Genomic DNA, 144,179 nt, shown 5'->3' with positions numbered 1-144,179 from the left:
CAGCCATGATGTAGTCTTCAATGAGAAGAAGATGCACAAGGCACCCATGAGGGATGTGGAAATGAGGAGAATCACTTTCCAGGATGTGAATCCACCTGCATATGTTAATAGACAGCAAGCTGTCCATGCACCAAATGTGCAAGAAATGGTACCACCGAGTACTCCCATAGGTATGCAATCAAGGGTAGATGATGGATCATCTATGGTGGAAATGATGAACCAAATGTGGCTGATATGCAGGTGGGACAGCAAGCTGAAATGCCCTTGAGAAGATCATCTAGTGTCTAGACCGCCTGATAGGTTTGTTCCAAGGGTAGACTATGTGATGCTATCTGATTGCGGGGAGCCTTCTTGCTATAGAGAGGCTATGATGCGCGAGGATCAACGCAAGTGGGAGTATGCTATGCAATCAGAGATGAGTTCACTTATGAAGAATAAGACTTGGGACTTGGTTTCTTTGCCACATGGAAAGAAAGCATTGCCATGTAAATGGGTCTACAAAATGAAGGTCACAGGTGATGATGTGCCTAGGTACAAGGCCCGTTTAGTTACTAAAGGGTTCAAGCAGGAGCAGGGTGTGGACTTTGATGAGATATTTTCTCCGGTTGTGAAGATGACCACACTTAGATGCATGCTTGGACTAGTGGCATCAGAGGATATGGAGCTTATGCAAATGGATGTCAAGACAACTTTCTTGCATGGGGATTTGCATGAGGAAATTGATATGGTGCAGCCGGACGGCTTTGAAGAAAAGGGCAAAGAGCATTTAGTTTGCAAGCTGAAGAAGAGTCTCTATGGTCTTAACCAAGCACCTAGAGAATGGTATCAGAAGTTTGATGCTTTCATTCGGTCCCAAGGTTTTAGGAGGAGTGAAATTGATCAATGCCTCTATACTAAAAGGGCTAAGGATAATAGCCTGATAATCTTGGCACTATATGTAGATGATATGCTATTGGCTAGCAAGAATACTTATGAGCTAGATGCATTAAAGGCCAAGTTGCATGAGGCCTTTGATATGAAGGATTTGGGACTTCCAGGTCATATTCTTGGTATGCGCATCACGCGTGATCGGAGTAGGAAACTCCTTTGGCTTTCACAAAAACAGAAAGGAGACTGAAATAGCAGAGAACAAGGAATAATTGTATTGCTTGAATGTCTGTAGGTAGATGTAGTGTCATCCATACAATTGGGCCTCTCTTATATAGAGAGTGAAGCGTCACACATGAAAAGGTGTGTACTCCAAAGGGTATGTGCATGAAGAGGTGTGTACCCCTTGTGAAGGGTGTGACCCTTGATGAGAGGGTACATAACAATAGGAATGTCTCTTCAATAGGATGTCTCTTGTGAAGGGTTGTGGCCTCATAGGAAGTGTCCCGTCGAAAGGGCAAGGGTTGTGCCTTATAGGAAGTGTCTCGTCGAAAGGGCATACCCTTCCACAAATGTCCATTCATCAAACCATCCATAAGCCTAGAATTAGAGAAAGGAATACGTCACAGATCGTGACATCCCCTCCCACTCAAAATAAGACCCTGGTGGAGATAATGAGCTGATGTAGAAAATATCACTGTAAATTCTGAAAATACTGCTGTAAAATGTCAGGGTACTGCTGTAAGTCTTCATCAGATTGCCAAGTAGCGTCGGAGTCATCCAGATCTTGAGCGTTCATGACGGGCTGAATAAAGATATACTTTAAAGAGTGATGGTTTGTCTTGACCATCATGACATACTCATGCCCATGGTGCTGGTTGTTGTTCCCTTCCCTGGCTACCTCTTCTCTCATTTGCAGTTTCAAACAAAGATGTCGGACCTTACAATGTATGTTATAGAGTTGAATTCCTTTCTACTTTTGAGATATGATATTGTGCATTGATTAATGAAGAACATTGAGATTCTTCCTTGCAAATCCCTCCCTGGGAGGGGTTGTTGAGTGTGCCACAGGATGTGGTAGAGAATCCTAGTTTTGGGGGGAGAGTCATCCTCTGGATCCAATTATGACTGTGGAAAGCATTGAAGGACTTGCATATCAACATGTGAGTTCAAAAATTATTGGATCTCATGCCAAGCTTCCACCAATAAATATGCAAGAGGATTTTGATTTTGAAGGAACCGATAATAACAATTCCATAGGACCCGGCTTCCCAACCACAGGATGCAGTGCTACCTATCTATGACACACGGATTGATGCGTGCCAATATAATTGTTTGCATTGAATAGCTTGATTTGCAACTGAATGGTCCAAAAGGATCAATTTATGATGAAAATATTGTGGTAATGACAACATTGAATGGCCAAGAAATTTTAGTCCTACTACTTGATGGATGCTCAGGTGTTAACATAATGTCTGATGCAATGTACATCAAAGGTTAGGGATTCATACCTTCTCATGGTTAGAATGGCTGACCAATGGTGAGTACAATCAATGGGCCTTCTCTATGAGGCTATGATTACAATTGCAAGACAATTGCAGACCTCAAGTTGATCATCGCAATGGTGGCACAATGTTAGCAATCCTTACCCATGCTGTTGGGAAGGCCTTGGATCTGGCAAGTGAGAGTTATGCAAGAATGGACATAAAGGGAAAGACAAAAGTCAAGTTATTATTGAAATCAAAAGAACCAATCCATACATTTCTTCAGCCCGTCTAGGTTGCCAAGGTGTAAATATGGTTTACGTGATGGAGGAGGAGGAGGAGGAGGATGAGTACCTCAAGAAAAACCCCAACCTTGCGATCTTGTTTGAGGTGGAAGTGTTGGCAATCATGGACAAGTACCAATTTTTGCCATAGCAAGCTGGTGATTCCATAGAGACCGACTCTAGTGTGCTCCATTAATGCTATCATTATCATACTTATCAAGGTAGAGGAAGTGTTTGAGCAAGAGCTTTTGCAATCTTGACAAGTCAAGGAAGATGACTTGTGTGACCTCAACCTTGGGATGGAGGCTGACCATTGGATCATTTGGGTTAGCTCATGACTCACCTCAAAGTTCTAGTCACAGCTAGAAACCCTACAGCTCATCTCCTTGGTGGATTTACTTGTCTAGTGATACACAAATATGAAGGGTGTTGATTCGAGATTGATTCCTAGTTTTACTAGTATTGGATTGTTCTAAAAAATAATACAAAGTCTTTCCCCTAGTAGTGATTTTGAATTTTGTATGAATCCAAACTTCACTAGAAGGTCGAAGAGGAACTCAACAAACTATTGCAAGCCTGAGAATGCCACCATCTACCCCACCTCTGCTCCAAGTGGCACTGAATCTGACCCCTCGGATGCTCGAGACCTAAGGTGTAGGTCAAACCCATTCCACCATCAATCACCATGTAATTGATGGAGAAAAAGGACAAGATGCACATCGAGATGGAGGACTTGGGGATAGGCAACATGGAGCTAAATCGGAATTGTAACTCCTCCCAGATGCAATTGGTAGCGGCCTAGTATAGATAGGTGTTCCAACATCAATTTATTGAAGGCACATGTGTAGGAATTGAAGACCTTGCATAGCTATTCGCCAAGGCATGGATACTATAGCCTCTGTGGTACCCACCCTTTTCTAGCCTCATGCGGTCCTATGTGCACAATTGTACTGCTCTTTCCTAGCTCCTACCTCTACCACCAACGTTTTGCCTCTTCCTTTTGCCTGCCTCTACAGCCTTCCTAGTCCCCGATAATGATGACGAAGAGTTTTTGGAGATGTGAGGCCATTTGGTTAGGTGATGCAAATAGGTCTTTGGTAATCTGACAGTAGGTAACATTATTCTACATCTGACCTCCATCTTGGAGATGTAGGATCCCTTGCATGTGGGTGGATGCAAGGGTTCTTGAGTGGCATTTGGCACTCAAATAATTGAGGATAAACTCAAGGCATCTAGCTCCCCAAGCTACTTTCACCGCTAGCGCCCCCCACTTGCAAGCCCCACTTGCAAGACACACATCTTGAACAGAAGGGATTGTGTGGAATGTTGCTTGGTGAGCCTTACTAGCTGCTACCACTCGTGATCTTTAGTGGGAAGACATCGTTCAAGTCCCCACTCTTAGTTAGTATTGTTTGAGTCACTCAGCCCTAGTAGTCTGTCCTAAATTGATGTCATCTATAGTCTAAGGCATCTGACTTCTCATTGGGCCTTGTAGATTCATCCACCGTGAGTGCAAAGCTGTAGTAGATCTAGCTCATCCAACTCCACCTTGTCTAGCCCCATCGTCCAACCTCTAGTCAAAGACCACACCTAACATGCCTTTATGCCCATACCACCATTGGCCTAAAAATAGTAGATAATTATGTAATGGCCATCCCAGGCATTTAGGTGTCAGTCCGGTTTGAACGTCCATTAGGTTTCATGCTCGGCATCATCACGCAATGTGGATGACCATTGGAGAAAACTTGTACTTAAAGGACAGCAGGCCACCCTATTGTAAAGGTTACCAAATGTTTGAATCTAAGTGTTCTCTAGCTCAATTGTAATTGACGTTAAGTATAGAACTCCACATTGAAATGAATGATTCATTTCTTTTGATAAACTTCTGGCATTTTCGTTTGTCTTTCATCATTTGTGTTTGTCTATTCCAAGCTTTAACGTAGATTATTTGTGTGTTCAGCTCTAACTCATGATTGTCAGTCTAGTAGAAACACACTTTCTATACATTCTATAGTTAACATAGGAAACTACCATTAAGAATCATGACAATGGTAAGCATTAAAAAACTTTTGCATTTATGTTGCATGCAGCCGAACTAGGTGGTAGCTTTGGAGAGGAATGAGGAATCTAGAGATAGTAGGAAGAGTCCCAACCCCCATGGGTGGAACCCTCCCATGGAAATTGCACCAAGGTGGGGGAAAAGAAAAAGAAACCAAGCAATTGGGCCATGAAGAGTCAAAGACAGTGGGCCAATCACAAGAAGAGAGCATAGGCAGCTTCCCACTCCCAGGAGGAATATGCAAGGGATATCCTTGTATGTTGCCCATCACCTCTAGAGGGTGTACCTACCGCTCCTCTAGCAGACCCCTCTGAAGTAGGGGGTTTGATCAACCATGTCCCCCGATAGCAATGGCAGCTTACAATTGATGTCAATGATTTGGGGGCTTCTTCACCTTCCGCCTGTCCATTCACTATTGTAGAGGAGGAGGCCTAGAGCTCCCAGGATCCTGTGCAATAGTGAGCCTCCTCTTTGTCATCAAATGACAAACCATCTCCCCACCCTATTCACCCCCAAACCCCTCCCTCTGTCTCTCCTTGCTCTCCCCCTCCCCACCCCCCCACGCTCGAGGTTTTGTTATCGCCCTTGTCACCCATCCTCCCCCTCCCCCCTCATCCCTTTTGCCTCCATGGCATCAAGCTCATCCGCTTTTCTGTCCTCCCATGCTCCGTTTGTTCCTAACATTGATCCCTCACCCTCAAGAAAAGGCGAGACCATGCCCTCTCCCTAAGCCTCTTCTTTGCCTCAGCAACCCTCTTCTCCCCCATGTAGTACATTGCCTCTTTGCAGGTATTAGAGGGAGGGGTTTCGTCCTCTTAGCTTTTTGTTATGCAACTATGGCTCCCTCTATTGAGGGATTTCTAGAGGCTAGGGCCATGGAACTACCTTGAGATTTCAGACTTGTACTTTATTCCTCTACAGCTGATAGTTTTGATAGTTTGCCTCCACACGAGTGGAGATGTGGACATCGACGATGTTATGCTATGATGGAGGATCAGTTATATCATATGATGGATGAGTAGATGGCCCCATAGGGGCCATATCTATGGCTTACTTATGGTGCTTATGCTCATTTCCATATCGGCTTTACCAAAGAAATGTCATTGTCTATAAGAGTGATTCGCTTGCTGCCTCAAGTGGTGCTCACACACCACCCACATTATTGGATGCTTCAATAGTGCACTCAGTTGTTTGGGGTAGATATTTTCTTCATGATGTAGTAGGCATGGAAGGTTGGTATTGAGCCAATCACAAACCTTATATGCCAGAGCACAAACATAGATTACTCTCCCTCCAAACTCCCTTCAAAGTCACAGAGGTCTAATTCATAGGAGCATTGTATTCTAACTATGAGTTGGACCATGGTGGGTTGAAACATGCATGGGCTCCACGATCATGCACATAGTCAGCCACATTATCTGACACTTTGACAGCAGTTGCATAGAGTAAAGGTAAGATGGGTAGTAGATTTTCTTTTGACCAAGAGCACATGTTTTCAATAACAAACATTGGACATCACCACCACCTCCTCCCTAGGAGGGGCCCACAGTTGTGTCTGCCAATAGTAGGCCAAAGTGGAGGGGTCTACATCTCATCGGTCTCCTAGGTAGTAGCTCCGGAGGTCTTTGATGCAAGGCAAGCTCATCACAAGTCATGCAGTTTGGATGGGTCTTTGTGCTAGTGAGTCCATGATCGGGATTTTGAATGTGTAAGCTCCTGCTTGTAGGCAACACTACCTAGCTTTTTGGAGGTGACTAACAAAGAGCCTCCTAGATAGTGACCCCCAATTTGTTTGAGGTGAATTCAACAAGCTAGAGAATGCAAAAAGAAGTAAGGAGGAGCCTCTTTCATTGAAGTGCCAACAACGGAGACGATGAATTTTATGTTAGGGACTAGGCACTACATAGGGGACTAGGCACTACATAGGGGAGGATCCTCGAGCATTTTAGTAGGTGCCACAATGTAATAATATTTCTCGATTGGACTCCATCAAGAGAAGCCCTTTATCGGACTTCCCCAAATGGGGGACTATATCCTAGATGATCTCTTGCAAGAGGTGGAGGTGGAGGTGTAGTAGGTAGTAGCCAAGATCTAGAGATAGACAGTGAGGGGGCCATGCTAGGGTTAGGGGTTTTGGGTAGTAGATGCAATTGAGTGGAGCAGATAGGAGCTATAGTCCTCCCAAGGCCTTTGTGAGAGACATGCTCTTTAGGAGCGAGAGAGAGCACTATGGTGTGGTGATCTAGCATCTCTTGAGAGACTAGGAAACCAAGATTCAGGTTGCGAGTGGTTCATTGATAGATATGAGAGTGCATATCTTGATTTGCAAGCCATGGAGATTCATTGGGATGAGTGCTTGTACTACTACTCTCAATCCATATGGGTGTAGCAAGGGGGGTAGGATAAACAGACAAATCTTCCAAACCACTTGGCCAAGGTCAGCTGTTGGGACTCATCTTCAAAGAGAGAGCACTATGGTGTGACCTAGCATCTATTTAGCGACTTAGAGAGCAGGACCGAGGTTCCCAGTGGCTCAGTGATAGGTACTAGAGTGCATAGCTTGCCTTGGAAGCCATGAAGGTTCATTGGGATGAGTAATAGGGGGTTACAATGAGGAGATCGTTCTTCCAAACCACTAGGCCAAGGTCAGCAAGGACTCAGGTTTTGAGGTTGTAGGACACATAGGGGTATACCCACACAAACCATCCAGAGATCCTTGAGTTGACCACTGACTTCTTGCAGCAGCAATTTATTTAGTCTGATGAGTCGTCACTAATGACTATGGTAGCTCAAGAGGCCATTTGAGCACATGTCTCATCAACTGTCCCGTAGGAGCTTGAGTAGTCAATAGAGGATTCATTCATGGTTGGAAAAGGAGCTCTAGGAGGCCCTCAAAGCTCTCCCTCCTTAGAAGTGCTCGAGGGAGAATGGCTTGACTCCAGAATTTTTCCAATATTTTTGGGAGTATATCTCCAATCCACTTGGTTTAGCTTGCTAGGAGATTTTTTACTCAAGCTTCCTCCTGCATTCTTTGAGTTGTGGCTAGATTTGCCTAATCCCAAAGGAGGGAGATAGATCATACATCAAGAAGTGGAGAGTGATCACTTTGCTTGACACCTCCTTTAAGATTTTGAACAAAAAATTAGGCTTAAAATTGATGCCCAACTTGTTGAATATCATTTTCATGACAAGTAGACCGGTTTTGTTTAGGAATGTAGTATCTTAGACAACATCTTCACTTTTTGGGAGGCAATGGATTGGGACAAGGAGGAGTCAGAGCCTATTTCCATCCTTCTCTTGCATTTTGAAAAGGCATATGAAAAATTGGATTGGTCTTTCTTGGAGGACACCATACAGAGACTAGGCTTTGTGATGAGGTGGATCAATGGGGTCTTAGCTCTTTATACAAGGAGTTTGAATCTCAGGTGATCATTTGGGGGGCACCAGGGTGAGGCATTTTCTCTTTCTTGCCTAGTTTGGTAGCGGTGCCATGTTGCCCTCTTCATTTTTCTCTTCATAGTGGAAGCATTGGGCTACTTTTTACATTCACAAGCAAGCAGCCTCATAGGGATGAGATGCTGATTGGTAGGAGGAAGAGCTACTAGACTCAAAGTTTGTAGATGATATAGCTTTGTATGTGGATGGATCAATAGAGAGCCTTGAGACAATCAAGGGGGCCCTGGCTATTTATTGTGAGGCCTCTAAGTCATGGATCAACTAGACAAAATCTATTGGCTTCTTTGTGCACACAAAGGAGATCTAGGAGGTCTAGGACTAGGGGGATGCCTTTAGTTTTTATTGGATTCTATGGGAGCAAATAGCGAGATACCTTGGCTACATACTATGGTGGTGTTTGGACGTAGGTGCTCATAAATTTGGTCTCATAGCCTAGTTCTATATTGCTAATGTGATGCCACAAATTGATATTTTTTATTTGGTTTTCTTCTATGTTTGATAAGAGTTTGAGTAGAAAGTGATAGCCTAGCGGCTCTCACTTATTTCTATTTTCTAAGATATTGTATGGGATTGAGAGGATGAGTGGAATGGATCATTGTAAATACCATAGGTATGAATTATAAATACCTTGGTATGGGGTGAGAGTTATTTTTGTATGGGATATTATGGGGTTTTTAGAAAATAGGAAGAGTGAGTCATGTAAAGAGGTGGGCTCATGTCCACGTGTTCCAATAATATAAGAGAGGCCACATGCCAAGCGTGTGGAAGTCATATGGAGGAGTGTGGAGTCAAGAGGAATCCTTCTAGAATTTCTATGTGGAATAAGGAGGATGTGGACATATGGAAAAGAGAGGGTCCCTAAGGGCTCCATGTGGGGAGACTCTTGACTTTCTCAATATTTTAAGAGTCTTGAGCATCTTTTGAGGGGACACATGGCAAGAGTAGCCAAAAAGGACATGGATGGTGACATATGGGCTTATGTGATTGATGGGGGAAGGAATCTACAGGCAACAATTGTAAATGGGTGAAGGAGGGTGATAAAATCTCTATAAAAGGAGCCCTCCTCTCCCTTGTTCAACATCTCTTCTACCATTAGCCCTCATGTTGCTGTAGCTCTAGTCTCCTCAAGCCTCTTCCATGAGCCTTCTCTCCCTCTTGTAGATATTCTCTTATGTAGACTCTTGAGTCCACCTCTCTCTAGCTCATTCTCTCTCTATGAGTAGTCTTGGAGCTTTCGCTCCCTCTTGTATGTATGAAACCTCTTCTTCTCCCTTGTGTTTGTAGTATTTTGAGTGTATTTGAGTGGAGCCTTACTCTCATGGCAATACAAGAACCTCATCAAGGATTTGTGCCCTTATCAACTACTCTATGTTACCATAGGCTTTTAGAATGCAAAACATCCACTTCTATTATTCAAAAGGCACTCCTCATCATAAAAATCATCATATACTAGAGCTACACTCTAATACATAAAAAATACTCCATGAATAGTCACTGATATATCTAGCATACATTTTCCTCCTAACATAGGGTCAATACCAAATCATCGCATACAAGTATGTTGCATATAAGGTATGAGATCTTAAATTTGGATGATCTAGATCTATGGAGTGCTCCTTGATGTCCTTTTCATGTGCAAGCAAGCAATCTCAACAACTTTACAAGATAGCAAACGCATCAATCAAGCTAGGATAGCACATTTTGAGCTCGATGTTCATTAAACACTTGGCATGTATATCCACCAACATTGTGGACAAGCAAACTCCTCTCTAACGATCTTGGTCATCCTTAGCTTCTCCTCTGCTGCTCTTCTTCTTTTTTGTTGAAATCCATGGAAATTTTCCTAAAAGGTCAATTTTCATGCCCATGAGTCTTCTAGATCCTAATTTATGATTCAATATCTTGAATTAACATTATAAAGGACATCCTACACTTGAGATAATAAAATAAGTTCATTATTACGTCAGTAATTTGAGATCTAAGAAGCTTGCTTGTAATTAGCTTGTTAATGAGGTATACTAAATATTCACATCGAAAAAAGAAAAATATTTTTTTCTTCTCGTCACACCTCAATCCAACTAGCCCAAGCCCTACATGGTCCCAATAAACAAATTTTCTAGCTCCATTACTGGCAATAATCACATGCAAACAAGTTGTTTCTTTGCTCTAGGTATTATGCCTTTGTTTCAAATTTGTTCTAGCATGTGAATCCAGCCTAGGCTCTATATGGTGTTAGTCAAAGTCTTTTCTAGCTTTATTACTGGCCAAAATCCCATGCAAAACAAGTCGTTTCTTTGCTCGAGGTATTCTACCTCTGTTTCGGATCTATTCTAGCTTATGTAACCTCTACCTCGAAGTCCTTGTAGTCTCTTGCAAACCTCCATACCTGCCTATACACTTGCACTAGCATTTTGTACACTCCCTATAGCACCTTGGGATGCTAATGCCAAGTTCTAAGCCTCCAATCCACTCCAAAATATGATGACCTACTGCTAATTGACACGTGGATATTTTGTACATTTTTGTCCACCAAGGAGACCCAACCTTGCCATGTAATTTCCTAGATTTGCTACCCACATGATACCCTATATGCTGCCCATGTGACAACCCCATTTCTTATCTTTTCAATATTTGTTTTCTACCCATGACAACCAATGTGCTTCCCATGTGGCAGCCTAATCCTACTCTTGTCCATGTCCCCCATGCTCTTCTCATATGGGGGATTACAGGGTGACCATATAATCCCCAATGTCTTTTTAATGGTCTCTAGAACATGTTTGTCAATGGTATCAACTAGACCACAAGAAGGATGAAGCCTATTGGTTAGCCTAGTTCAAATTAACCTACCTACAATTCTGCATTAGTTCTGGTAACCAACAGTGGATGATTGCAAATGTAGACCATACATTCTCACAATTTTTAGGTACATCATGATTGGTAGAAGAATTCACAAGAGAGTAAACATTTGTAGACATAAAAAGAGTTTCAACATCCCACAAATTGGAGGTATTTATACAAAATATAGCTATTTTTCTATAGACCATCTATTAGATGCTCTCAACTGGTATCAGAGCTCGGGTGATCTAGCTGAGTGTGCGTGAATGCCTGGAAGCTCAGCAGCTCTGTGGGAGGAAGGAGAAGCTCTGTGGGAAGCTTTGTGGGTGACTTTACTTGCATCCAAGTGTGCAGAGACCTTGGAGGAACCTTTGGAAAAGTCACTTTAGTTTTGTGAAGTGGTTTTGAGAGCCTGTTAAGTGTTTTCAAAGAAAAAGTCGTTTTTTGAGCTTTTCCCTGTTCCGTTCGATGACAGAGCTCTGTATTGACTTGTAAAGGCAACTATTGCTTGCTTTTGGTGTCCACTTCACTTCAAGAGCTTGGAAACACCTTCATTCTTGAATCTGGGATCATTTCATTGGATTTCTGACTCACTGTGTCAGTTCCTACGTTTTTCTGCCCGAGTGTTGGAACTCAAGTTTGGAGCAACCATTTGCAGATCTGTCTGTTTCGGGACTCAGAAGGTCCTAAAACTTCTATGTTGCTCATCATTTGCACTCTGGTGGAGTTTACAAATAGCTCTGTTTCCAAAAACGTTTTTCAGTCTCTGTGTGTTGGACCCAGTGATTGAGACCACGGTTTCCAAAACCGTCTATCCCATTGCATTCCAGACGCCCAAAAGCCCCTACTTGTCAGTTCTTGCGCGATTCGGTGGAGCATTTTCAGAGTTATAGATCTCTGTGCATTTGATTTTGTCTCTCTGTTATGCATTTTTCATTCTAAGGTTTTGAAACCTTAGATTTCTGCCACATGGCAATGGATAAGTGTTGACTCCTATTTCTCACTCATCGGTTGGGATTTTGGAGTTCTAGCAGAAGAGAGATATTTGCAGATTTTCTTGCTGAGTTCGATTATGCAATGGCGCCCATGTTTTGAGGCATCTCAGGTTCTATTTTCAGTAGCGGTCATTACCGTGGGACCATGATTTCTTGAGCATACCTTATGCAGATCACTCTAGTTACAGTTTGAGCAGTGTGCGCTCATTCGTGGTATGCATTGGGTTGCAGTGGATGATTTATAGGCCATTTGGATGCATTGCGATCCTTATTGGATGCGCTGATAGGCCTAAATTACCTTGTGGGATGCTATTTTTATGGACGCTTTGCACATGGATGCTATATTATGCTGAGGGACAATTTTGACACATTGCAGGTGATGCACTGATAGTGCTATGCTCTCTTGGATCAGATATTATTGATGCATATGCCAGCGGACGGTGTTTATGCTTGAGTCATTTGGCACTTATTGGCATTTTGGATTGCCATTGCAGTTGGCATTTTCTTTTGGGCCAGATTGGCTCATATGGATGCATAGTACATGCACATGAGTCAGCTGCATCTTTTGATGCTTTGAGCTTTGAGTTTTGGTGATTTTTCACTCTATTGTGGCATACACATTTGGGTGCACCTAGTATTTGGTGTGATTCTCTCTTGTAGGCACTAGCATTTGGGATTTTTGCTTCATTTGCATCATGGCATCCTCTTCTATGTCTGAAAAGGAGTTTTTTAGCATTAAAAAGTTTGATGGGACAAACTTTTCTTTGTGGAAAGAACAAATAAGGGATGTGCTTATTCAAAAGAAGCAGATTAAACCCTTGGCAGGGATTGAAGCTAAGCCTGCAAATATGTCTGAGGATGATTGGAATGAGTTGGATGCATTAGCAAAATCTACTATTAGACTTCATCTTGCAGATTCAGTTTATTTCACAGTAGTAAATGAGCAGACTACAAAAGATTTGTGGAAGAAATTGTGTGCCACTTATGAAAAGGAAACTGCCTCTAATAAAGTTTACCTCATGAAGAGGTTGTTTGAGCTCTGCAGATGAAGGAAGGGGTCTCCATTGCTTCTCACTTGAATGAATTCAATATTATTTTCAGCCAACTTTAGGCTTAGAAGATGAATTTTGATGCGGAGACTAAGGCAATATTTCTCTTATGTTCATTGCCATCCTCATGGGATACCTTCCATACAGCTGTCAGTAACTCTGCACCTGGTGGAGTACTGAAATTTGATGATGTTGTGGGTAGCTTGTTGGCCGAGGAGATTAGACGCAAGTCTATGGACGGCAACAAGCAGAATGCAGCCTTAAATGTGCAAAGGGGCAGATCACAGTTCAAGGGGAAGTCCCAAGAAAGAGGGAAGTCTCATAGCAAATCCAGGGCACGGAACATTGAGTGTTACCACTGTGGCAAGAAGGGCCATATGAAAAAGGATTGCTACAAGCTGAAAAGAGAGGAAAAGGATAAGAAAAAGAATGCAAATTGGGGTGCAAATAAGAAGGAAGAGAGTCCAAGGGAGGACAAAGGAAAAGTGAAGATTGAGGAGATCAATGCAGTCACACATGATAGTGACAATGACATTCTCTTCATGTCTAGTTTATCTGCAGAGTTGCTTACCACTTCAGATGATGCATATTCCCAGGATTGGATTTTGGATTCTGGTGCTTCATTCCATGTTACTCCCCACCATAGGAATGGTTCTCCACTTATGACAGTGGAAAGACAGGTTGTGTGCATCTTGGAAATGACTGCATGTGACATAGTTGGAGCAGGTGACATGAAGTTTTCTTTTGCAAATGGGTCTGCATTTGTTTTGAAACATGTGAGACATGTGCCTAAGTTGACCAAGAGTCTTATTTCAGTGGGTGCTGGTTTTCACACCACTTTTGGCTTTCAGAGTTGGAAAATTCAAAAGGGCTCTATGCTTTTGCCCAGGGGTGCCAAGTGTGGGACTTTGTATCCCTTACATGTATCAAGGGTATTTGATCATGTTGTTGCAATAACTGAGTAGCCAAGCACTTCTTTGTGGCATTGCAGGATGGGGCACATGAGCCAGAATGGAATGAAACTCTTATGCCATTTGGGTTATGTACCGCATTTGAGTTTCTCTGATTTTGAATTTTGTGAGCACTATTTCTATGGGAAATCAGCCCATAAAAGAAGGGGAAAGAAAGAGTTTGAAAAGCTTGATTTGGTGCATTCAGACGTATGTGATCCCATGCCTACACGGGGGGCTGAATCCTATGTGACATTCATTGATGATGCAACTAGGAAAGTGTGGGCTTATGCTATAGCTCGGAAGAGTGATGTGTTCCAGGTATTTCAGAAATGGCTGGCCTTGGTTGAGAATCAGTTAGGTAGAACGCTTAAATGCCTATGGACTGACAATGGTAGAGAGTATCTCTCTCATGACTTTCAGCATTTCTATGATACACGTGGGATTAAGAGGGAGCTCACATCCCCTCGTACTCTAGAGCAAAATCCAGTTGCAGAAAAGATGAACCGTACCATTCAAGAAAGGTTGCAATGCACGCTTTCCAATGCAAGTCTTTCTGGTGGTTTTTGGGCTGAGGCAATGAAGACTGCAGTGCATGTGATCCATAGATCACCTAGTAAGAGTTTGGATGGTGGTATTCCTGAAGAGGCATGGAGTGGCAAGAAGCCCTCTTACTCTCATTTGCATATATTTGGGTGTGAGGCATATGCACATGTGCTGAAAGAGCTTCAAAAGAAGCTAGATCCTAAGTCTAGGAAATGCATCTTTCTGGGTTATGGTGAAAGTGGAGAGATGGGCTATCGTCTCTGGGATCCAAAAGCAAAGAAGATCATATGCAGCCATGATGTAGTCTTCAATGAGAAGAAGATGCATAAGGCACCCATGAGGGATGTGGAAATGAGGAGAATCACTTTCCAGGATGTGAATCCACCTGCATATGTTGATAGACAGCAAGCTGTCCATCCACCAAATGTGCAAGAAATGGTACCACCAAGTACTCCCACAGGTATACAATCAAGGGTAGATGATGGATCATCTATTGGTGGAAATGATGAGCCAAATGTGGCTGATATGCAGGTGGGATAGCAAGCTGAAATGCCCTTGAGAAGATCATGTAGAGTGTCTAGGCCGCCTGATAGGTTTGTTCCAGGGGTAGACTATGTGATGCTTACTGGTTGTCTTACTGGTTGTGGGGAGCCTTCTTGCTACAGAGAGGCTATGATGCATGAGGATCAACGCAAGTGGGAGTATGCTATGCAATCAGAGATGAGTTCACTTATGAAGAATAAGACTTGGGACTTGGTTTCTTTGCCACATGGAAAGAAAGCATTGCCATGTAAATGGATCTATAAAATGAAGGTCACAAGTGATGATGTGCCTAGGTACAAGGCCCGTTTGGTCGCTAAAGGGTTCAAGCAAGAGAAGGGTGTGGACTTTGATGAGATATTCTCTCCAGTTGTGAAGATGACCACACTTAGATGCATGCTTGGACTAGTGGCAGCAGAAGATATGGAGCTGATGCAGATGGATGTCAAGACAGCTTTCTTGCATGGAGATCTGCATGAGGAAATTTACATGGTGCAGCCAGAAGGCTTTGAAGAAAAGGGCAAAGAGATTTGCAAGCTGAAGAAGAGTCTCTATGGTCTTAAGCAAGCACCTAGAGAATGGTATCAGAAGTTTGATGCTTTCATTTGGTCCCAGGGTTTTAGAAGGAGTGAAATTGATCACTACCTCTACACTAAAAGGGCTAAGGATAATAGCCTAATAATCATGGCACTATATGTGGATGATATGCTATTGGCTAGCAAGAATACTTATGAGCTAGATGCATTAAAGTCCAAGTTGCATGAGGCCTTTGATTTGAAGGATTTGGGACTTGCAGTCATATTCTTGGTATGCGCATCACGCGTGATCGGAGTAGGAAACTCCTTTGGGTTTCACAGAAGGAGTATGTTAAAAAAGTATTGCAACATTTCAATATGGAGGGGGGGAAGGCAGTGAGTACTCCATTGCCTTCATATGTGAAACTGAGTCATATAGATAGTCCCAAATCAGATGAGAAAAGGGCCATGATGGCCAAAGTTCCTTATGCATCAGCAGTTGGGAGTCTTATGTATGCTATGATAGCTACTAGACCAGACATTGCATTTGCAGTGGGAGTTGTTAGCCGGTATATGGCTAATCCAGGAAAGAGGCATTGGGAGGCAGTTAAGTGCATCATGAGGTACATGAAGGGTACCAAGGAGATGTGCATCTGCTTTGGTAGAGGAGACATGCATGTACTTAGGGTGGTTTTGCACCCACTAAAACTTGTGTGGCTCTCTGTTTCTCTCTCTCCCTCTTCCGTTCTTGCTTCCGTTGAGAGCACTCTCAGGTGGCCCATCTATTAGAGATCAACATCTCATGATGTCACCTAGAGGGAGAGGGCCTTGCTTTTGGGTGTGCCCACCCAGTGAGTGAGGCTAGGGTAGATGAGTGAGAGTTTGTGTTGTGGGTGTGCCCACCCCCTGTGAGCATAGAGTAGGATAGGCTCTCCTAGAGGCATGTGTTCTAGGTGTGCCCACACCCTATGAGGGTAGAGTAGGATAGGCTCTCTTGGAGGTCCATGTTAGGGAAATAGGTGTCATCCCTTGGAGAGGGGAAGTGTAGCCATGGGGCAGGGCCTATAGCCTTCATATAGGAGCTGTGTAGCATCCTTTATAGAGGCCATAAGGGGTCGGCCCATTAGTTGCCAATTGAATAAGGGGTCAGCCCATTGTGTAATGAGAGGTAGACTAAGTCACTCTCTTTCCTACTCTCACTACTAGCTGAATTGTGAGAATAATGCACTCAATACACATGTGATGCTATGGATGTGAGTGAGAAAATCAGAGGGAGAGACTCATGGTCATCTTCTTCCAAGTGGTTCTTCTTATTGGTTGTGTGCTTTGTTACGTTTCAGGTGGTTTGGTTGACTTTTCTTCGATGGTCCCTTTGTTTTGGAGTCTAGTAGCCTCTCCTTTGAACCAAGTGATGGATTGAGACTTGATGGGTTTGCATGGTAAGTCTTATGCCTTTTAGTGTTCATTTCAGTCTTTTCATGATGTTGATCTTTCTTGCTTCTATTTGTATTCTTAAGTGTGATCTTTCTTTCTACTACTTCTATTTAATTCTTTAATCGGTTTCCTATCTTTTGGTCCTTCTTTATTTTAAAATTTTGGTTTTATATATATATATATATATATAATTTATTTATTTATTTATATTTATATAGCTATAATCAAATTTACCTAGAAGTATAGTAAGACAAACTGAAACAAAATGTACATATTGATTTTATTTTGTATTGCTCGATTATACATTGTATTGGATTATTGGTGAAAATCTTTTAATTAATAATTTTTTCGTTAGTATTTTTGTTTTTATATGCTTGGCATGACAAATATGGACTAACATGAAGATTTTCATCCCTTATCATAAATACACATATATATACGTTTGTGTGTGTATGTGTGTGTGTGAATTTATCTATTATATATTCTTTTATAGAGTGTTTTAACTTACTCTTGAGTTCCTGCTTTTGGAATGTGGTGCTAGTGTTAGATATCAATGCTCCACTCTCGTGTAACTACGCAAAAACTAGCTAACTCTACTTGTAAGCCCCCTATATGAGGAGAAGTCATTTGAGTAGCTCGATTATCCAGTAGGTCCTAGTTTGGACACTAGATGGGGGCCATGTGTGGCCTGATGGCTCGGCGGAGTTGGCACACTACCAACTAGGCTACATGCAAGTGCGGGAAGGCATCCCATGACTGACCGTACTGAGGGTAGATGGAGCATTTCTTGGGGCAGCCCACTCTCGGGTTACGGGGCCCGTTTGGAGCTCAGATGATCCCGGATGGCGAACGGATACCATAGGTTAGTTGCTCCGGTTCTATCGTGTGGTCGGTGGCCTATTTCGGGGCCAACCCCCAGTCGACCGTTTTGGGCGAACTGGGTCGGTCACCCAATTGGGTCTAACCAACTATGACTGGTGGCTATATAAGAGCAAGCCTGTGAAGCCCATTTCATCACTAGCTACAGCAACCCTGATTCCTTAGCATTCAACCTCCGTCTTCTACTGTTTCTAGCACACCATCGAAGCTTCTTTCACAGGAACGCACGGTTGGGAGGCAACACCATCTATTGTATCAGTTCTACAGTAACCAAATTTTTGATTCTCCATACTATATGTTTTTCTCTCTTGCATACGAGATCCTGTTATCTGTTGAGCACAGATGTCATATTATTTTCTTATAGCTAGAAGGTGTTTTCTTAGCTTTATGTATATGTGTGTGTACACACACACACACACACACACACACGCATGCAGCACACATGCATGCATGCACACACGCATAGATATATATATATATAGCAAGAGAGAGAGAGAGAGAGAGAGAGAGAGAGAGAGTATTGAAATAGAATGAAAAATAAGACTGCTAGTTTGTAGAGGGATAGGATTTTTTTGTTCCTACATATGAAATGTGCATACTCATTTTTTATTGCTTTGGACTTGATAGGTAATTTTGATCTCTTCTCCTAAGTCCCACCCAATGCTTGGCCAAGGGATTGGTTCCTGGCCCCTATGCCCACAAGGTGATGGGACTAGATGGCTTTTGGTCGTTAGACTCTCTCTCTCTCTCTCTCTCTCTCTCTCTCTCTCTCTCTCTCTCTCTTTCTCTCTCTCTCTCACACACACACATACACTTACACTTGAAGACCCTTGCAGTCCTTGTGCTTATCTGCACTATAATGATAATGATAATCATTACTAACACTGTAAGATCTATGTAGAACATGGATGGTGCTATAACTGGTACCAACCTCTCTCCTTGAGTCTCCTTATATTGATTGAATGTGTTGATAATTTGGTACCCTTTTAAATACTATGGAAATTGCTTAAAAACTCTCCAAGGGAGATACGATATATATTTATTAACATTTGCCACCATAAAAATGAGAATTGGGAGGACCACGATGGCTGCTTGGTCATTGGAAGAATGGGAGCACCTAATCAATGATTGATGCCCCCTATGTCCTAACATGAGGATCAAAGGAGAAAGGGATGACATGAAGTGGTAAATTTTCTAACATTATGGTTTAGCCATGTTTATTTGGCCATATATCTTGGGGTTCCCTGGGATTAATATTGACTGGGAATCCATGACTTAGATATTGATACAATGGATTTCACATCCATAACCATGGTAAGGGGAACCATAATGGATTGGATTTAATCGGTGTATGTTTTATTTGAGAAACTGAAACACGCAAGCACACACAAGTACCCCATTGGGATCTTGTGAAGGGTATGTCCCCAATAGTATCCCACCTTGAACACTATATTAGAGAATTTGGGAAAATTTTTAATTCCCACGAAATAAAATATAGTCACTTCAAAAGTAAAATTTGATGTTTTTTATTGAAACATTAGCTCCATTGAGGACCATGCACAATACTTTCCCAATTCCTAGAAACCCAAGCAAAAATCTTCTGTATGTTGCTATGGCAAAAGGCCTTAATAGATGTGAACATGGCTCCATGGCCAAAAAATTTGTTGATTTGCTAGTGAAAGAAAGATGTTTGTTGTTTTGTATGCATCAAAACCACAAACAAAAGCCAATTTATAGATGTTGCGTTAGGAAGATTCATTGGAGTAAATTAAATTGCAGTATTGATATATGCAATAGGATTGTTATAGATCTTTGACATCCATCATATAACTGTGGTCTTCAAAAACAAAATTAAACTTGCAACAACTGTTAATTTTTATTTGGTATATAAGATGTATCAAATTAATGTCAAATGCATATGTTTCTATGTTGATAAATTGCAGTATTGACATATGCAATAGGATTATGGTAGAGCTTTGACATCCATCATATAAATGTGGTGTTCAAAAACACCGTTCCATCACAATAGAGCTCATGAAACTCTCCATCACAATAGAGCTATAATCAAAACCATTGACATAGCCAATTTTGCACCACATCGTTTAACATAATCATTAACAATTCCATACTAGTATTCATACTCACAAAGTAGCTCATCTCCGAAGGAGATATCCTTTATGGTTTGCACAGTAATGTAGCCATGGGCACTCAAATTTCCTTGTGACTTTTGAGCCCAAGGTGGTAGTTTAGGGATGTATACAAATATAACATTTGTTCTTTCTTTATAATACATTGAGCTATTTATATATCCAACAATGTTTCCATACAATACATCTCCCACAATACATTTCACATCTGTCAATGGCTCAATGAATGGATCTTCAAACATTCCATAAGTCTTCATCCTTGGGAAAAACTTGAGGAGAGATCTCCAAGTATCATAATCATACTTTGGACCATTATATACCATCAAATCTTGTTTTTTCTTGATGCTCGTATGTACAAAAAGACCATATCCTGCCCCAGGTATTGTTGATTTCTTTACTTCATAATGGATGCCATCCATTTCGAACACGTGCTCAATGGGTATGGGCAATTTATGTTTCCATAAGCCATTGGATGCAGGGTCAAAATTTGTAATAAGATAGCTCTTCAACTTTTCAGGACAATCTGCAACACCTATCATATGTTTAAAATCAAAGAATCATTCTTTTAGTGGAGGAATACAAACTCACATCACAAAGCACATAGCATTTTTTGGACAAGGTACTAACTCAATGTCTATTAATTCTTTCACAAAACAAATTGAAACATAATGTTTTGCTAGTTGAATCTAACCAAATAGTGTCCAAATATAAATCAGAATGTAGGTACAAATGTTTTAGTTGAGCATTTGTGTCTACAACTCTAATTAACAAGATCACTCACATTCCCTAATGGTTGTCTATGCAATAAAATTGAATCAAGTTGGCTAAGAATGCCCTTGCAACATCAGCAGTGATTCCCCTTTCCTTGCATCCAAGAACCATAGCAAAGCGTTTTGCCTCACTATCTTTCAATGGCCCCATTTTGGCAATTTTTCCTAGCATGCATTCTTCCTCTTCATTCAATGTAACATGTTGAGCATGCACCATACTTCTTGTAGTAGGACAAGTCCCTCTCACTCTAGTTTTGGTTATAGGTGAAGTAATACCTTTCTCTGTGTCTTTTTTTGAACTACGAGTAGACATATGAGATTCGACATTCATCCTTTCGAGAACTTCTTTGTTTTTTTCTTTGAATTCAAGGATCACTGGTTGAAAATAATAGAACATATCATGCCCTTCGATAATCGGAGCTTGACCAAATCTGTTAGAAGATATGGCACTGCGCACATCTACTGCATCATCTAGCATCTTTAGGTACGGTAATAACTCATGAAGCAAAATAGAATCACCACAATCTATATCAAATTTTGTAGGGAAAATGCAATTTTCTGCTGGATTAACACAACCCGTGTAAGGCGAAACATCAATGAACACTGTTCTTGCTAGTTTGCATTCCTCTTTAAAACAACACCACACTCTCATCAATGGTTTAAACTCCGCTTCCACATTCATCCTATCTGGTCGAATGATTCTACTCTTTGTATGCTTGTGGCATGCCATCGCACCCCAAACCATGAAGAAATGTAACTTTCTGTTAACATGATGCTCCAAAGTGTCCAGCATGTGTTGCACCATGCCCTTTTCTCCTGCAGTGGACCAAATGCCAACATGGTAGTGATCGAGCAACCATTGTAGAAACTCTAAACACCCAAGATGGAGAACAAGCCAATGCTTCCCATTGTGCAAGCTCATATGTTTATTTGACTTCGAAAAACAACGCTCGAGCAATAACCCTTTCAAATCTATTATCACCGCTAGTCTTATTTTTGTTATCACCTCTTTTGACATTATTTCTGAGGGTGACATTATGTCTTCTCCTTTACCTTCTAAGATTTCTTCCTGCACCTTGGCTTCATACAATGACATTGCATCTTCTCCTTTACCTTCTAAGCTTGCATTCACATTTGTCAATGGAACATTAACTGCAGACATTGCATCCTCAACATTTTCAATCAACCATGTTGAGCTTGGAACTTGCATGCTAATGTTCATATTAGGCACATAATGAATCATTGGATCAGGTGTCACATGTACAGGCAATGCTTCTAGCGATGTGAAATTGAGATGGCCAATATCTGTTGATAAACAAGGAAATGAAATTCATAAGTAGAAACAAACTGAATATTGAGATGGAAAACCAAATTGTCAAACTTTAGGTTGTGTGCTCTCAATGCAGTTTGTTTGTGTGAAAGCATTCATGTTTTTCTTTTTCAAAACAAAATTGGAATACTAAAAAAAAGAAAGCATTCATGTTCATATGCTTAGTATACCCCCTAAAGTTGTTGAATCTATACCCTTTCAAGTTATTTTAATCCCCAAAACTACATATCCTTACAATGCCAAAAACCTTTGCATAATAGATAGAGTGGAGTCCAACATTATCTAGCATTGCCCGAGTGTTCCCACTAAGAAAAGATTTGGCCAAGCGGCCAAAACATATTTGAGCATTCATATGAAGTGAATAAGGATAGAAACAATAATTTACACTAATTCATTCATCACGATCAAGACTCAACACACTTTTTAACATTTATGAACTCATAAATAAATTTGGATGTGTATCACACTCTAAAGGTATTACAACATGCAAACACATCTTTTCATGAAATATAGAAAATTAAACATATTCAAGAATACATATGAATGTTTGAATTATGGCAATGAGATAGAATGAATTTCCAAGTAATATTAAAAGATCTTTGGAACAAAATTAATACATCATATGGAGAATATAGCAAGATAACATATGGAAAACACGAACACCATATAAAAGGACAATTTCAAGGACCTGTTGCTTCCTCTTCTGTTTCCCAAAACTTTGAAGCGTGTTTTTGTAAATGCTCACGCTGCTCTTCATTGAAGGGTTGAAGCTCTTTTTGTCCTGGTATGGTATCAATTTCTTTATCCCCTCCACCTTCAATTGTATCATCTTCTTTTGATACCCCCTCTATTGCTAATATTGGTTCTTGCAAGCCAGCCCATTGTCGAATTTCATGATTACTGTAAGCATACGTGCAACATATACTTTCAACCTTTGCCAACTCCTCATAAGTCTCAACAACTGAAACAACACGCCTCTTACAAGAAAGAGACTCTATTGCAGCAAGCCCCTCAGAGAACAAGTCCAATACATACTCATCTTCTCGACAGAAACCCATGATCATGTCTTTCATGATACTTGAACGTTTTCTTTTCAAGGATAATTCAATGTCAAATTCATCATCATCCTCCTCGTCATCATCATCCTCATCACCTGATTCTTCTGCACCACTTGATTTTTCATATTTTTCATCTGCAACATATATTGATGGCTTACATTGTGCATTGGTATAGCGCTCAATATCGTTGAAATGCTTTTCCTTGCTTACCAGTACACAGGCAATTAAGCCATCCATAGATCCAGTGACAAATATATCTGTAGTTTCAAAATTAAGGCAACCGAAGTGTATTTTATATTGTCCGCATGCCTTATTTAATGCATTCTTCAAACATGATACATGATCCATGGTCAAGAACACCACAAGAAGGAATTGCACTGGGGGAGAAGCGATTGTCATCAAGCTTTTCAACAAACACTCAAAGCGATCCTCATTCCAATTTCTACTTCTGCTTGGTCCATACATTACATCCAAAAAGGCAACCCCTATTGCCATTGGCTCTTGGTACACATTATGTATAAATTCCATTCCCTCCATGTTTGAACCGACTATGTAGAACCTCCAAGGCCGGGTGGAATTCGGTCCATGACTTGCACCTTCACTTTGTCCCATAATCCACCTCAGATACCCCTTTGCAGCATCAGGCAATGGTGGAGTTTCCTTGCCCTGTTGAAGCTTCACTTTTAACCATGAGTCAGAGCAACCATGAATCCGATGATACAATTCTGGAGTAATTTAAAAATGTGATCTGCACTCATCCCAATTTTTTAACATTAAAGAAGGCCGTTCTGTCGATATAAACATATAAAGTTCTTCTTGTAGTGCAGCATCTCTCTTGATCTGCATAGCTCGTCCTTCAATATCAAGAATCATGGCATCAGTCTTTGTTTTAGCTATGACTACTCTACCTTCCTTAATGTCATTTTGAATTTGACCAATTTGATCATCACTCAATCCACGCAAGCATCTAAACATTGAGACTGTGGGTTGCCTACGGCATTTTCCATCTTGTGAATATTTGCCTGCAATGTAATCCTCAAGGATGGAGATCCAACCATCATAAATGGCATCGCTTGTGATTATCATATGTACATCCTTCGTGGCAAAGCTATTGCCCAATGTTACCTTGCCAGTGTCAATGAAAGCCTGCAAAATATATGAATCCATTAGAATGCAATAATTAAGCAAACCGACTTGTAAAAAATGATTCATAATTAAAATATGTACTTACATCCCAATTCTCACGATCTGGATGTCCTTTTGCAAGCCCTTGTTGTGCTTTTTTGGGTCTGTTAAAGAGAATCCATTGTCCCCTCACCTGCTTAAGTATATCAATGTATGGAGATTGTCTCAAGATATTTTGAGACTCCAGGTTTGCCATCTTTGATATCTCCACACAAAAGCGTGCGGGACAATTCACTACAATCCTCACCTGGCGGGTGCGGTAGTAGTTCTTTCTTTGGGCCGTGCTGTTATCATCATTAGATGTGAATATTTTAGCAGCATATATTGAATGTTGTCCAGATAGTATCCAGTAGTGGCACTTGGTTAAATCCTTTTTATCTACCCTTTCTAGGGGCTGCTTTGTTTCAGGATTGAAAGGCATTAAATCCGCTACAGTAGCAGGAGGCCTAGAGTTATAACCGAAGTCTGCAGCAAGCTTCTCCACATGCTCTTTGTTCAACCCTCTATATACATAGCTTGGAGGAGCTTTTTGACATCTTGCAACTGGAATTGAAAATGTTGCATGCAACCCGAATGGGTAGTATTTTTCATATTCCACCAAGCCTGATGGTTTCTTTTGCCCTTTTTTTCCTATGACCTTTCCACTTGGCTCCAATTCACTACCATTGCTTCTTTCCACAACTGCTAGCATACCCTCTGGAGGTGTTCCTTCTTGTGGTAGATCAACTATAGTTAGCTTTCCTTTCTTTGCTCCTTCTCCGCTACCACCTGGTGCTTGAACCATAGTCGATTTACCTTTCTTTGTTCCTTCCCCACTATCTTCCCCACTCTTACGCTTCTTTAATGTTGCTGAAACTTTGCGATATGATTGAATGATTGTTGTCACTGTGTGAATTTCATTTCCATCAATTGATTCAACACTTATCCAGCCTCTTGAGTGCATGTTGTCATCTACATCAGACTTCATACGAGATGCTTCATAATCACTCGGATCCAAGAGAAACTTCTTATTTTGATTTATAATGATCAACAATCCAATATCTCCCTCTTTTCCAACCACATCTTCAGTGATTTGATGTACCGATCCAACACAAGTGTATGCACTTTTATTAGGTAACAAAACAAATAAGTGAACTCGTGTCAACTGTGCTCCCTCAATACTATATATGTCAAAGTACCAAGGTATGCTTTTCTCTGCAAATCCACTTACAACTTTCTCAACCTTCTTCACATTTGTGTCTTTCCTGTAAAAGACCCAAGCAATATACAAAGTATCATCTTTATAATCTTTAAAGTTAGACAAAACACATTATCGATAAACATATCTGAAATAGAATCTAGAATTGACACTAGACCTAGTAGTAGATTTGAAAAAGTACTAGATTCTAGGGAGATTTGGCCACACTAGGGAGAATTGGCCATGCGGCCAAATCTTATGGGCTTCTTTTAAAGCACTGGAAGGGGAGGTTTAGATGTGTAGCCAAATCATATGGGCTTCTTTCAAAGCACCAAAGTTTGGGATTTGGCCTTGTGGCCAGATCTTGTGGGCTTCTTTCAAAGCACTAGGGTCTGGAGAGATTTGGCTGTGCAACCAAATCTTGCTAGCTTCTTTCAAATCAGTCAAATCTTTCTAGCTTCTTTTAAATCACTTGGGTTTAGAGAGATTTGGCCATGCAGCCAAATCTTGCTAACTTCTTTCTAATCACGAGGGTCTATGGAGATTTGGCCGTGCGGCTAAATCTTTTCAAAGCACGAGGGTTTGGGGAGATTTGTGTGCAGTCAAATCTTGGTAGCTTCTTTCTAATCACAAGGGTCTATGGAGATTTGGCCGTGCGGCCAAATCTTTTCAAAGCACCAGGTTTAGGGAGATTTGGCCGTGTGGCCAAATCTTGCTAGCTTCTTTCTAATCACGAGGGTCTATGGAGATTTGGCCATACTGCCAAATCTTTTCAAAGCACCAGGGTTTGGGGAGATTTGTGTGTGGTCAAATCATGCTAGCTTCTTTCTAATCACGAGGGTCTATGGAGATTTGGCCATACTGCCAAATCTTTTCAAAGCACCAGGGTTTGGGGAGATTTGTGTGTGGTCAAATCATGCTAGCTTCTTTGTAATCATAAGGGTCTATGGAGATTTGGCCATGTAGCCAAATCTTTTCAAAGCACCAGGTTTGGGGAGATTTGGCCATGCAGCCAAATCTTTTCAAAGCACCAGGTTTGGGGAGATTTGGCTATGCAACGAAATCTTTTCAAAGCACCAGGTTTAAGGAGATTTGGCTATTCAACCAAATCTTTTCAAAGCACTAAGGTTTGGGGAGATTTGGCTACGATGCGAAATCTTTCTAGCTTTTTATAAGTCACGAGGGTTTAGGGAAATTTGACTGTGCGGCCAAATCTTGCTAGCTTTTTTCTAATCACAAGGGTCTAGGGAGATTTGGCCATGCGGCCAAATCTTTTGAAAGCAACAGGATTTGAGGAGATTTGGTTGTCATGCCAAATCTTTCTAGCTTCTTTTAAATCACCTGGGTCTAAGGAGATTTGGCCATGCGGCCAAATCTTACTAGCTTCTTCTAATCACGAGGGTCGAGGGAGATTTGGCCATGCGGCCAAATCTTACTATCTTCTTTCTAATCACAAGTGTCGAGGAAGATTTGGTTGTGTGGCCAAATCTTACTAGCTTCTTCTAATCACGAGGGTCGAGGGAGATTTGGCCATGCGGCCAAATCTTGCTATCTTCTTTCTAATCACGAGTGTCGAGGAAGATTTGGTTGTGTGGCCAAATCTTTTCAAAGCAGCAAGGTTTAGGAAGATTTAGTTGTGATGCCAAATCTTTATAGCTTCTTTGAAATCACCAAGATCTAGGGAGATTTGGCTGTACGGCCAAATGTTGTATGTTTTGAAAGAAGCCAGAAGATTTGGCCGCATGGCCAAATCTCCCCATTTAAAATTTAAAATTCAAATCTTAAGATTCAAATTTCAAATCTGAAAATTTCAAAATCTTAGATTCAAAATTCAAAATTTAAAATTCAAAATTCAAAATCTTAGATACAGAATTCAAATTTCAAATTTGAAGATATGTAAGTGAAATCATATACTAAAGACCCTACTTTCAAATCACACTTCGAGATTCCTACTTTTACAAGACTCTTTCTTTCAAATCGTGGTGTTCCGAAATGGAGAAAATGGAGAACATGCAAGAATTAGGTACACTTTCGATTTCTTTCGTTTTCTTACTTGAATGATTGAGTAGCCATCGTAGGAGCTAAAGAGAGAGTAGCTGTAGCAATTGTAGAAGTTGTCTTTCTTGCTGGAGTAATTCTACCGGTGTGGGCGATGAGGAAGAAGATGGACGGAACGAGGAAGGAAGGAGGACGAGGGCTCTGATGGTAGGAGAAGCAGAAACCAAGCACCAGGAGGAAGATGACGGACGGAAGAAAAAAGGCGTCGAGGGCGATGAGGAGGAAGATGGAGGTGACGAGGAAGAAGGCGTTGCAGTGATGAAGGAAGGAGGAGCAGAAACCGCGACGGGAAGGCGTTGTAGTGATGAAGGAAGGAGGAGCAGAAACCGCGACGGGAAGGCGTTGCAGTGGAGCAGCAGAAGCCACGACGGGGAGGAAGAGGGAGCCGACGACGAGGAAGGAGGAGATGAGGACGGTGCAGGGAAAGGAGGAAAAAAATGGGGGGAAGGCAAAGGCGTTGCAGTGACGACGACGAGGAAGAAGGAGGACGGGAAGGCGTTGCAGTGGAGCAGCAGAAGCCACGACGGGGAGGAAGAGGGAGCCGACGACGGAAGGCGTTGCAGCGACGACGACGAGGAAGAAGGAGGACGGGAAGGCGTTGCAGAAAAGGGAGCCGACGACGAGGAGGAAGAGGGAGCCGATGACGAGGAAGAAGGAGATGAGGACGGTGGAGGGAAAGGAGGAAATGTCCAAAAATGGGGGGAAGAAGCAATCCCCCCAAAAAAGCATGCTTTTGGGGGAAGGGAGCAATCCCCCCAAAAGCATGAAGAGCAAAAAAAAAAAAAAAAGACCTCTTTCTAATCCAACTATTGTGTGTGGAATCTATGGAGAGTTGAATTGGTAATGGAATTTTAAAACCTACATAGTTAAGTACACATTGCTAGAACAAAACTCGGATGGGGAACCTCCCGGGACCTCTTATTTTGACATAGTTTTGAACTTTTTTGCTTGCAATTAGCTAAGCAAGGGTGGAGGAGTGTTTTCCAAGAACTACCCCATCTAAGACGTTGTCCTAAAGCTCTCAAACCACCCTAGGTACACATTGGAGATCTAGGAAGGGAGAGAACAAGGTGAGCCTAGCACTTGATTCCCCATGAAGACGAATTCAATTCCTTCTCATAGGTTTACTTTTTATGCTTGGTTTAAAAGGCTTGTTTAGCTTTGCCTTTTAAAGTTTTGGTTTTTTAATAGTTTTAGATTTTCTAGTTTGCTTTTAAAGTAATAGTATGATTTTAAAGTGTAATAGCATGAATCATGAAAAGCATGAAAAGCATGTACGATTTTTTTGAAAGTAGATCTCTACATTTGAATTTCAAAATTTGAAACTTGAAACTTGAAATTTGAATTTTAAATTTTAAATTTTGAATTTTGAATTTTAAACTTTAAATTTTAAATTTTAAAATCTGGATCTTCAATTTTTAAATTTAACGTTTGAAGATTTGTCCATGTGGCCAAATCTTCCTAGTGATTTCAAATAAGATTTGGCCATGTGGCCAAATCTTCCTAGTGATTTGAAAGAAGCTAGCAACATTTGGCAGCACGGCAAAATCTTCCCAAACCCTAATGCTTTGAAAGATTTGGCCACATGGCCAAATCTCCCAGAACCTGGTGATTTGAAAGAAGCATGCAAGAGGAGGTTGCACAGCCAAAACTCTCCATACCCTAGTGCTTTGAAAGAAGCCTGCAAGATTTGGCCACACGACCAAATCTCCCCAAGTTTGAAAGAACGCCACAACCAAATCTTCTCAGTGCTTTGAAAGAAGTCACGGAGGTCTCGAAGGATTTGGCTGTGCATCCAAATCTTGCTAGCTTCTTTGAAAGCACCAAGGTTTGAGCAGATTTGGCCGTGTGGCCAAATCTTATTGCTTCTTTCAAAGCGCTAGTGTCTTAGGAGATTTGGCCATGTGGCCAAATCTTGTGGGCTTCTTTCAAAGAACCAAGGTCTAAGTAGATTTGGATGTGTGCATAAATCTTTATGGCTTCTTGAAAGCACCAGCATCTTGGGAGATTTGGTTGTGTGGACAAATCTTGCTATCTCCCTTTCAAAGCACCATGGTCTGTGAAGATTTGGCCATGTAGCCAAATTTTGCTGCCTAAAATTCAAAGCACCAAGGTTTAGGAAGATTTGGTCTTGCAATGAAATCTTGTAAAGTATTTTCATCCTAAGTCACACCATTAGATATCAATATTGAACTATAACAAATGCTATGTACTATGCAGATGCCACATTGAAAGTGGGGGTTAAAGTCAACTTGCTTGTCAGTGGAAAGATTGTTGCCATTGGGACAATATTCTCTACATCACATGATGACATGTGCCAAGGTGTGCCCTTGGGAGAAAACAATGTATCGGTGGCGATCGATATTTGTATGGATGAAAGTGCACTTCTTCCATTTCCTACAATGGATGCATTCTTAGTCTATGAGGCTTTGGGTAGTGTTGTTCGTTGGAAAGCACGATCAATGAGTTGTGTGGACAACGTCAATGAAGCTATTGTACCAATGAATGATATAACATTAGATACCATTGACGTTGAACCTCTATGTGAATATGATGAGTTTTCCATTCGAGAATCATGGAAGGACAAGAAAGTCTTAATATGGGATGAGCAGAAAACCAAGAGCATTGCAGAGGGTGTTGTTTTATATGTCTACCCATTTGAACCTATAAATTTGAGATGCTTGGGGAAGGTAATCTAGGTGTGGGAATTGAAAAGTATCACAATGATGTATCAGGCATCGATACCATCCACTTAATCAAATGGCCCATTGCACAAATAACCTTTTTAGATGGAACTTCATTAAGAATCGATGACACCATGAATTCTTCAAGTGGTTCTGGGAAAAAGCACATGGAAGATGAGGACCCAATGGAAAAATCCACAAAAAAGAGGCATTACTGCATGATAAAGAGAAAAGCTAAAAAACATGGCATGCCATTAGCATCATCTAGACTCACAAGGGATGCAGTCATAAAAGTATCTATGATTGATTGTTGTAAACAAAATTGTTGTCAATTTTCCGATCGTCAAATGATATCCAAATTACGCATAGAGTATTGGGGCCAAAGTTTGGAGGCTCGCACCAATTATGTATATGACACTCTTGGGGTTGCTTGTCGAAAAGATGACAATGGGCAGTTCAAATATGTCTTTTCATTGAATGGTATTCAAGTTTGTTGTAGAGCATGGTATGAAATGCATGGTATTCCAAAAACAACATTTTATCGATACAGGGAGCAATTTGAAATTGGTATACGAAGGTGCATACATGGTAATAAAGGAATCGTGCGGAGAGGTTGGGACCACACAGAACTGGGTAGAGCCATAATCCAAGATTTTGTGGATAACAATTCTGAGCGTATGCCACACAAAAGTAGAACACTTCAGGATGGATCAAGGGAAACACAGTTGGTGATACCGGATATATACAAGCAGGTTGATATTCTCTATGAAGTTAACATGCAATCAAAGCATAGTTTGGGTTGTAAGGAGATGTCAAATTCCACATTCAACCGCATATGGAACTCTGAATTCAAGCATGTAACTTTGTCAAAAACAAGTGAATTCTCTAAGTGTGGTTTATGTAGTGCAATCAAGGCTCAGCTTGCAGCGACAAAATGCCAAAATGAACGTAATAAGTTGATGGAAGATAGAAGAAAGCACATGTCACAACAAAAAAGTTGTAGAAATGTGTACTACACTTGGCGCAGATTTTCTGAAATGTATCCTCAGACATACTTGTGCATTATCCATGATAAGATGGACTAAAAGAAGACAGCCATCCCTAGATTACGCAATCGTTCAAAGGACACAGACAAATCCTTTCAGCTCCCAGTGGCTTTGACTGGCATGATAACACATGGACATGGTCAAGGACGTTATGGTCATTTTTCTTTATCCTTGTGGCCGTCGGATCCTAACTTCACAATTGGTTCATTGGCTTTGTGTTTGAGAAATCTTGAAAGATTTGATAACCATGCACTTGGAGATTTGGTACATGATGGGATGCCAAGGTCTGACAATGCTCTGCTAAATGCACTAACCTCAAGAGAAGCATTGGATTCTCACTATGTTTCTAATGGCAAGCAACAACTTCATCTTGGGGCAGTGGGTGGAACATTCAAAGACCTTGGACTTGGAAGTTCCCATCAAGAAAATCCTTATAAGAAACTACCCGAACACCTATTGTTGCAGTTGGATAATTGCGGTTTTGAAAACAAGAATAGGTACTTGTTTGCATACCTATCATTACTTGTTGCTCGAGGAATTTTCAAGTCAATTCAATTAGGATTCTTGATGGTTGAATATACACATGAGGATATTGATGCAATGTTTAGCAGGTTTTGAAAGAGGTTAAGAACTAGCCAAACATTGACATTTGCACATCTCATGGATACTTTTAGACAATGTGAGGAGTCTTCTCCAACGCCATTTTTGGTAACGGAAGTCCCTGATTTCAAGAGCTATGTTGATGGATGCCTATGCGATGGGAAAGATTCTTTAGTGGGACACTCAAAGCCTCTCCAATTTTAGTTCTTTATGTGAAATGAAGTTCCTATCATGCAATATAAAGTGCATCCACGATCATTAGATTGGCAACCAAGTGAAGGTGGCATTGAGTTGTGGAAGAGACATCCGGATGGTCATCCAATGCTACCAAGTGGAGAGCCACCTTATGTAACCATGTTCAAGTATGTGAAGGACCACTTAGATGTGATAGTTGGTATCAAGGAGTATGTACGCTTTTGGGAAAAATGGGCACACTTGCAAGGTCCAGAAGCATCTTTCACAAAGTTTTACAAGCCAGTAGTGAAGTATTGGAAGAGCATGATTGATGAGCTTGATAAACCAAACAATAGTGTAGAGGGCATGTACGAGAGATTTTGGCCAAAGACGCAACATATTGATTGTGTGCAAGTAGTTGATAATGAAAACGATGAGTTTCAAGGAATTGAAGGGTTGAATGATCATTACTGTGGACCTCAAAGGAAAAAGCCAAAACAATCATTTGATCCAATGGTTGATGTACAAAAAGGACACTTTCTTTTGGTCCGACCAGCAGAAAAAATTTACCCAATTTGGCTAGGCATTGCTCAAACTGATGTAGAGAAGGATAATAAATCTAAAAATTTCAAGAAGGTTTTCATACAATATTGGGCACCTATATGCAAAAGACACAATGCACAAATTGAGGAGGTATATGCAGATTGTTGGAACAAGGTTTGGATGTGCAATAAAGGTGATCCTCCACGTTGGGAATCTGTTGATGCTATTGTATGGTCATGGGTTCCAAAATGTAACCTCTCAAAGAAGGTTTCCTCAAAGAGCAGCAACCTCCCCATCAAGGTGAAGATACCAACCATTGCACGCAAGCGAGCTTTATCCAATTTGTCTCATAGAATAGATTCCGACTCTGATGCTGACTCCACAATGGAGTGAAGGTACTTGAAAAGCATGACTTTTTTTTCCTTGCACAACAATAATTTAATTGAATATCGACAAATATTTGGAAGGTATGACATTGATCTTTTTTCTTTATCTTTTTTTTTGCAGACCATTGCTTTGTGGTTGCAAGTTCTACACTTGACAAAATATCAAGGACTAGTGTTGCATTCTTACTTTTTCTCCAACTAAACTAAAAATGGTGTTTTTGAACACCACCTTTTTTCGAGAAGAGGCAAAAAATGCTTCGTTAAACTCAAACATATGATGTTTTTTTCTCAGCTAATGCAAAACAGGCACACTCCAAATTGTGAGTTTCATATACACGGCAAAATCTAGGGAGAAAGTCAATGGAGTGCACTCAATGCATTGTAATTATAACCCCTCAAAAAATACCATGCATTGGTCGAAACCTCAACATTTGACATTTTATTTATGTTGATGCAAACCATGCACATTTGCAAGATTTGGATGGACTACCAAATCTATGGGAAAAGTCAATGAAAAACATTGAATGTTACATAATTACAACCCCTCAAAAGTTCCCAAATTATCAAGATTTTCCCAAATTCTCTAATATGGTGTTCTTGGGACTAGGGGGCATTTATTGTCTAGGTGTAGTATGGGATTCCAATAAGATTGTGTAAGGGATATCCCTAAATATACCATGAAAAAAGGTTTGGGTAGATAGGGACATAGTTGGTAGTGGATCATTGTACAATGAAATGCATATGGAAGTGCAAAGGTCATAATAGACCTCCTCCTACAGTTTTGGTGGGGAAAAAGTTTGGTACTTGGGGATGGAGAAGGAAGTACAACATGGTCTTTTCCCCCTTGTCTTGCCCTAGGGAACCTTGCCCATTCTTCACACTACACAAACTGAAGTTGAATAGCCAACTGAAACCTTCAAGCAATTGGAGGATATGGAGTGAGCATGGCGCAACAACACAGCCTCAGTCTCATAAGAAGATAAAGAAGATCCCCTCAGTCTCCCTCTCGTTCAAATGGACCTCAACCAAGTATCCAAGTGTTGTATTCAGTAAATGGATTTTATCTGGCACTATTCTTAACAATGATAGTTAAACATTGAAACAGCTCTCTGGTTCAGTAGGCAAAGCATGGAGGGGCTTCGAATAAAGTCATAGCAGCTCATGACACATTCTTGGGACTACAGCATAGTTTCACTCTCACTCTATTTCGAGACTATGATTGTTGGCACCTTAGAGTCACTCACGAGCTATGAGGATAGCTATCTCACCAAATTTTCATCGTTACCGTGTGATTTTTTAATTCATAATGGTCCTTGGTGACCATAGCAGACCATCTAATATGCACAAGCTGTTAAAAGACCCCTGGCTTAGATGTATGCATTTTGAAATGGGTCATGACCCAGAAGGGAGTAGAGATCTATACATTATATGGATCCAACCCAATGATGAGTGGGAGAGATAAGCTAGGGTGTGTGTAGGCTTCTTCTTGGATGCTGCAATGGAGATTCATCATGTTTGTGATGGGGATTGTCTAGGGTGTGTGTAGGCTTCTTATTCGATGCTACGATACAAATTCATCATGATTGCGATGGGGACTGTCAATGGATCTTGTAGAGTATGGTTGGATGGCTTTCGATGTGTTTTTTGAGAGCTTTTAGGGTGTGTGCGTTTGATTGAGCTGAGAGCTCATGTTGAAGGGTGTATGTGTTCGATTGAGCTGAGAGCTCGTGTTGTGAGTATGGTTGTACGGGCAAATAATTTGGTTTATGTGTCGAGAGTTTAGTGAGATTAATATTTTCTAGTTGAGGTCTAAGGTTAAGGGGTGCATAGAGTGAAAGAGATAGGAGAGTGAAACACAAATTGTGTGTTTTGTGAGTGTGTTTTGGTTGATTCTCTTGTGTGTAAATGTGTAATAGTTTGTAATGGTTTGGTTGCCTGAATCTCATATAGGTCAATCCCCCACATTTCAATTCTCACAATTAAAAAGAATTTAAAAATAAATGCAATTCTTCAATAGCATGAATCGATGCAACACCACCAAAACAAGTTGAAAGAATGATTTAAATAATGAAAATAATCACACTAGCAATGCTTCTTAGTTTCAAAAAATCAAATGACATGAAAATGTAAATATATGCAATTGTTTTCCTTTTTCTAAGTGTTGTGATGAATTGTATAGTGCATCGATAAATGCCCTTCTTAGTGTTCTATCACTAGTAGCCCACAAGTCTAATAGATCAAATTTTGTTGAAACAGATCTTATCCATCTTGAAGCCAAGAGAGACAATGTCCTTGCAACAGACAAATCCCCTATGACCGTGCATGTTGTTAGCCCTTCACTTATAGGTGATGTCAATTCTCTTCTAAGTTCTTCACCACCCCCTATTGTGAAAACAACTGTAGCCAGCAAGCCATGCCCCAAATGTAAGATTGGTGAAATTGAGGTTTTGGATGAGAAGAAACTAAAATTGGTTGACGTGAAGGAAGAGTACCCACCCGGTGTAGACAATGTCAATGTGCCCACTCTCCATGAAGCACACAATTGGTGTGGTCTAGAAATTGAGCCAATAGTGAGGGTTTCGCAAGTTTCGGAGATAGATTTGACAATAAAAAATTGTGTATTTGATGGGACGATTATCAAAGATGCTTGAAAGTCGATCTTGTTGGATAGGGTTGGCTTAGGTTTTATAACCTTACACGTTGACGAGCTCTTTTATGGAGAAATTGTGAAGTTCCTAAACATGGGTGATTGTATAAGAGTGAACAATTTCTCAGTTTTCTCCAAAAACCTGAGGAATGATGGCGGAATCACTAACTATAGCATTGCCTTCGATCCTTCTACTAGGGTAGAGAGGATAGAACCATTTGGTGTTGTTCCAGAAATCTACCCTCAAGGAACCATCTGCCAATTCAAAGAGAGGTGTAGAAATCTCATAAACAAGGGAGAGGGAAATTAGATTCCTCTAGCAACCTTGGCTACAACTATCATAAAGTTAGGCACTTCATACAAGTAGCTGGATGAATTGATCGTAGGAGATGGCGACCTTCCTGAAGATCTCCTAATAGTAAGACCTATGCTTTTTAAGTACATTCACTACTTTTTTAAAAAAAATTTGGTCACTTCATGTTTGTTCTAATAGTGGTTATCTAAGGCGCTTGTTGCTATTTGTGAATGTGCGAAAGCAACTTACCTTTTGGAGCACGGATGATGTTAAAATTGCCAAAAATTTTAAGGTCTTTGGAGAGGCAAAGTTTATATTGCACAATGTTGGTTGTAAGAAGAACACTCAACCTATTACGCTCAATATGCTTGATATGACGATAATCGTGCCTATTAAAGACTCATCACTTGGAGCATATCTTTCACATGTTTTCAACACTCACATCCAACCCATCGGTTATGGCAATCGGGTCCAACTACCAAAGTTCTCTTTATGGTCTTTCAAGTTTTCTAAAATATAATTAGTATGGTTTATGTCTTCTTGTGGAATGTTGGCCAAGTTATCGGTACTTTGACAGTGATTGGTGTAAACTCTACCTTGTACGAGAATGCATGTGGAATTTGCAAGGGAACAAAAATATCAAGAGATGTTGATAATGTCTTCTGCTTGTTCTTGATCCAACAATCACCTATGACCATTTATCCATATAAATTTGTCAGCCATGTACCAAAAAGAAGATGATGGTCTTCAAACATGGATGAATGCTTAAAGAATTTGGTGCTTAAAGAAGGTCAAACAAAATATACTAGTATGAAAAAATATATGCAAAAAGCTTTTCCCTCTTATAACATATCAATTTCGACTCTTAGACACAAGGTTCTAAAAATTAAATGAGCAAGAGACGAGATGATTAGTGGAGGTAATTAACAATTACAAGCTCATATGGAACAGGTCTCTTCTTTCACCCTAGATGTCTAAACAAAATGAAGGGAAAGAATTTCTATTGACAATAGTATTTCCTGCGATAAGTTCTTACAAATGTTTGCACATTTCTCACATCAAGTAAAAATATATATAAAAAACATTAAAGACACTCCATCTTATGATTGCTTCTCTTGTGAGAGATTGCTTTTCAAGAAACAAACAATACATCTTAAGAAGGCAACATTTGAATGGATCCAAGGAAGAAGAGAAGATAGCAATGTGGAATTTATGGAGAAGCATTATAGAATATGTTTTGAATGCAAAAAGGAAATCAAAGGAAGCATTCTTCCCAAATTTTTTGTCCCATCAAATGTTTGTTTGAATACATCACTGCCTGCAGTGTGTGAAGTAAATGATGTGGAGGAATGCCTAGTCGTACCTAGACTTGCTTTCACCCAAATAAGAGAAATGACTTTCAACGGCCAAATGGGCATCAATGGAAGCATAGTGAATGTGTTGGCAGACACGAACAAGATACAACGAGTTTTGCCACGGTTCTTAAATGATGATCATGTCATAATCGTGGGAATAAAAAGAAAAATGCAATACAAATCAATGTTTGTGATGGGCAAAGTTTGACCATACACTCTTATGAAAGCATTAAAGACACTTATAGATACACCATTGTACAAAATCTAACAACATCACAATAAACAACAATTGGTACAAGGACATGCTTGTAGGAGCAACACCACAAACTAATTGCAATGCGGGCGAGGATCAGGGTGGTTTCAATCTTGTGGAAGAGGACAACATAGAAACAGACACACTAGTGCATAATTTGGTTACCGTGCAGAGCAAGTTATAGATTTTGAGATACAAGCAATTTATGTTACCCCATCTAAAAATCAAAGGTCGTTAGGTATCTTCAGAGATAAGCATAGCGAAGAGTTGAATTTTTGGTTCCTTTTTTTTGGATTCCCAAGAGCAATTAACAATAGCAAACTAACATATTTTGACATAATAAAGTGGGAGACAACTCACCGGTCACTAAAATTTGCTCACAACATTGCTAATCTTTTTCTTAAAGCAATAAAGGTTCTAATCCACCAAGTCATGCAATCTATATGGGTGCGCTCAAGGAAAGGTACGCTAAAAAACAAGCTGCTATGTGCACGAGACGTTAAAAGCAACACCAACACCGAGCAAGTATTGAGATCAGGAATTGGATATAGGGACTTTGAAAGCTTATGCACTTCCCCTGACCACAAGGAAAAATTACACAAAAAAACCTTTGCAATGATGCATTAGTTGGGGCAATGATGCTTCTTTATTACCTTCTCCTGTGCCGAGAGACTATGGGAGCCTTTGGTCAACACCCTTAAAACAACATACAACAAAGGAATAACAGAAAACAATCAACTGGTAGATGCAGTAGCTATTATGCAACTAGTAAGGCAAAATCCCACCTTGTGTGCACGTTACTACACGCACAAACTACGAAATATGATACAGCTACTGTGCAAAGACCACTCCATTGTTGGTAGCGTCATTGATTACTTCTTTGTGACAGAATTCCAAAGCAGAGGAAGCCAACATGAGCACGGAATATTGTGGGTTAAGAAAGCACCAAAATATGATTCAAGCAATGAAGAAGAGGTGGTACAGTTTGTGGATGAACACGTGACATGCAACAAGTATTTTCTAAATGGAAACATGAAAGAAATACAGACCCATAAACATACAAGAACGTGCATCAAAGGCAAGAGAAGATTTTGCAGGTTCCACTATCCCAAACCACCATTACATTCAACAATGATACTTACTCAATTGATCATGTTGACAAAAGTAAGCAAAGGGAAACCTATCTCTGCATCTACCAAGAAATACAAAATATTGACACAAGCATGACCAACACATTCTTCCAATGGCTGGACTCTTTGCATATCACATTGGAAACACATATCCTTTCATTAAGAGCTTCGATAACAAAACCAACATTATTTTTAAAACGTGAACCAAAAGACATCTTTCCAAATGCATTCAACAAAAAGATTAGCTACCTCTGGCAATCAAATATGGATACACAATTTATTATGGATCCATACATTGCTGCATCATATTGCACTTCAAATATCACAAAAATGGATAGCACAATTACACAAACAATGCAAGTTACACTAAGGACATGCATACAAGAAAACAACCCGATGCAAGAGAGATTGAGAAAAATGGGGAATGCTTTTCTACATGCCTAGTAGATGAGTGCTCAAGTTGCTGCATTTATTAATTTGTCTCTACATTGCACACGTGCAGTATTGGTTGGAGCACCCTTGATAATTTAGATCCTTATAAATTTGGACTCTTTTATGGCATCTAGGGGTAGTTAATTTCTATGGATGTCTAATGGTGCAAATAATTATACTTTTTTGGGATATAAAGAAAATAAAAGAAGGCCAATGGAATAAGAATCCCAAAATTTTACACTTAAAAAATGTCCTAATCTTTTAAGGGACTATGGCTTCCTAGCAGATTCTATGTTCCTAAACTAATAAGTATATGCAAGTGGGACGTAGTGGTGTATTTGACCTTCTAGCATAATACTTTTATAGCTTGATTTTTCATGTAATATTTGAGTCATATTTTGGGTCATACGTTTGAATGGTGCTTCTCTCTCTGCATTGAATCGTATTATTCGATTATAGATGCAGTTAGATAAGTAAGTTTGCATTTCAACATTTGGTCATAATACTTGATCTTTGATGTCGTTATAAGGACTCCTTCACCTTGTTTTTAAATTATCTCGACACTTGGTTGTATCATTCGGTTATATGTGTCGTTTATCAACCTTATAAGGGTAATAAGATTCAACACTTGGTCATTTATTTGGCTTTTTGTGTTGTTCCTTAGGTATATATTCACCAATTGGTGTCTTTGAAAGATGAACTCATCTACTACTGTTCTTGGACTCTTTTGAAGAGAGAGATAACAGATTTTCCTTTCCTACATAGGAAGCATGCTTGTTTGATTTAAAGTCCACTCTAGGCATTCACATAGTTACAACACCCCTCATATGCATTACATGAAATAAAGCTAAAAACTAAGTTCTGTTTCATTTTAAGTTCACTCTATACATTCACATAGTCACACCCCTCCTCTTATGCGTTGCATTGAAATAAAGTTGAAAACTAAGTGCTAGAGATAGACTTTTCAACAACCATTCATATGAGGTTTAAATGTGCCACATGGTAGTAGTAGTAAAGATAGATCTCTATCCCTTCTCTTAATCCCCATTCAGTGCTTGGCTAAGGGATTGGTTCTTTCAATGGATTGAAGGATATTCATTATACTTGAATAATTTTATTCTTTGCATACTTTTATAGTATCTTAAATGTTAGCTATTTCATGTCTTTTGGATTTTGAAATGGAAAAAAGAGGTAGCTTTTAGTATATTTATAGAAATAGAAAGTTTTTTAAATGGTCAATAATATTTTGCCAAAATTTGAAACAAAAATTCTAGAAAAAGATAGAATTCGCCAATGCTTTGAAACTTTAAAAAATAATTTATTAAAATTTCGTAGAATATTATAATACTATATTTCTATACCTTCGATAAAAACATCCCTGTACGGGGCTATAGTGTGGGATGTGACTGGGGAACCTGAGACTAGAAGCGATTAAAAGGGAGGAAAGGCAAGGGATCATGAGGCTTAAAAGGAGGTTGGATAAAAAGGGTAAGATGCAGAGGGCTTGTTTGAAGTCAGGGAGGGCAAAAGTAGTTGGATGGTCAAGTGGTGGTGGTGGTGGGTTGGAGAGGGGGGTATAGGGGTAGAGTGGGAGGGATGGAGGCAGAGGTGGAGGTAGGGGAGAGATGTATTGATGTTGGTCTTGCAATTGGTCTGAACCTATGCCAAGAAGAATTTAAATAGTGTTCTACGACACCATATTTGGTGAAAGATTGCAGTACTTTAGGCTCTCTGGATGAGGCACATCTGATTACTCTCCTTACAAAAGGTCTCTCTCTATGTCTAAGGTCTCATCCTCTCAACTCTCAAGCATGTGCTTTGCAATTCTTTCCCACCCTCTTGCCATTTTTCATGCCTTTCACTCTATTCCAAACCCCTCCTAATGGAGATGAGGACCAAGGTACACCAGGTTCTGCTCCATCGATGCCTAAGTGGTGTCCAAGGAGCTAAGCTAGAGTAGCAAAACACCCCTAGTAGATGGTGACATCATAAATGTTGTCACCTCCCAACCCGCGTGCATGATGAACATCTTGAATGTGGTCACCTTCCAAGGCTCAACTCGTCTAGACCCAATCTTAAACTTGTCAGCACGGGTGATAGAGGCTTAATAGTGCAACCCACCACTACCTCGATCCTAAAGGGATCAAGGCAAAAAATAGGGGCGAAAATTAGCCTAATGGTAAATTTAGAGCCTTCTCCAAGCTTCCTAGGCTAATATTTACAACTTCAATTTTGATAAAATTTGCCCAAAACTTAACATAACGTTCGTATACAAGATTCAAATTCAATCCTCCAAGTACTCAAATTGATCAGCACAAGTCATCTAGACCCATTTGTAAGGTTAGGTTTTTTTACATTCTAGCTTATAAAAGCCTCTATATGAACTTTTAGTATACTTTAACCCATTGACGCCTTGAAAATGGTAGCACGTGCCAATATTTACAAGTCTATTTGGGAAAGGTTTTACCCAATGACATACACTTCCATAGGTGTGTCCTTGAAGGATTCTCCCAATGACTTACACTTCCATATCCATGTTTCCCTCTTTTTTTAAACCCTGAAAGAGATTGTATAGATTTTTCGCTCAAGTTACTTGTCCTCTTGGAAAAGGAAGATCCGGGTGGCGGGGGTATCGAAGGCGCTACATGTGAGCCCTTCTAGCTAGACCAAAAGGTCATTGTCTAGAACATAATCACCTTTGTCAAACATCTCCAGCTAGTAGTAGCAAGAAGGGGAAAAGAAAAGAATTGTGAAAAGGAGAGAAAAGGAAGGAAATAAAAGAGAAAGGGTGGTGGGTTGGGGCGGAAGAGGGGCGGGCGGGGGGGGGGGGGGGCAAAAGTGAAGACTCTGTGAAGAATTGTGAAAAGGAAGGAAATAAAACAGAAAGGGTGGTGTGTTGGGGCAGTGGGAGGAGGGGGGCAAAAGTGAAGACTCTCTGAAGAGGCTTGAATACGGAGCCCTAGGGAATAGAAGGCGAGGGTGCCCTCATCCAAGAAAAGGGGAGCAAAGGCTAAGGCTAAAGGTGGCCCATTTGACCTGCACGAGGGATCAAATGGCTCAAGCAAGGTGGAGAGAAAGCAAGGCCTTACATTACTACAGTCCAAATGGGTTGAGAGACAAGGCTAGGGCAAACACAAAGACATTACAAATGGCCAACCCTAACACAAACTGCAAGTCCATCCAAAATGAGTTGCACGCAACCTGTCAAAGGCGGGGGCGTGGAAGAAAAGGAGTGGCAAGGAGTGGATAGGAAGAGGAAGGGATGGTGAAGAGAGGCACGCTCGTTGATTAGAGGACGCTTGTTGATTAGAGGCAAGCAAGGAGAAGCTCTACATTCTAGGATGCATTATAACTTAAGTGTGGATATGAAGAGACAATTGTGAAACAACAAAGACACAAGGGAATCAACATTCCACATGAAGTCAAATATCGAGGATGTTAGTGAATATTTGCTTCCAATGTAGCTAATCAAGCCACTTTATGATGATGATGTTTGATGGTGTCAATATTCAATTTTTATAATGTAGGGGTGAGCTATCTACTCAATGATGTTTCACCATTGGAATACATCATTACAACCATATGCACCTTGAATGCAATATGATGTTTTCGAGGGCAGATACAAATTCACAATTAACATATTGAACGACCAGGACTCTCTCTATGGCATTCTTGAATCTTTTAATAAGTTACAGGGTGAGAAGATGAGATGTCAACCCAAAAAATGTATGTTGCCTTTAATTTGCTGGTGTTTTCAAATCAATTGTTGTGCCTCTTTACGTCAATCTAGCCTTATGGTTAAACGATCACATTTTCTATATCAACAAAATGAAAGCACAATAAAAATAAAAAGGCTACCAATACATTTTAATATAGAAGCCCTACTACGCAAAAAAACCAATTTCCTTGAATTCATAAGTTCTCAAAAGGAGACCTAAGGTACTTTGTTAAACCCTCACTTGGGCCAAAAAATAAAATTGAATCACATGCATTGCCTAGAAAGGAGAGAATTGTTAGCCTTGTTTTCTCGTTGACCAAATCTCTTGAAACTCTCCACGATACTAATTAAGAAAGCTAACTTCATAGATTAAATACCCAAAAGACCATTCCTACATCTTTCCACTTACAATTATTTTGCAACAACTTAAGATATATCTAACTTTAGATGTTAGTTTCATGTAACACTAGAGCAAAGTGTCACATTTTGGAGAGACCGATGTTAATGCTTATTCCACCTCCACATTTGAAAGTGTATGTTTGCCCTCCCTTTTTAACCCACATTATACTTTGGATATCTTCTTTTGGGAACTAGGCATGGGAGAGAAAACTCTTCTGAATCTATCAAGACATGCTTGACCATGTCTCTTGAAGCTCATATTTTACAACTAATATTAATGTCCATCACAAGGATTCATGTCTTTCTATCATGGCAAAGAAGGGTACGAGACAATGCTTGACAAGCTCCTATTTTGCAGCTAATATTAATGTCCATCACGAGGATTCACATCTTGCCTTATGGATATAGCATGCATTGAATAGATATCTAGTTCAAAAAGTTGAATGAGCAACGTTGTTGTAACTACACACATCAAGAAAGTAGATTGTGGACAATAGATTAAAATCCATAATTTACATTAACGCAAGTATTCCCATATTCTCTCTTTTGCCCCTAGCCTTGGCATCCATTATATCACATCACAAAGGTGCACTCCGTGGTGTTATCTACTAAAAAAGGTTGAATGCTCCCACATAATCAACTAATTTTATGACTCTAGGCCCGAGTAGCGACCTAGTGAGGCCCTTGATAATATTGACATTTGCTCCATGGCTGTTGCTCAAGGTACCTCACATTGTTGGCTGCTTTCTCCTTGCTTTGTGCCTCTAGGGTCCTTGCAGCCTCAAAAGGCCCTTCTTCCTAAAGCCTGCTCTGTAGTTTTGTCACTCACAATGGCTTTTGTTACGATTTCATGTGGTCTGGTTTTGCCTATTTTTTGGTGATGTTCCTACGCATTGAAAATATTGAGAGTTTTATAGAGTCACAAAATAACAAATTCAAAGCAAAAGGGCAGGCTGTCTGTGTCTTGAAACTGTGGCATCAGTCCATGCAGTATAGGTCTAATATTCTTCTCTGGAGATAACAAACTAAAACTCCAAACGTCGTGCGAAAAGGTCCTGTGCTCATTAAAAATTGGTTAGATCTGGTAACCATGTAGCGGTCATGGGTTAGTAACGTATGTAGTGGTCATTGTATCTGGCAAATAACCACCCTCAAGCACTGCATTACAAAAGACAATCACCCTTGATGCAGTGTTCACAAAGCCTATGTATTCCCTATAGAACACGTCATATGTTTACCCCTTGTAGACTGCATAGAAGCCCAATGATTCCATGTATTTCTTAAATGTAAACATTCACCCATTGATTGCCTTCTCCTGGAAAGTGCTTTATCAGAACACATAGCTGTGGCAAGAAATTGTCAGCAATAAAATCCTACCTGACATTCTGGAAAAACCCCATGGTCTCCTTTCTGCAAGGCCTCAATGTGCATCCCAAAAAGAAAATAAGTCCTCTCAGAATCATATCCACGAGAATTTGCTGCTCCATTATCAGTTCGACAAACTCTCGATGGATCCTAGAGAGGCCTCTCCTAAAGAACCAACTGGTTGTCAAGAAATACAAATACAGCCTATGGGGTGGCTAATATATTCACCTCATGATTTGGATTGCAATTGCCTTTTGCCCTGTGTATGAGTGGCCTCCAGAGACGAGCTCTTCGGGCTTGGAGCAGAGCATAAATACTGGAGCATATATTGATTCATCCTGCAACAGCTGGCAAGATCTTCATGAAGCCTTGTTATGTTTTTCTGTAGTGCCCGTAAGGGGGGTAGTAATTCATTGTTATGCAGCTGAATACTCCGACCATGGGCACAGAAAAGCTCCTAAACAATGAACATAACCAAATAAGACAACACCTTTGAGCCAATGTGACGCACCAATGACCCAAACAGAAAGGAGGGTCAAAAAGCACATATTTTTAGATTGGCGCTCATTTTTTGTGCGTGCGTGTGTGCGTGTGGGTGTGGGTGTGGGTGTGGGGGGGTGTGTGTGTGTGTGTGTGTGTGTGTGTGAGTGAGAGAGAGAGAGAAGAAGAAAAGCGGGGGGGGAGCCCGGTACATAGGACGGGGAAAGGAGGCAAAGAGAGGATAGAGAATGGTAAACAAACCTGACACCAACGTAGCATGAACTCCAAATGTGGAGAGCTGTCAAGAATTTCTGCAACAGATTCTAGAAGCTTGCTCATATGTGGGAGTGGTATGCCCAAAGCCACCGTGGCCACATCTGATGGAGGTACAGACTCAACACACTTCCTTATATATCTGGGTTCATTCAACCGCAATGCCAGCACAAGTGCCCGTATGTACTGTCTCTCGGTTAATGCAGTGTCTATTGCCTGAAAAGACACAAAATCTAGCAGGTCAGTACAGGACAAAAAATACCATGCAATCACAGAGTCTCCTGCTTTACACTCACGCATGTGGAATACTGAGAAATCATCTATACCTGTGGGGTGACATCAATGTCGAGGTCAGTGGGATCAAACACCAGGTCGTCATCCATAGAATACAGAAGTACCCCCTCTGTTGTGGCAGCAACCCAAGATCTTCCAGTTGGGGAAATTTGAAGGCACCTTGTCCGAGCAATGGGCCTTCCAGCATTAGCAGCAGTTCCTGGCAAATCCCTGCCTAGATTGCCCCTTTCCTGGCCTTCATCCACATCACTTAAATCATCATCAATCAGATCAATGGGTCCTGCTTCAGTCATGCGTTTGGAATTAAGGAAGTCAAGGACCCCATCGAGAGAGCGATTGTGGGTTATTTGGAATCGCCGTAGCAAAACCTATCACAACACAATCCTCAGACGTAATTCATTTCCCCTAATTTGAACACAGTTACAAGAATGTTCCATCACATGAATTCTCATCACTTGAAATTCCATGAAATTCATAATGCCTCAGAGAAGTCGATCTCTCAACAAAAAACAAATGAGCAAGAAAACTGAACTTCCCACCTGGAGAACACAAAAGAGAATTTATACAAGTTCCCCGGAAGCTTTGTAGTCTTTTAGCACAACAGAGGATGGCCACATTAATGACACAGCCAGTGGTTTACAGAAGAATGATATATGATCTTTTCCCATGAACTACGTTGTATAAGGAATGGCCAGAAATTTGTTATATAAAATCGGTCTGTCTCTTTCCCAACAGATGCCTTTTAAGGGCACCCAGATGCCAAGATTTCATTAATACATCCCTTTCTAAAGGCACTTGTCTGAACTTTGATAGGACACTTAAGGGATTGGATATTGATATACAATCTCTTATGGTCCTAACGACATTGCACCAAGCATACAAAGGCAAATTCTGCACAAAGAACCCTTCTCCCGCTTAAAAAAGAGAATACTTGGCATAATTGATCCCAAGGTGGATTGCACAGCTCTTTTGAGTTACCTCATGTAACCAGCCTTCAACAAAGTAAAGGGCAGTGATCCTTTTCTACTCAGTCATAAACCTCATAATAGCCACAATGGAAGCTTCAGTCACACAAACTTCAACAACAACAAAGGGGAGGCTAGAATGCCTCTGCTCTGTGAAAATGGTACACAATGCACCCACTGGCCCCAAATACCTTGGCGTCCCTTTCGGTATTTATTTAATGCTTCTGAAATTGGAAATGCTTTACACCAAGGGCTCACCCCTGCACTGTTCCTCTCTGCAAATCCTCTATCTGTCTTAAGGGCATCTAAACCAATTGCACCACTAGAATCCAACTGGCAAGGCAAACCTAGGCATCCACTTCTGCTCGGCTGAAACAACCTGTATCCTTTGCTCTGTGAGCTGTATCCAATAAAAATGGCCTTTATCATCAAGCTTATGCCTCAGCTGAGAGGGTAGATGTGCTTATGCTAGAGATCCAAACACCCGCATGTGAGAAATTACAAGCTTGCGGCCTGTCCATGCTTCATAAGGGGTCATGGTCTTCAAGTGAGTGCTCAATCGAGCACATAGTTGACACACATAATGGCATCCACCTGGAATTTATCGGGGGCAAAGACTTCCCCTTAAGCATGCACTTGCCCATTTCCATTTATGTTCTATCTTTTTGCTCTGCAAATCGATTTTGTTGCGGAGTATATGGCACTATGCATTGATGTATGGTACCCCGGGCTGCTAAAAAATCTGAAAACTCCGAGGATAATTATTCACCCCCCTGCTAGTGCGGAGGGTCAAGAGTTTTTCCCCGCTCTCATTCTCTGCCAAGGCAAGAAAATGCTTGAAGCAGAGAAGACATCTAACTTGGATTTCATGGGATAAATCCAAGTGAACCTAACGTCATCCACAAAAGTAACAAAGTATAAGTAGCCCCCAAGTGATGCTGTCCGGCTTGGCCCGCACACATTACTATGTACTAGATGCAGCTTCCTAGATTCACCAAGGGTCCCATCTTTTGGAAATGGGGACCAATGCATTTTCCCCAATAACCATCCCTCACAGACATGCATGCATGGGTGGGAGATCTACCACCATGTCCTTTGAATGCATCTAAACCAAATTGTTAAAGCTTAGATACCTTAATTTTTCATGCCATAATTGAGTATTCGAATTTCAAAATCACAGATTCAGCAAATGGCATTAGCTTCAACAGCGCTTCTTTTTCAAATATATCAAGGTGATACAGCACGCTGACAAGTGCCCCAATGAGTAAAATACTCCGTCATCATACACGGCTCAACGATGACCATCAAAACGAACTCTAAATCCAAATGTGGAGATGGCTGAAATAGAAATCAGATTCTTCTCTTTTTTTTTTCATGAAGAAGACTTCTATGAAGTATGAAAGAAACTTGCATCTCTTTGATCCCAATGAATCTATTCAGGTATGGAAGGCACTATGACAGGCACTGCGGGAGAAGTGGTAGATGAACCAAAAGTGGCAACAGTAGTTGCTGTGGGGGCAGCAAATGCCTGTGCTTGAGAGACAAGTCTAGTCTTGGATCTAGATACAATGGCAGCAAATGCCTGTGCTTGAGAGACAAGTCTAGTCTTGGATCCAGATACAATACCCCAAAAATTACTAGATACAAACAGGTGGCGCACCAAGTACGACCACATGGGAAAGTTGGCACCATCAAGTCTGTCCTCAGCAGCAAGCATTCCAAGTGACTCATGTTTTGCCATTGCAAATGAAAATTTCCTAAAAAGAAAGTGCCCTGCATTTGTCAAAGCCTCAAGGCTACAATGCAATGAGCTGGCTGCTCAAAGAGTGGACTGCAAATCTGCAAATGTCAACTCAAAAAATAACAGCAATGCTCTGCAATTGTAAATGCCACAAGGGCTGTTCAACACTGAGCAAAATGCAAAAGTCCGTCCCCAACAAATGTCCTGCAGAGATAGACTGCAAAAGTGCAAATGTCTGTCCAAGGAAAACACCCCTACAAAGGGTTGTCCTACAAAAGTGCTACACAAATCTGGCCCAATGTATGCACAAATCTGCTCCAATGAACCTGAAATTGACGTCCACAAAGCATGAGAGCCAATGCAAGATACGGAGCAAAAGCCCCAAATTCTTGCAAGCTGAGTGCGTGAAATTGAGAGAACAATGTCTTACCAGGTAATCCAAGAGCTGAAAAAGGTAACTTTGGCAAGAGGAAAATGTGCAAAAAGAGGGAAAATCTGGAAAACCCCCAAAATGAAACCAAATATGCCCAATGTCACTGCAAATCTAAGCAAATGTGACTCAAAAGCCCCAAATGTCACTTGTACTAGGCAAAGAGACACTGCAAAAATCAGCAAATCTCGCAAAAGCCCCAAATTTGGAGAAGGCAAATATGCCAAAAGGGGGGCAAATGGGACAAAGCTTCAAATTGTGCTCCAATTCTGCAAATGTGACTCAATGTTCTGTAATCTCTAGCCAAAGTCAATGCTCATGCATGCAATTTCTGCAATAGACTACCCCTGGCCTCAAAAATCCCCCAAATTTGCCAAAATCAGAATGCTAAATAAGCAATGTCTACGATCTCACTCAAATTGAGAGGAAAGATGCCAAAAAAGCTGCCAAATGCCTTGTCTTGTGCTATCTCGAGGACAGAGGAGTCTTCCATGCACTGAGGATTGCCATTGGTCAGATGCGGGTTTCGTCCCGCCAATTGAGGATCGAGGCAAGGAGAGCAGCAGGCATACCCAGAGAGCAGTGAGTCTGCATGCTATGTACGATGGGGGTAGTCAAGACAGAGGAGCATATTCTTTGCCCACCATGAGATCTGGGAGCTTTACCACTGTAGTGAAGGGGGAAGGGACAGCTTCGTGTTGGTGTTACCCTTCAGCGAGGCATAACGGTTCTTATAGAAGGCGTAAGTGCGAGGCATAACGGTTCTTATAGAAGGCGTAAGTGCACATAATCCCCTTCTTCAAAAGACAGATACCTCCTGCGTTCATCCGCATACTTCTTCAGCTTGGCTTGGGCATCCTGCATATTCTTTTTAGCCAATTGCAAAAGGGTATCCATAGTCTCCAAGTCATTTCTTGCTTGCTGATTTTTCACAGCCATGTCTGCAACTAAAGATGGCATACCCACTGTGCATCCATACATAGCCTCAAACGGGCTCATGCCAATAGAGATGTGCTTCGTACTATTGTAACAAAATTCAGCAAGTGCCAACCACTTATCCCAAAACTTTTGTGTGTCATGACAAAAATGCCTCAAATACTCCTCCAGCCATTTGTTCAGCCTTTCTGACTGTCCATCCGTCTCAGGATGGTAAGCAGTGCTAGGTGTAAGGGAAGTACCCATTGCTGTAAATAATTCCTGCCAAAAGTGACCCATAAATTTTGCATCTCTGTCGCTGACAACCTCCTGAGGGAAACCATGATGCTTAAAAACATGCTCGATGAACTACCAAGCTACCTATGATGCTGAATAACGGGTCTTAGTGGGTATGAAATGGGCCTGCTTTGTCATTTTGTCAACCACCACAAAAATGCTATTCCATCCCCGCTCTGTGGAAGGCAACCCTATGATGAAATCCATCGCAATGTGAGTCCATTTGCCTTCTGGAATAGGTAATGGCTGCAAGAGACCCGCGGGTAACCGGCTGTCCACTTTATTTTGCTGGCAAGGCAAACATTCACTGACAAATTTAACTACATCCCGCCACAAGCCATCCCAGATAAAGCTCTGTTTAACCTTTTCATATGTCTTAGTAATACCCGCATGTCCTGCCATAGGAGATGAGTGCATTTCCTGTAAGACCAACAGTCGGTACTTTGAATCTTGCACCAAGTGAATTATGTCCTTGCACCACAACAGCCCATTATGCAGCTTAAATTCAGCATGCCCCTGGCTCGATGGCCTCTGTACTCCACAAATATGGAAGCTGCCTTAGAATCCTGCATGTATTCTTCCTGAATACCATGAATCCACTCCTGGTAGATGGTAGAAATGGCAAACAAACTGCAAGCCCACATATGGGATAAGGCATCTGCAACCACGTTTTCTTTCCCCTTCCTAACTCGATGTCAAAATCATAAGACTGAACCTAAGCCAGCCACCTCTTCTACTTCATTGACACATGAGTGTCCTATGATCTGTCTTAACCTTGATTTTGCTACCGTACAAGTAGTGGTGCCATTTTTCGAAAGCATGGAGGATAGCCAACATTTCCTGATCATACACATGATAATCTAGTCCCTTGGCATCCAATTTCCTGCTTTCAAAAGCAATTACCCTGTGTTCCTGTCTTAGCACAGCCCCTAATCCTCTGCCACTGGCATCTGCCTCCACAATGAAAGTACATGAAAAATCAAGGCATACCAACACAGGAGCATGAGTGAGGGCGAATTTCAGGTCTTCAAAGCTACACTGTGCATTTGTAGACCACATAAAAGCATCCTTCTTCAAAAGGTCTATCAGAGGGGCTTTCTTGTGTGTGTAACCTCCAAAAGTGCGGGCATCATCACGCTTGAGGTTCACATAATCGGAGAAGGGCATCTCAAGTTTGATGGCCTCAGATAGGGCCCTGTATGAACGCAAAGATTCTGCCAACATGTCATCAAAAGTGGCTTGCTGCCCACCACCAACCCCCTGCTGCATAGAAGCTGCTGCCATCTAATGCACTGGCTGCGTCTGGCTATATGTGCTCGCTGGCTGAGCGATAGGTGCATGAACTCCGGGCTGGGTCTCTCTGCCAAATGCATCTCTCCGGAATGATGGCATGCCAAAGGGCTGAGAAGAGGACTGACCTCTCTCCCAGGGATGTGTGCTGCCATATAAACCCAAGCCAACTCCAGGCATACTCGCTGGTGCGGTGAAAGAAGCACTAGCCGAATGCACACCAACGGGTCGGCCCAAAAGAGACGGTTCAGCCTGCATAGATACAGAAAGCTGAGAGCCAAAAGATGGCTTGACATCCTGCAAGAAGGTGCTCTGTGGCACAGAAAATGCATCATCTATGTCTAGATAATCCCCAAGCTGGGGTACATGCAATGGTCCAGAAGACTGATGCTCATAGGCACGACGGGCATCTGCCATAAAACCCTTGCGTGGGGCAGACAAAACATCCTGACTGTCTGAATGGTCCCCTTGTTGGGGTGCGGGTTGCTTACCCTTATCCTGCATAGCAATGGCAGATGTGATCTGCTGACCAATCTGTTGTCCCATCTGAACAAGAGCCGTATCTTGCATAGCCATGGCTGTGGTAAGCTGTTGGCTGAACTCCTATCCTATCTGGCGGAAACCACCCTAGAGCATAGAGGAAAGGGCATCTAGAAACCGCATCTGCGGTGCCTGGACTTCCCAGAATGCAGGAGAGAAAGACTGAGTGGAAGGAACATCTCCACCACCAGTGGATGCAACCACTGTGACAAGCACTTGCTCATACTGAGCAGCCTCATCAGTGTCATGCAATACATCCCGAGGGACACGCTTCGGTGCCATGGTGACTGGCCCTAGAGAGAGGAAATTAGATACCAAAATCCTGCGTACTAAGCACCTGAGATAATGCGTGGAAACACGAAGATGTCGATGGAGAGGCTCGGAAGGAAGGTCGTCAAAGAAGCTTCGAAAACAAGGTCCAAATGAGCCCAAATAGGGCTATGGAAAGCCCCTAAAAGAGGCTGGAATTCTGAGTTTTTTCCCTTTTGTTTTTTTTTTTTGGGGGGCGGGGGGGGGGGGGGGGGGTCCCCTAAGTCACCTAGGACACTTGGGACTACTAACCTAAGGACTGGTAAGACAGTTCAGGCACTGGCTTAGTCTAACCTAACCCTCCTTGTAACCCTAGTTAGTACTAACATAACATAGGTCTACCCAAACCTAAACCTAACCAACTAGCCAAACTAACCCTAGATTAAGTCTAACCTAGGGTTTAGAACCTTGTAGACTGGCTAAGGTTTGCAGGAGGGACAGGTGATGGGCGGCGACGACGGGAGGCGATAGGCGACGGGCAACGACAGTGACGGGCAGCACACATGGTCAATCAAAGACCTAGGCGATGCACATGGTCACAGGATTGGACTGGCATGACGGGATGGACTCACGTCGTGGGCTTGGCGATAGGTAGGAGCGTTGGAACACACAGACAACAGGGTGGCGCGGCTCTGCGATGGTGATGGCGGGGCTAGGTGAAAGCTATCGTTGAGCTACCAAATAGCCTGTCCTGGGACGGTTTGTCTCGATGGTCTGAGAAACCAAATAGCCCATTTCAATGCACTTGTCGTGGGGCTCTATAGCAAGGTGTGAGCAAGGGCTGTCGAATAGCCCATCCACCTCCACCTCTACGTCAAATCACCAAGGTTTGGGGTTGTCAACAGCTCGAAATCGATGCACTTTCCAAGCTGCTCACGTGGATCTGCTCCTTGGATACCACACGTAGCGATGTGCTCTTTGAATAGCATGCCCAAGAAAGGGCTCTCATACCAATGTAGTGAAGGGGGAAGGGACAGATTTGGAGAGGGGGAGAGAATAGCAGAAGGAAGGAAGGAGAAGAGAGGAGAGGGGAAAAGAGAGAGGAAGAGAGAGAGGGAGGAGAGAGAGAGAGTGTGTGAGCATAGGCAGCAAGAAGCAGGAAGGAGGAGGGAGAGTAGATAGCATTAGATGTCACATCAAAAAGTACATAGTAAAGGGCCTCTAACTTGGCCTCCTTTTCCCCTTCATTACAACCATTGTCTCTACCTGGAGGGGAGTGGCTTCGGTCCTCTATCACAACTAATCCATTTCCATGACCAGGTCTGTATTGGGCTCTGATGGAGATGCGTCGACAGAGGGAGACACTACTGCGACTGATCAGAGAGCAACAAGGGATGGCCAGACCACAGGACATAGAGGCTGACCGGTCACAGCAACGCGTCACAAACTTCTATACATTTGAGTTAGCCCCAGGACACAGTGGAGTGGAGGAGGAGGAGCTAGCCGACATGAGAGCAATCTGGATTGGCAGCCGACATGGTACCACCGAGAGAGGGACGCAAAGACTGCATGCGAGACAGAGAGTCATTAGAGCACATTCTATTGACGTCCGACCTATCACAGCTTTCCTCAAGGGTGACCAACACAAACGAGGGGTCACTCTAGACAGCCTAGAGAGTTTAGAGAGCGAGGAGACCGCACCCCCCACCACAGCGCAAGACATGCAGATACGAGATATCTTTGCAGCTCACCAGAGAGCCATCATTGTTTTGTTTCTGAGTCCCATCTCCGAGACTGACTTGTTTTTCAATTTGCACCTAATTCTTGATAGATTTACCTGGTCCAATATGCAATTGCAATTGACTGTTTCTATTCATGATTATGATTTTGTTAGCATAGATTAGTACTTAGCAAGGGCCCTATTGCGCCGCGCCCTTTGCTTCAGCCCACCGCGGTTTGTATGAGTTCTATGTACTTTGTCCCATAGGCCTGCGAGGCCTAATACATCCCTCTACATATACATGATCTCGCTATGCCCATCCCCCCACTGGGTGCTGACCACTCCTATCCAACTTTTAGCATCTCGACCCCCATGCTGCCTATTGGGCAAGGTCCACCAGCCTCCACTCAAGTTCAAGTACATTTTGACCATGCCCTTGACACAATGTACATGAGTCACCTATCTTGTGAGCTGCCAGACTCTCTTGGGGACTACGCAGACCTTGCCCATGCATCAAACACTTTAGTATCAGTGGTTCAGGATGCTGCAATCATATCCTTCCCCACATCCCGATCTACCTCACGCTCCCAAGCAGGGAAGATGCCCCAGCATCCATGGTTCAATGATGAGTGTCGAGAGAGGAGATCCCATGTCATACGGGAGCAGGCCTTGGGGCGTCTTACGAGGACTAAGGCACAATCAATGCTGCGTCGAGTGACTCGTCGGAAGAGACAATCTTTTCTCTCACATCAGATGGATGAGGTGATCAGGTCTTTTCAAGGGGGAGATCCCACCTTTGCATGGGGAGTCCTCTCTGATGGGTAAATCACCCATTCCTATCACTAACCCAGGAGTTTGGCACACGTATGTGACCTCGCTATATGATGTCCCGATGCAAACACCACCGGATTTGTCTTCCTTACCCAGGCCCACCACATCCTCCTTGTTCACTGCAAAGAGTGTACCTGCGTTACACCGGCTCCACAACTAGAAAGCCATGGAGCATGAGGGGTTGAGGACAGAAAACTTCGCACATTGGCATGAGATATTGGCTCCGATCCTAACACAGATGTTTAATCATGCAGTATGCCGTGGATTCCCTTCTGCCTGAAGCACCACTATCATTGTGCCAATACACAAAGCAGGAGACCCAATGGATATAGGAACTACCGCACACTCATGATAGGCCATACACTGGCCAAGATATATGGATCATTGTTAGAGCAAGACATCAGTTCCTATATTGAGGCACATGGGCAGCGAGCACTGGGGCAGGCAAGTTTTTGGCAATACCTAGATCACATTTTTACCTTACAGGTGGTCTCAAGGAGGCAAAGTCCAGATCCCAAAAAGTCTATGCTTGCTTCGTAGACTTAGGGAAGGCTTTTGACACACTCCCATGAGCAAGTTTGATACGGAGGCTTCAGGAGATGCAGATACCAAATAACATGATCTGGGGTGTGTTATGAGCCTATATGAGTCTGTCAGAGTGCTAGAGGTCTGTCAGACTGGGTTGAGAGTACGATTGGAGTGAAGCAATGATGCCCACTCTCTCCGACCCTCTTTGGGCTCTACATTGATGAGATCACGACATTCATTGACCACCTAGGAGTAGAGGTATCCCTACTTGCAGATTTGACGATTCAGATACTAATGTATGCAGATGACATAGTACCCACCTCCTACTCTACAACAGGCTTACACAGCATCTTGAGGCTCTAGAGGTTTTTTGCAAAGAGAGAGACCTGACGGTTAACCTCTGCAAGACCAAGGTTATGATCTTCAACACCTCACGAGCAGTACTCCAGCAACACAGCTTCACTTATCGAGGGGATCCAGTAGAGATAGTACAGACATATACATATCTCGGTGCAGTTTTCGCAAGGCCTATCTTCACGATGACACAAGCAGCTAGGGCATGACTCACATGAGGGCAAGGGGCATTAGCTTGGTTGGAGAGACAGTGCTTCCAGGCACACTTCTAGGATCCCCCAACGAAGGGGGGGCTTTTTGATACACTAGTAAGATCGGCAACCATGTACGCGGCACCCTTTTGGGTGTGACTTACTGGAAAATGAGTGGCAAAGATTCGAGAGGCTACAAGTTGTCATGGGGTCCAGGATGATCAGGAGTACGCCATCATTTCCTTACCAAACCATACAGGCTGAGTTCACTATGACACCATTGCAGATTGATGCCATCCTCTAGATAGTGACATATCTACACAAGGTGTGGGCCTTACCCTGATGGAGATTACCGAGGCTGGCACTAGAGTCATCCAAACGATTAGCTGAGAGTGGGATCAACACAGACTGGTAAGCACTTATCTCCAAATGGTTTCGATCTCAAGGTATTCAGATGGACCGTCTCCCCCCCTTTCAGTATAGTATGGACTATACCTTTGTAAGACTAGAATAAGTTGTTGTTCTAAAGATCAAAAATCTACACAGAAAATAAAAAGAGAAAATGAAAGAGAAGAAAAAAGTATAGTATGGACTCCCCAACCCTCCGGATCCCACGAGATGCAATCAACCATATCATACGATTGGATTTACTTCAGCTATATACATCACGTACTTGGGGAGGGAACCAGGAGTTCCCTACCAAGATCGAGTTTTATAGGGACCACTTCTTGAGGGTATAAGATGATGGACTGATCATCAAGCCCAAGTATCTGGAGGACAGGCGAGTTACCCAAGCACTGAGGATTGCCATGGGACAGATGCGTGTCTCATCACACCACTTTGAGGATCAAGGCAAAGAGGGCCGCAGGCACACCTAGAGAGCAACGGATTCGCAGATTATGCATGCTTCGGCATGCGGATTACTCGTGACAGGTCCAAGGGACTTTTGTTTTTGTCACAAAAGGAGTACATTGACAAAGTACTGCAGAGGTTTAAAATGGAGGGGGGGAAGTCTATTAGTACCCCGTTGCCTCCACATTTAAAACTCAGCAGTAAGGACAGCCCCAGATCAGATGATGATAAGGCTGAAATGGCCAAGGTTCCGTATGCATCTGCAGTTGGTTCTTTGATGTATGCCATGGTTGCCACTCGTCCGGATATTGCTTTTGCGGTGGGAGTCATCAGCAGGTATATGGCAAATCCAGGCAAGCGGCACTGGGAAGCAGTGAAAGGTGTCTTGAGGTATCTCAAAGGTACCAAAGACTTGTGCATATGCTATGGTAGGCAGGATGCATTGGTGCATGGTTTTACAGATTCAGACTATGCAGGGAATGCGGCAGTAGTGGAGACAAAGGAGCACTTTATATGCATGTGCCCAGCTTATTATGAGATCCGAGGACGCTACCACTGCCTCTACCAGGAGGGGAGCGGTTTCGTACCACACTCTAATTGATCCACTTCCATCATCAGGTATGTGTTGGCCTCTTTCTGATGGAGATGCGGCGGCTCAAGGAGACTCTGTTACACCAGATCAGACAACAAGAGGAGATAGCACCATGAGACACTGATCGAGCACAGATGTCAGAGACACGTCACTGATTTGAGTCAGCTCCATAACACATCGGAGTAGAGAATGAGGAGATAGCCGACATGAGGGCAGCTTGGATCAGTGCCCACATTGGTATGGACGCTCGTTTAGTAGCTCCACTACCATAGCTTGTTGTATCAAGATTTTCACAGTCTCATAGACGCATCGGTCTTCCGAAGACTTTAATAAACTTTCTTTCTTTCTCTCTCTCTCCCTCTCTCTCTCTCTCTCTCTCTCTCTCTCTCTCTCTCTCTCACACACACACACACACACCCCACACACACGCTCTACTTTCTCTATTTGTCAAGGCTTACAAAACAATACATTCATTCTTCATGGTCTGTGTGTGTGTGTGTGTGTGTGTGTGTGTGTTTTCCGCAGAGAGAGAGACCTGATGGTTAACCTTGGGAAGACCAAGGTCATGATCTTCAACACCTCTTACATAGTGCTTCACCGACATAGCTTTACATTGCAGAGTCAGCCAATGGAGATTGTGCAGTCCTACACATATTTAGGTGCGGTTTTCATAGGGCCAGTTTTCACGATGACCCACGCAGCCAGAGCACGACTCACACGAGGGCACGGTGCTTTGGCCCGACTAGAGCGACTTGCTTCCAGGCACACTTTCAGGATCCACCGACGAAGTGTTGGCTTTTCGACACTCTAGTGAGGCCGACTGCCATGTATGTGGCACCTTTTTGGGGGTGTGATCTTTCAGCAGCAAAATGGAGGAGATCTGAGCGGCTACAAGTGATTATGGACTCTAGGATGATTCGGAGTGAGCCCTCGGTCCCCCATCAAATAATACAGGCAGAGTTTGCCATGACCCCTCTCCAAGTTGATGCCATTTTTCAGATAGTGACATTCCTACACAGAGTTTGGGACCTACCTCGCGAGAGACTTCTAAGGCTGGCACTAGAGTCTTCCATACGACTAGCAGAGAGTGGGGTAGGTACAGCATGGTATGCACGCATCACCACATGGTTTGCCAGTCACCTTCCCCCGTTTTAGTACAGCATGGATGCACCGCCCGAGTTGATCCCACACGATGAGATTGACCGCATCATACATTTAGATCTCCTCCAACTCCACACATCTCGCACTTGGGGGGGGGGGGGGGGGGGGGACCAAGACTCAGCTCTACTATGACCATTTTCTGAGAGTATCAGAGGATGGGCTCATCATTAGACCTCAGTATCTCGAGGACAGAGGAGTCTCATGCGCGCTGAGGACTGCCATCAGCCAGATGTGGGTATCGTCCCATGAGCTGAGGATCGAGGCAGGGAGAGCCCAAAGAGCAACGGACTTGCAGGTTGTGTATGATGGGGGCAGTCGAGATAGAGGAGCACTTCCTATGTGTCTGCCCAACCTACTATGAGATCCGAGGATGCTACCACTGCCTTTTTCAGGAGGGGCACGGCTTTGGCCCACTCTCACGACTGATCCACTTCCAAGACCAAGTCTGTATTGGGCTCTACCTGAAGGAGATGCAACGACACAAAGAGACGCTACTATGACATATCAAAGAGCAGCAGGATGGGACCACCGCGCCATAGGGTACTGAGGTAGACCGAGCACAGAGACAGGTCACGGATTTCTATGCATTTGACTCAGCTCCAAGGTACTCTAGGGTAGGAGGAGGAGCTAGCCGACATGAGAGATATATGGATCGGTAGAGAGAGCCGACACAGCACTGTTGGACGAGGGACACACAGACCGTACACAACGCGACAAGCGACCAGAGCACACACGATCGAGGTTCGACCTATTTCAGCTCTCCTCAGGGGAAATCGACCGAGGCAAGGCATCACCCTTGACATAGCCCATCGGATCCAAAGATCGAGGAGACCACACCCTCCACCACCATGGGAGACAGCCCGGCAGATGCAGATACGTGAGCTCTTTGCATCTCATCAGAGAGCCACCATGGAGCCTCGATACGTGGAGCCGGTTCATGCACTTGGGACTCTAGCTCTGAGCATTTGATGTTTTCATGCCACCCTCATGCTATTTTGCTACCTTTTTGCTATTTTGTACTAGTATAGCATTTTAGTACTCAGCAAGGACCTTAGTGAGCCCTTTGCCCCGGCCCACAGTGGTCTATATGAGTTACTTGATTCTGCACCTTGTCCCATAGGCCCGTGAGGCCTCCTGCGCGAACGTTAATATATCTTTCTTTCTTACACACACACACACACACACACACAGAGTCCACTTTCTCTGTTTGTCAGGGCTTACAAAACTATACATTCATTCTTCATGATTTCTCATATCTACAGCTATTCCAAAAATCATAGAGCAAGGCATGCAAACAAAATTGTACATGTTATTGATGCTTTCAAACAACCCGTCAAGTAAAGACAGCTCTGCGATCTGCAAGTCCTATTGAGCCAAGACAACACATTAAGCTCACTCTTGCTATTACATTCTCAAAGGGTGCAAAACATACAACCAATTCTGTTGCCTATGAGTCCATTTTGAGCAAGGATCCAACGTTAATATAGTACATCACTTGGTATCTTTCATATACAGATATATTGCCCACATGAACAGACAGACATTTAAAGATAGAAGAGGCATTAATACCAATAAGACTTGTGAAACAGCCAAGAGAGACTGTATCCAGGCATAACATACTTCATCCATAAAGCATGTCTATAGACTGGATACATGTACAAAATAAGAAAACGCACCTGTTCAACAACATCATACATACATATATACTTGCTGCTGCCTCCTGCAAGTAAGTAACTTCCATCGGCAGAGTAACAAATGGTGGTGAAGCACTTTCCTGAGCTTGAATTGGCTGCACTCCTACGATCACTCATCAACCTTCCCCCTGCTATGTCTCGTCTTCCCTCAATTGTACCCATCAATTGGCCCTCAATGGGATCCCATAGATGTATCTGTCCATTAAGTGTAGTAGAAGCAAGTTGTTTTCCATCGGGGCGATAAGCTACAGTGAGCACATCATGTGTATGTGTAAAAGTTTCCACACCACCTTTTCCTTCAAAAACATCCCATAAACGTACGGTTTTATCCCATGAAGATGACGCAAGAATCTCCTGCAGCCAAATATACATCCAGCAAATTAAATGAAGCTAGCTCTCTCTCTCTCTCTCTCTCTCTCTCTCTCTCTCTCTCTCTCACACACACACACACAATTCCTGGCAAGGTTTTCGCAAGAAAATACTCTAGTAACTGAGTCACCGTGTGCCAATCCCCACACCTTGCTGCCCTCAATGTCAGCCCAAGGGTGCAGCCCTACCAAGCTCTTTGTCTGCAACTCTTCAGCCTCTCTAGACCTCCAAGAGTAGGCCCTAGTGATGCTGATCTGAAGCTCCAATCTGCTGGCTTTGTTGCTGCTCTGATGGATGAGAAGTGAGGCCCCCCTGTTGCTGCTCTGGTGGATGAGAAGCGAGGCCCCAATGGCCCCCTTTTATTGGGGCCCGAACCAACCGACCCAGTAGGGTCTAAACTGGCCGACCCAGCAGCCCCCCTACTGGCCGACCTGCAGTTTGTAAAACTGCCCCCAAGGGCACACAGTTTGGGCCCTTGTAGGCCCTGCTTGGCCATGTGGCATCCAGCCACTGGCCCAGGCTCTGCAGTCGGCCTCCTTGCATGGCCCAAAGCCTGTCCAAACTAGGCATGAGAGCATATTTTTATACTATGGTCTACACCCACTCTTGGGCACGGATGACGTCAATGGGGATGGGATGTCATAGTAGCTAGTCCCTGCTATGCGTGATGGAGTTTATGGTTTTCAACCTTATGAGTGACTATCATGAGATTGAAACTGTACTATGTTGCTTGCTCGTATTGCGATAATTCTTTCTATCTTAAATGGTGTGTTGCCCTATCAGCTAGATTTGGATGCTCGTTTGGCAGAGACTAAAATGTAAGATCAGAGGACCACGGTTTGGTGGGACTTTGGATCTCTCTTTTGTGTTGTGTCCTATTGTTGGACGGAAATATACGTTTTGTGGATTCTATATCTCTCTTGTGAAGCATTGTCTATTTACTGGCTTGCACACACACACATGGTTGTGAAGTACACATAAGGAAAGAAGTTTTGGATTCCGCAGTTAAATACGTCCGCGTGTAATTCCTAGGACGCTCATAAGTCTTCCATTGCAGGATACCCTCTATACAGGTCCATTTCTAACATGGTATCAAAGCCCTGAACGGAAGTTCACGGGAAGTGGAGCTTGAAGGCAAGGACCTTTCGGAAAGACGACCTTCATTCATTGCTCGAAGCTACTTCAACATCTGAAGGATTATACCCTTCCGAGATGGATGGAGGCGCACGTTCAGACAGGTGTACGGCACTCTTCCTCTACCTCTTTTCAGTTTATTGTCATGGCCAACAAATATCAGATCCCTAATTTTGGTGACACAGGCAAGCTTGATGGGACCAATTACCCATTGTGGAAGATGAAGGTCAAGAGCCATTTAGTGTTGAGGGAGTATTGGGAGATTGAGACGGGCAGGGAATTGATGATGCCTCAGCCCACAGTGACTCCAACAGTTACCAGGGAACGGGAACGTTCTGGAAATTTGGGTGTTGGAACGGGAACGTTCCAGGAAAAAGGGACGAGGGAACCGGGACGCCACATCATCATATAACATAAAACTATGCTAGAAAATGAAAGGAAGTTACATTCTACAGTTTTCAACTTTCCATATAAGCTCTAAAATATCCATTTGAAACTTTCAAAGGGCCAAAAAAGAAAAAAGCGACGTTCTGGGGCCGTTCCGGTTCTGCCTTGCTTCTCGGAACGACGTTCCAGACGATCTTGATGTCGGAGCGTCGTTCCTTGGTAACTATGGCCTCCAACAACGGGGTCTACATCGGCAATGATTGTACCGGCAGATGCTATTCTAGTGAGAGCCCTGTAGGTACAAGATGCGGAGGCATTGGCCACCACACATGGTGGACACTTCCTTCGAGGCCTGGACCGTTTTGAGGGACATGAATGAGCTAAAAAACGAAGCAAGGATTCAGGATCTCGAGACGAAGCTCTACGACATGAGCATGGATGAGAGAGATTCAATACAGGATCACATCACCAAGATGAAGGTGGTGCGAAAGCAACTGGCGGCAGTTGGTCGAAAGACAAGTTCGACCAGGATGGCTAGGCTATTGTTGGGAATGCTCTCCAAGGGCTACAATAGTTCTGTGACTTTGATGATTGCAGGGCAAAGGGCGGCGCCAGTGACACTCGAGGAGTTGGTACCTTTGCTTCTGCAGCAAGAAGCCCGAGATAAGAAATATGATGGAACTAATGAAAAAACCCTCGTAGCTCAGGATAAGAGCAAAGACCAGGGTAAGGGTAAGCCTAGCAAAGGCAAGCGCAAGAGGGACAAATCTGATGATCGAGCGGACTCTACAGATGAAGAAGACAAGAATAAGAGGAAGAAAGAGAAGACATGCTTCTAAGGATTGCAGAAAGAAGAAACCTGATCAGAAGAAGAAGGGGGCCAGCTCAGTGTCAAAGGAGTCAAAACCCAATGTGGCGATCACAGAGGAACTTTTCTTGGTGACATCTCCCAATGTTGCTAAGGTAAAGTATGCAGACCCCGGTGTTACGGTCAAGATGTCTGACATTGAGAGATGGTCAATGTGAAGATGCAGGACCGTAGTGAGTGCCTGGAACAATCTCGCTACTTGCCTGGTATTACTGACACAAAAGGGGATTCTTTGACAAGACCTAAGGACTCAAAGTCAAGACTTAGAGTGGGATACCACAGGACCATATGGATACTTATGGTCCAGGTAATCTAGAGTTATGCTTGGGATTTGATTTCCTGAGTATGTTATTTGGTTAAAAGACAGATTGAAACAAACCCTAAAAGCATTGTGCCTTGACGACTTCAAGTTGTTCACCCATCGTGAGCGGGACAGTTGGAGGATGTTGGTGCCTGGAGTGCTCGAGTTTGAAGGCGGGTACTCTTAGAAAATGAAATCCCACTAGAGGGTACCCTGTAGGGGAAGATTGATAGATGGGCCCAAGAATTACACGCGGAAGTGTTTCATATGGAATCAACCTTCATAAACATAATACCAAAATGTTCTCCTAGTATATGCATGGCACCTCTAGATCTCTGAGCCCGCATGCTCCACTGAGCTTATGTAGACTCTCGGTTCAAACATCCCTTCCACCTTGCTGTCCAAAAAGCCACCCTAGGTGGGCCGCAACTGTGAGCTAAGTGTGCAGCACTTATAGGTCTCCTTCACCCCTAGATGTAGGCCCAAGGAAGCCCTCCTTCCTCCTCCTGAATTGGCTGCTCCAAGTGATGAGCAAAGGGGCCCCAAATGGCCCCTTACATGGGACGGCGGACCCCATGGCCTGCCAAAATAACCAACTAGAGAGCTTCTTCCTGCTGGCCGACCCAATCAGCTGACTTTTACAGCAGCCTATAAATCCCCCTTTGGGAGCTGGGCCTACCTAGCCACGTGGCAAGCTGCCACTGGCCCAATTCCAACGGCACGCCCTTAATGTCTGTGTACTTCCAGGAAAAACAATATTGAAATTCATGCAACAAGGCAAGCAAGGCCTATTCTTGCTTGGAAGTTAGGTCGTCAGCTATGTAAACCGGCTTAGGGTCCTCTCCTGGATCGGCCACGTTCACTTCATTGACCTTTGTGGGACCGTCATACCCATTTTGGTCTCCTTGCTCAGCAGACCTCTTGGCATGTTCTAGCAGTATCCTGCAGTCTTGTACTATGTAAGCTTTAAAGTGTTTGGGGACCTGACGCAGGTCAGTCATTTGAAGGCGATCTATTTATAAAGTGAACAACTGTATTCATTGCTTCAACCCAAAGCTGTAAGGGCATCATTTGTGTAGTCTCATGCTCCTTGCATGCTCCATGATTGTTCTGTTCATCCTTTCTGACGCAAGATTTTCTTCTGGCATTCTTGGAGTTGTCTTCTCTCTACGAATTCCATTGTATGAACAGTAACTATCAAACTTTTTGCTACAGTGTTCACCTCCATTGTCAGATCCAAGAACCCTCAAATTCTTTCCTACCTCATTCTTAGCCAAACTTTTCATTTCTTAAAAGTTTCAAAGACATCAAAGTTCCTTTGAATGCAATAAACCCAAGTTTTTCTAGTTGCATCGTCAATAAAAGTAACATAATAGTAAGAACCACGAAGAGATGATACATCAATAGGACCCCATACATCTACATGCACAAGCTATAACTTTTCTCTCTTCTTTTCTTTTCCACCTCTGAGAAATTCAACTCTCTTATATGTAGAGGCACATGTTGAGATGCCTTGTGTTGATTACATTGTCTGGCATCAAATTTGGCCTACAAAAGCATACTCTTTTATTGGATGTATTCTATTTGTATAGAATGTATGTCTCCTTGGATCTTCGCATTTTAAGTCATTGTTTACTGAGAGGAATATTGGTAAGAGAGAAAAGGATGAGGTTGGCGATGATGAGGATTTGGACTCACATGTATGGATTTGGAGACCATGGGTAAACTTTTGGTATCAACCATGTCAATAACTTTGAGTTGAGAGTACCTAGTTTTGTACTGATGTGCATTAATATCACATGTGGAGCTCATATCAACTTCCTATTGTCACCTAAGGACTGTGAAAGTGCAATCTTGGAGCTTGTTGGGTGTCTAGTGCTACCTAAAGCACATATACCTAGATGAATCCAGAAACATTCCCAAACTCATCCTCTAAAAACACAACATAGTGCAGTTTCAATCTCACGAGAGTCACTCATAAGATTGAAAACCATAAACTCCATCACGCATAGCAGGGACTAGCTACTATGACATCCCCACTGACGTCATCAACGCCCAACAATGGGTGTAGACCATAGTATAAAAGTATGCTCTCACACATACAAATCCACACACCCACACATACTTGAGCATCCATTTATACAAAGTCTTCGTACTGAGTTTCTGTCGGCACTCCGGAGGTGAAGGGCAAACTCAGCCATGATGGAGGCTAGCACTAAAGGAGAAGGCTAATCAAAAAGTAGTCCAAATCTCTTCATTCAAGCTACAACTGCTTGTGAAGTCTAAACGATTTCATTTTAGTCTCTCCCAAACGATCATCTAAATATAAATCTAGCTGGTAGGGCAACGCACCATTTAAGATAGAAAGAATTATCGCAATACTAGCAGGCCGCAACTTGGACGAAAACTTCATAAGGTGAAATTTGCATGTCCGCTAATACGGTAGAAGCATATACCTAGATGAATCCAGGAACATTCCCAAACTCATCCTCTAGAAACACAACATAGTGCAGTTTCAATCTCACGAGAGTCACTCATAAGATTGAAAACCATAAACTCCATCATGCATAGCAGGGACTAGCTACTATGACATCCCCACTGACATCATCAATGCCCAACAGTGGGTGTAGACCATAGTATAAAAGTATGCTCTCACACATACAAATCCACACATCCACACATACTTGAGCATCCATTTATACAAAGTCTTCGTACTGAGTTTCTGTCGGCACGCGGGAGGTGAAGGGCAAACTCAGCCATGATGAAGGCTAGCACTAAAGGAGAAGGCTAATCAAAAAGTAGTCCAAATCTCTTCATTCAAGCTACAACTGCTTGTGAAGTCTAAACAATTTCATTTTAGTCTCTCCCAAACGAGCATCTATAAATCTAGTTGGTAGGGCAACGCACCATTTAAGATAGAAAGAATTATCGCAATACAAGCAGGCCGCAACTTGGACGAAAACTTCACAAGGTGAAATTTGCATGTCCGCTAATACGGCAGAAGCATATACCTAGATGAATCCAGGAACATTCCCAAACTCATCCTCTAAAAACACAACATAGTGCAGTTTCAATCTCACGAGAGTCACTCATAAGATTGAAAACCATAAACTCCATCACGCATAGCAGGGACTAGCTACCATATGACATCCCCACTGACGTCATCAGCGCCCAACAGTGGGGGTAGACCATAGTATAAAAGTATGCTCTCACACATACAAATCCACACACCCACACATACTTGAGCATCCATTTATACAAAGTCTTCGTACTAGCCATGATGAAGGCTAGCACTAAAGGAGAAGGCTAATCAAAAAGTAGTCCAAATCTCTTCATTCAAGCTACAACTGCTTGTGAAGTCTAAACGATTTCATTTTAGTCTCTCCCAAACGAGCATCTAAATATAAATCTAGCTGGTAGGGCAACGCACCATTTAAGATAGAAAGAATTATCGCAATACTAGCAGGCCGCAACTTGGACAAAAACTTCACAAGGTGAAATTTGCATGTCCGCTTATACGGCAGAAGCATATACCTAGATGAATCCAGGAACATTCCCAAACTCATCCTCTCAAAACACAACATAGTGCAGTTTCAATCTCACGAGAGGCACTCATAAGATTGAAAACCATGAACTCCATTACGCATAGCAGGGACTAGCTACTATGACATCCCCACTGACGTCATCAGTGCCCAACATATCCAATATGAACACCTATTCACCTAAGGACACAACAGAACTATGTCTTTATTTTGACATTGAGTGCTTGACATGTCGGTGTCCTTCCTCTTCAATGGGTTTTTATTTGTGCATCTATCATGTCTAAAGCGGAAAAACTTGTGCATCTGTATATAGACCTAACCTATGTATCTGGGTGCAAATTTGAGAGAATCATATCTGCAAATTTTATTCATAGATGCCATGGTTGAGAAACCATGTAATTATTTGTGGTTTGGTCCCCTAGGCCTGCCCATATCCAGCCTCCTTTTCAAGCCCATAGCCCCTCCATAGCTTGCCACACGTGTTCCATCTCTATTCAGCCGTATTCCAAGCCCTTGAAGGCTTCCAACCAGTCCGTACTAAGGTTTCCCTGCACACCTCTCCATCCATGGACAGCCCTATGGCACTCCTGCACCACTTCTGACCACCATCGTGGTCTTGATCTGCCAGGTATCTCCTCTCTCCCTCTATGTCACTCTCTACTGCCCACATGGCAGCCCATATGCTGCCCATGTGGGTGCCTCATTCCTACTCCTATCCTATGGTCCACCCCCCCGATGCACTCCTCATATGGGGGCTCACAAGTGGGGAGGTGACCAACCTTATTGCAACACCCCCTCTCACCAACCCACATTGGCCAGATCCAATTACATCGATGAAGATGCTCTAGTAGCTCCCGTGTTGTAGCCCTCTGGAACATTCTGGTGTCATCATAGTCTTTATCTGACCTTTTAACCTGTGGCTCCAACTCTGCCAGGTCCAGTTCCAAGTTCGCACATCAATCTAATACACAGGTCCATCCTTGGAAGCACCTAAAGGCACCAACACGTTCAGTCACGAACCCACCTCCAAACTCGAGCACTCCAGATATCAGCATCCTCCAACTGTCCCCCTCATGATGGGTGAACAACTTGAAGTTCTGCAAGCACCAATCTCTCAAGGTATGTTTCAACCCATCCTCCATCTTGCTAGGCCTGCAACCAAGTAACATACCTGAGACATCATATCCCAGGCATAAGTCGAGATTAACTAGACGCTAGACCGTGAAGCACAACTGTGGTTGCGTTGTTGTCCCCCTCTAAGTCACAGCCGTCGTTTGACCCCGAGTCCTTAGGTCCTGTCGAAGAATCCCGCTATGCTCAGTAACACCAACCAAGCACCTAGATGGATCCATGCACTCATCACTATCCATCACCTTCACAAAAGATTGTGACTCCTCTTCTGACCCTCTCTCAATGTCGGACATCCGGATAGTAACAATGGGGTCCATACACCTAATCTCAATAGCACTGGGAGATGCCACCAAGAAAAGCAACAATAGCCTTTCCATCCTGATTGAGCTCATCCTTTGACCAACTGTCACCAGCTGAATCCACACCACCTTCATCTTGGTAATGTGTTCCTATACCAATTCCCCTTCATCCATCCTCATGTCGTACAGCTCCGTCTCGAGGTCAAGATTCTCGCCTCAATTGCTGAGCTCATACCTATCCCTCAATGTCGTCCAAGCCTCGAAAGAAGAGTTCGCCATATGAATATGAGGGAGCACCATATCCGCCGTCGTACCCACAATGATAGCCAAGGCTTCTCCATCCCGGATCTGCCATGCTCTCACTAATACAAGGTTTGTTGGCATCATCACCACCGCCGAGGTTGATGTGGCTAGAGTAGTTATGGTGGCCTGAGGAAATAGCTCTGTCCCGATCAAAATCCCCCACAACTCCCTCAACACGGCTCGGAACCTTCATTTTCCACCACGGGTAACTAGTCCCGTCGAGCTTGCCTATGTCCCCAAAATTTGGGATCCGATATCTATTGGCCATGATAATGAGCTGAAAGATGTAAAGAGTTTACAATGTCGTACACGTCTGAACCTGAGCCTCCCACCTGGGTACAATCCTTCAGGCAACTGCCTGAACCTGAGTCTCCCGCTTGGATAAAATCCTTCAGACAGCGAAGCTAATTCCTCCGAGCAATGAATCAAGGTCGTCCTTCAGCAAGTTCCTTGCCTTCAAGCTCCACTTCTCACGAACTTCCATCAAGGCTCTGAATACCATGTTAGAAAATGAAATCCCACTAGAGGGTATCCCACTGCGAAAGACTGATAGATTTACATGCGGAAGCGTTTCACTATGGAATCAAGCATGTGTGTACTTCACAACCATTCATGTGAGAGCAAGCTAGCAAATAGACTGTGCATCAAGACAAATATAGAAGCAATACTTATGTATCTCCGTCCACAAACTGGACACAATACAATACCAAAATGTTCTCGTACTATATCTACTAATCACGGATTAGTGATTTCTCTTGTCATGACACACATTTGGCCAGAAGACCTCAGAGAGGATGAGAGGATTGGGTTTGACAACCTATATGAGAGGAATGGTTTTAAGAGACTACAAGTCACGATGCTATCTTGCATGATCCGATCTACTCTACAGACATTATCCTGGTGTGCAATTTACAACAAGACCCCTCCACACAAATTCCTTCATACTAAATCAATACCTATCTAGACCGAGTCGAACAGTTTGGCTGGATATATGCAAGTTTGCAGAGACTATCATGGAGAGCTCTCGTACTAAATCAGTACCCTATCTAGACTGAATCAGACTAAATCAGTATCAAATTCCTCATTCTAAATTAGTACCTATCTAAACTGAGTCAAACAATTTGGCTAGATAGATTGTCATGTGCATGGACCGTATCTGACGTGGCACAAGGCTAGCTTAGAAAGCCTGGGGAGGCTTGGGGCTAGGCAAGGGATTCTAAGTTGCAAGGGCACAAATGGAATAGGATTCGAATTAGGTTTTTTGCCATTTTAAGCGCACTGGACTCGAGCCTATATAAGGAGCCCAAAGGTTCAATTTTCAGGGGTGCAAGTTAGAGCAAGTTCAATTCTTCCTTGCCGATCTGGATCCTCAATAATGTTGCGGACCCCACACCTACTTCCTAGTGTAGCCCAAGACCCAACAGTGATCCAAGGCCCATGGGGTGCCATCTAGTGGTATGGGACGCCAGGCTAGTTGGGATTTGTAGATTTGGGAGATGTGCCAATAGCTCAGCTCGTGGTTCGAAGAGGACATCCCAGTTTCTCGAGTCTTTTTCCTCGTGGACGTCATGGTTGGGTGGTGAGCTAGCCTGCACCCATCTATGTTGTTCCTATGGTCGTTTCTTTTGCCCACTCCCCGTGAGAGAAGTCTAGGGTGGGGCAGATATGTTGTTGGGTTGTGTGGCCATCCTAGGCCCCCTTGCTACTGTCCCATGGCAGCCCTCATGGAGGCACACCCTGCTGATCAGCCTGGGACGCCTGCATGGCCGTGTGTATGCTGCAGCCCCAGCCCGTATGGGCCCTTTATAGGCTGAGGTGGACTGACCTACTGGTTGTAGGCCATTCTACGGGCCATCCATAGGTGCCACTCATTCCTTGGTATGTGCCTTCTAGGCCTAGTTACACTCAATTAGGTCAGTTGGTATAATTAATACATGTACCACTTAGGATAGTTAGGACACTTAGTCTAGTTAGGGCATTTAGCCCTAGGGTTTTGTTATGTTGGCTCTCTCTTGAGCCTCCACTCTAGTTTTGCAGCGATTCATTACAGCATCTCGTTTTTTGTCTTCTCACCTCCATTTTTGAACTTCCATTGCTTGCCCTAGCCTACAGTGGTATCAGAGCAGGTTGGGAATCCATTCCCTCAGCCATTGATAGCTTTCCCAAACTGTTTGGCAGCCTTTTGAGCCCTCATTCTTCCTGGTCTGCTCGGTTTTTTGAGGTTTTCTACACACCCGTGAGGACCTGTGACCTCCTCGAGCATTTCCATCACGGAAACTCCACTTTTGGCACAGGAAATCAGTGTTTTGGAGAATATTCTGCTGAAATCGGTGCATTTATTGCACATTTAATGCTGTCAGTTGTTGTACGGAATTCCGTACAGCTTGAACAGCCTCTGTAGATTCCACACACCTTCATTTAATGCTGCTGCACCATTGTACTGCTTGTATGGAAGATTGTACACTGCATTTAATGCCTGTCAGAGGCTATACAGGCCTGCTGCGCAACAATTAATGCCTGTACGGAACAGTACGGCCTGTTTTCTGCAGTGATTGTTCACACTTGTGGTCCGTACAAAAGTATGGACTGTTGTACGACCACTTCTGCTACTATACGGAACTGTTAGAGGATCTTTTCAGATTGGTCAAGGCATTTTTCAATGGTTCGAAGCTCTCTAGTGTTGTCTCGTGCTGTGTGCCGGCTGTTGAAGACATTTGGAGATTGTTGAAGTGATGCGGAGGCCTCTCCTCGAGCCCATTCCTCCTCTTTTGGCTTGCCTTTGCCTCGGGCTGCAAGTACCCCTCCATTGGATCACTCTCCTCTCATTTCTCCTCCTCGTGGGAGCATTTTCTCTTGCTGTAATTCTCATTTCCAGCCCCCTGCTGTCTTTTCGGGCTACATCATTGGGTAGGCCATTGTTGCATTGGTTCTTTCCAATTTCTGCTTCATTTGCATTTTGGAAGGGCCCGTGTTGCCTTGGAAGGCCTCGTGTTGCCTTTTGGGGATTTTCTTGCAGGCATAAAGCACATGAAACACATTCTCTAGAGTGACTCTTGGACCTAAATTCTTTTGCAATGATGAGCTTTGAAGCTAGAGTAGAATTTTGCCACTTGATTTTGAGAGGTTGACTTCCTCTCATTTACGTTGTCAGATTGGTGTTTTTGCATTGCATTTTTGGCACAATGGCTGGCGATAAGGATAATTTGTTTGGGATGATTAGGGCTGATAACAAGCTTGATGGCACAAATTACCCCATGTGGTTATACATGATGGGGCATGTATTGGTTGCCCAGAATCTATGGCACATTGTTTCAAGCCCTGAGGCCAGGCCTACACGTAATGCAACTGCTAGTACTTCAGGCGATGAGTCTTCAGGTGATGGATTCTAGAGCAACTGCATCTAGTACTACAAGTACTTTGCCTCCTACACATGAGCAGATTTAGTGGGATGGTCGTGATGCCAAAGCACATGCCTTGATTGCTCTTTCACTCAAAAGGGTTATTATCCCTCATATCCGGTCTTGCAAGACAGCTAAGCAAGCATGGGATCAGCTTGCATCCTTATATCAGGTGCAAAATGAGGCAAGGGTTGCCTATCCGCAAGCAGTTCGCAAGCAGTTGAAGGACTTGAAGCTTGAAGAGGGTAGTAATATGGATGCCTATCTTACTAATGTGAAGGATTTGAAAGAGCAATTGGCCAATATTGATGAGGTGATGCCTGATTCTCAGCTTGTTTCTAATACCCTTGATTGGTTGCCTGATTCTTATCAAGGCTTTGTGTAGGAGTGATGAGCAAAAAGCAAGTACAGGAATCGATGGAGATAAGCCGTCACGTCAACTAGATTAGAGAAAAGAAAGTACAAGATACTTGAAGGTAGACCCTAGGACGTCCTAGGTGTCACATAGGACTAAATGTCCTATGTGGCATAAAAGGCACTAAAATACTAGAGTGCCTATAACTATGCCTACAAGGCACATACCAAGGCCTATAGGGCATCACTAGAACCAGGAGAAGATGGCCTACAAACCCCCCTCCATGGTATGGGCTGAAATATTCTGTAAACGTCTCAGAATACCTGGTATTTTCTAGTCATGGTGGCACATGTTTATCCAAAAGGATATAGCCACCTATGAATGTACAAGGTATGTCAAATCATGTAACAAAGGGAACCAAGTGTAAAGCTTGTCGGAAGACTTCGAACTTGGGACGAGGAAGTGTCTTTGTAAACATATCTGCTATGTTGTCCTCTGTGGGAAGATAGGACAACTCTATGTCTCCTGTTGACGACAGCTCTTGAACATAATGATAGTGAACTTCAATGTGCTTGGTACACGCATGAAACACTCGGTTACGCGCAATGGCCAAAGCACTCTGGCTGCCAGTGTAGACCATAGTGGAGGATGTCTGGCGAATACCAAGATCTGTAAGTAACTGTCGAAGCCAGACACGCTCTACTGTAGCAGTAAAGGCTGCCCTGTACTCAGCCTCACAGCTAGATGTGGCAACTATTGGTTGCTTCTTGCTGAGCCAAGAGATACATGAACTGCCAAGCAAAAAACAATTGCCAGTATGTGACACTCTCGTGTCGCAACAACCTGCCCAATCACTATCCGTGTAAGCTTGCCTCTGAGATATCTGAAGACTCTCTTCACTGCCTGCCAATGCTGTGAACTGGGCATGTGCATGAACCTGCTGAGCTGAGATACTGCATACTGTACGTCAGGTCTGGTGTGACATAAGTAAATGAGGCATCCAACAGCCTGCTGGTAAAGGGTGATATCACATGGTGGGCTCCCATCATGAGCTGAAAATTTGAAGCCAGGGTCCACTGGAGTAGAGATTGGCTTGCAATCTTCGAACTGAAAACGATCAAGGAGCTGTCCAATATACTTGGACTGTGACATCATGATACCCCCCTCAACATAAGCAAACTGAATGCCCAAATAATAGTGTAGCTGTCCCATGTCTGACATTTCAAAAGCTTGCTGCAAATCAGCCTTGAAAGCTGCAATATGCTGAGTATCTGGGCCCGTGATTAGCATATCATCCACATGTAAAATCAGCACATCCACTCCCACGGACATAAAGAGTGGGCTCTGTGGGGCTATTCTGAAAACCAAGGGATAGTAAGTGTGCTTGAATTTTGGCATACCATGCCCTGGGTGCCTGCTTCAAACCATAAAGGGCTTTTCTAAGCCGGCATACCTTGTTTTCAGAATCAACAACCTCAAAGCCAGGAGGTTGTGTCACATAAACTTCTTCCTACATATCTCCATGAAGAAAAGCAGTCTTGATGTCAAGCTGGTGCACTTGCCAATGGTGATCGGTTGCAATGGCAATGACACATCTAATTGTAGTAATCCTGGATGTGGGAGCAAAGGTCTCCTCAAAGTCAATGCCTTGTTGTTCGGCATACCCTTTTGCAACAAGACGATCTATACTGCCATCAGATTTCCTTTTTAATTTGTAGACCCACCGGGTACCAATGGCATGCTTGCCAGGAGGGAGATCTACTAATTCCCATGTGTCATTTTTGGCAATGGATTGTAGCTCAGCTCTCATTGCATCTATCCACTCTTTGCTGTCAAAAGCATCTTTATGGCACAAAGGCTCTTCATTGCAAGCTGTAGCAAGGAGTGCAAACTCAAGAAATTGACCATGCATCTGTCTATTCCCTAATCTTGTCCGGGCAGCAAAAGGTTGATCTTGTTTGCTGTCCCTCAATGTATCAAGAAGCCATTTGGGAACTTGCCTTTGCTGTCTATTGACAGCTATTTGTTCAATCACCGCATCATGAATAGTGAGATCATTTTGTGCTAGAAGAGAAACCTGCAAATCAGCATGGGGTACTGGCTGATCATTGCTTGTTGGAGAGCCTGCAGGAGGCTCATGTTGCTGGTCAAAGTCCCCCTCTGAGAAAGGCAGAGGTAACCAAGAGTCAAAGGCATCAACATGTCAACTTCTGGCTTAGCTTTGCAGTCCACAAGAGGAGAAGCCGAATGTTCAGCAAAGATTACATCTCTACTGACAATAATCTTCCCAGTATTTGGTTGGTATAACCTATACCCTCTGCTCTCCTGGCTGTAACCAATAAATATGCATTTGATTGCCTTTTCATCAAGCTTAAGTCTCAGCTGAGATGGTACATTTACATATGCAAGAGACCCAAAAACTCTCATGTGTGAAAGTGAAGGCACCCTGCCTTTCCATGCTTCATAAGGTGTAACAATCTTCAATGCCCTTGTAGGTGATCTATTCAGCACATAGTTGGCACACATCACTGCATCAAGCCAAAATTTATTGGGCAAGGACTTGGCCTTAAGCATGCATCTGGCCATCTCCATAGTAGACTTGTTCTTCCTTTCAAGAACAGGATTATGCAGAGGAGTGTAAGGAGTAGTGCATGAGTGAACAATGCCCCATGAAGACAAAAATGCATCAAACTCCTTTGACAAATACTCTCCCCCCCTATTTGTGTTGAGGGTGACAAGCTTGCATCCTAATTCATTCTCAACCATATTCAGCCACCTCTGAAAGCATGAGAAAACTTATTTCACTTTTAAAGGATATACCCAGCAATATCTTGTGAAATCATCAATGAGAGTCATGAAATACTTATACCCCCCAATGGCATTTGTCCTCATTGGGCCACAGACATCACTGTGTACTAGCTGCAATTTCCTTTGTGAGAGTTTTGTTCTTTTGAAAAGGAAACCGATGCATCTTACCCAAAAGACAACCCTCACACACATGTTTGGAAATTGTGTGAGTTTGAGGTACATCATTTGCATCTGCTGTGAATGTAGCTTTGCAAGAGCTCTATAATTGAGATGACCCATTCTCTCATGCCAAAGATGAGCTTCAGCAAGCTGTGAATCTGAAATTGCAAATGCTTCAATAGAAAGTGCAGCTGAGTGATGATCAAGGTGATAAAGCCCCTTTTGCAAAGTGCCACTGAGAACTATGGCATTGTCATCACGAATATCATATACTAGGCATCTATAGCCATCAAAAATCACTCTCAAACCTGAAGTAGCAATTGCTGAAATTGAGATCAAGTTGACTTCAATTCCACGCACAAAGAGAACATTTGTCAAAGTGACAGGATGGCTTGTAATGGATGTGAGCTGCACATCTCCAATTCCTTTTACAGCATAGGAGACATTGTTAGCGCATGTGACAGTTCCCCCACGAGGTGCATCAGCTAAGGAATGAAACAATTGTCTGCAAGATGTGACGTGCTTGGAAGCACCACCATCAAAATACCAAGACTGAGCATCATTAGTAGTAAAGAATGCATCAACTTGGGAGGGATCAAAGGAGCAATGGACAGCCCATGCCCAAATCATCCTGGAGAGCATGTGCATGTGAGGCATTTGCTGGCTCGTGGGATTCAATTGCATGTGAGGCATTAACTATCAATCCTGCTTTCTTTTTCTCCGAAGCAATGCGCTTCCTGCATTCTCAAATTTCATGCCCAGGCTTGCGACAATAGTTGCATCTTTTCTTCTTTGACTTATCTGCTGTATTTTTAGATGCATTGGAGGAATTGCCACTATTAGGCCCATACTTAGGCTTGCCCATAGGCTTGGAAGCCTTGCCTCTTCCTGTCTGCTGTGAAGCAAATGCATGATCAGACATAATAGCTTGTCTATTAGCTCGACTTTGCTCTTCCTGCAAAAGCAAAGTGACTAGCTGATCAAAAGAGTAGTGGTCTGGATTACCCATGGCCACTAATTGAAGGGTTGTAGCAAACCCTTGATATGTATCTGGCAGTCCATTCAATGTGGTACTGACAAGCTGAGAATTTGGCACCACCTCATCAATATTGGCAAGCTGTTCAATGAGGTTCTTGACCTTTGTCAGGTATGCATCCATAGAGTCACCTTCATTCATACTGACTTCCTACAATTGCCTTCTTAAATATGCAACACGTCCCTCATTGCGAATCTGATAAAGAGAAGCCAATTTGTCCCAAGCATCCTTTGCTGTCCTGCAAGACCGGATGTGTGGAATAATAATTCTCTTACATGATAAAGCATACATGATAAAGCAATACAGGAATGTGCATTTATATCTCTTGCATCCCATCTTGATTGTTCCTCAGTTGGAGGAGCAGCAGCAAGGGTGCTAGAGGATAAGGCATCAAGTGGTACCCTCTGCAGAGGGACCAGCAATAGGGGCTGCCACTGTAGCATTGGCTGGCCTCAAATCAACCCCAAAAACAATATTCCAAAAGTGCCTTGCAACAAGAATATGTTTGATGAGATAAGACCACATCGGATAGGTGGTCCCATCCAATTTATCATCCTCACGAAGAATGCCAAATAAGTCGTGATTGTTCCAAGCCATTGTAAATAGTACTGATAGAAATGCACTGACAAAGTGACCAAAGGATAGCCTCAAGGCTTTAAACTGCAAAAATATGTCTTACTGTCCCAAATACCTGTGAGCCAACAATAGATATTTCCAGGAGGCTGCATTGGGCCTCAAGGCTTCACGGTGCCTTTTCTTGCTCAGATGATAAAATAGAGAGAGCAAATAGACTGAAAATATGTGCAGCAAGGTATAGGAACAGAGTTACCAGCTGAAATTGAGCTCCCAACACAAAAGCCCCAAATTTTGTTGGCGTGATGACGTGGCACAATGTGACAGTCCTGAACCTGAATTTTACTGGAAACTTCAATTTTTGGAAGGATTTCAGTTGTCAACCTTGTCCGAAGTGTTGTATTGACAGGTTGAAGGTCCAAATGTCAAAAGCCCTAAATTTTCCTGTTGGAAATTAGGGCTTGACAGTAAAAACTGTCAAAAAACAGTAAGAGACAGCAAATGTTGCTTGTAAATCAGCTTTTGGTCCCCTGAACTGAAGGCTGAGACCCAAAAGACCTCTATAGGTAGAATATGACAGACCACTGAGCTGCTGCAGCAGGTGGAAGTGCAAAAAGCGGCTGGAACAGAGCTGGAACAGCCCTCAGACACCTAGAAATGTGAGCGTGGCTGCAAATGTCTCCTGTGGAGGGCTCTGGACCGGTCGCGACAGCAGGATGCCTCCTACTGATGGCTCAAGAGAGGTCGCGAGATCTGGGCGCCTAGATCTGAGTCTGGTTGAGGTCACAAGAGCTGGGCGCCTGGATCTGCAGCACAAAAATGGCGACAGATGGCCACGGGTGCTGTAGAAGACCTCGAAAAAGGCTGCAGCAGGGCCTAGAAGTAGTCGCCTCTGCTGGAAAGCAGCAATGAAAAGTTATGGCGACAAAATGGCTCTAGAAGCCTTAGCAATGGAGGACTCGGGGGGCTGAGGAGAGCTGGAAGACAAAAGCAATACCCGCTCTGATACCACTGTAGGAGTGATCAGCAAAAAGCAAGTACAAGAGTCGATGGAGATAAGCCGTCACGTCAACTAGATTAGAGAAAAGAAAGTACAAGGTACTTTAAGGTAGACCCTAGGACTAAGTGTCCTAGGTGTCACATAGGACTAAAATTCCTATGTGGCATAAAAGGCACTAAAATACTAGAGTGCCTATAACTATGCCTACAAGGCACATACCAGGGCCCATAGGGCATCACTAGAACCGGGAGAAGATGGCCTACACTTTGCTACTACATTGAGGTTGGTTGCAGGTGGCAATGCCAACCATTTTTCTTTTTTGACCAACTGGTTGCTCTTCTCCTTCAGGGGGGAGCAAAGTCGTGCAAATCGCAATGCTTCTATGGCTAGTGATCAAGCCTTTGCTGCCCAGCATAAAAACAAAGGCAAGGTTTCAGCTGGTAAACCCCCTCTTTCACATGCTGGTCATTCTCATGGTGCTCCTTCTTCAAGGGATAACAAAAAGAAGAAGAGATGTAACTATTGCAAGAAACCTGGGCATGATATCTCTGAATGCAGGAAGAGAATTGCATCTGAAAAGAAGAAGAAAGAGTCTCGTTTTCCAGTATCTGATTCTCCTAGTGCAGAAGATCGACATGAGTCAGCTAATTTTGCACAAGACAATCATTGGGCTTTCTTCGTTACATGTCAATATAATCCTAGTGTTCATGATGCCTGGTTCTTTGATAGTGGTGCTAGCAAGCACATTACTTCTTGCAGGAAGTTATTCAGCTCAATAGAGCATACATCTAAGGGGGGGAGTGTCACATGTGCCAAAAATACATCATATACCGTAAAAGGTGTTGGGCAAGTTGCTCTTACTTCTGTTTCTGGTGGTCTTGTCACTCTAGAGAATGAGCTTTATGTTCCAGGCATTTGCAAGAACCTCATCTCTATTTCAGCCATAGCTACATGTGTTAGAAATCAACCAACAGAGGATACGCAGAGCAGAAGACTAATAGAATAGCCCAGGAGTCACACAGTGTGGTGTGCATAGAATAGATGTGCACACTCATCAATAGACAATGAACCAACCAGATAGAGAAACCACCAAAATAATATATTTCCGTCCAAAGCTATGGACACAATACAAAAGAGATAAATCCAGAGTCCCGCCAATGGTGTGGTCCTAGGATCTTACCACAAGGTACTCCTCCTATCTGCAAGCTATCTCTAGACTCGAGCCCGCGTGCTCTAGAGTCCACCTCCAGCGTCTGTAGACTTTCTGTCCAGAATGATCCTCTCCACCTTGCTGCCTATAGATCAGCCTAGGTGGGCAACCCTTCAAGCTCCATCTGCAGCTTCTCTAGGTCTCTTGGTCCTCCAATGTATAGGCTCCAAGATGGGAAGAAGACTGCTCCTGCTGCTTGTGTGAAGACTGCTCCAGAGAATGAGGAATGAGGACCTAGAGGCCCTCCTTTTATAGGGCCCCAAGGGGCTACAATAGAACCGACCAGCCATGCCTATTCTGGCCGACCAATCAGCATGCTGGAAGACTTGGTTGGCTGGTCAAACCAGCCCTATAAAAGGGCCTTTGGCAAGCCCTTTTGGGCTGCTGCCTTTGCGCCTGATGCAGGCCCCGAACCTGCCCATGTTCTCTGCCACATACCCCGCCATGCAAGCACCTCCATGTTGGAATGGTCACCTCCCCATCTGTAAGCCCCCATATGAGGAGAGCAAAGGGAAGGGAGACCTAGGGCAGAAGATGCCCAGAGAAGAGAGACAGAGGGGGCTGCCACATGGGCAGCCAGCTAAGGGAACACACCTGTAGTCAAGGTGGCTGCAACAGATGGTGCCAACAACAGGAGCAGATGACGAGGCATTCAGCATCAGGATCTGGCCTGGAAGAGATAGATCTGGAACAGCAGACATGGCGGGGTGTCCCAGGTAAAAGGCGCGATGACGTCAGCAATAGTACAGACGTGTACGGGAAGGACATGGTGCCAGCAAAGGGCTGCAGCATGGCGGGGGTCTATGGGCAGGTATACAGCCTGCAGCAGAGTCTCCAGCAGCAGCAAAGGGGAGCCTAGCAGCAGCCCAAAAAGGGCCTGGCTAGGGCCCTTATATAGGGCTGGCAACCAGGTCGGTTGGGCCAGCCAACCAGGTCTGTCCAGTCGGTCCATTTAGGGCTGGCTGGTCGGTCCATTTGAAAGGGCCTTGAGCCCTATAAAAGGAGAGGCCTTGGGCCTCATTTCATATCCAGCAGCCAGCAATCCAGGAGGCAGAAAGGAGCAGCAGGAAGCCACCCTTTGGGCCTATATCCAGGAGGTGAGAGGGTGCTTGAAGGGCTGCAGACTTAGCCAGGAAGGGCTGGACCTTGGCTGTCTTCTAGGGCAGCAAGGTGCGAGATGAAACATCATCATGAGCATCTGATTGAAACAAAGGCATCAAGCTGTCAAAATAATTTGGGGCATCAACAACGGGCTGTCTTTCAAACATGCTTTGAAGACATATGCATTTTGGGAAGATCAACAACCATACCATCCTTATATAACTTCACCAAAGCCCCAAGTTGAGGTGTCCAAACCTCTGATGCCACAAATGGGTATCTGCCATGGTAGAGGAATCGAGAGAAAAGGCATGTGCATCTGCAAGTGTAGCATCATCCAAACATCTGTCATAAGCATCAAATTATAGAGACCTCTAGTCAACGTGCCAGTCAAGACCATGGTAAAGACATGTGTAGCATCATACACTGCACACCGAACACCATAAAAAAGAACCTGATAGCCACATGTTGGTGGAATGGTCACCTCCCCATCTGTGAGCCCCCACATGAGGAGTGCATTGGGGGGGTGGACCAGAGATGGAATGGCGTGCCACATGGACAGCATCTTGGCTGTCATGTGGGCAGGAGACTCATGGTGGAGAGGGGGCTGCCACATGGGCAGCACCTCACAAGAAAAAATGCAGAAAGGCTGCCATGTGGGCAGCACACAGTAGCCTGGTAGAGGTGCAGCATGTCGTGGATGTGTGGGCTGGAACAGGCCCCTGATAAAGGCGCACATGAGGCGGAGATGCTACAAAAGATGAGCAGGCTAGAGTGTTAGAAATGACCCAACAGAGGGTACGCATAGCGGAAGACTTATAGTAATGCCCAAGAGCTTACACAGTGTGCGTGTGGGGTGTGGAATCACAAACTTCTTTACTTAATGTGCATCACATAGATTAGATGTGCAGAGTCATCAATAGACAATGAACCAGCCAGATAGAGAAACCACCAAAATATATTTCGGTCCAAAACTATGGACACAATACAAAAGATATAGATCCAGAGTCCCACCAATGATGTGGTCCTCTGATCTTATCACAAGGTCCTTCTCCTATCTGCCAGTTATCTCTAGACTTGAGCCCGCGTGCTCCACCTCGAGCTTCTGTAGACTATCCGTCCAGATCCCTTCCACCTTGCTGTCTTTGCACCAGCCTAGGTGGGCAGCTCTCTCAGCTCTTAGTCTGCAGCTCCTTGTGCTCCCTTCACCTCTTGAACATAGGCCCAAGGGAAGCTCCTTTGCTGCTCCTATCTGCTGGCTGTTTGCTGCTGCAAGTGATGATGTTCATATTCAGCCTGATATGCCTCCGATTGATCAGGATTCAGGACAATGTGCACAGAGCTCTTGACCAGGAAAAAGCTGAAATGCAGGAGCCCAAAAACGTTCCCCATTGGCTCCTTGACACATTAAAAGATAGCAAACAGGATACTCCTATGCCAGCCCGTACTAGAGCAGCTGTCCGGAAAGAGCATGCTAGTTTTGTTGCTTATGCTTTGCTTGCTACAGCATGCAATGAAGCAGCCATTATGCCATCAGGATGCCTTTCAGATTCGCATTGTTATTGCCTTTGCTGCCCACTTTCATTGAGAGGTACATCAGCTTGATATCAAGACAGCTTTCCTTCATGGGCATTTGCAGGAAGAGGTCTATGTTTCCCAACCTCCTCGCTTTATGGTTGAAGGGTCTGAAAGCCAAGTATGCCCCTTAAGATGGATTGAAGCAGGCACCTCGGACTTGATATTCCCGGATACATACTCATTTGCTTACCCTTGGCTTTCAGAACAACCCCACAGAGGCTACCCTTTACATCCGCAAGAGTGGGACAGCTTTACTAACTTTGGTCCTTTATGTGGATGACAGGCTTGTGACTGGGACACATGCTAAGCGAATTGCAAATTTTAAGCTTGATTTGCAAAAGACATTTGCTATGTCTAATCTTGGTCGTTTCCACTACTATCTAGGCATCCAATTTGCTAGCAGTGAGGGGGGTATTTTGATGTCACAATCCAAGTATATTGGACAGCTTTTGCAGCGTTCTCAGTTTGAGGATTGCAAGCCAGTATCCACACCATTAGAGCCTGGTTTCCAATTCTCTTCTGAGGATGGTAGTGGTGCATGTGATGTCACTCTCTATCAGCAGACAGTTGGTTGTTTGATTTACTTATGCCATACGAGACCCTATCTACAGTATGCTGTCTCACAGTTGAGCAACTATATGCACAACCGCTCTACACACCATTGGCATGCCGTGAAGCGTGTCTTCAAGTATCTCAAAGGCACTCAGCATTTGGTCCTTCTTTATGAGGCTGATTCTTCACTTGTTATGCATGGATTCATTGATAGTGATTGGGCTGGCTGTTCGGACACCCGTGTGTCACATAGTGGCAACTGTTTCATGCTTGGTACTTCATGCATTTCTTGGTTCAGCAAGAAGCAGAGTACAAGTGCTACTTCTAGCTGTGAAGTTGAGTACAGAGCAACTTTAACAGCTACAGTGGAGTGTGTTTGGCTTCGGAAATTACTTGCAGATCTTTATGCATGTCAGACTGCTCCTACCATCATCTTCACTGATAGTCAGAGTGCTTTGGATGTTCGAGTCAACCCCAAGACACATTGGGGTAGAGGAGGAGGAGATAGAGGGCAAGGCAGCATGGATCCACAAGAAGCGATGGCACGAAGCGGTGGAGCCAGCAACACAAGGGACGACCAAAGCACACACTCCAACCTATTGATGCTCTACTCAGAGAAGACCGCCCGAGACGAGGCGTCAGTCTTGATATGGCCCACTGGATACAGAGATCAAGGAGACCATGTGTCACATGCACCCCTACACTAGGGAGCATGGTGGCACAAAAGCTGACCCATTTGTCGTACGCCGTGACCCCGTTGTGAGCCCTAGTCCAGGGACGAGTCAGGCACGAGCTACGGGGGTCCATTCCCAGTTCCCCAAAGTCACAAGCCACGACGAAGCAATGCAGATCGCCAGGGCAAAGCATTGCGAGGTATCCACCACAACAAGTTCAAAAGAGGGGAATGTCACATGCACTAAGGTCAAGCCCAAGTGGCAGTGACAACTGACTGCCTAGTCAGCAAATTGCAGCATATCTCACAAGCTTTGGGGGGTCCCAAGGGCAGCACACAATGTGGACGAAGGGCAAGAGGGGCCCCCTGCAAACGCAGCCCCAAGGCCTTCCTAAATTGGCCCAAAAGGGCCTGGTTTTATAGGCAAAGGCCAGTAGCCTCATAGGCCAAAACCGACCAGCCAGTCTGTTGTGCTGGCCCGAGGTTGGCTGGTTCCCAGCCCTATATAAGGGGCCTTCACACCCCCCTTTTCACTCACCCAGCATATGTGCGAGGTTTGGGTGTCCTATTTCCACAGCATAGTTCCATCTCCCGCATGTCGTAGTTAGGGGAGGGGTCTCAGCTCAGTTTTGTATGCCGATTTGGCAACCATGTAAAAATAAAGCAGTGTACTATAGTTAGGTGGATCTCTTGTGTGTCTCTCCTTTATGTTCATCTATGTTTCCACCCAGCTAGTCCCTGCATGTTACACTACACCGCCCCGCCATAGCGAGAGATGGCTCCATAGACACAGATAGGTGACATCTTTATGTTTCATCAGAGAGCCACCATGGCTGCAAGATATGTATTTGGAGCACTAGCTTTGCATTTCTAAGGTTTTGAGATTCTGAATTTTTGAGAATTTGAGATTTTCATATTATTAGCTTAGCTTAGCACTTAGCAAGGGCCTTAGTGAGCCCTTTGCTTTCAGCCCACAGTGGCTTATATGAGTTACTCTATTGATTGTACTTTGTCTGATAGGCCGATGAGGCCCCTTGAAGGCCCCCATTGCCTCATCCACCCTGATGTCCTGATGATGATGATCATGATGACGATGATGAGATTGATATATAGTCGACCAGCGACATGACTATGTTGTACTTAGGACTTAGTATTACCATCCTGCATTTTTTGCATTTTGCATTGGTGTGGATGCTCGTTTAGTAGCTCCACCACCATAGCTCCTTTGTACCAGGTTTTTCACAATCTCATAGACCCATCAGTCTTCCGAAGACTTTTATAAACTCTCTCTCTCTCTCTCTCTCTCTGTGCCCTTGCAATTACCTTCTTCTCTTCTTCCTCCCCTTACATTTTGTGGTTCTAGTTGTTGCTGAGTTCAAATCTGTAGATTTGGAAACATTTTGAGACCGACATGGCTTTATGATTAGATATTGATAAGATTATAAGTATGGCTCTGCTTACTACATTATTTTCCTCTTTCACTTCTAGCATCGTTTCATGCCTCTTCCAAACTCCCCTCTTCCCTTTTCTCTTTTTCTCTAATCAGTGGTTTCCTTGAGGTATCATGGACACCTCTACTTCCCCCCATGGGGTGTGCACTCTAATAGATTTCAGTTTCTTTGGACACCTCTAGTTCTCCCCCCATGCGGGGTGCACTCTAAATTCTGATAGATTTCAGTTTCTTTGGTCTCTCATAGGCTTTTTTGCAGATGTTCATAAATCATTCTATCCCGAGAGCCCGCCTCATATGGCACCTACAAGATTTGGATTATGACCAAGAGATCAGTTGGGCTGTCATGGCACTTTATGAGAGTCGCAGGCAGGGTCCCAACAGGATCTAGGTGGACAGACGAGATCATAAGCACTATTGGGGTCAAACAGGGGTGTCCTTGATCACCTACCTTGTTTGGCCTTTACATAGACGAGCTCGAGACAGTGATGCAGACATTAGGAGGGGATGGTTGCTCTCTTGTTGGCACGTTGATCCAGATATTGCTTTATGCAGATGATGTGGCTCTTCTATCTTCCTCTGCAGAGGGACTCCAGAGACACCTTGACGCACTTCAGTCCTTTTGTGAGTCTCATGATCTGAAGGTCAACCTAGGTAAAACCAAGGTTATGATCTTCAATACATCTCGAGCCATCATGCGCCAGGAGCAGTTCACGTTTGATGGGTCACCTGTTGAGATAGTTTCATCATACACGTACCTTGGGGTTATCTTCTCTGGACCCATCTTCACTATGAGACCTGCGATGCAGGCACGCTTGGGCAAAGGATACACTTCATTGGCCAAACTAGAGAGGCAGTGCTTCTGCTCGCACTTTAAGGATCCACGGACCAAGGAGCTGCTCTTTGACTCCTTGGTCTGCACAATGGGAATATATGGCAGCCCTTGTTGGGGGCCAGACTTATCGGATACAGAGTGGGCACGGGTGGAACAGCTACAGATTCTCATGCTATCATGGATGATTCGCAATAAGCCATCCGTTCCTCACCAGATCATTCAGGCTGAGTTTGGGTCATCTCCATTACAGCTATGTGTGGATGCTCGTTTAGCAACTCCACCCTCATAGCTCAATTGTATCAAGATTTTCACAGTCTCATAGACCCATCGGTTTTCCGAAGACTTTAATAAACTCTCTCTCTCTCTCTCTCTCTCTCTCTTCATGTCTCATCGGGAGCCCCCATGGCCCCTAGATATGTATTTGAAGCACTAGCTTTACTATGGCTTGTACGAAGTACTTTGTCTCATAGGCCCGTGGGGCCTCCCAAAGACATTAATACAACTTTCTTTCTCTCTCTCTCTTCTTATTCATTGTTGTTCACACATTCGTTTTTAAAAAATACTATTGTGCAGGTATATGCTTGTAAATTGAAGCATATTAAGAAAACCTCATAAAATTGTAGTGCCACAAAACATCCAAATCTATAAATGCCCTGATATGCTTTCAAAATATCAAAGCTTCAAATATCAAAGCTACAAGCATCTCAATGTGTTGTCTAGCAATGCTTGAGGATCAGCAGCAATGAGCTTATACTTTGTTGTGTGCCAGCATCTCATAGAGACCATCGAAGCAACTGAAGAAGAAATGGTGTTTATATTTAAGAGAGCTCTAGACAAACAAGGCTATATATTACTTATTTAATTTAGCATAGTCTAGACTCTTACATGTACTGGGGAGAAAGCCAAGCTGTGCACAGGACCTTCATGACCACTCAGTATGTCAAGTAGCCGTCCTGTCTTCATGGACCAAACGAAAATCTGCCCCAGCACAAAATATACTGCATGGGATGATTACGTCATGTTGACAAAGAAAATCCAAAAGCCTTAAAAAGACCAAAATTCAATTAATCTGCTGTTCTACCTGGAAAGAATCAAGGGAGCCTGCACAAATCACCTCCCCACTTTGGTCTGCAGCTAATGAAACAAACTGTGCTGGAGAGGGTGTGGTAAACGTACGGAAGTTCCTGTACCGCAACAGATCCCATGCACGTACCGTACCATCCAAAGATGCACTCAATACAACGTGATTTCCTGGCAGAAAATTTACAGCGGTAACAGCATTTGTATGCTCTGCAAAAGTGACAAAGCAGAAGCCCGAAGAAACATTCCAGACCTGTCATACACACAATACTGTCATAAGTCCCTTCTCAGACAATCCACTCGAGCGCCTCTCAAGGCATGAAAATGACAAAGAACAGCACAAGCTCTTCAAACATACTTCTGCTTCTCTAATGAAAATATTTCATTAAACCTTGCAAGGGGCGTATAGACACCATAGCTTAGAAGCTCTTCTTTACCTCAGATTTTTTTAATAAAATATTAGAGAACAGAAAAATCATCTCGCTAATAAAAATATTTCATTAAACCTTGCAAGGGAAGTATGGACACATACCTCCAAAGCTCTTCCTCACCTCTGATAAATTTTTAAAAAATATTAGATAAACAGAAAATTCGCCTCTAGAAGCCTCTGTTAAAACATTAAAGCATGCAGGACCGGATTCCTCTGTTAAAACATTAAAGCATACAGGACCGCATTCAGCAGAATTGAAATGAATCCTGGGGTGATGGATTTCGTTCTAGCTCCTTGTATGCTCATAAGAAAGGATTAATAAAGGGGACATGATGAAGGCAAAGTGTAAAGGTCACTGTTCAGTTTGATCTTCATAACTAATTAGCTCTCCGAAGTTGTCTCCAACCAAGGTCCATGGACACCTTTACGAACTGAGACAAACTTTTATTTCTAACCTCAATTGGATGGCTCTAATCAAATTTTAGGAAGGAAACTTACTTAGTAAGCAAAGTTACGCTTATGTCCTCATCAGTACCCAAGCATAAGCTGCAATCTGGGTTTCAAAAAATTCTCTATTTCTCACAGGCTGGGAGCCTCGAAGAAGAATCTATAACCTGCCACGGATTGTAGGAGATCGAAAGAAAGAAAATTCAAGGAAAGGAATAGATTTCGCTAAAAAGTCATTGCTAAGAATCAGGTAACTGACCAAAATGCAAGCAGCATGGTCTGATTTGATACAAGCCTACCTAGGTTCCCACATAGATCTCTGCTAAAGAATCTTTGGTTCGAAGTCCTATTCTGACAACATATTATAAATGAGAATTAAAAAAACAACAGCACATAGTATATTCCCTTGCAATACAAAAACAAAACTACATATGAAGGGATAGAAATCCATGAATTGTAAGCTTTACATGAGAAGACTCTCCCATAAGTTTATGCAATTCGCGGAAGTAGAGAGGATTAAAAGCTGGTCAGTATGACCCTCAGTAGCAAGCCTTGATCCTTTAAGGCGTTTGTTCTGCTGCCTGGGATTGACCTGTTTGTATGCTGGCAAACATTTTGCTTCCTATGCCTTATATATACAGCTGGAATCCATGCTTAGAACCAGCTTCATTGTCACAGAGGTAGTCCCTTTCTCTCCATGGCAAGAATGATGAGGTGTCATTGAAAGACTGAGGTTCATCACACATTTTCTAAGAAGAAGATTCTTAAGGAAAGGAGTTCTGTAGGGGTTTTGGTCACAACATAGCAGGAAATGGCTCTTCTAAGGGGAGATTCCCAAAGGAGTTCCTCAGCAGGTCTGGTCGTACTGTCAGGGTCACCCAATAGCAAGAATCACCGTTCGTAAGGACAGTCAATAGGAGAAAATGGACTTTTTCCATATTGGGAACTATATCTGCAATGCCTTTCCCTTGAAGAAGAGTCGAGGAAAAAAATGTTCGTGAAATGGCAAACTTGGACATAACGTGGACTTCCTTTCACAACGGGTAAGAAAAAACAATTTGAGAGAAAGATAAAAACCTTAAGCTTGTTGTCATCAGCACCTGTAGCAATCAGTTGTGAATCAGGAGAGTAAGCAACAGAGTTGACATCAAAATAGTGGCCTTGCTGCTTCAACACGTAGCTTTCAGAACGCCATTCCCATACCAGCAATTGACCTAGCTTTGCACATCCAAAAGCTAACCAATTTCCAGTGCCATTGAATATCGCTGTAGTGAGCCTTTCCCTAGAGATTGAGAGGAGATGAATGCATGTGAAATCTGGCATCTGGTAAAGACCAAAAATTCCAGATGCAAATCCAGCTAGCACCAGGTCAAGACTTTGATGATAGTCACACGATGTCAATTTTGAATTTTGCATAAAGAAATGTTTGTCCGTTAACTCCCATCTCCCTTTATCCAATCTCTGAACATCTATGCCTTTTTTTGCTTGTGGCCCTCCCTCAGCAATCCTTATTTGTCCTCCCGGAGTGTTGGAGTGCCCTATATCCTCTTCATGCAATTCTGTGTCATGCTGAATTTGCATAGACTCATCTCCTTTGCTGCGTTTTCTTTTCTTTGCATCCTCATGTGCAGGAGAGGTACTTAGCTGCTTTGTAGATGAAGAATTCAGAATGACTACAGGTTCCTGCTCGTGATCTTCGTCGCCAACAGCTTCATTAACTGGTCTACTTCCTGGTGCATATTTTGCTTCCGCTGTGCCTGCAGAAGAAGGATGAGAAGCCACATTTTTATATATCATTGTATCCCCATCCTCTTCTGGCACGTTGTATTTCCATGCATATAAAGCACCATCTCTAGCGAGAGTGTATGCCCCGACTACCTTCCCTTTATTATTGCCATTCGATTCTACTTTGAAGAAAGCCCCATTAATTACATCCCTGTGCCCCATGAGGGTCACTGGAAGGTAATTTTCAAGCTTATGAATACAGAATAACCTGACCATCAAGTCCTTTGAGCCGACAATAACCCATTGGCTGTCAGGACTCCACTCGACACTTGTAACTGTATCATGACAGCTTGCAAACGTTCTAACTAGCTGAAATGGCGCGAACTCCTTCTTAAAGCCAGGAGTGCGCCATATTTCAAGGAGCTTGCCCACTCCAGCCGCAATAAGAGTTCCGTCTGGGCTAAACTTGAGGGCAGAGACAGGACCCCTGAAAGAAAAATGATGTAAGACTACACGGCGTCGCAAATTGATAAGTAAGGACTTTCCCTCTTCGTCAACTGACAGGAGCAGGGCGCCATTGGGTGAGACAGCAATCTTAGAAACGTTCTTGGCGTTTTCACAAGGTAAGGTAATCGTCTCCGATTTGACAAGGTCAGTAATAGAGACTCGGTTGCCGACGGGGGAGAGGAGGTGCGTGTTGCCCGATATTAAGAGGTTACCACCTCTGAAAGGAGCTCCGAGAAGATTTTGGAACTTGAAATTCATGACGGCGAGTCTGAAAAAAGATGGGTTACGAGGAAGAAGATGATGAAGGTTGGATGCAGTGCTACTACGGTGTCACGACTTCTGCATCGTGAGCTAGAGAGGTGGAGTACAAACGATCAAACAAGGTGGAATTTTGGCATAAACCCAGAACCCCTGCAACGAGGGAGCTCAAAAAAACTTAGCTGAAACAGCAAACAAGGTACTTGATCCAAAGTGACGATCGCCGTCTTCTCTACTGCTGCTTCTTTCAGTTCCTGACTCTCTTCTCCAAGTCAAGCTTCTTCCGTCTCATTCTTTGTTCTTTTCATTCTATTCCACAGCTCCTGAAGTGTTTTCTGTCTGTTCATATGAATACAATTTGTTGCATTTAGCCACCTCCAGTTTAGGCGTAGACAAAAACCCCTCTGTCAATCTACTTTAGTGGCAACAATGCGCAGTGCTCTGTCGAGGTTCAAAGCTCTGTGTCTTGGGTGTGTGGGATATACTGTTTGTATGTGAGTGTGGGGGTTTAAGGACCTTGGCTGTGTGTCTTGGGTGTGTGGGATGGACTCTTTGTATGTGGGTGTCTTGGGTTTAAGGACCTCTAGTCTCTAGAGACTCAGCCCCCCCAGTGTGGACAAAGCTAGTCTGCAAAAATGTATTGGTTTCTCGTGAACGCTTTGACCATCCCCCGTCAAAGCACCTCCCAATAGAGGCTCGGTCCCCGTCGACACGTAAGGTGCTTTTCACACACGGGTCCTCGCCCATCTGTAGGCATCCTTCTAGCCAATAAATGCTCGTGCCCAACTGACTTCCATTTCACACGCCATGAGGACAACCCTAAGGTAGCAATCGACTCACGCCCGACCAAGAAAAAATTTCGGACGTCCTCAAAATGCCGCCTAAAGAAGCGTCCAGAGGTTATCCGCCAATGGAGATGCATTGCCAAAATTTGAATTTGGCCCATCGGGCTTACAAGTTGGCAGTCCAACCACTAGACTAAACCTTATGGGATGCCCTATTTGCACAGCATTTAATACATATTCCAAACTTGTTCACTGCTTATCAAATGTGCCACGAACGGACACGTGAAATCTTGGCGAACATGACTTGTTGAAGCTTCACCTGTCCATGGACGGGTGTGAGACCCTTAAGGATGCGACAACTCTAACCACTATAATAAACACCTTTTTGGGGGGATACGACCATCAAGCAATGAGGCTGGCAAGCACCCATCTGTAAAGATCCATGTGCTCTCTCTTAGATGTTAAAAGCCTCTCTCTCTCTCTCTCTCTCTCTCTCTCTTCTTCGCTTTTGGATCCCAGAGACAATAGCCCCTCTCTCCACTTTCACCATAACCCAAAAAGATGCATTTCCTAGACTTAGGATGTAGCTTCTTTCAAAGCTCTTTTGGCACATGTGCATATGCCTCACACCGAAATATACTCAAATGAGAGTAAGAGGGCCTCTTGCCACTCCATGCCTCTTTAAGAATACCACCATCCAAACTCTTACTAGGTGATCTATTGATCACATGCACTGCAGTTTTCATTGCCTCAGCCCAAAACCCACTAGAAAGACTTGCATTGGAAACCATACATTCCATTTCCTGAATGGTGCAGTTCATTTGTTCTCCAACTGAATTTTGCTCTGAAGTATGAGGGGACGTGAGCTCCCTCTTGGTCCCACGTGTATCACAGAAATGTTGAAAGTCGTGAGAGAGATATTCTCCACTATTGTTAGTCTGTAGGCATTTAAGTGTTCTACCTAACTAATTTTCAACCAAAGCCAACCATTTTTGAAATACCTGAAACACATTGCTCTTTCGAGCTATAGCATAAGCCCACACTTTCCTAGTTGCATCATCAATGAATGTCATATAGCATTCAGCCCCGCCTAATGACCGTGTAGGCATGGGACCACATAAGTCTGAATGCAACAAATCAAGCCTTTCAAGCTCTTTCTTTCCCCTTCTTTTATGGGCTGATTTAGTCTGCATCCCATAGAGACAATGCTCACAAAATTCAAAATCAGAGAAACTCAAATGCGGTACATAACCCAAATGGCATAAGAGTTTCATTCCATTCTGGCTCATGTGCCCCAACTGGCAATGCCACAAAGAAGTACTTGGCTGCTCGGTTATTGCAACAACATGATCAAATGCCCCTAATACATGTAAGGGATACAATGTCCCACACTTGGCACCTGTTGCCAAAACCATAGAGCCCTTCTGAATTTTCCAACTCTGAAAGCCAAAGGTGGTCTAAAAACTAGCATCATCTAGCTGACCCATTGAAATGAGACTCTTGGTCAGCTTAGGCACATGTTTCACATTTTTCAAAAAAAAACAAAAGAAAACTTAGGCAAGGAAGTTGAGGCTCACAAAGAATAGATGGTGTCATCTCTAAATAGCAGATGTCAAGTCTAACTAGCCTGTAAGCACCAAGTCCCGTACTTAATCAATGTGAGCATACAAGATAGCCGCATCAAGTAGTGAGACAAGTAATTGGGCATGTGATATCTATCCAATCGATGGATATATTGTTGCCAGTGTTTGACCAATAATACAAGCATACCCACAACGATACCCATTTACATGGTGTAGGTCACCATCATGAAGGACTAGTAGGACACTAAGACCCAAGAACCCAAGCTCAGAATTTAGAGTTCAATGAAGAAGAATGACTACAGCCCCATAGTATTGAGCCGGTGATCCACAAATCCAAAGTTGCTCAAACAATCAAAGTGAAATTCTAGAACTACAAGGGTAGATACAGTGAAGACCGTATACTCCCTTATAAGTTTTCTGTGAGTCTATCATATCAATAGTGCTATAAAAAAGGAGGAGTACACGAACTATCTCCCTTACACCTTGGAAAAGATTGCTCAGAGATGGTTCAACCTACACCCAATTGGATACTTCACCGATTAGAGTCATATTTCCAAGGCTTTCCTAAGAAGTTTCAGATAGGAGATAGATGAAGAAGATGTTCAGACAAAGCTAAGTGAATTAAAGCAACAAAAGGGTGAATCCGAGTTTGTCCTACATATGCAAGCTCTCATTAACTAGTTAAGCATGCACCTAGACAACAAGCCATTGCATGCCTAGTTAATTATGGGTTACACCCAAGTGAACCTTCATTCCTCATAGATTGTCAATCTACGACAAAACCTATGAAGACCTCCTACACCAAGCTATCACAAAGGAGAGTGAAGAAGAAGATGGCTCATCCAAGAAAGAAGTAAGGGTAAAAAGGATTAAGGGAAAATCCTAGATTGGACGTGAATCAGGAGTCCCAAGATACCAAGCCTAAAGATGGATGCCCCTCAAGGCTTGACTAAGCAAAGGTAAGGGTAAAAACGATAAAGGCAAAATCCTAGATTCAATGCTTTTTTTGTGGTGACAATCACACCAAGGCCAATACAAGTTGTGGCAAGAGCATCTAAAGTTGCTTAAAAGTGATGCAAAATGATGGGAAGTGGATCCGATTATCAAGTAGTTCTTGTAGAGTTGCTTGACTCTATGGATGCAATGCAATTACTCAGTTGTGCAGGGTCCTCCCACTAGTTCCAAGAAAGGACCACCAGAGATATCCAACTGAAGGCACAAAAGCAAGTAGCGTCTGAAATTACTAGAGAGTTGAAGAAGAAAGCACTCGCAATTGACTTGCTGATTGAGCAAGTTCTTGTCTTGTCATTAGTACTGGACTTAGGATAAGCCTTTATAGCAAGTCAACAACCTGAGCGTACCATTGAGTACCTAAGCTCAATGGTAATAAAAGCATGGGAAACCTTCCATGATATGAAGGTTAACCTCTCCATCATTGAATTGCTTTAGATAGCCTCAAATTGTCGAGGGTTCTTCCTACAAGAACTCTAAGTTGAAGAGAATCCTGTGGACTCTTTGGTCTTAATCCTTGTTATCAACATGCCAATAGTAGATGAGGAAGTTTTGGTCATCATCACTAATAAGAATAAGAATTAGGATGTACTTGGTGTGATTGTGGATGGTGGCTCAAAGTTAACATTATCTTAGAAGCAGTGACTCATTAAAAAACCCCAAGAATCTCAAAACTTTTTCGATTTGCATGTGCATGACCAGATCAAAGACCAGTCAAGCCCATGGGCATACTTTTGGTTGCATAGCATATGCCCACATACATGATGATCATTGCAGGAAATCGGATGCGAAGTCACACAAATGCATCATGGTTGGCTATAGTGAAGAAAGCAAAGCATACAAGTTGTATGATCCCATCAACTGCAAGGTCGTTATCGCCAGAGATGTAATCTTTGATGAGGAATCAGAATGGAAAACCTCGAACACATAGGAGATAGAAGCATCAACTTCACAGTCATCTACAAAACAAGTTGACGAAAAAGAGCAAGAATTGTCAGCAACACCCTAAGCAAAGCCACAGTAGCTCAGATGGTCTACTAGGGAAAGTAGACCACCAGCCAGATTGACATATGCTCAGAAAGGCAAAGCAACTCAGGTTGAAACCACCAACTATGCTCTTATGACTACCATCATAACTACAGAAGAGCCAGTGTACTTCAAAGATGCAGTAGACAAGCCAGAATGGCAAACTGCTATCAATGAAGAGATGGATTCTTTGTATAAGAATAATACTTGGGGATTATGCGACCTTCCACTGGGAAAGAAGGCCATAGCAAACAAATGGGTATACAAAGTGAAGTACAATCCAGATGGCAGTATTTAAAGATATAAAACCAGACTAGTTGCAAAAGGATTTGTGCAGCAATATGGTCAAGATTATGATGAGACTTATGCTCCAGTAGCAAAGATGGATTCTATACGGTTCTTGATATCACTAGCGACACTCAATAGATGGAATGTGTATCAGCTTGATGTCAAGAATGCATTTCTCAATGGTTACCTAGATGAGGAAGTCTACATACAACAACCAACAGGTTATGTTGAACCAGGAAAGGAGAATAAGGTTTGCCATCTCAAGAAAAGTCTCTACGGCTTAAAGCAAGCACCCAAAAGCTGGTACAACAAAATAGATAAGTATTTTGCTAATCTTGGATACATGAAGTCCAATGCAGATCATACTCTCTACTACAAAGTTCAAGGGGAAGACATTACTATTGCACTTTTGTACGTAGATGATGTGATTGTGACAGGAAGCAAGGATAGCTTCATCAGAAAACTAAAACAAGACTTATCTATTGAGTTCGACATGAAAGATCTTGGACTTATGCACTATTGTCTTAGAATTGAGTTCTGGAGAGATTCAGATAGCACATTTATGAGTCAGCTCAAGTATGTTGACAACCTCCTGAAGAAGTTTCATATGGCAAATTGCAAGATTGCAGCCATTCCCATGGAATAGATTTTGAAACTTACTAAAGATTTAGAAAAGCCTACAGTCAATGACAGGTACTACAGGCAGCTCATTGGATCTCTTATATATCTAACTAGATATCACACGACCAGATATTTGTTATGTAGTAAGCTCACTTGCATAGTTTATTCCAAAACAGTCTCACTGGAATGCAACCAAAAGAGTCTTGAGATACATCAAAGGTACAAGACATTTTGGGATAGAATACAGAGGAAGTCATCCACAGTTGCATGGATACTGTGACAGTGACTATGCCAAAGATCATGAGACCAGGAGATTGACATAGGGATATGCATTTTTCCTTGGTCAAGGTGCTATATTATGGTTGTCAAACAAACAACCAACTATTTCTTTGTCTTTGACTGAAGCAGAATATAGGGCACTCACTACAGGTGCATGTGAGAGCAGAATATAGGGCACTCACTACAGGTGCATGTGAGAGCAGAATATAGGGCACTCACTACAGGTGCATGTGAGGCTATATGGCTCAGAAGACTATTGTCAAAAACAGATTACTTTGATGAGTCAAAGCCAACAACAATATACTATGATAACCAATCGGCTCAAGCATCGGCCAAGAATCCAGTATATCACTCCAAGACAAAGCACATTGATGTCAGAGAGCACTTTATCAGAGAAAGAGTGCTACTTGGTGACATCACACTACAGCATTGTGATAGCAAAGAGAATGTTGTAGACATCTTTACCAAACCACTCGGTAAAGAGCTTTTCGAGAAACACCGACTAGCTCTTGCTTTGACACAGAGGAAGGACATTCCCATTAAAGAGGTGTGATGGAATGTAATGCTCAGTCCTTCAATTCCCCACCAGAATCATCATATTGAGGGAAGGCCTACTTTAGGATGTTGATCTTCAGGGAAGGTGTTGAGAGTTCATGCTCAACATCATGTGATCATGTGTGCATAGCACCATCATGTGATCATACGTGCATAGCACTAACCCAATAGAGTGCTATAAAGGAAAGGGTTAGATTCCCTAACCCTAACCCTAACCCTAAATGGATTTGTATATATTCTACATTTTGAACTAAATCTAGTGTACAGTTAGTCATTTGTGGTGTGCTCTCTAGCTGTGCCCTCTCTCCTCATCTCCACTCTTCTCCTCTCCCCTCTTCATATTTTGTCACCTTCGCACTCAATAGTGGATGCTTGCTTGGCCATATCATCTCAAAAGATGGCATTGCCTTGGATCCGGATAAAGTTGAATGCATCTACAAGGCAGAACGAACTATGACTAGCAAATAGTTAGCCCGCTTTCTTGTCCAAGTGCGTTGGCATAGCCGCATGCTCCGATACCTTGCTGATGTGGCTACCCCTCTCAATGCGCTCCCAACATGAAGCCACTCATATGGACATAGGATTGCGACTGGCCTTTTCTATTCTTCAAGCTGTTGCTGGCCAATGCCCCGTCATTCAACCATCCGATTGGAAGCTTCCCTTCCATGTCTTTGTCAATGCCTTCGACACAGCAATTGGTGCGGTATTGATGCAAGAAAGGATGAAGAATTGGTACCATCTAGTTTACTACACAAGCCGCTATTGCGAATTGTGTGATCAAGGGCTTGCTCTAGCAATCCTATGATCATGTGTGTGTGTGTGTGTGTGTGTGTGTGTAGCACACTTAGTGCTATGATGTGTCTAGACCATGACACATGCGATTATATAATGCAAGGCCTCCACTTGGGGAGGTGCCTTTGATTTAGGAGTTCCTATGATGTAGGAGTTATCTCCTTTGATGTAGGAGAGGTGCCTATGATTTAGGCCACCCTCTCTCTCACTCTATAAAAGAGAGGATTTCCTCTCAAATCAATGGAACATTTTTCTCTTTGGTTCCCACACTTCTTCCATGATGTCCTCCTTCTCTCCCACTCCCCAACGTGTGGTATCAGAGCCTCCTTGAGTCCCTAGTCCATTTTTAGCTCCAAAATGCCACCTCATCACCCTCTTCTCCACTCTCCATATTCTTTCCCCTTTTGTATCCTTTCTCTCCAAATCTTGCTAAGCTTTGTTCTCCTCACCTGATGTGCCATTTGCCAAACCTTGTGAGCTGAAGATACCTCAAATCTATGACCTAAAGGAATTAGGCAATGCTCGTCTCTGCTATGCATGTTGACAAGAAAATAGTCCGTCGATCGGTCATGAAATCCTGACAAAATCCATGACTATACACTAATACCTTCTAGCCACAGGTGGGCAAGGCCATAACCTTGTGCTGAAATTTGAGCTTAAATGTTTGCTGGAGTGAGGATAAATCACACAAAGACTAGTCGAAAATGGCGCACTTCTCCAAGACAAAATAGTGCATAGTTTCGTCAAAGCTCTATGCTGGAATTCCTTTGGTATTCAAGCTTTATTTTGCACAGAAAGCCCCTTCAATCTATTTTCCAGTTGTGTAAATTCTACCCTCCAAGTTGAGCTAGTACTCTGCGAGGCATTTTGACAGTTTTTGGATGTTTGATGGTTGAAGCAAGTGATAATTTGTGTTGAGGATGCTAAAGTGACAACACACTTCACAATTAGTCACTTATCTCTCAAATGATGCTGGTATTTTGGTCCAAAAACTCTCCTTTAGTGTTTTATTCTATTGTGACTATCTTCCTTCATTTGAAGATGATACACATGCACTATGGTTTTTTGATGAGCATTTGAATTGGAAACATGACTAGCTCTTATGGCTCTTCTAATGAGAACCGTGAGGATTTGCAAGAGGCCTCCACGATAAGGGTTTGTAGAACCATGGGCTTTTAGGGATATATGGATGTTTTAGAATTGAAAAAATTGTTGAGGTTTTAGGAAAGGGTAGAGCTGAAATATATTTGTGAGTACATTACATCAAATTTTATCTATGAACTCCTCTTATTGGTTCCCCTATGACAATACAAAATATTGATTTGATATATTACCATGAAGCCAATCAAGAGTTATCACATCATTGATAAAGTGTGTTCCTCCAGCTGCAATTGACTTGTAACAAGACTTTGCTAGCATCTTCTTTTCTCATTGCTCCGGCTTGCCTCTATCCATTTCATGAGATATTTGTGTTTTAGCTTATTTTTCCTCCAACATATATCACATTTTTTGGCATGATCAAAGGATTCCTTCCACAATGTGGGCCATCAATAGCTTGCTAGGGAACTTCCTTGCAATGGACTCTCCTACAATCTTGCCACATGCTCTTCCTTCATGAGATTCCCTTGATATCCTAGGGACCTTATGTGACATTACACACCTTCTCAAAACTTACTTCTTTTTACATTTTGTACAATTTTCATGCTATGAGTTGATATTGAGGTTCCTTTAGAATAAGATTTCTTCAAGAATTGCATTAGTTTGGGAGAGTGAAGAATCAGGCAAGTCACTATCGACTCTAGCATCAAGTAAGCTGTCATCCACTCCATCTACCAATTCGTAAGTCCTCACTTAGAATATAAGAGCTACAATATCATGCGCCGTTCACTGCAATCTAAAATCCAAATCTGTATCCTCAATCCATCTAGTTATCTTGTCAATTGTGCAAGTTTGCTTAACCAAGTATTGCATGCTTGATGACTAGTTTAGAAGACAAATTCATTTGCTAATAATTAATGCCTAAACTTCTTCACATTGTACACCATTGCTAATGCTTCCCTCTTGTTTGTGATATAGCTTACTTCTATGGCATCAAAATGTCGACTTGTAAAGTAGGTTGGTTAATCCTTTTTGTGCTCTTTTGGTTAGTAGAGTACAGATCCTATGGCATAGCTAGATCCATTTGTATCTATGTGGAGTTCCAATTGCTCTTGACAATAGTTCAATAGCAAAACCCCACTTTAGAATCTTATATCCTTATTCACATTATTTGTCCATAAGAATTCTATGAGTATCTTACATCATGGCTTGGCTGTCATTGCATACCTAAGAATGATGTAGGAACCTCACATCTTTTCCATTCCTTGGGGATGGTAGTCCTAGTATTAACTTAGCTTTGTAATGATGTATGTTTGTTCTTATATTTCTTATCTAAGTGTATACACAGGTCATCTAGGAATACTTGCAAGAATTTGTTGAGTCTATTCCTCAATGAATTGTATATTATCTTTGAAAAATTCTCAGTGCATTGTATTATCCAAAGGGGCATTACTTTGTATTTATATAGTTCCTATTACTTTGTAATCAAGTGATCCTTTATTGTAAGGGTTGTCTTTTCTTGATCCTTCAGTGCTACTTAAAATTGGTTGTAGCCATTGAATCATCCAAGAAACTATAGATCTTAAATCTTGCTACCCTTTCTAGCACTATCTCTATTAGCTAGAGGCTTTTGGTTCCAATCCCTGCTATTGGGCAGTGGGCTTGAATGGGTCAACAAAGTCAAGTCCCCAATTTTGGAATGGTTCTAGAGAGAGAGAAGTGGGTCCTGTGGCATGAAATCCATGATAGTGGACTGTCCCAACCTTTGGCATGCGTTGCATTGCTTGGCAAAGATGAAGGTGTCACCAATGGTTCTAGGCCACCGCAGGCGGCCTAGAGGATTTTCCGACCAGTGGTATCTCTGGCAAAATGACCTCAGGCAGACCTTGGTGGGCTTCCCATAGGATGAGTTGCTATTCATGCAGTGGAATTCATCTGCGAAAGACATTGTCTGGACCAAGGTGTACAAGGAGTCGTGGATGATCTCAAATTTCCATCTCCATAGAGTAAGTCACTTATGCCTATCTTGAGATAGGTGACAGCCTGGCAAGTTGGTTGACAAGGAATTAGTACATGTCATCATACCACGTCAGTATGAACAATGAGATGTCTTCTTGCGCTTCTTCCTGGTCTTACATCACCATTGTGCTTCGTTTGGCATATTGGCTAGCATGCGCCTTTCAATTGCTACTGGTCTGCAACTAAGAAATCATTTTGATAAAAAGGTCGGGTTCTTGTTGCCATCCAGTCAGAACAGGTAATCAGCCACTGCATGCGAACTACCTGGAGCATGAAAAACAGTGAAGTTGAATTCTTGAAGTAACAACATCCAACGAGCAAGCTTACCTGCCAGCACTTCGTCATTGAATAAATTTTCTCGAGCTTCAACAATTGGCGGCTATTGGGGATTGGGAGAGAAGGAGGACATCATGGAAGAGAGTGTGGGAACCAAAGAGCAAAACGTTCCATTGATTTGAGAGGAAAGCCTCTCTTTTATAGAGGGTGGCCTAAATCATAGGCACCTCTCCTACATCAAAGGAGATAACTCCTACGTCATAGGAATTCCTAAATCAAAGGCACCTCCCCAAGTTAGGGCCTTACATTACATCATCACTTGTGTCATAGTCTAGACACATCATAGCACTAAGTGTCACACACACACACACACACACACACACACACACTTCCTATTCATTCCCCCCTTTACATTTACTTTACATTTTTTCTTCCCCCCTCTCCACCCCCACCCCCCAACCCCCAATTCTCTTTAATGTATCCCTTTATTTTTTCCTTAATTTATGTTAATCCTTTTCTCACCTCTCTTCCATTTTTCCTTTATATTCTCCGACTTCCTTTTTACTTCCTTTATTTACTTATCTAATGTCCCCAAAACTCAACTAAAATTATCCATTAACTACCCTGCAAATATACCTCAAATTCTCCTCATTTTTCCTTAATTTTCTCTCTTTAGAATAACCTTTTTAAAAATTTTCATTCTTAAAATTCCTCTACTTATTTTCTTTTTCCAAAATTTTTTCTCCTTCTCTGCCTCTTACTTCCCCTTACCTCCCCTATTTTTCCCTATTTTTTCCAACTCTCCCTATTTTTCCCTTATTTCCTCAACCCTTCCCCTTGTTTTCCCCTAAAATTTTCCTTCTCCCCCCTTTTTTTTCTCTCCTACCCTCCCCTATGTTCCCCTAATTTTCCTATAAAACCCTTTTTCTACCCCTGCCTTCCCTTAAAATTTTCCCTTATCTTTCCTAAAAAGCCCCCCTTTGTTTTTTATTCCCTAATTCACCCTACCCTTCCCTATTATTACCTATTAACTGCTGCCCCCCCCCTTCTTCCCCCTTTCCTCCCTAATTCCCCCTTTCTTTTACCAAACTCTCCCCTTATTTCTCTAATTACCTAAATTTCCCCTTGTTTTTCTATTTACCTAGTTATCCCCTGTTTCTCTAAAGTCCCTAACTCTCCTACATTAATCCTACCTTTGTAAATTCTCCCCACTCGTGTGCTGACTTATTAGACGAGAAACTAATAGCTCCACTAATTATCCATGCCCCTCCTTGTCCTACGTGCCCCTTGGCTGCCCACCTTCCCAAAACTATCTAAACCCGACACTCCCGTTCTCGACTAACCCAACCTCCTCTCCTTTATAAAAGGACTAGTACTACCTCCACTCTAGTGTCTCACTCTCGAAGTTTGCTGCCTCTTCATTGCTCTTGCCATCGCCTCGTGCTCCGCAATCTCCTGCTGCCAGCCTACGCAACTCTGTGACTTTCTGGCCCTACCTGTCGATTGCTTGCGTACCGTACTTACAAGCTTCTCTCCTTCGTCTGATGTTTGACGCTATCCTTGTGACAGCTCTGCTCATCCTCTCTGACCTGTGCCTTCACTCCGTCGCCGCCGTCAGCGCTTTCACACTCTCCACCGTACCATGGACTCTGAGGTCTTTCTAATACCTCTTTTTACTTTTTAATCAACCCCCCCTCTCTCTCGCTTCTTTATCTCTCTTTTCCTTTAGTTAATTTAAATAAATAAACCCCCTGCTTCTTCTACGTTGATTTTTATCTTTTGTTTCATTCCCCACCCCCTTCTCGCTCTCTCCTTCCCTTCCCTCCCCAAAGTCCCCCCTTCTAAATATGTGTATCTAATTCTCCCATTTCCTTTTACTGGTTTTTTCTCCCCCTTTCTATTTATGTACTTTAAAACTTTCCCTCCTCTCAAATTTTAAATTCCCCCCTTCTTAGTCCACGACGACATCTAAATCCCCCCTTCTAAATATTTGTATCTAACTCTCCCCTTTCCTTTTTCTTGGTTTTCCTTTCTATTTATGTACCTTAAAACTTTCCCTCCTCTCAATTTTAAATTCTCCCCTTCTATTATTTATTACTAGTTTTTTCTCCCCTCTCTATTTTTGTACTTTCAACCTTCCCTCCTCTAATTCTAAAATCCCCCCTTCTATTTAATTACATCTAGTTCCCTTCTTTCTTTATATAAAAAATTCCCCCTCTCTATTTTGCTTTACCCCCTCATTATAATAAAAAGCTCCTTACCTTTTTCTCTCTACTTTTTGTTATTCCATGACACCTTAATTCTCATTGATTTCTTTGGTTTTTTAAATCTATGGTCCTTCATAAGACCCCTTGCATTAACCCCCTCCCCTCTCTCTCTCTCTCTCTCTTGCAACAACCCCTCTCTTTTTTTACCTTTCGTTTGCTCCCCAAATTTTCTCTCTTTGCTTACACTTTCTAAAGATCTTTTCCTCCTTTTTTAACCTCTTTAAGCCACCTCTATTTTTTTAAAATTCCTTTTAAATTAAACCCCTTCTCTCTCTCAGTTATTCAATTTGTATTGACCCCCCCTTTTTTTTAATACTAATGTGCATTTTTCTTACTTCTTAAACTCTAGACTGATAGTGCTAAACATTGCTCTGTATTTAAACCAAAACTTTTTTTACAAAGGTTTATTATCTTCGCTACTTGAGCTTGATAAGTGTGTGGCTTAAGCATCGATTTTTATTGCAACTCCAATAACAAGGGAAGGGTGTTGATGACACCTATCTTCCCAACCAAAGTTAAAATTGATTCTCACTATTTTGCTTGTTGGATGGTAGCAGGTGGGCAGAATCCCCTCTTCAATAAAAGTGATGTTGCCAACAACTTATCAAAGCTCTACTGCTCACTTTTCTCTTTTGATAAATGATGCTACTTCATTTTTTGTGGATGTTTATTGCAAATTTTATCTATTAAACATTTCTCTTTTCTACTCCAAATTTGTCTACTCTTCACTATGGAAAGGGGTGTTGTAAATGTCTACTACACACACACACACACACACACACACACACACACACACACACACAGACACACACACACATGATCATAGGACTGCTAGAGCAAGCCCTTGATCACATAATTCCCAACATATCACCCCTCAAGGGTTTGCCTCTTACTACTCCAAATTTGTCTACTCTTCACTATGGAAAGGGGTGTTGTAAATGTCTACTACACACACACACAGACACACACACACAGACACACACACACATGATCATAGGACTACTAGAGCAAGCCCTTGATCACATAATTCCCAACATATCACCCCTCAAGGGTTTGCCTCTTACTATGTCAAGGATACATCTAGTCACATACTTTCACATGCCATCTCATGGTGGTCAAGGATAAATCTATGGCTAGGATCTCATGCTAGCAAAGGTGCCCAAGGGTCAAGGTGTACAAAATGGGATAGACCCCCCCCAAATGGTTATCTCCCTTGCACGTACAGGGATTAATCTTAGGCCTTTGAACTGACTAGTTTCTCATGTTTGCAAGAGGTACCATGGAGGCAAACACATATCACATGGCCTACATCATATCGTGACCAGAGGTGATTTACAAAGATAAAAACATATAACATTCTTTTTGGAGTACTACTCTAGGCAGAGAACCTCAAAATTGACTACATGACCAAGTGATGATAAAAGTTCAAAGATATTGAACCTTAAAAGATAAAATCTTTATTTTCTTCTAGCACAAAGTTTGTGACTTCATTTGCTGATGGAGTTCTCTCTTTAACTAGATCTTCCACGCTTTTCTTATTTTCATTACAAAACTTCTCAGAGTGATTGCTTTTGCCACAATAAGTGCAAGGATTGATCTTATAGCAATCTTTTTCAAGATGATTGGTCTTTCCACAATGCTTGCATGCTTTGTACTTGCTCTTTGATGAAAACTTCACTGCAAATGCTTGAGTTTGCTCTTCACCCTTCCTTGAAGTCTTCTTTATCTCTTCTTAGAGCACTGATGATGCCCTCTAGTGTTGGTTGGGAAAGATTCTTCAAGGTAGTTACAACATAGTCAAAATCTTGAGGTATACTCTTCAAGAGCACATCCATTGCATCATCTTTAGTGATTGGGGAGTTGATTGAGGCCAATTGTGTCATAAGACTCCTTATAGTGTTAACATGAGTTGCAATAGTGTTTCCATCCATCTTAAGTTCAAAGAACTTAATTTTCAAATTCAACTTAGAAGCATGAGAGCTAGCACCAAATAACACATCCAACTTATGCCAGGCCTCAGAAGGGGATTCCAAATCTGAAATGTGATGCACATAATCATCTTCCAATCATAATGCAATAATTGCATAAGCTTTCTCTAGCCCTTTAGCATCTACTGGTGTAGTTGAAGTAGAGTCACTTGCCTTCCCTTTACCTTTGGCTATGGTGGATTTACCTTCTTGAGATGATTGATTCCCTGGCTTAATCTTTTTTGCCTTACAAAACTTTTCATGGTGATTGTTTTTGCCACAATATTTGCAAGGATTGATCTGCACAAATTTGATTTTCATTTTCCAAGTGTGAAAACCTTGGCCATTGAACTTGTCTATCTTAAAGGTGGCCATGAGAGGGTCTTACCTTTATAATTAGGCGGTGTCTACTCTCTTACAGATGGTCAATCTTTCTTAACAAAGAAGTCTCCCTCACCATACAAATGTAAGTTATTGGCTAGGTACTCAGAAAATCCTAAATTCTTGGCATGAAAATATCCAGTAGGCTTTTCCCAAAGTCTCTTGGAAGGAGTTTTCTTAACCTATCCTTTCAATGGAATACACCTTGAGTCCCTATACTCTATGAAAATATATTTACTATCCCATACTTAAAAATAATGCAAGAAAGTGACCAATACCTTGAGAATAATGACCACATGATCTCATCGCCCAAAAGAATTAATCACTTTCACAAATTCAATGTCAAATTTATTGCATCATTAGTGTTCCAACCACAACTATCATCTTTTGACAAGTCCTATGTCATTAACCTATATATTCTTAAAAGGGATATGAAATCTCAAATTTCCACATTTTGATTAAAAGTCATAGGTGGACCTTTTCATGTGATGCTTAATCTACACTTCCATCCAACAGAATCTATTCTATGAAGTCACCACAATAATTGAGACCCAATAATAGCTAGAGAGGTCATTTTCAGAGGAAGGGACATGGATACTAGGAACACTATGTAAACCAAAATGGACAAGTGAATCTAGATATGTTTCAATTAAAGAATATCAATGTCACTGAATCAAGCAAATAAATGATAATCCAACGTACAATTATGCTGATCATATTGACGATACCAAAAGATAGTCAAGCTCCATGGTGGATTAAAAGTGTAGCATAATCCTACATTACATCAAGATCTACCCACTGGAAGGTTCAATGAATGTTAGTATAGTATACTTGATAAAATTCAAGGATAATGAGCAGAATTAATAGATTTTACATATAGATAAAAAAACATATATTAATAATGTTTCAGATTCTTGAAGTTTAAAAAAGAATTTATTGGCTAGTTGGAAAGGTGATGTGAATTTCAAGGTGGAAATCGATGGACATCAATATTTGATCAAAGAAAAAACAAAGGATATATGATTGTTGAAAAAGGAGGTTGATAAGGGAGATTGTTCAATGTGAGTGTTTTGCACCAAATAATTTTGCCATAGGTGCAAAAATTGTGTTCCTATTACAATTATGATGCAAACATGTCAATCTCAAGAGTTAAACTCAACAAATAAATAAGAGCATCATGATTGGCATGTTAATCTCAAAAGTCAAATTCAAGAAATAAATAAAAGCACAAAAAATAAATCTTTGTGGAATGTAAAGTATGTTGTTTTGGAAATCACATAAAAGCTAATTTTGGAAATAGTGATACACAAGAAAGAGGAATATTAGATTTGATACATTCGAATCTTTGGGACAAGCACCTATAAAAACCATCAATTGATCAATATATTATAGGGAAATATATGGAGGTGTGACGAGGTTGAAATGAGGTAGAGGAGTAAAAATATATCTCAAATGAATCTCTCAAAATTTCCAAAGATATGGAATTACAAGACGTTAAATATGTTGTTTAGATACATCAAAAGAGAATGAAGTAGCAAAAAAAAACAACATAAAATCATCAAAAATTGAAGAGCAAAGTTTAATGAGGAACATCACTGAATCTATACTAGGGAGAAGCAATGAATGTTGCAAATTATTAATTACCTATAGATATAAACCCATAATTGACCATAGCTTGTCCCATTTAATACACAATACTTTATTTAATAGAAGTTATACTTTACTAAAAATTGGGATGGAAGACAATTCCTATAAATATAGGTGATTTTATATCCTTAGATAAAGGACTATAGCAAGAATTTGGACATCAAGAGAATGGAAACAACCTAAAGTATGAACATATGGACATAAAGACAAACATGTAAATTCATAAAATTTGAATTTATGACCACAATTGCACAAGTTTGAGAACCAATATATTTTGCTCAAGTGCAATCATAAAAGAAAACCCAACAATCACAACCTATGGAGGTAAAAATAGGTTCTAAGCTGAAAAGAAGGTCAAACGTTTTGGGTTTATCAAAACAAGATGAAAAAAATTTATGAAGCTACTATGGCCTGTCCAAGAAATAATAGACAAACATAGACCAATTCTTTGAGGTAAAACTTGGGTCTAAGACCTCTAGCTATAGAGCACATCTTCCAAGCAAACACATAGATGCTAGCTAAACAAACCATTTCCACATCTGGCTTTGACCTCTAAAACCATTTGTACAACATTTACACTAAGAACTCAGCAAAATGAAAAGTAATGATGACCATCAATAATCACCTCAAAAACTAGGAAGGAAAATAGTAATTAATGAAGCAATGCATGCATTGTACAAGAATGACATGAGAAAATTGTGTGATTTTAGAGCAAAAAAGAAAACAACTACAAATAAAGGAGTATATAAGATGAAGTATACAATCTAGATGGAATGGTTGATGAACAATACAAACGGAAAAAAATATTCATACCTCAATATGGACAAGATTACCAAGAGACATATGGACCAATAATAGAAATGGATTCACAAATTCATCATTTCATTAACAGACATCAACAATTGGAACCTATACCAACTAGATGTTAAGAATGCATTTCTAAATGGATACATTCATGGCTACTTTACATGTAACAAAATCGTAGGTGAACTAATTGAAAGGGAAGAAAAAGAAATTTTGCAAATTGAGGAAAAGTTTAGATAATTGCAACATAGCACCAAGTCATTAGTACAACAAAATTAACATATACTTTAGGAGCCTTATGGCAATAGTAGCTGCTACATATATAGAGAAAATGAATTATTTAAAATTTTGTATTAGGGCTTACAAGATTTTAGCATGAAGCTATAAATCCTTATCATAGAGTGATGGGCATATTTCTTTAATAAGAATTTATACTACATTTTTGTATGGGTATCATGAAGACTAGGAAAAGGTCATAAGTTTTCAAAAACTATATATTAAAGACATCTAGGCTAACTAAAAGATACTAATAATCCATAATGTAGTATCTTTTATTATTTAGGCTAGAAAACTTTTGCATTCATTTACATGAAAAGGTCCAAACACTTTTTTGTTTTGTTTTGAGAGCCGGCTTTGCTGTGTGAGGCACTTACACCCACCATACATCTCATGTAGAACTCTTTCCTCCCACCTTATTTATTCATTTACATGCAAAGGTCCAAACACTTTTTGACAATTTCAAGGATTAAAAATATGTAAATTTGTAATGATTAATCTCCTTAAATGCAAAAGCTATTTCTTTACTTTGTGTTGTCCTCCAAGGATCTCCTTCTTTTTTTATGTTCTTCTTTGTGAACACCATTTCAACAAACCATCCAATTGTTCCTTGTGCTTTGACTTGTCCACCTTCCACTTTTTTTCAAGGGAAGACTCCTCTATGTGCTTCTTCATGATCACCAATAAGAAATGAACAAATAAGTGCATCATGAGCTCTTCATGAGATCCATAATATTTCACAAGGATGGGGGCACATGGGGTGTTGGACATTATAAAAACATGAAAAAATTAATGACAGAATATTTATATGTGAGAATTCTTGGCATAGACTTTTCAAGCTTGCTTATAGAAAAATGCATTACAAGCAAAACAACTCCTTTTAATCTAATAGGGTCGCAATTCAATACTTAGGGAATCTCATTATTTCTCTAACAAAAATGAGAGTATGGTCCCTCTAAAAGGACGTAACATCACAAAATGTTTCTATGGTGTAATGACCCTTGAGAAAGCATTGGATAAAAGGTGTTAAGTCTCTCTTATTGAGGCCAAGGAACTATTTCAAGTTTAAGTATGGGTGAGAAGACATGCACATTTGAGGATATTATTGTATTAGACTTGCTAATCTCTCACAAGAAGCTAGGTCCTTGAATAGGTGAGGCTTAGAAGCGATGCCTTGCACAAGTGCTTAGGTCCTACAAGCAGCTCAAGTGGAGAGTATGCAATTGCCTCTCGTTATCAAGAGCAAGGCTTCTTATTTTTTCCTTAATGGCACAAATCAAGGGCACCCCCAAAGTCTTAAACAAAGCATATAGTTAAGATAAAAGTCTCTTTATTATTCAATGGGTTGGCTTTTTATGTGTGGTTGTAACCACTTTCCAAAAAGAATTATAATCCTTTTCATATGACACCAACTTGCCTCATAGATTGGTTAAATCATATGATTTTGTGGCAATGTCAGTTGCCCATATACAAGCATGCAATATATGGAAACTTAAGGTTTGCTTGAAATTGCCAAGGCATATAAATATATGGAAACTTAAGGTTTGCTTGAAATTGCCAAGGCATATAAATATATGGAAACTTAAGGTTTGCTTCACAATTTTACAAATGTTTTGGGGCCTTGAGCACAATTTAGTATGGTCCAATTATTTGATAGTTGCATGAAATTTAGGTCAAAATGATCAAACCAACAAGCAAGTGATTAGGCACCGCAATGTCCTCCTACCAAGTGCATCCTTTCATATCCTTCATGAGGTTACATGTTTGCTAAGAAAATAAGTTATTTTCTGTAAGAGGATAATTTTCTAAAACCTCATAGTATGTATACAATGTAACTAATATTCAACATTGCCCCAAAGTTTGGTGCTTTTATGTGAAGCATTGCAAGTTGAATGTAAATTGGATCACGATACTTGAGAGCATTACAAAAATGCTATATGGGAAAATGGAAAGGGGGCAATAACATGGCTCTACTCTAACATGTTATTTTCTTTAATAGTGAAGATCCTAGAAAGTCTTCATTCATCCCTTTTTTCTAGATGCTTCCTATCATTATTCTCATTGCAAACACCCCTATAGAGACTAGCCCTTGTATTAATTGAAACTTAGCTACCAATGTTATAAAGATCTAGAGGAGCTAGACATATCATTCAACTTATTATTTACAAGTACTTAGAGCAAAATAATATCTATAATTGACTCATGGGGTGAATGGATAAACAAGGTGGATACATATGGTGGGCATTCCAAAAACCTAAACAAATGGTAAGTACATGTGAGGATGAAATTTTGAGGACTGCATGGACCGACATGAAGAGAGGCAATGCCTGCAAAGATGCATCAAAGTAATTGGGAATTGTATTTTCAATCAAAGATTCTCTATCATTTTTGACAAATGGGATATGATACTAAACCCAAGTAAAAAAGTGGGTACTGTTTTGAAAAACTAGAAGAGTATCTTATATGATAATCCTCTCTTTCTAAGAGGGTCATGGAAGCCTCTAAAAGTAGTGCCTCACACAAGTGAGCTGTTAATTTACACATGGTTTTAGTGCATATAGTAGGTGGGTGCCTCTCCTCATCCATATAATAGCTTGGCCGTTATATGCGATTAATTAGCAGTTGGTTCACACGATTACTCAATCTAAAAAGATAATTAATACAAGCTATTGCCTGCATTACATTAGAAGTCTACCTTGTGTTGGGGCAAAGCTGTTTCTAACTCAAAAAACATCACGAGCATTGAAGAATTGATTGAACACTTGGAACTCTTACTTACAGGGAGGATAAATCTTGCAACACATCGAGGGGTACTTGTTGGGCTTGCATTAAAGTTTATAGAAAGGATTAGTAGTTTTGATATGAGGGAACTCTACAATAAGAGAGGTAGGTGGGATTAGGTGGAGCGAGTGGTAGCTTTTCCATAGATGTTTAGTGGCATTCATACACAAATCTTTTACATTGGCCAATGAAAGTACATGCTACTAGCCTTTTTTATAAGGATCATCATCCGTATGCCTTACCCCTTACTTGCATGGACACTAAGCCTATTACTTTATTTGTGTTTGAATTTGTTAGTTATGTAATGAAGATGCATGTCAATCCTTTGACAAACATTAAAAGACTATGGATATAGTTGGTTGCCTATTGATTCCCTTTTCTTTATTGCTTCCACAATCTTGTGAAACACACCCCGCCCCCCTCCACGCCATTCTCTCCCTCCCCTTTATTTGACACAAGAAATTGATAGTGCAACTAAAAGGCTCGCACAACATACAATTTGAGTGATGATGACTGATGAGGCTAGAATCTCGTGGCACGCAATTGTAGACTTAGTAGAATGCAACAATGAAGCGACAATCACTAGATTTTGCTTTGGGGTGCTTGTGGCTTGCTCCAAATTGCTTGGTGAGAGATGAGTCAAAGGCTTTCTCTAGGACCATGATCATATTGATGATGATCATCATTTTCATGATCATGATCATCGTCTTCATGATCATGATCGTGATTATCATGAACCATGAATATGATGCTAATGATGATGATCATTATTATGATTCCCTTTTCTTGGGAATCCACATTGATGGTTGTACTTAGTAGCATTCATTAAATACATTTTTTCTAACAAGTACAAAACCCCCTATTTATCTAGGTCAAACTTGTAGCCTTAGTAAGAAGATTTTAAGTCTTTGAAGCAAAAAATGGAGGTTGAAAATCGCTTACTACAAGATTTATGCACAAAAAAAATTAATATGTCAAACTTAGAAGAAACTCTCATGTAACGTTTCAATGCATAAATGTGTTAGAGCTTCTTTATGTGCACAAGCCAACATCAAAGCTGGGAACAACACATATAAACTTCATATATGAGAATGGAAGGAGAGCTGGGTAAGCAAATTTGCAAAAGAGGAGAGGTTGGAGTACTCACATTTGTGAGGGTGAGGAGGAAGGAGGTGTAGCCACCATCCATGTTTTAAAAGTCACACTATGTGTAGTGAGTTGGCTGTTTGAGTTTGATTCCCCCCTTGTGGATATGTGTCAGCATAGGCCACGAGCAATTTTTGCCCCTCGTAGATGGCGGTCTTGTGCATGTGTGGGTGTGTGAGGGGGAAAAAAAGGCAAACGTTAAATATTCAGTGGAGAATCCGAAGGGACCTTACACTACTGCGAATATCTTAGCTCTCGATCGGGTATCTTGCTGCTGGTGGAAAGCGAATGCTCTCAAATAGAGCTTTCTGTTCTTAGCTGTATTGTTGCAGTTCTTAAGCGAATGCTCTCAAATAGAGCATTTTGTTCGTAGCTGTATGGATGCATTTACTCTATTCTTGTATTTGCCTATTTTGTAATATAAAAATTCCCCTTTTGTCCTTGGAGAATAAAAAAATGTATAAATTCTTACATGGTCAGATAAGGTACAAATCCAAAATGTAGAATTGCTAAGAAAGTTCTATTTCTTTATGAAAACATTTTTAAAAATGTGCAATTTGACAAATTTCGATGCTCTTGTCCGGCAGACCAAGGCACACAATCACAAGCTCTTGAATTTTGATTCAACCAATGCTATGCTATGACACAAAATTAATCGTTGGGTTTTGCTAGAGACTGATGAAGATCTGCGCATTGATGGCGTATCAATCGGGACGGTTGTAAATCTGATTAATTCATTCATTCCACAGGAAATTTGACTCGGTAATCCCTGAAATTTCTCTTCAAAACTCGACAAACAAATGCAAGAATCAACGCTTTCTTTTCTGTTCTGTTCAAAATCGACAAACAAATGCAATAATTAACGCCGAACTTGCTCGACACCAGGACCACATCGAGTCATCGACCATGTTTTTGCGTGATTGCCGATGCTCATGACAAAGTCATAATGCATTACTTCCACTGTTCATCGGGTAAGTGCCTCCTTTTCGATTTTATCCATAAACTGAGGACGAGCTGGCGAAAAAATCCGACTTTGATTCGAGGAAACCGCGAAGGTCGAGCCTACCCTGGAAAGTTTTGGCCGTAGCGAACACATCAGGCCGTGCGTCAGAATTCAGGAAGTCGAACAATTCAAGGCTCGCCCAATTTTCTAACGAAAAGGAAAGGGGGGCGGTCCTCGAGATGGCGCGTGCCCGCCGGAAGGCGCACGGAAACCGGAAGAAGCCAGTGTTTTTCTCGGGTGAGCGGGTCTAGAATTGGCCCCAGGCGTAACGGTGTGCGAAAAATGGAGAACAGGAACTGTTGAAGAATTGGGCAGACCCAAAGCTGTTGTGACGCAGTTTAGATCAAAAGCATCGAGGTACTCTGCTGACGGCGAGACGAGCGAGAGAGAGAGCGCGAGAGCGAGAGAGAAGGATCTCCATTGCGAGTCCAACTTCTGCAGCGACTCTATCCAAATTGTAAGGTGACTCTAGGTCACGTTTGGGTTTTGGCCAAAAAGAAAGAGAGAGAGCCGGATCCAATGCGGTCGAGGGCGTGAAATTGTGCGCGCAAAGGGGACGATCTGCATTCGTGACCACTGAACCACGCTAGCCAGTTCAGAGCTGATCCAAACCTCACAGATCGAACAGTAAGAAGAAAAGGGTGACGGTGAGGAGAAGCGACACAAAATTTCGAAGTAATTGCCACCGAGCTTGAGCTCGAGGATTTCAGCTTATGCCTGAATCAAAGATTGGCTTGCTCATGCTTGCTCGCAGGAACACGCGATCTTCTCACTAGCATTTATCTGCGGAGAGCATTCGAGTGCCAATGAAGCGAAGAAATGCTCCACGGGGGCTGTGAAGCCACATTTATAGCGCGACACACTCGCTGGAATCAGCAACGATCAAAGGCGTGTTCTCGATTAGTAGCTTGCTGAAGCTATTCGATTTGTGCTTTTCTTGCCCATCACGCAGAAACATGCTTCCCGCAGACGTATCGTCTTGAACCGTCTTACCTTGCTCAGGTCCGAAAATTTGATGAAGCCCAGATGAGCACGCGTTGTGTCCTGTGACGACAGACTGAGGAAGTTGCAAAGGACATTCTGAGACAATCCTTCTGGGAATTTGGAAATCGATCATGGATGAGAATACGCAGGCCCAGCAACCACCTCTCGATCGCAGCTTCAGTATCTCGTATCTTGAAAGGTAGCAGGCAGCTCATCCGCTCAAAGATTTGCTTCGCCACTCATAGATTGGTTAGCAGGGTTCAGGTTCATCACCATTAACATTTCAGTAGAGAAAGTGATAAATGTAATCGAAGTCTACATATGTTGTTTTCGGGCATTCAGGTCTATGAAGATACATTTTCGCACGGATTGTGAAGAACGTAGAATAAAACCCATGTTCTCTCTCGGAGCGAAATGGGATCGTTTTCTTGCTCCAATCACATGTGAAGAGCGTAGAATGAAATTCATGCCCTCTCTCGCAGTGAAATGGGATTGTAATCTTAGATTGCTCCATCAGAAGTCCTTGAAGAGAAGAGATGAAGTAGAGATAGCCCTTCATACATTGTTTTCCGGTCTAATTAACTTAATTTTGATATGTATTATGCACGGACTATGCAGAACTGCTTCCTTAAGTGAAGAGCAAGCAGCGATGACTATCGAATTCCTCCGTGCACGTTTGCTGTCTGAGCGTTCGGTTTCTAAAGCTGCACGGCAACAGACACAGCAGCTAACAAAAAAGGTTTACGTCTTTTAGCCTCCCAATTTACAGTTAATTTGAGAACCGAACAAGAGGAACTAACATATCTGATCTGAAATGGTAATAACAGGTTTTGCAACTTGAGCAACTATTAGATTCTGAGATCCAGCTTCGAACAAGTTTAGAGACAGCTAGATTGGAGGTCCTGTCCAAGTACAGGGAGGAGCTCATGACAGAGCATGGTAACCTTTTTGTTTTGAGCTTGGAAGAAGAGTATTCTGACAGAAATATTGGTGGCCCAGAACAAGATTTTTACGCCGATGGGGCTACTAGATCTAGGAGCGATGATGCTGAACAATGGGAGCAGGAGAGGATCCTCAGTGAACGCTTCTCGCAGCCCTCTCGTGCCCTTGAAGAAAAGGGAGGCACCCCCAGAATTGGGATGGACAACTTTGGAGGTGAGATCTCATCTAGGCAGCTGAATTTTGAGGAAGATGGGAATGAAGGCAGCAACAATGATGATCAGGAAACCTACCAAACAGGGAGTGAGAAGGGAGTTCTGGCTTGGGGAAGATGGAGAGGGGCAAGGATGCAGCAAAGGGGACAAAATAGGAAATTCTCACACAAATCATTTGTTCCAGCATCCGGTGATGAGTCACTCCAGAGAAGATGGGTTGGCAAGTCAGTTCGCCAGATTAGGAAGAAAAACGAAATTAGGTGAGATCTCAAGTCAAGAAGTCCTTTGATTAGGGTCAATTGCTTGCTGTATTCTGTCAGTCTTCTCAGTTCACCAGATTAGGAAAAGGAAACTAGGTGAAATCTCAAGTCAATTACAATTGGCATTCTATCAATCTTCTGTTTCCATATAGAAGTCAATTGGCATCGCTTTTTCTGATTGTGAGAACAGAGAGAGAGAGAGAGAGAGAGAGAGAGAGAGAGAGATCTGCGAAAATGCCAAAGAGGCCAAAGACCAAATCAGAAATACATCATACCATCAAGACCCTCTTGTGGGAAACACACTCCAAGGATCTAATTGAAACCTAAACTGAAAATGAAAACCACAACAGAAAGATATATATATATATATATATAGAGAGAGAGAGAGAGAGAGAGAGAGAGAGAGAGAGAGAGAGGCTTCACACTATCTTTACATTCCTTATATAATGGTGTGTGTGATATGTTTAGGTTCCAAGGAAAAAATTCAGGAGAAGGGCTTGAGCAAACTTGTAGCATCGAGTGTGAGGGCGTACAACAAGAAGATACAAAAGAGGACCTCCAAGGTGATGAAGAGAGAGATGCAGAGGTGGAGACAGTTCTTAGGCGCCAAGCAAAGTTTATAGAGCAGTTTGAAGCTGAGGAGAATGCACAGAGGGTGTGGGAGGAGAAGTTCAGGGAGCAGAAGCCTTTGATTATTCCTGGCAGTGATCAGGTAACGCTGAAGCCCTGGTAAATTTTTGGTAGATAATGAGATCAATGCGTAAGGAAATGTATTAAACTGTACCACCTAAGTGCATAAAAAGTTTTAAATGTTGCGAATGCATAATCTTGTATTCTGTTTCCATTGATGAACGTTTTTCAAAAATCTTGTGTGTTATTGCAGGACATTCGTCTGTTCAGAAATCTTAAAGAAAAGAAAAAGATAGCAGGTACGACAAATGAGCAGAATTCAAAAGAAGGGGCATTGCTTGAGGAAGATGTTGCCAAATTATCGAGCGTCAATGAGACGCTGGCAAGTCAGCATGTAGAAGATGTGGCCAGAAAGCATTCAAGGAAAGTCCATCCTGATGATTGCCCTAGTGAAGATAAATATGTGAAAGAGCTTGCACCCTCAGCTTCCATCCATGAGACTACTGTAGAGGCTCTAAACGTGGAAAGTCAGCAGATTGAACCTGCCATCGATGCTAATGAGGTTTTGGTTGTATCTGATGCTTGCCAAGTTGATACCAGCTCTTCATTGACTGGTAATCTGCCAATATTGAGAGAGGGGGCATTGGAGGAAAGGCAGCGTGGCATTGCTGAGGATGCTGAGAAAGATCTTAATGTTATTCACACAAAGAAGAACCATGGAGACAAAGGAGCAATCTCGAGTCTGCACCTAGCTTCCCCAATGCTTGATACAGAATTGCTACAAGGAACACCCAACAGTTTGGTTGAGAGCCTACACTTCACACAAGCATCATCTGAAGTACTACAGGAAGAAGCTTCTGAAAACCAAGTGAACACCTTAGATGTCACCATTCAGGAGGTGGAAGAGCGTATGAGAGACTCAAACTCAAGGCATGAGGGGGTTGAGAAACCCGATATATATAATAAACAGTTGTCCAATAGTTTCACATTTTTATCGGCGGCTTCTCCCACTCAAAAATTGAGTAGTCTAGCTGAGGATATCACAAGCAACTCTCATCAGAAGCTTGGTCATGAAGAGCATGTACACATGAATGTGTCTCCCTCGAGTGGAGGCAATGAAACCTCAGCCATCCATGCTACAGGAAATACTGCAATGAAGATAGTACGAGGATTAGCCAAGGATGAAGTTTCTCTGAGTTGGCAGGAAGACATGGCTGGCACTGAAAGGAAACCTTTATTAGATGATATGCTGTCTAGGGCTGTTCCTCAGGGAGATTGTTCTATTGACAGGATGAAGCCTCATCTTGTATGCGAAATGGAAGATGGAGGTCGGGGGGCAATAGAAGCATCTGAAAAGGCTCATCCTCTCTTGACCAGCAACAGCAACCGAAAAGGAGGTGAGGATGCCATCTATGATCCAATCTCACAGGTCCCCAAGACAGCCTCTGATCAGCATGGTTTGCATGGATCTCAAGCTGTTATCTCTGATAAAACTAACGTTTCAAGAACAGCTCGAGCGATACAGGTGGAAGCAGGGTTGGGTGTGCAGGAATTGGCAGTTCAATGGACTAGGTCTGGATCCCAGGAAGGGGGTGTGCAGGAATTGGCAGTTCAACGGACTAGGTCTGGATCCCAGGAAGGGGTTTTCAGAAGAACAATAAACCAAGAGACTGGCCAGGAGCGAGCCAGGCAATTGCAAAATCTGTATGGGCTCCCCACTTACCGAGACAGGAGATTCGATATATCTCCTGCACTGCCAGCCAGTAGGACTGTAATTCCAGATTATTCCCTACCCTGGGGATATGGTTTTGGCAGTCATCAGTATAAAGACACAGCCTTGAATAATTATCGAAAGTCAGTAGATGGGGGCTTCAACAGGGTGACAGAGGTACTTGAGGCTCTGCAGCTAGCAAAGCGTCAGATTGAGAGCTCTGGTGAGCAAGCAACAAATCTGGCTGAAGTACACGCATTGAGTGCTTTGCAGCTAGCAAAGCATCAGCTCCAAAGCTCAGACGAGCAAGCGACAAATCTGGCAGATCAAGATGCATTCAGGGGTCTGCAGCTACAGAAGCATCAGATTCAGAGATTTGGTGAGCAAACCAATGATGCATTGAGGGCTCTGCATCTAGCAAAGCATCAGATTCAAACTGCTGATGAGCAAGCAATAAATTTGGCTGAAGTAGATGCATTGAGGGGTCTGCAGCTAGCAAAACATCATCTTCAGAGCTCTGGAGAGCAAGCAACAAATCTGGCTGATTTAGATGCATTGAGGGCCCTGCAGCTAACAAAGCATCAGATTTGGAGCTCTCGTGAGGGAGTAACAAATCTGGCTGACCTAGATGTACTGAGAGCGCTGCAGCTGGCAACGCATCAGATCCAGAGCTCTGGTGAGCAAGCGAGAAATCTGGCTGCTCAAGGCGCGTTAAGAGCTTTGCAGCTAGCAAGGCATCAGATTCAAAACGGTGGTGAGCAAACAAAAAATCTGGCCACTGGGTACTATGTCAGGGACGCTTTCTACAGTGAACCTCCTGCTCCTGCACGCTATCCAGCCCCTCCTCAATTTCCTGTAGGTGCTGCTGGAACTTATTCATCCCTCCAAGTCAGAGGTCTGAATCCTTTCATGCCTGTCCAGGGAGGGCCAGGTGCAGCAGCCTGGCATGCAAGGAGGTCATCAAGGCAGCCCTCAGACGTGCAGCATGCTCTGAGGGGAGCTGCACCACAAAATGTCTGGGCAACCCAATATGCTCAGGACAGCAGCATGTATCATCGTGATGCCAGGCCACACAGGTGAGGAATGGTGTAAAGTGTCAGAATGATCCAACCCTTAATCATGAAGCTATTTGCAACTGTCCCATGAATCAAGATACTGGGGAGCACAGTGCGTAGTGTCCTAGTAAGCAAATGGCCGAGGCAGACCTGCCCTCTTTTTCATGCTCGAAAGTGGAAAGTGCAGCCATGGCATCCATGGCAGCCCCGTACTCCTCCATTGGGCAGTTCCTGGGCACATTTTGCTTTGAACATCGGGTGGCTAACAGGGAAATGTGATAGAGTCTCATGGTGATTGCTAGGATCCCACCATTTACACTCACAGGACACCAGCAGCCTATTCCAAACGCTCCTAATTTCGATGAATAATCTCTCTCCCTCACTTGGTCCCAATGAAACAGGCACTTTCTAAAATAACAATGTAGTTTTATTTCAAAGGATGGGGTAACCCCAGAAATACAAGTCACTTCCTGCAGTGTCCCAGCTAAAAGTCGATTCCAGAACTAGGATGAGGGCTTCCATATTTGAGAAATTGTTTTGATATCTTGGGTGATACCAATTAAGCTAAGGCTCTGGGGTGTGGGAATTTACCCAAAAGGGATGTCTTCAAACGTCGCCTTAGACATTAGTAATGGGATTGAACCTATGACCACAAGTTTGTGTAAGGTTTAACACTACGCTGGAAACATCTAGGCCCTACAACGGTAGTGTCCCCTTCCCTTTCCTTTCCATTCCCCCCCCCCCTTTTATGTTAATTAATTAATTTGACGTTTTTCTGCACCCGTCATTTCTACCCCAATCTTCCCCTCTGGTTCAAACTGCATCATCAGCCGAAGGAGCAGAGACTGTGGCTGTTGGATTGAGATAGATGCAGGAGTCACATTACCTTCTCCGTAACCCTCCCCTCTTCCTCCTTCACTACTTAAGACGCTTATTGCTGTTCAATTAGAGTTATTGAAGGGCTTACCATATTGCAACTAAATGTTGCGTTGACGCACCAAACTGCCTTCATCTAGGAAGATTTCAAATGATTTAAAAAAAAACAATGAGATTATCTAGGAATATTACGTTTTTTGAACCCCCTCCATGACAATCGCCTAATTTTCTGAATGCAAAACGAAAATTTAAAATTAGGTTAGGGGAACTCTTCAAGGCAACATATCTCCACGTTGTTTTCCTTACAAAAAATCTCAAGCTTTATTAATAAGAGGAGGAACTATATTTTTATTCAAGGTTGTCTTCCTGGCGGTTTGGGAGGCTAGGAACTCCGTATTCAGTCATCCATAAGCGGTAGGGTACAAGGGATCAGTGATCTCTGCAGGGGTAACCCTCTATCTGCGCGACTTAAGCATTCTAGCCACAGCTCAGGACCCGGTGGTTAGCCACGCCCTCTTAGAGATTCATCGCCTTCTAGGATAATGCTGCACGCAGGCAGATCCCGCGCGGCTAGCCCCCCTTTGGACCGTAACCCCCCTCTTTTTTTGTTCTCTTAATACATTCGGCTGCTTTTATTTTTTAAAAAGAAAATGGAAAAAAAAAAAGAGGAGGAACTATATCGTGGCTCAATCAAGTTGAAGTTTAAACAAGGTGCATGATAATAAATCATCTAGAAGACATGCTCTAGATGAGAGAGAGAGGGAGAGAGAGGAGGGGGGCGTAAGAGAGAGAAAAAGATGGAGCCTTAGGATGAAAATAGCAATTGGCAGTCTTGATTTCGGAAAGAGAGGGTGGTGATTTTCTCTTTGAGAAACTAAGGCTACCCTTGAGGGAAAGGCCAAAAAGAATGAAAAAATGTTGTTCTTTTCCTTTTGAGTCATAGATCAGACATTGAGAGATCATCTTTATTTATTGACCACTTGGTTGTTGCTATAAATTTTATAAATTTTTGCCCACGTAGCAAACATAACATTTACCTAATGGACCTTGTGAATCGCAGTTCTTTGGAAATAGTGCATAAACGGATTGTGTTGGAGGGTGTCACATGCACCCCTGCACTTGGGTGCAAGGTGACAACTGGTTACATCGACAAGTGCTAGCAGATCCCTAATCTAGATGATTATGTACTATGTTGTGACCCCCTTGTGAGCCTTAGTCCAAGGACCAGGGGCACTCAGGTACGAGCTATGTAGGTTAGTCTCTTAATCTTTAGGACAAGTCCTTGTTCATTGCTACCCACGGGAGAGTTAGTTAGAAGTTAGGTTCAGCCTAGGTTAGTAGATAAAGGCAGCCTTAAAGGCCAACTCAGCTTTGGGACTATCCTAGCAGCCAGCAAAGGCTAGCTAGTCAAAGGTTGATTGGTCAAAGTCAAAGGTTGTTGGTCAAAGTTAAAGGTTGACCAATCAAAGGTTGTTGGTTAAAGGCAAAGGTTGATTGGTCAAAAGTTGACCAATCCATAGTTGACTAGTTAAAGGCTAACTAGTCAAAGATCGATCAGCCTCAGATAAAGACCTCCTTGGTGCCCTTTTCAAGCATTCAATCCTAGTCTTCCTTAGCTTTTTTCCATCCTTATTGTGCAGCCCTTGTGCACCCTGAGAACCCCTGCTCCGCAGTAACAACTCAACAGTATTGTTCAAGCTCTCGAGGAGGGTGTACACATAGCATTACAATAGGGTTTGGACTAGCAAATGAGGGGGGTTTGGTGTCTGTTTCACCAGCTTTTCCTTTTAGTTTTATAGCTTGTTTAATGCTCTTTCTCTCAACTCTCATCTCTTAGCTTTCAATCAGTTCATCTCTTAGTTTCTCAGCGCATCTCCTAGCTTTCAATCAGTTCATCTCTGAGTTTCTCAGCTCCATATCTAGCTCTTTTTGTCCTCACTTTCACCTCTGTTCACACCTCACTCACGCAGTTCTACTACATGCTCGTAGAAAGCACAAGCCTATTTAATAGCCTCACATAGTGGTCTACATTGTCAAGGTGGGCAGCATTGGGCTTGGTCGAGATAGGTGGGGTGTTTCTAAGGCATTCGTGGGTCAGCTTTGAGTGTTGAAGGGTCATCCTCGAAGTTGCATTCTGTGCTCTCTGAAGGTGTGTAGTTTGTATTTCACAGCTCTCCAAGTATAAACCAAAAATTTCCCTATTTGGGGAAGGGGGCCCTTAGTGGGTACATGGACCCAATCTCTCTTCCTCTCTGTGGTACATATGCATACGCCTTGCAAAACGGGTTAAAGAAGGTCTCATTCTTGCGATTACACGATTTTTAACCTTTGCATGTTACATTGGTATCAGAGCTTTGGTCTATAATCTAGCTTGGTTGCCACGAGTGCAAGGTTTTGCTAAGATCTGGAAAGGACACACAGAATAGCAACATGGAGTAGCAGGGGAGAGAAGAAGAGCAACAGTTCAACTACCAAGATGACAAAGAAACTACGCTTCCATCCAACACTCAACAAATGTTAAAGAATGGAACAAAATCGAATCCTCTTGCCTTAGGTCCAAGAAACTTCATGGTAGCTGGGTGAAAAGCACAAGCAGCTTGAGGAGACATAGAAAAAGCTCGAATAAAAAAACTATAGAGGGAGAAAAACCAGAAGCAAGTAGGGGAATCTTAGATTTCGAAAACCTGCTCTAATTGATGCGGGAGGAGCACAGGCACTTAGACGTGACGAGATGGCCTAAGTTGAGAAGCAACATCGACTCTATCGACAAGCCATATTGCTCTAGCACAAACAGATGTTGGCCAGTATGCATGCTAGCATGAGAAAAGCTTCCCCATCGGGTTTGACATCAACAAGGTTACTCCATTCACTTGGTCCACGTTGAGCTTCACGAAATATGACGGTAAGTGCAACCATCCAGCTGTCTTGCAATTTGTTCACCAGTTTGTTGCTGAGTTTTCGTTAGCAAGCATTCAGGACAAACAAGACAAAGTCCACCTAGCATCTTGCCGGCGAGGCGGTGACGTGGTGGTAGCATTGGGCCAGTAGTCATACTGACCCTAATTACGCATGTCACGAATTTCATACGGGATATGGTAGTGCCCGATCTCAAAGCTCGGTTTTTGCCACCTCAATACATGTTGAATCTGGAAGATGAGTTCTCTCCTCTCTCCCAGAATGATTTGCCTGTGTTGACCTATAGCAATGAGGCCTAGCAAGTAGGTGTATTTGAGACTAACAAGATGAAGCAATTTATTAGAGGTTTGGATTCCAATATTCGTTTCCTTGTGCATAATGTTGATCCGCTCACCTATGAGTGTGCGCTTACCCTGGCTCTGAATCGAGAAATGATGCTGAACCAGGGGAAGCCTAAGCAAGCCCAGCTAGTAGTAGCCAAAGCCCCGCAACAGTCTCCAACCCCATCGGGTAAAGGCCCTCAGCAAAAGGACAATCAAATCCGGAAAAAAGACCAACAGCACCTGGTCAAAAGAAGGAGTCTAAGCCAAAGATAACTCTAGATGAAGAAGTTAAAGCGGGTATCATGGGAGGTTACTTACAGCCTGACGAACAGAAGCGATACCACACGGAGCATTGATGTTTCCATTGAGGGCATGGAAACAAAGATTGCCCGAACTGGTTGGCTAAAAAGGCTACAAAAGTGATGGCTTCTTTCGTTGACTCTGTGGTAGCTCTCCTAGCCCCACTAGCCACAACTATAAACGTAGCTCTACCTGCTTTGAACACCATTATCGGAAGGAGGGCATCCTTGATGAGCACAACTAAAGGGCAACACTTTGTTGTCCTCTTTGACATGGAGAGTTCTGACCCATGCTATCTCCTCCTCTGCTAGTGCCTCATGAGCTTGCAGTGGACAACTTCACACCTGGGCTACAAAGTCAGATCATGCATAAGGGTGAAAAAATTTCTTTCATAGTTCAGAAGGCCTCTTTTCAGTGGGACTTCATCCTCACACTATTATTAGGGTGTGACATGATATTGGGGATCCAAAGTACTCACCTGTGTCTGATTGGCAGCAAGATTCTTTCACTATGGTTGAAGGACTACTTGATCTGATGATCATCTGCGGGGAAAGTTCATACAGTGCATGATGTTGTTCAGTTTGTTGGCAATGGACATGCTGGATTGCTCGGTTGTTGAAATCGATTGAACCATTCTCAGACATTGGCTATGCAAGCAAGCGAGGTGCAGAGAGCCCAAGAAGAAGAACTAGCACATTTGGGAAGTATTACTATTGTGGCAATGCATAGTAGTATGCGAGATCTCTAATTGCAAAATAAGGAACTCAGTGACAAAGCCCCCCATGCACTGGACTTGGAGCGACATGAATTGGAAGAATCAATCCATAAGCTCGTTGAAAGCAAACAAGATTTGGAAAGGTCTATCTATGGCCAAGTTCAACTTGCTATGGATAAGGAATGAGAGAAGTTGATAGAATGAGTATAAAAGTTGAAGGGAACACATTTGGGACCAAAGGAGAGGAAAAGACAATTGCAATCTATGGATGCATTGTCGGCCAATAGTGGTGCCTGTAAGAGGAGAGTATGGACCGGAAGGTAAGTTCCCCAATGTTTCAATGGAATTTCTTACTCCTAAATATTAGTGGTGTTGCATTGTTTCCATTAAGACTCATTTGTACTCTACTTTAGGAATTTTATGGAGGATGTGATGGGAACAATGGAAATGGACGATAATGACCTTTCATATGTTTTAAGAAGTTTAATAAAGCCAAGTGATGTCATTGAAGTGTTGAAGAACCCTTGATAAAAAGGGCCGCATGAACAAGTTGCTAGAGGGGTGATGAAGGACTTCAAGGGCCTCGTGCAAGCAAAGGAGGTGCTTGGAGCTTGTGATGCTGCTAGTGTAAGTTGTAAAGCTTACAACTCTATTTTAAAAATTTTCAAGTCTACTAAGGAGGAAAAGTATAAGATATCTACAGTGCCATTGCCAACACCGTGGTCTGTAAGGCTTGCATGTCAAGAAACAAACCAATGTGCTAGAGAAAAGCTTGGAGGATATCATTGTGTTAGTGGCACAATGACTTGGAAGAGTAAAAAGAAATCTGGCATCCAAACTTCGAGATGAATGCTTTCAATAATGTTTACATGGATGTAGAGGATTTGCAGAGAGCCATGGTCAAATTCTATGGGATGAGAGGAGAAGGTAAGAGAAATTCCCTCTTTGCATTCAACTTTACTTCTTCTCATTTCTATATCCTCTCTGTATTTCTCTTTCATTGTATAGATGGAAAGCTAGTATTTGTTATAAAAATGGATGAAGCTCAGTTGATAAAAGAGCACAAGCTAGAGAGGGTAAGCATTTGTATTATGAATGACACCTTGCATTTCGCTCAAGGGGATGAGGAAGCTGAGTAGGGTTTCTCAGTCCAATATGAGAAGGACATATGGTGGCTTGCAACATTTAAGACCCCAAAGGAGTGCAACGAGACATGGAAGTGGGTTTTGGAGAGAACTGGCATCCCATCAATTATTCAAAGACAAGAGGCAGGGCAAACATTGACAGTGGATGGGCATTGGACGTTTCAAGTTGAATGGCATCTAAGTGGTGATTTGCATCTAGCTGCTGATTTGAAGACACTCAAGTGCTTGTATGGTTGTGATGAACAAATATGGAGAGAGGAGAGGAGAAGAGTGCAGATGAGGAGAGAGGGCGCAGCTAGAGAGCACACCATAGATGACTAATTGTACACTAGATTTAGTTGAATATGTGGAATATATACAAACCCCCTTAAAGATTAGGGTAAGGAATTTTAACCCTTTTCTTTATAGCACTATATGTGCTAGTGCTATGCACAATATTGAACACATGATGTTGAGATGGTTTCTCAACACCTTCCGTCAAGATCAACATTATGAAGTAGGCCCTCCATCAAGATGATGATTTTCGGGAATCAAAGAAGGACTGAGCATTACATTCCATCACAACCCTTTAATGGGAATGTCCTTTCTCTACGTCAAACCAATAGTTTGTTAGTGCTTCTCAAAAAGCTCTTTCCCAAGTGGTTTGGTAAAGATGTCTACAATATTCTCTTTGCTATCGCAATGCTGCAATGCAATGTCACCAAGTAACACTCTTTCTTTGATGAAGTGCTCTTTGACATCAATGTGCTTTGTCCTAGAGTGATATACTGGATTCTTAGCAAATGCTTGAGCCATTTGATTATCACAGTGTATTGGTGTTGGCTTTGATTCATCAAAATAATATGTTTCCAATAATAGTGTTTTGAGCCATATAGCTTCACATGCACCTGTAGTGAGTGCCCTATATTTTGCTTCAGTTGAAGACAAAGAAACAGTTGGCTGTTTGTCCTGACAACCACATGATATAGCACCTTGAGCAAGGAAAAATGCATATCCCTGTGTGGATCTCCTACATAGTAATTGTCACAGTATCCATGCAACCTTGGATGACTTCCTTTGTATTCTATTCCAAACTTTCTTGTACCTCTGATGTACCTTAAGACTCTTTTGGCTGCATTCCAATGAGATTGTTTTGGATTTGCCGTAAACTGTGCTACAGAATTTACTGCATAACAAACATATGGTTGTGTGATAGTCAACTATTATCTATATGAGAGATCCGATGAGCTATCGATAGTACTTGTCTTTGACTCTAGGCCTTTCTAAATCTTTTGTAAGTTTCAAACTCTATTCCATGGGAGTGGCTGCAATCTTGCAATCTACCATAGACAATAGTGCATTAAGTCCAAGATCTTTCTTGTAGGACTCTGCAGATAAGTCTTGTTTCAACTTTGTGATGAAGCTATCATTACTTCCGGTCACAATCAAATCAACTACACACAAAAGTGCAATAGTAATGTCTTCCCCTTGAGCTTTGTAGTAGAGAGTATGATCTGCATTGGATTTCATGTATCCCAGATTAGCAAAATAGTTGTCGATTCTACTATACTAACTTCTGGGTGCTTGCTTTAAGCCATAGAGACTTTTCTTGAGATGGCAAACCTAATTCTCTTTCCTTGGTTCAACATAATCTACTAGTTGTTGCATATAGACTTCCTCATCTCGGTAACCATTGAGAAAAGTGTTCTTGACATCTAGCTGGTACACATTACATTTGCTGAGTGTTGCTGATGATATCAAGAATTGTATGGAATCCATGCATGCTACTGGAGCATAAGTCTCATCATAAGCTTGGCCATATTGTTGTGCAAATCCTTTTGTAATTAAGGTCACATAGTATGTGCATGAAAGAAGTGGATTTGTTGCCAAGGATCAAAAGTGTGTGATACTTGCTCCAAAATGTATGTGCGATGTAATGAACATGTAGAGCACAAAAAATCGAGTGTTTTTCCTTTTTGGAGCGCCCTCAAATTCTTCCTGGATCAAGAGATATGGCTTGATGTATGTGTAGGGGCAAAAAAGGGAGCAAATGATGATGTGGCACTAAGAGTCACATGGAAAGTTGTGCTAGGCAAGAGGTGTGCCTTTGGAGCACTACTGAGGTGTCAAGAGGGTGCATATGCACTGTGGACAGTGTGCCTACAGCAGAGGGGTTACTATGCTTGATAGGGGACTGAATTCCATGTGGTAGAGCTGAGGTGGCACTTGATGATGTGTCACTAGTGAGGTGTTAAAGCTGATGTGGCATTGCTAACGTGGCCTGATGAGTTGGCAAGCCGACTGGACAGGGTGACATGGATTTGATGATGTGGCCTCTAGAGGATGACATCGTAAGTAGCTGCCGCATGGCAGTCAATGATGATGTGGTAGTTGGGTCAGCAAGATGACATGGATAGCTAATTGGTATGCTGACATGGCTAGTGATATGGAGGGTGCTAACTAGGCATTGGTGCCACGTGGAGGATAAGATGGGTGATGTGGCACCTGTGGCCTAACTCGATGATGTGGCACTAAGGATAGACTTGCCACTTGGCAGGGTAAGAGATGATGTGGCATCCTACTCTTGTCAAGACGATGGCCACAATCGGTGATCGATTGAATCTAAAGATTTCGGTGACGAAAATTGGTGGGAGCTGGGCTATTGTGTGGAGAGTTGGGAGCCCATAAGTCGATTTGGCTACTGGTATGTAGGCCGTGAGGCATGATTTGGAAGTTGTAGATGATGTTCGTTGGAGGTTTCAATGGGCTTTGGAGAAGCAAGTAGTTAGTGTTACTGAAGGTGCCATTGCAATGGTTGGCCGTAATATTGTCTGTCTTGCTCGAGTTCTGACGTTTGAGCCACAAAGAAGCTCATGGTCGCTTCTTGGCCTGGTGGTGAGGGTGAGCTTACTGAGGAAGAGCCGTCATCGAGAAGTTTGTGCCGTGGGTTGATGATGCCGCTCGATGGCTCTAGAGCTTTGAAGTTGCGTAAAATGCATTCATCGGAGGCGCTTGGGAAGAGACATCGTTCGCTGGAGCTACATTTAGGATCGTGGTAGATAGAAGCTCTTGTAAGCCAAAGGAGCTCATAGAAGAGCTATAGCGCGGTTGCAAGGAAGCCCATGAGGGAAGCTAGAGAGCAGAAGTCGCTTTGCAAAGTTCGGTCATAGAAGCTCGTAGGTCAGCTTCCTGCGCCCTTAGTTTAGTTGTAGTAGGAGTTGTTGATGAAGCTATCTGGTCATTGTAGGTCGAGCTTGTAGTTGAGGCTTGAGAGTAGGATAGGACCAAGGATGTTTTTATTGAAGCTATGCTTATATATTGATATAAAATCTTGGCAAAAGTTTTCAAGCTCATTTTTTAAGTTAAAAAACTACTACATTCTACCAATATTGTGAAACTTTAGAAATTTTTGCATAAAAGTTTCTAATCCTGGCGAATGTTATAAACATTTTTTTAAAATTAGGGAATGAAAACTTTCGACGCTAAAATAAAATTTTAACTTCTTAACGAAACTAACTTGAAAAAATCATCCATGGATAGGACTAAGAAAACCTTATGTTGGAGAAGAGTCTCTCTCTCTCTCATAATGAAACATGTCTCTCTCTCGGTGGGTCTTTTTTTCTTTGAGACAATCCTTCTAGAACTCTCTCACGGAACTCTCTCAACCAAAATGAATCAAGAATGAATATTAATCTCCCTCTTGAAAGAATGACAAAAATCTCTAAGAAATGAATGAAAATTTCTCTCTTTTCATGTTGATATAAGTTTCATCAAAATTGGAGCACTGAGCAAAAAGTTATGAACAAAATACTGACAGGGGGTCAAACCGTCATGAAAACACCTACTCCTTCTACTGATGCTGACCTGGGAGAATACTCCCTCCATGCTCACGCTTCATCAACGATCCAAGTCCCATAGAGGTTGCCTAAGAGGGCAGGAAGAGCTCCCTTCGTGGCTCAAGAAATGAATAAACCATGTATGCGCAATGGGTGGTTGAACAGACAACACTCTTGAAGACTTTGGAAGATAGAACAATCAAAAAAGGGGAGAGACACTCAAGAGAGAGAGCATGAAGTGACCTTCATTACCATTAGAGTGAGACTCCACTCAAATGCAACTCAAAATACTATAAACACAAGGGAGAAGAAGAGGTTTCATACATACAAGAGGGAGTAGGAGCTCCAAGACTACTCATAGAAAGAAAATGAACTAGAGAGATATGCACTCAAGAGTCTACATAAGAGGGATATCTACAAGAGGGAGAGAGAGGGCTCATGGAAGAGGCTTAAAGAGACTAGAGCTATAGTAGCATGAGGCTCAATGGTGGAAGAGATTGAACAAGGGAGAGGAGGGATCTTTTTATAGGGATTTTGTCACCCTCCTTCACCCATTTACAATTGTTGCCTGTACATTCCTTTTCCCATCAATCATATAAGCTCGTATGTCACCATCCATGTCCTTTTTGGCTACTCTTAACATGTGTCCCATCAAAATATGCTCAAGACTCTTAAAATATTGAGAAAGTCAATAGTCTCCCCACATGGAGCCCATAGGGACTCTCTCTTTTCCAAATGTCCACATCCTCCTTATTCCACAAAGGAGACCCACTCTTTATATGACTCTCTCTTCCTATTTTCTAAAAATCCGCATAATATCCCATACACAAATAACTCTCACCCCATACGAAGGTATTTATCGTTCATACACATGGTATTTACAATGATCCATTCCACTCATCCTCTCGATCCCATACAATATATGCTAGAAAATAGAAATAAGTGAGAGCCGCTAGGCTATCACTTAATACCCACACTCTTATCTAACATAGAGAAAAGCAATACCAATGCCAAATAAAAGATATCAATTTTCGGTGTCACAGTAGCTCTTCATCTTTTGTAATGCATTGGGAAGAGACTTGCTATGGCCTCAAATTCCAAGCATAAACTAGATGGAGATAGAGTAACTGGTCAAGTATACGTAGTTCAACATGCAAAGTACACATGTGTATGTGCTCTAATGGAATTGGCAAAATGAGACCCCACTTAGGATCCTTTTTGTGACAATGAGGGGCCACACTTTGGTTGCAAGAAAGGATGCCATTTTCCCACTCTATACTTCCCTTTTTCATCTTTTGAGAGTGGGTGCAATACAAGCATGTCCATTTTGCATCTGCACGTGTATCACATGTTGAGAAACCATATCAACATCATGTGTTCAATATTGTGCATGTTTCCTTCACTAGCTAGGGTGATCCATCTCTCTCGGATGTGCGTCTAAGTGAGATCATATCTCTTAACTGAGTTTCTCTCCATATGGGAGTCTATGGTTGAAGAAGAAGGAGTACTCTCTCCATATGGGAGTCTATGGTTGAAGAAGAAGGTACTCCTAGAAAGACTTTCGAGTCATCTATGATGTACATTGTATCATCATTCTTCTCGCATCTCTTGCAATCTTGTGATCATCCATATCCAAGAAATATCACATTTTTGACGTTTGCATCAAACTTTTGTTGGGTACTTTGATGCTAACTTGTGGGAACCATGCTTAGGTACGTGTCTTGTGTGCATATGGGACATGTACCACATGACATCGTAAATTATGTTAGAACTGTGATGTCAAAAGATAAGGTTCTAAGATTGCAGTTGGTGAGGAAAATTATGGATCAAATCATCACTTGTATGTGCATACTTCTCTCTCTCTCATGGTAAGTGTTGCACATGACATGATGTCATGTGTGATGTCAAAAGATAAGCTCTAAGCCTACGAAAAGATTGTACTTAGTGAGAAAAATTACCAATCAAATCATCTTGTACTTGCAAACTCTCTCTCTCTTGAGCATCTCTCGCTTTCATCCTTGCACCATTTTTAACATGGAAGTCTTTCACCCACTATATCCTGTTGCGTTGTGCTTGCTGTGTTCACCTCTTCCTTACAACATGAACACATGCATTGTAGCCTACTAAGCCCTGTTGATTTGCTTTCTGCCCTAGTCACTTTCCCAGGCTCCAATTTGGACAACGCCTAGTTCGGTGACCAATCGCCTATCTGCTCAGGCCCTTGCATTTTTTGCTTGGGGGTACTCGGTTGCCTGTTTCTTGAGAGAGGGACCTCAGTTGCAACCATCTGCTTCCACGATCAAAGACTATCATGGATAGTGATTGGGATACAAAATTCTTGTTGCCACCTTTCGGGATAAGGTGAATGAGTCCCTCGGTCAGTGAGTCAGGCAAAACACCACTTGAAATTGTATTTACAATTGGAAAGTCCAACTTCCAAATTTACAACTAACCATACATATATCAGACTACAACCAAAACCACTTTTCCCTATGCTAGGGAAACTCCTGCAATCTCAGAAACCTCAAATCCTTAAATCTAAAGGCATAATTTCGCTCCCAATCCAGCTCACACACCTCGAAGCTTTAGAAATTTAACCGAAAAAATAAAACAAAGGGAAAAAAGAAATCGAAAGCCCCCTGGTATCTCCACGCGATCAACACACGCCAGACTGGTCTCATGGGTGGTGCGATCATCTGCTAACTCCAACCGTACAGAGTTATTTACAACGATCAACATTGCTGAGTATGTCCGTATAACATTGAATAGTTCATAGTGTTGCTGATTGAGTGTTCTTCGTGATTATAGCTATTTTGGCTTCATGGAACCTTCCTTCGACGACAAGACCTCTGCCCAAATCCTTCAACAGGTGGAATTTTACTTCAGTGATAGTACTCTGCCTCTTGACAAGTTTTTTGTGGAAATGTCTGGAGGGAAGTGAGGATGGCTTGGTTAGTCTTCCCCTAGTAGGCTCTTTCTCACGGATGAGGAGTTAGGAGGAGGCTGGTCCTGACAAGGTTCCTTCAGAAGTTAGCGCTGTTGTGGTTGCGGTCCTTTGCTCATCATCTAGTTTAAGAGTATCAGATGATGGTAAAGTGTTACGCTCAAGTCCTAATATCCCTCCTCAGCCAGTTTCCAGTTTCCTTCCCAACCGGCCTCCCGCTACATAATTTCTTCACGCCCTGCTCATTTAGACGAATAGCCAAGGCTTTTACGCAAAATAATATACAGCTTTTAATTGTGCTTCCGTATGTCGATTCCTTGCTGAACAATAAGTGGGACACTGTCTTCTACTATGTGCTAACCCAAAACCACGGGTGTCATCCACTCAATATGATGCAGTGATATTACTGATCACTCTCTTCAGGTTCATCAGCTCAACAGTCAACAAGTCGTGACCAGCGCGTGCGCCACCCTGATGTTCAACGTCCACCCAACTAATGAACTACTCGATGGCCCGAACCAGACGATGCAAACAATCTACCACCTTGTTCTTTTTCTCTGATCCCGTAAGACAAGATCCCAGCTCCATATTGTCCGTCGCCAAATCCTTCCTCAATTCATCGTTAGCCTCCCAACTCGACAAGATCCCAAATCTGCGCTCTAATACCAAATATTAAATGCAAACTTGTTTACTCCTAGCCTTACATCGAATCACGGGCACAGGCATGTTAAGATATGGTGCCATGAGCACATAATTAAAGGCTAAGGTATGGTATAGGAAAGAATTAAAGTAGCCACCCTAGGATGTGGACTACATGATGTGGAGATGTGGATTGAGGATATCCACAAGGAGAGATGTGGATGAGAGGATCCCACATGGTTTGACTATTCTAAAGGCTCTCTCTATATAAGAAGCCTATCATGTATTGTTGATATAGCACATTGGAATAGATTGAGTGTTTCATACTTCCTGTCTCTCTTCCCATGGCTTTTTGTATTTGGTTTGATCCTCCATGATCTTTATGCTCATTAAGTGATAGATTAGGCTAGTACGATCTGCACTTTGTCATGGTATCAGAGCTTAGGTCTAGTCTCCTAGTAGATTTGTTGTAGGCATGCAAGCCCTTACTCAGTCAAGGCAAAAGCCCTATCCTTGACACATTTCTATTCTATCTCTAGCTCTCATTGTAGAGCTCAATCTCCTCTTCGTTTCGGTTCAAATAGCTCGCCATTTGGAGCTATGGATAGAGAGTTATGTTCGTTTTAGTGTTCATCATTCTCTGAGTTCCTTGAGAGACACTTAGTTCATCACACAAATCTGAGAGAGATGAGAGAGTTAGTCTTGATAGGGATATCTTCGAAGTTCTATGGAAAGAGTGTGTGAGAGAGCCTAAAGTTCTTGTTTTCCACGACCTCAATACCAAAACCTTCTATACCAGCTTCCAAGGCTCTCTGCATTTCCTCGGCTCCTTCACGGGCTGACATGAGCAGCAACGACCATTCATGCGGCTTCAAACAAGTAGCTGTAGACTTCTATGACTGCTCATGTAACAACAGTGGCTCTTCCAACTGACTTCCTCTGAAAGTAGTAGCAGCAGCAGAAGAAAGGCAACAGCAATTGGGTGGATGACGCTCTGGGCAACGACAAGCTCTACTACAGACCTCCGAGGTGGAAGTTGTTCTTGAGGAAACAGAGGGTGAATGTACCACTCCAGCACTTCTACAGATCGCAGCAAGGCTTTCAACAGCAGGAACCAAGCCTTTGTCATCATCATCGTCTCCAACGTTACCTCCACGCTGAGCTTGACGGCCATCGATGTCATGGGATCAGTCGCTCCTACAAGCTCCTCCCTACAAACACCTTCAACTAGCGATGGAATCTGCCATGGTTCTAGTCCACAGCCCTAAAACAACCGGTAGTGCTCCTCCGAAGGCTCCAGTGCGACCAGCAGCTTCTCAACGACTGACGAAATCGGCCCTCCAGCAGCTCTCTGACTCCAAAAAGCACCTGTGTGTCTCCAGTGGGATGACTCCAAACAACCACAGCCGCCTCGGCCGACCAGCTCTACAGCATTCTCATCGTCGCCATGCTCGATGACCTCACAGGCTTCAAGGATCTCTACCAAAAAGACATGTGGCAGATTAGAACTAACCAGGGTTGGTTAGAAATACCCTTGGTTGAGTTTGTGGTCAGAGTAGGGTTAGTTTAACCTTGGTCATTAGTCAAGCCAACCCCCAGTCAGGTTAACCTAATATGCCATGGTTAGTTTTTGGTCAATTAACTATGGTTAAGTCTTTGTAAGGTTGGTTTAGTTAGTTGCCACATGGCATAGGGCTCCTTGCCAAGCATAGTTTTGAATTCTGCATGTGAATCGCTGTGACACATCATCAAAGGCCCTCTTCTTCATAGAACATTTGACAAGCCGTAACTTCCAATCCAAGAAGAATTTGGACACGCTCCAAAAAGGAAAAGTGATCGTCTTTTCGAGCTCTACGCGTCTATCAAGTCAGAATCATTGTTAGCAATTAGACACTGCCAATATTGAAAGAAATCAATTGGTAAGACCTTTGCAACAAATGACAAATCAAAGCATGAATGCACACATCATTGTCATAAGCATGCCGAAAGCACAAGTGCATGAGATGACCATAGCACGAAGCATGGCATCCACAATAAAGCATCAAGGCACATGGAAGAACAAAGCATCATGCATGAAGCCACACCAAGCAAAGAAGCAAACGCCATCGTCATCAAGCCATGAGCCAAATGGTGACATCAATGGAATGTATTGAGAAACAAAACCCTTGCCAACCTTGCCTATATTTTGTAAATCAAACCTGATCACCTGAGAGTAGCTATGAAAGCACCCAGGGGAGGTATTGACATGTAGAAACCACACTTGACCACCTTAAGTAGCAATGCATGCACTAAGGGGAGGTGATGGAATGTAACTCACATCTGATCACCTTGCAGTAGCCAAAGGATCATGGCACCAAGGGGAGGTGTTGAGATATGGTGCCATGAGCACATAATTAAAGGCTAAGGTATGGTATAGGAAAGAATTAAAGTAGCCACCCTAGGATGTGGACTACATGATGTGGAGATGTGGATTGAGGATATCCACAAGGAGAGATGTGGATGAGAGGATCCCACATGGTTTGACTATTCTAAAGGCTCTCTCTATATAAGAAGCCTATCATGTATTGTTGATATAGCACATTGGAATAGATTGAGTGTTTCATACTTCCTGTCTCTCTTCCCATGGCTTTTCGTATTTGGTTTGATCCTCCATGATCTTTATGCTCATTAAGTGATAGATTAGGCTAGTACGATCCGCACTTTGTTAAGGCACACAAAATCACCTCCTAGCCAATCTCGATGGTAGTAAGCTCTCTCTTTTTTAAAATCGTTACGTTGAAGCTCTTGCTTACTTAATTTCCACCAAGCCCCAAAATTCCCTAGATGGATCTAGTATGCCACATGTCTTCATTTTAGGGTCCCTCCTTAATGCATCATTTACCCCTCTCTTGGGATATCATTAAAGCCATTTGCCCCTTGGCACATTTCATGCATTTAGGTCCCTTAGCCTTATATCCACCTAGTCTAGTGCCATGTCACCCTCACCAAGGACCTTGACCTTGATTCCTTTTTTATCATTTACATGAAGCCCAAACAAATATAATACAACATTGATCCTTTAAAGGAAAATGCCGACTGACCCTTCTGAGGTCATGTTACCTCGAATCGAGCGTAACAGCAAAGGGCTGCAACATGGTGCAGCAAAGGGCTGCAACATGGTGCAGCATGGCGGGGGTCTGTGGGCAGGTGTACAACTTGCAATAGAGTCTCCAGCAGCAGAAAAGGGCAGCCTAGCAACAGCCCAAAAGGGGCTAGCTAGGGCCCTTATATAGAGCTGGTTGAGCCAGCCAACCAGGCCGACCAGCAGGCTGGCTGGTTAGGGTTGGTCTAGCCAACCAAGTCGGCCAGAGGGGGTCGATTTATCCCCCTGCTGGGTCGGCCATTCTTCAGGGCCCTTTTGGCCTATAAAAGGGGGCATTTGGGCCTCCATTACATATCCAACAGTTCAGCGGGAAAGGCAGTAGACATGAGCACCACTCCCTTGGGGGTGAAGGAGAGTGCAAGGTGCGCTGCAGACAGAGTTCCCTAGAGTCTGGATCTTGGCTATCTTCTAGGGCAGCAAGGTGTTGTGATCATAACACATCTTCTAGAGCAGCAAAGACTAGCAGACAGGAGCAGCAAGAGACCTACTCTTGGAGCCTATTCCCAGAGGACCAGGAGAGAAGGAAGAGCTGCAGACTGAGCTTCGAGGGCTGCCTACCTAGGCTGACACTTAGGGCAACAAGGTTGAGAAGAACACTCTGGACAAAGAGTCTACATACGCTCGAGGTGAAGCACGCGAGCTCAGAGATCTAGAAGTGCTTGGCATCTAGTAGGAGAACCTTTTGGTATTGTATATTGTCCTACTTTGTGGACGGACGGAAATATAAATTGTTGCTTCTATATTTGTCTGTGAGCATTGTCTATTTACTGGCTTGCACATCTATGCACATTAAGTTAAGAGGTCTGTGATTTCACACCCCACACCACACTGTGTGAACTCTTAGGCAATACTATCACTCTTCCGCTGTGCGTAGCCTCTGTTGGGTAATTTCTAAGAGTAGCTTGATCACATAGGATGTGGTCATGGTCATTCACATATGTCCTTGATGGGGGTTTTCCGTTTTTAATTCAAAAAATAAGATTTATGCAATTTTAAATCGTTAAAAAAGGTTTAAAATGCAAAACTTGAATTTTGAACTCCAGGAGAAAGCAAACCAGTTGATCTGTAAAATAACGGATTGTGTTTTTAGCCAATCATGTTAATCGCTTTTGCCATGTGGCATATGGCAGCAGGCCTAGTTTACTGCACAATGTCTGCATTGTAACCATGAGTGTAAATGTACAAAAGTGGGGTTTTACTTCATTTCATTATATAGTTTCAGTAACTTACTGCTTGTGAGAGCTTCTTGAGAGACTCTAGTAGGTTCTTAGATCTCTTCTTGTATTGTGTGTGTGTTGATTGACCAGTGTGGAGAGAGAGAGTGTGCGACGATCGATGGCTAGCATACAACTCACAATCATTGGCTTCATCAACCCATCCTAGTTGATAAAGTGTGGAGAGAGAGAGAGAGTGTGTGTGTGTATTTTCACCAAAAAATGTGTGTGTGTGTGTGTCTCGGTTGGAGCCAAGTATGTGGCTCACAATCGTTAGCCTAAGCCCCCCATCCTAACTAACAAATATATATATATATATATATATATAAAGAGAGATAGAGAGAGAGAGAGAGAGAGAGTGTGCGTGTCTTGCATATGCTGGCTATACATACATACATACATATATATATATATATATAGAGAGAGAGAGAGAGAGAGAGAGAGAGAGAGAGAGAGAGAGAGAGAGGCCTGCATATGCTGGCCAACTATTACAAATTGCACTCAAAATGATGGAGACCAACAATGCAATCTTCTAAAAACAAACTAGAATTGTTTAAACAACGCAGATTTATTTTTTTCAAAATGTGTTGCTAGGAGAGTTGCTATATTGTTGCTGCTGCTGCTGTTGTTGATGCTGACGTGTCAAAAACTTGTCCAGAGCTGACGCAGGGTTGGACTTAGAATGTTGCTCTAGTGAAGGAACAGTGGATGCTTGCTGTTGGTGATAAACTTGTGACAAGGCAGCCGGTTGCTGCACTTGCAATAGGAAGATGTGGTGATTCATCCAAGAGATGGATGAGGAGCTGGTAATTGCTGTTGCATTGCATTCAAATTAAGGGATGTAGGAAGGGAGTTCCAGATTGGGCAAATTCAAAATGTCCTTGTAATTGCTGCTTCCCAAGCTGCTGTGAAACCGTCGGATGTGCGGAGACTGCTGTCTGCATGAGATCTGGCCAAGCCTGTTGGTTCCAGTGATGGGGGAAATGTTTCAGGATGCTAAGGAACTGTTTGGGGCAGTTGTGCCCTTGCAAAACTATGTTCATTCGATTTAGGCAGTGCTCCAGATGCTGCCATGAAATCTCTTTCTGCACCTGGCTGGCTCTGTGAGAAGAGAGACTCCTTTGGTAATTCCACATCATCTGCATTTATTAAAGGGAATACAGACATTTTGCGAGAAAGAGAAGTTCTCTCCTGTACAGCTGGTTCTTCTTTCATAGAGGAAGGCCTCTCTTGTGACTCAAAATGCTTGTCCATAGGCGCATATGTTCAAATGAGAGCACAAAGGAAGAACCCTAAATAGGTCTCTTAAATCTCACAAAAACATAATTGAATAAAACATGTTCACATGATGAGACAACAGACCTCTCTTGCCACCTAGTTGGCCACTAGGATACCTCAATGGAACAGCCAACTTTCTCTGTACCAAGAACAAGAATTTGCTTATTTTGAACATTAACTGCAGCATCTGGAACAGTGGGATCAAGAATCACCTGTTGAGAGAACTTTAGCGATGGATAATCTTGGACTGGCTTGTCAGGAGTTCCTCATTTTCCTCCGCTTGCCTGAATGGGTCAAAACAACAGAGAACTCGATCCGTCCACTTGAGATGTGGCACTATTATTCCTAGCTCCATGAAGGGAGTACCGTCAGCAAGACGGACTGGCAGATCTGTGCCAAAAAACCCAGCCTCAATCCAGCCAATTATATCTACACCTGAAAAGGGCCCTTGCACACCCCCCGGAGGATCAGTATAGCAAAGGAAGAGATCTTTTAGTGAAGATTGACCTGCCCCTCGTTCCAGAAGTTCTTTCCGGTCGTCGCCATCCATACTTTGAGCAAGTCCATCTGTACAAGTGCCATCACCACAAGGGAAGGCTATCAACTCAGTTTTTCCACTTGTCAGACCATCTACGATCCACATTGTTCTTTCAGATTGGATGTCCCCCCCGCAAGGTCTACATCCTTCACTTCTCTCCCTATTATTGGACTTTGCAATAGTGCAGATTTCCTTATAATCACCATTGCGTAAACCAGGCAGCTTGTTCTCCCTCTGATTTCTCTCATCTTTCACTTCCACAACATAGCTTTGTCTCCAGACACCTCCTTGCAACCAGATACGTCTTCATCATCAGCTTCCTTCCCATGTGACTGCCAGTTTGCTTTCTCAGTTTTTCAAAGATCACCATCATAAGAAAAACACTTTAAAATAGTACCAGAATATTGTAGAAAAATCAACGCTCCCAAATTTGAGATATAAGAAATTTAGATCCTCCAACTCCCAATTGCACTCAAGTCAACTGATTGTAAAAGAAACCATTACCTTCTGTTTTAACGGTGATATTTGCAGTCATGCCTGAATCCCATCCCTTAATAGTATCTAGCGGATGTGTGCATCCACGTGTTTGAAAGCTATCATATCTCCTGCAATTACAACAGTATTGTCACAGAGATCGTCCTCCGTGTTAACATCACATGATATCTCTTCTTTATTACCTGGAAACATGTGCATGACTGTCAAAACACACACCATATTTTCTCAGTGATGAATCTCATCCTGGGCCGATAGAACTAAGAAAGTAAAGCCAGCAAAAACTAATAACTGAGTTGACAAGTTACCAATTTTCTGTCCTTCTGCATGACCTTTAATCCTTACGACTAGAATGGACAGCTTGACTGCTCAGAATTTCTCCTTTACAGCCTGTATAGATATGGCTCCTTGATGTGGACTTCTTAACAAGTACAACGCAAAATAGAGAAGTTGCTCTCTCTCTCTCTCTCACACACACACACACATATATATATATAGAGAGAGAGAGAGCACAAATCTGCATACAGCAAAGACTGAGGGTAGACTGTCCAAATGATTTATGCCAACCCTCATTGCAGAACCCATGCCAAACAACATTGCGTGGGTTTGAGAGGATTAAGACTTACCTCTTCTTCCATGTCAGGAGTGAAGAAAGCTAAAGGCTCAAAGGGTTCTTCCCGAGTGAGCTGGACATGTTCAACAAAGCCTTCAGGAAACTTGGTAAAAGAGCCAAAAACAGTACACTTCCGATAGATGTCAAGTAACCTTTGCCCGTGGAACCGGAACCAATGTCACCTTCAAGGCATGGAGCACCAATCTGAGTGGAGGTAGGAGGGCCATGCAAAAGATCACCGCCAGTAAAATTTGCATGACCTCTGCTGGCTGCAAAGCCAACAGTGGCAATGTAACCATGTCCCTTGCCCACAGACTGCGAATTTTGGGGAAGTTGAACACAAAGGAGTCGTCTCCTGGAAGCAATAGAATGGGGACTCCAAATGTGATCATGGTCACAAGAGGAGGGATCCACCTCACAGTCTTTTTATGTACGAATATTGTTGGAAAGAGGATTATGCCTATCATAATAACCAACCCCTTTCAGTTTCTGACCGCTTTTCCCAACGAAGCTCCTTGTCCTCTTTGCCTTCAGAACCCCAACATGTATTCGACCTACTGTCACGCATGCATCAAAACTGATCTCCAAACTTGACGAATCAGGCCAATGGTCTGATGATGTAACACATTCAGTACCATCCCCCCCTTCCTTCCATTTGTCACGCCTACTGGCTAGGTTTCTCCCCCTTTCCTTACCCTTCCAGCGGTCCCGACGACTACCATCAGCTTCTGTGGGCATTGTGAGCCAAAGGTCTTCCCTTTTGTCATTTCCATCTGCTGTCCAGAGTTCTTTGAACAAAAAATTACCCCATGACCAGAACTGCCAGAGGTGCTTGAAGGTCCCTGTGAAAAAAAATCAAAGCACGAACATTGTAAATCATCAAACATTTCCAGAGCAGAGTCACAGAGATCTGTAAATTGCAAGAGTCAATGACACAGTTCAACCATTGGCAAGTATGCATGTCACACAATGAAGAGAATCATGTCAAGAAGGGTAAAGGTGCAGATAAGGTGTAGCTAAAGTCATCGTCATGCATTGTCTCCGTGAGTGTGCTCATAATGATCTGTGTTCTAGATTTGCATACCCCAAGAGATGTATTTCCCAATTCGGTTCAGGTTATGATTGGAGGCAAAGTTGGAAGGAAAAACTCACAGATACACTAAACCACATTGAAGATAATGAATAAAGTATTTGTCCATTCGTACATTCAGCCATTTGCACTTGATGGTTGTGGTTCCACTAAACTAGAATGACCAATAATTTTCATATCCATGATCTTTATATATTCATTATAAAAAAGAAGTCCTCATGAGCTGACACGTTCTGAAAATGGATCCTATCATTCAGACTTGGTTCTTACATATTCTTATTTTCCACAAATTCTTCTAGGGCACCAGCAATGTCAGAGATTCAACAACTAAAATGCCCATCTAAGATCCTGCCATCTGAAGCAGACAAGCTAGTCTTTTGGCACACTCCTCGCTGAGAACCTCCAGAAGAGAGAAAAAAGTTACAATTCTCAAATGTGAAACAACAGCAAGCACAAGTACACTAGTCCAACTACATGACAGCTCCTGAAAAAGCATGTGCATAATGACAAGGAAAGATTATGAACAAATTAGAGATCCGTTGACATGTGTATAAGGAGAGATTGAACAAAAATTCCCAAAAAATGTGAGAGGCTTGGTTCCTATATATTCTTATTTTCCACAAATTCTTCTAGGGCACCAGCAATGTCAGAGATTCAAAACCTAAAATGCCCATCTAAAATGCTGCCATCTAGCAGACAAGCTAGTCTTTTTCTGCAACTCTTGGCAGACTCCTACTTGCTGAGAACCTCAAGAAGAGAGAAAAAAGTTACAATTCTGAAATGTGAAACAACAGCAAGCACAAGTACACTAGTCCAACTACATGACAGCTTCTGAAAAAGCATGTGCATAATGACAAGGAAAGAGTGTGAACAAATTAGAGATCAGCTTCTGTTGATATGTGTATAAGGAGAGATTAAACACAAATTCCTTAAAAATGTGACAGACCTGCTAACCATTCGTGCTGATGACAAGTTGCTGTCACCAGCTTTTGAAAATAGCCACTGAGGTTCTCAAAAAAAAAAAGCCACTGAGGAGACAACGGTATGCCATTCTCCAGCCCTAGCAAATCGCAAGGAATTGTCATCATCACAATGTTGATTTCTTCACTCGACAGTCATTTCCATCACTTTTCTTAGTTTTATAATCAAGAAACATATAGAACTGCAAGGCAATTGGTGGGTACCGAACAAACACACTCATCTATTGGAGACCCATCACTCTTTTGGGCACTCTTTACAAAATCCATGCCAAGGCGATCAGCATCCGATTACAGCCCCTTCTTCCAGACCTCATCCATGATACTCAGACAGGCTTTGTGCATGGCAGGAGCATCTTTTCCTTTTGGGAAGCCACAGAGTGGGCTATGCAGAGTGGGCAGAGGCTAGCAGTTCTACTCCTGGACTTCGAGAAAGCCTATGACAGAGTAGATTGGGGTTTTCTTGAGGGCACTCTTTTACGGTTTGGATTTTCAGATGCTTGGATTAGAGGGGTGGCCTCTCAGCCCACAACCAGGTTTTGATTGGAGGGGTAAGGGGTGACAGGTTTCAGATTTCCAGATCAGTTCGTCAGGGATGCCCTTTAGCCCCCTTCCTCTTTCTTTTTGTGGCAGAAGCTATGAGTATCTTCCTTAGATCTCAGGCTGAGCTTTTTGGGCTGAGATTGCCCTTGAGACAGGAGCAGAAGCTTCTTGACTATGAGTTGGCTGATGACACTGCTATTTTTATTGAGGCCTCTTTGCAGTCACTTGATTCTTTCCGGACAACCTTGGATATTTTTTGCTCAGCTGCAGGGGCACACATTAACTGGCATAAATCCTTTGGCTTTTGGATCAGTGATGAGGACACTCCAGGCTGGGGAGTTGACATTGGCTTTTCTTGGATTCAGAGGGGTGTTTCTATCAGGTATTTGGGATGCCAGGTAGGATTGTACATCTCTCCAGCACAACAGTTTGCCCCAGTACTAGAAAGTATAAGGAAAAAGCTCCTTTTCTAGAGCTCTGCCAAACTCGACCTTGCATCTAGAGTTGTGGTAGTGAACCAGGTTCTCTTGGCCACCTCCTGGTTTGCGTGTTCTTACTGGTGCCGGTCTAGGGATTGCATCACTCAGCTCATCAGACCAGTCAGGAATTTTTTATGGAGTGGACTTGATGGCACAATAGATGTTGCAGCAAGGGTGGCCTGGGAGACCATTATTCTCCCCACATGTGAAGGGGGCCTTAATGTCATTGACCCGGACTTGCAGTGCAGGGCATTGCTTTGTAAGGTGGTGGTGAGGGGACTCATGCCTGGGCAGGAACCTTGGAAGGATTTCTTTTTTGGACGCATTCAGGCTTGCACACCAACCTTGGGAGATGATTGGGTGGACAGCCCCCGCTGGATTTTCACTTCCGTCCCTCTCACATCTCCTGCCTCTCCTCTCATGACTGCCATCTTGAAAGCTTGGGGGAGCTTCAAGAACACTCTTCGAAGGATTCCACCTTCTACCGTCGAAGAGATTGATAGGCAGCAGATCATTTGGAATGATAGTATTCTTGACGAGCATGCCAGACCACTGGGCACTTCCCATTACATGCAGTGGTCTAAATGGGAGAGAGGCCCCGCCTACACAGTAGGCACTTGGAAAGCTTTTATCAGGCTACCTGAGGATCAGAGACTGCAGTCCGTGAGTCACCTCAGAGGGGTAGCACGCAGGATTCAGTAGATAGGTGCAGCCATCCCGGTGGAATGGACAGTTGAGTTGCCTATTACTTCCACCACTTGGATGGGGGCTTTTTCGAGGACATCAATTCCTTTACAGGTGATCGCTCTCCGAGGTCTCGGGGAAGACGCACTGGTCTTTGACGTTGGGGATGGAGGTTTACTCTCTACATCCGAGGATGGCATTCTTCTTGAGGTTGCCTTTCAGCCTGTCAGGATTGCTGGTTTTGTGGACCATGGAGCGGGCTTGCAGTGGTACTTAGACCCCGACCCTCTGCTCTTGGCCTTGGGATCCTGGAGGTTGTGGTTATATGGAGGTGCACCTATCAGGTGCTTGCAGTGGGGGGACCCAGGAGAGTGGGAGTGGATAGATCATGGGCACCGAGAGAGGGGGATTCCCTTCTTTCATTTCACGGTTGGTAATGCCAGGAGATTTCAGCTGAACAGTAGGGGTTTTTTTTTTGGCCGAAAAAACAGTGCTAATTATATTACTTCGAGAGCAAGATACAAAAGGTCAGCTTGTAGCTGACGGGCTGCGTTCACAAATCGGACACAGCCCTAAAAGGTAACAAAAAATAAATCACTCTCTCACGGAGGGATAAGGCGAGTGTGAATGAACAGCCATCGGGGTGGTGAGTAGCGCCACCGAAGGCCCTGCGAAGTCTGCTCGAAGAAGAGGCCCTGTGTGTCCCAAGCCTGGAGGAAGCGTCTCCGCTTCTCCCGACCGGCCCGGGAATCTCCCTGAATCTGGTCCCACTGGCCTCTGAGGGTATGAATAATCTCGCTCCAAATATCAGTCATGATCTGGGCAGTCGATAAGGAGGTGCCACCGAGGATCTGCGCGCAACGCGAGGTCCAAATGTGCCACCCTGCGATGCTGCTAATAATCTCCCAGACTGGCTGCCTCTCCTGAACTCCTGTATCAGCCTTTGTTAGGTGCTGCGGGATACCCTCGAGCGGCCCCCACGTCCCCTGTGTGATAAGGAAAGTGGGGTCCTGCTGGTATGCCTCGAATAAGTGATGAAGACCAGGTGCGGTGCTGCACCAATAGAACGCGCCCCAAGTGATCAAACCTAGCTCCGGTGCTGCGCGAGTAAGAATCCTGAAAGTCCACCTCCACACTTCCTGGGCGCAAGTGCAGCTCCACAGGCAGTGTTTTGGTGACTCCTCATCCTCATGGCAGATCTGACAGCGTCCGTCCTGGCCTATCTGCCGCAACCAGCTCCCCACTGGAAGACCTTTGTGGGCAAGAAGCCATAGGAAGTAGGAGATCTTCCGCGGCCGCCAGCTCTCCCACAAGGCCTTCCAGAAGGCCTGCAAAAAGAACTTGGAAATACCCTGTGCATACCAGCTGGGCCGCTGGGTGGGGGGGCGGCTCTGCATCCTCCCAAGAACTCGCCTGCCCAAAGTCGTGCTGTAGGCAAAGAAGGAGGTCGGCCCCTGTCCTGTCACAATCTCTGGCCAACTCCACTCTCCTGGGTCCCAATCAAGCTCT

General features: G+C 42.7%; 2 protein-coding genes across 4 annotated transcripts; one reads left to right on the top strand and one right to left on the bottom strand.

The window, feature by feature from the left end:
• Window positions 1-43,830: 43,830 nt before the first annotated feature.
• PWP2 (periodic tryptophan protein 2) lies at window positions 43,831-131,962 on the bottom strand. Of its 3 annotated transcripts, none has more exons than XM_087400379.1 (8): window positions 88,136-90,072; window positions 86,183-86,434; window positions 85,987-86,079; window positions 60,025-60,396; window positions 45,725-46,060; window positions 45,387-45,614; window positions 44,874-45,102; window positions 43,831-44,699 (listed from the first exon to the last, which is right to left on the bottom strand). In XM_087400379.1, exons 1-7 carry the CDS (start codon window positions 89,546-89,548, stop codon window positions 44,875-44,877), a joined length of 2,922 nt encoding a protein of 973 aa, XP_087256505.1. In that variant the 5' UTR covers window positions 89,549-90,072; the 3' UTR covers window positions 43,831-44,699; window position 44,874. The 3 variants fall into 3 exon arrangements, 2 of the variants coding, with proteins under 2 accessions (XP_087256505.1, XP_087256504.1); XM_087400378.1 differs by adding an exon at window positions 131,948-131,962 and having other exon boundaries at window positions 43,832-45,102; window positions 88,136-89,786; XR_015543857.1 differs by having other exon boundaries at window positions 44,146-44,166; window positions 44,658-45,102.
• LOC147882793 (uncharacterized) lies at window positions 112,369-118,425 on the top strand. Its single transcript, XM_087400504.1, has 6 exons — window positions 112,369-112,800; window positions 112,908-113,336; window positions 113,756-113,876; window positions 113,965-114,551; window positions 115,020-115,263; window positions 115,435-118,425. The coding sequence occupies exons 2-6, from the start codon at window positions 113,269-113,271 to the stop codon at window positions 117,970-117,972; spliced, it is 3,558 nt and encodes a 1,185-aa protein (XP_087256630.1). The 5' UTR covers window positions 112,369-112,800; window positions 112,908-113,268; the 3' UTR covers window positions 117,973-118,425.
• Window positions 131,963-144,179: the final 12,217 nt, after the last annotated feature.

The sequence above is a fragment of the Dipteris shenzhenensis genome, chromosome 29 (assembly GCF_047967505.1).
Source record: "Dipteris shenzhenensis isolate YYH24624 ecotype China chromosome 29, Dip_SZ_1.0, whole genome shotgun sequence".
NCBI lineage: Eukaryota > Viridiplantae > Streptophyta > Polypodiopsida > Gleicheniales > Dipteridaceae > Dipteris > Dipteris shenzhenensis.
This window is presented reverse-complemented; position numbering and strand designations above follow the sequence as displayed.

What these genes read in the sequence shown, in the direction of transcription:
- PWP2 (XM_087400378.1), bottom strand. Translation starts at nt 89,548, where the DNA reads ATGAATTTCAAGTTCCAAAATCTTCTCGGAGCTCCTTTCAGAGGTGGT. An exon ending in TGTATGATGTTGTTGAACAG is followed by an intron (nt 46,061 to 60,024) that starts GTGCGTTTTCTT and finishes GTGTTGTGATAG; the next exon opens with GTTTTGCTACGGCGATTCCA. An exon ending in ACATTGATGTCACCCCACAG is followed by an intron (nt 45,615 to 45,724) that starts GTATAGATGATT and finishes GTGTCTTTTCAG; the next exon opens with GCAATAGACACTGCATTAAC.
- LOC147882793 (XM_087400504.1), top strand. Translation starts at nt 113,269, where the DNA reads ATGGATGAGAATACGCAGGCCCAGCAACCACCTCTCGATCGCAGCTTC. An exon ending in AGGAAGAAAAACGAAATTAG is followed by an intron (nt 114,552 to 115,019) that starts GTGAGATCTCAA and finishes TGATATGTTTAG; the next exon opens with GTTCCAAGGAAAAAATTCAG. An exon ending in TTATTCCTGGCAGTGATCAG is followed by an intron (nt 115,264 to 115,434) that starts GTAACGCTGAAG and finishes GTGTTATTGCAG; the next exon opens with GACATTCGTCTGTTCAGAAA.